Source organism: Medicago truncatula, chromosome 4, assembly GCF_003473485.1.
Source record: "Medicago truncatula cultivar Jemalong A17 chromosome 4, MtrunA17r5.0-ANR, whole genome shotgun sequence".
Taxonomy (NCBI): Eukaryota; Viridiplantae; Streptophyta; class Magnoliopsida; order Fabales; family Fabaceae; genus Medicago; species Medicago truncatula.
Window position 1 is genome coordinate 45,098,575 of NC_053045.1, and position 112,936 is coordinate 45,211,510.

General features: G+C 33.4%; 20 protein-coding genes and 2 non-coding genes across 28 annotated transcripts; 6 read left to right on the forward strand and 16 right to left on the reverse strand.

Annotated features, from left to right (window-relative positions):
• Positions 1 to 2,164: 2,164 nt before the first annotated feature.
• On the reverse strand, positions 2,165 to 10,710 carry LOC11409286 (proline-rich receptor-like protein kinase PERK2). Its single transcript, XM_003608377.4, has 3 exons — positions 10,270 to 10,710; positions 4,311 to 4,453; positions 2,165 to 2,986 (listed from the first exon to the last, which is right to left on the reverse strand). Exons 1-3 carry the CDS (start codon positions 10,634 to 10,636, stop codon positions 2,570 to 2,572), a joined length of 927 nt encoding a protein of 308 aa, XP_003608425.2. The 5' UTR covers positions 10,637 to 10,710; the 3' UTR covers positions 2,165 to 2,569.
• On the forward strand, positions 4,001 to 4,684 carry LOC11410821 (protein PELPK1). Its single transcript, XM_003608376.4, has one exon. It carries the CDS (start codon positions 4,087 to 4,089, stop codon positions 4,456 to 4,458), a length of 372 nt encoding a protein of 123 aa, XP_003608424.1. The 5' UTR covers positions 4,001 to 4,086; the 3' UTR covers positions 4,459 to 4,684.
• On the forward strand, positions 6,056 to 8,052 carry LOC11409799 (uncharacterized). Its single transcript, XM_003608375.4, has one exon. The coding sequence runs from the start codon at positions 6,336 to 6,338 to the stop codon at positions 7,803 to 7,805; it is 1,470 nt and encodes a 489-aa protein (XP_003608423.1). The 5' UTR covers positions 6,056 to 6,335; the 3' UTR covers positions 7,806 to 8,052.
• Positions 10,711 to 12,118: 1,408 nt separating the features above from the next.
• On the forward strand, positions 12,119 to 12,809 carry LOC11409798 (protein PELPK1). The gene has a single exon (XM_003608373.4). The coding sequence runs from the start codon at positions 12,204 to 12,206 to the stop codon at positions 12,588 to 12,590; it is 387 nt and encodes a 128-aa protein (XP_003608421.1). The 5' UTR covers positions 12,119 to 12,203; the 3' UTR covers positions 12,591 to 12,809.
• Positions 12,810 to 20,711: 7,902 nt separating this feature from the next.
• On the reverse strand, positions 20,712 to 20,783 carry TRNAH-GUG (transfer RNA histidin (anticodon GUG)). The gene has a single exon. It is a non-coding gene; the product is annotated as a tRNA-His (tRNA).
• Positions 20,784 to 21,104: 321 nt separating this feature from the next.
• LOC11406222 (5-oxoprolinase) lies at positions 21,105 to 25,554 on the forward strand. The gene is made up of 2 exons (XM_003608369.4): positions 21,105 to 21,259; positions 21,484 to 25,554. Exon 2 carries the CDS (start codon positions 21,514 to 21,516, stop codon positions 25,312 to 25,314), a length of 3,801 nt encoding a protein of 1,266 aa, XP_003608417.1. The 5' UTR covers positions 21,105 to 21,259; positions 21,484 to 21,513; the 3' UTR covers positions 25,315 to 25,554.
• Positions 25,555 to 26,955: 1,401 nt separating this feature from the next.
• LOC11409285 (uncharacterized) lies at positions 26,956 to 29,005 on the reverse strand. Its single transcript, XM_003608368.4, has one exon. The coding sequence runs from the start codon at positions 28,367 to 28,369 to the stop codon at positions 27,200 to 27,202; it is 1,170 nt and encodes a 389-aa protein (XP_003608416.1). The 5' UTR covers positions 28,370 to 29,005; the 3' UTR covers positions 26,956 to 27,199.
• A 6,316-nt stretch (positions 29,006 to 35,321) lies between these two features.
• On the reverse strand, positions 35,322 to 41,073 carry LOC11413369 (root phototropism protein 3). 3 transcript variants are annotated; one of them, XM_024782776.2, is made up of 7 exons: positions 40,690 to 41,073; positions 39,862 to 39,943; positions 38,445 to 38,558; positions 38,238 to 38,307; positions 36,961 to 37,857; positions 36,477 to 36,866; positions 35,322 to 36,099 (listed from the first exon to the last, which is right to left on the reverse strand). In XM_024782776.2, exons 3-7 carry the CDS (start codon positions 38,555 to 38,557, stop codon positions 35,560 to 35,562), a joined length of 2,010 nt encoding a protein of 669 aa, XP_024638544.1. In that variant the 5' UTR covers position 38,558; positions 39,862 to 39,943; positions 40,690 to 41,073; the 3' UTR covers positions 35,322 to 35,559. The 3 variants fall into 3 exon arrangements, with proteins under 3 accessions (XP_024638544.1, XP_024638546.1, XP_039689664.1); XM_024782778.2 differs by lacking the exons at positions 39,862 to 39,943; positions 40,690 to 41,073 and adding an exon at positions 38,695 to 38,844; XM_039833730.1 differs by lacking the exons at positions 39,862 to 39,943; positions 40,690 to 41,073 and adding an exon at positions 38,648 to 38,800.
• A 5,081-nt stretch (positions 41,074 to 46,154) lies between these two features.
• On the reverse strand, positions 46,155 to 48,868 carry LOC11407741 (2-oxoglutarate-dependent dioxygenase 19). The gene is made up of 3 exons (XM_003608366.4): positions 48,146 to 48,868; positions 46,902 to 47,229; positions 46,155 to 46,644 (listed from the first exon to the last, which is right to left on the reverse strand). Exons 1-3 carry the CDS (start codon positions 48,670 to 48,672, stop codon positions 46,399 to 46,401), a joined length of 1,101 nt encoding a protein of 366 aa, XP_003608414.1. The 5' UTR covers positions 48,673 to 48,868; the 3' UTR covers positions 46,155 to 46,398.
• A 912-nt stretch (positions 48,869 to 49,780) lies between these two features.
• On the reverse strand, positions 49,781 to 51,212 carry LOC11411830 (RING-H2 finger protein ATL54). The gene has a single exon (XM_003608365.4). The coding sequence runs from the start codon at positions 51,063 to 51,065 to the stop codon at positions 49,983 to 49,985; it is 1,083 nt and encodes a 360-aa protein (XP_003608413.1). The 5' UTR covers positions 51,066 to 51,212; the 3' UTR covers positions 49,781 to 49,982.
• A 2,277-nt stretch (positions 51,213 to 53,489) lies between these two features.
• Positions 53,490 to 55,077, forward strand: LOC11415414 (uncharacterized). Of its 2 annotated transcripts, XM_003608364.4 has the most exons (5): positions 53,495 to 53,909; positions 54,012 to 54,074; positions 54,402 to 54,484; positions 54,585 to 54,787; positions 54,870 to 55,077. In XM_003608364.4, the coding sequence occupies exons 1-5, from the start codon at positions 53,704 to 53,706 to the stop codon at positions 54,951 to 54,953; spliced, it is 639 nt and encodes a 212-aa protein (XP_003608412.1). In that variant the 5' UTR covers positions 53,495 to 53,703; the 3' UTR covers positions 54,954 to 55,077. The 2 variants fall into 2 exon arrangements, with proteins under 2 accessions (XP_039689702.1, XP_003608412.1); XM_039833768.1 differs by lacking the exon at positions 54,012 to 54,074 and having other exon boundaries at positions 53,490 to 53,909.
• A 115-nt stretch (positions 55,078 to 55,192) lies between these two features.
• Positions 55,193 to 55,798, reverse strand: LOC11444196 (classical arabinogalactan protein 1). Its single transcript, XM_003608363.4, has one exon. It carries the CDS (start codon positions 55,702 to 55,704, stop codon positions 55,345 to 55,347), a length of 360 nt encoding a protein of 119 aa, XP_003608411.1. The 5' UTR covers positions 55,705 to 55,798; the 3' UTR covers positions 55,193 to 55,344.
• Positions 55,799 to 58,594: 2,796 nt separating this feature from the next.
• On the forward strand, positions 58,595 to 58,667 carry TRNAE-CUC (transfer RNA glutamic acid (anticodon CUC)). Its single transcript has one exon. It is a non-coding gene; the product is annotated as a tRNA-Glu (tRNA).
• A 1,016-nt stretch (positions 58,668 to 59,683) lies between these two features.
• Positions 59,684 to 60,744, reverse strand: LOC11410420 (classical arabinogalactan protein 5). Its single transcript, XM_024781802.2, has one exon. The coding sequence runs from the start codon at positions 60,623 to 60,625 to the stop codon at positions 60,260 to 60,262; it is 366 nt and encodes a 121-aa protein (XP_024637570.1). The 5' UTR covers positions 60,626 to 60,744; the 3' UTR covers positions 59,684 to 60,259.
• A 3,512-nt stretch (positions 60,745 to 64,256) lies between these two features.
• LOC11408388 (classical arabinogalactan protein 5) lies at positions 64,257 to 65,197 on the reverse strand. The gene has a single exon (XM_003608360.4). It carries the CDS (start codon positions 65,056 to 65,058, stop codon positions 64,450 to 64,452), a length of 609 nt encoding a protein of 202 aa, XP_003608408.2. The 5' UTR covers positions 65,059 to 65,197; the 3' UTR covers positions 64,257 to 64,449.
• Positions 65,198 to 67,471: 2,274 nt separating this feature from the next.
• Positions 67,472 to 68,163, reverse strand: LOC112421111 (classical arabinogalactan protein 1). Its single transcript, XM_024781397.2, has one exon. It carries the CDS (start codon positions 68,088 to 68,090, stop codon positions 67,533 to 67,535), a length of 558 nt encoding a protein of 185 aa, XP_024637165.1. The 5' UTR covers positions 68,091 to 68,163; the 3' UTR covers positions 67,472 to 67,532.
• Positions 68,164 to 68,357: 194 nt separating this feature from the next.
• LOC120579978 (uncharacterized) lies at positions 68,358 to 68,855 on the reverse strand. Its single transcript, XM_039832780.1, has one exon. The coding sequence runs from the start codon at positions 68,853 to 68,855 to the stop codon at positions 68,358 to 68,360; it is 498 nt and encodes a 165-aa protein (XP_039688714.1).
• A 6,540-nt stretch (positions 68,856 to 75,395) lies between these two features.
• On the reverse strand, positions 75,396 to 76,067 carry LOC25493261 (classical arabinogalactan protein 1). The gene has a single exon (XM_013601723.3). It carries the CDS (start codon positions 75,963 to 75,965, stop codon positions 75,591 to 75,593), a length of 375 nt encoding a protein of 124 aa, XP_013457177.1. The 5' UTR covers positions 75,966 to 76,067; the 3' UTR covers positions 75,396 to 75,590.
• Positions 76,068 to 79,535: 3,468 nt separating this feature from the next.
• LOC25493262 (classical arabinogalactan protein 1) lies at positions 79,536 to 80,201 on the reverse strand. The gene has a single exon (XM_013601724.3). It carries the CDS (start codon positions 80,082 to 80,084, stop codon positions 79,716 to 79,718), a length of 369 nt encoding a protein of 122 aa, XP_013457178.1. The 5' UTR covers positions 80,085 to 80,201; the 3' UTR covers positions 79,536 to 79,715.
• An 8,669-nt stretch (positions 80,202 to 88,870) lies between these two features.
• Positions 88,871 to 95,479, reverse strand: LOC11426139 (bifunctional riboflavin biosynthesis protein RIBA 1, chloroplastic). Its single transcript, XM_003608395.4, has 7 exons — positions 95,298 to 95,479; positions 94,289 to 94,625; positions 93,968 to 94,189; positions 93,245 to 93,567; positions 92,198 to 92,327; positions 89,782 to 90,078; positions 88,871 to 89,583 (listed from the first exon to the last, which is right to left on the reverse strand). The coding sequence occupies exons 1-7, from the start codon at positions 95,342 to 95,344 to the stop codon at positions 89,332 to 89,334; spliced, it is 1,608 nt and encodes a 535-aa protein (XP_003608443.2). The 5' UTR covers positions 95,345 to 95,479; the 3' UTR covers positions 88,871 to 89,331.
• A 3,541-nt stretch (positions 95,480 to 99,020) lies between these two features.
• LOC11409288 (LMBR1 domain-containing protein 2 homolog A) lies at positions 99,021 to 104,986 on the reverse strand. Its single transcript, XM_024781414.2, has 14 exons — positions 104,465 to 104,986; positions 104,280 to 104,356; positions 103,906 to 104,064; positions 103,395 to 103,608; positions 103,026 to 103,112; positions 102,796 to 102,935; positions 102,351 to 102,431; positions 101,867 to 101,931; positions 101,483 to 101,658; positions 101,169 to 101,299; positions 100,982 to 101,069; positions 100,175 to 100,388; positions 99,814 to 99,920; positions 99,021 to 99,724 (listed from the first exon to the last, which is right to left on the reverse strand). Exons 1-14 carry the CDS (start codon positions 104,630 to 104,632, stop codon positions 99,302 to 99,304), a joined length of 2,130 nt encoding a protein of 709 aa, XP_024637182.2. The 5' UTR covers positions 104,633 to 104,986; the 3' UTR covers positions 99,021 to 99,301.
• A 403-nt stretch (positions 104,987 to 105,389) lies between these two features.
• Positions 105,390 to 108,830, reverse strand: LOC11410823 (2-carboxy-1,4-naphthoquinone phytyltransferase, chloroplastic). Of its 4 annotated transcripts, XM_039833795.1 has the most exons (12): positions 108,707 to 108,830; positions 108,431 to 108,575; positions 108,048 to 108,303; positions 107,446 to 107,549; positions 107,281 to 107,352; positions 107,027 to 107,165; positions 106,832 to 106,938; positions 106,653 to 106,755; positions 106,540 to 106,578; positions 106,337 to 106,447; positions 106,158 to 106,223; positions 105,390 to 106,069 (listed from the first exon to the last, which is right to left on the reverse strand). In XM_039833795.1, the coding sequence occupies exons 2-12, from the start codon at positions 108,499 to 108,501 to the stop codon at positions 105,947 to 105,949; spliced, it is 1,191 nt and encodes a 396-aa protein (XP_039689729.1). In that variant the 5' UTR covers positions 108,502 to 108,575; positions 108,707 to 108,830; the 3' UTR covers positions 105,390 to 105,946. The 4 variants fall into 4 exon arrangements, with proteins under 4 accessions (XP_039689729.1, XP_024637183.1, XP_003608440.2 ...); XM_024781415.2 differs by lacking the exon at positions 108,707 to 108,830 and having other exon boundaries at positions 106,653 to 106,752; positions 108,431 to 108,685; XM_003608392.4 differs by lacking the exon at positions 108,707 to 108,830 and having other exon boundaries at positions 108,431 to 108,683.
• Between the last annotated feature and the right edge of the window lie 4,106 nt (positions 108,831 to 112,936).

The following is a 112,936-nucleotide window of genomic DNA, read 5'->3' on the forward strand; positions in this document are numbered from 1 at the left end:
CGTAAGAGATGAAATAATGGTTCAAATGTCACTCTTATTTAAAATCACGAAATAATTCAACAATCTTCCTATATATATAATTTTTTAATAAGCACAATGTTTTGACAAGCTAGTATTATACTTTGATGTTTTCTTTTTAAGCTTAAGGATTATTTATTATTCCCAGGTCCAGCTTCCACATGTATTGACCGAAATAGATTATATTCATCCGTTGAAAAAGGAGAAAGCTGTAGAGAGCATTTGGGAGGAATTGAGGAGGGGAAAATATTTTAGAAAGAGAAATTCTTCTGTAGGAACGAATTCAATTATCATTCTTACAAACAATAAATTAAAATATGACATGTAATTTTTTTTTTTCTTTTAATTATGATTGGTGGTGGTAAATACTAACTGCAAATAATGGTTGAGAGAGAGGAGGAGCTGTTATTTTTCATTTCTTAAATTATTTCCAAATTATTTTAAAATAAAACAATGACGTATCATGTTTTAATTTGTTGTTTGTAAGAATGATATGTTATGTTCGTTCCTAGACAAGAATTTCTCTTTCAGAAAATACTTTATTATAGATTCAAACTCCCTTTTTTATATTCATCCGGTAAATAGATTAGTTATTGGTTTTACTTGCTTTGAACTTGCTAAATTTACAAATGGCAAACTCCCTTTTTTATAGATTCAAGGGAGAGTTATACACATATCATAAGATAATACTCTACACGCTTTAAAAGAAAGTTCTACACTCTCTAAAAAAAAAAAAGTTCTACACGCTTAAACCAACTAGTTACACTTAATGGTAGACCTTTTATATTTATGTACTACTATATCTCTTTAGAACTTTCCATGGGCGAAAAAACTTTCTCTGGACAACACCACTTAACCCAAAATAAGGCCGACTAGAGAGAGTATGATTCTTGTATTATCCATACGAGAAACTAAAGAAAAACACCTTTATCACAATAAACATTAGCCATATCGAACTCGAAACCTAAAGTAAATCAAAGACGGAAAAAAAAAAAAAAGGCGAATCAAGTGATACCAATCAAATCAAGATCCAAAGTAACATCACAATCATAAATAGAAAACTGAACGAGATGCAAGATCAAGATTCTTATGATGCCATTGAGTTACAAATCCTGGACACAAATCGGAAGTGCAATAATCGTAGACTTAAGAAGCAATCACAAAATGAAAGTATATAAACCTTGAAGTTGTACACGAGTGATAGAAATCAAACTAAAAATCCAAAATCATCAATTGTAATTTATCCTTCCTGTTCAACCCTAAAATTTTGAAAAACATGAACGAAAATGCTAACATGTAATTAGATGTGTTTGAATGTCCTTCGTAAAAACTGCACAAATCAGATTGAATTTTGATTTGATTTTACAAAATCAAACCAAACCATGTACACTTTAATACTTATTTATCTTTTTATTAGTGAGATAGATTGCATTAATCTGTTTTTTGTTGGTTTTTTTCATTGCTAGTTGTTAATTTAATATAATATATCTTTTTATATGTTTAAAACATAATTGATTATTATCGTTTCATAATATTAACTTTTAATATATTATATTTTATATTTTGCATCAAACCTATTTTTTAAGATGTCTTTATAATATTAATTAAAAAATTTACAATTTAACCAAATAATTGGGTTCAAGTGGTTCATGTGCTCCCCTCCCTTATATGACGTATGATTTGGAAGAAATCCTATGCTAAATTGTTTAAAAGAACTCAAATTCAATTCCTGATAAAAACAATTACTAATCATACTTTGTTGATACTACACCTCTATAGTCTGCACCATGGGAGATGATCCAATTCCTTGAACAAGGGACAAGGTTAGAACCCAAGGGCTCAAATATACAAACCACACCCTCTATGTTTCTCGCCATTATAAAACTATGAAAATATAATTGTTAGATAATAAAGTATTAGTTAAGTTATTAAACTTTTATATTTAGTAAGTTAGTAATCCATTAGATTTTATATAATGATTTTTAATCTATACTGTATATGTTATGCCGTTGTTAATCATATTGAAAACCTAGCCGTCTTTTTATTCTGTATTGAAACCCTATATCATTCTCTATTAAAACCCTATATCGTTAACAATAATAACAGGGCTAATTAAATAAAGAAAGAAGTCATGATAGTTGTATCCAAATATGTAATTCAATATTGTATTATAAATTCAAAAGTACAAGCAATAGTCCCAAGGTACAGAGGCTTCTCACACCATACAATACAACAAAGATACTAATATCATCATAACCTAGTACAATTTCATCACACACAATAAAGAAATGATTTTGTTAACGAGTGCCTCCAGGGCGGACACTCTTTAAGCATACCAAAACAAGTAATTATTTTTTAGAAAAGTCAAACATTTCGATTTCCAATGTATTGATTATATGTATTTTTATAAATACTTGCTATTTATAGTCCTTAAAAAATGTCTCGGGGACACTCGTTAACATTTTCCATAAAGAAATAATGCATGCAATGTCTATTGCATGCATTTAGCTGACCTCATAAATATAATGATACTTGGCAAATCTAGAAATGTTTAAGGACTAGAGGTTGAAGGTGGTGGGGAGAAAAATGGAATGGAGGGGAAAGTGGTTGGGATTGAAGGAAGGTTTGGAAGTGAAGTGACTGCTGGCAATGGTGGAATGTTGAGAGATGGAATTGTTGGAATATTTGTAGGAAGACTTGGAAGTGGTGGCATAGTGAGTTTAGGCATAGAAGGGATAGTAGGCAATGGAGGAAGATTTCCTTGAGGCATATTTGGAATTGAAGGTAAAGGTGGTAATGTTGTTGGTTTTGGTAAAGTGGGAATGGTTGGTAAATTTGGTTGTGTGGTAGTTTGCAAAAGATGGCGAGCTTCTAGGCTCATGTTTGATATTGTCACAACTAGAAGTAAAGTTGTGATGAAGGATTTGAATATTGCCATTGATAGTTTGATGAGGAATAATTGTAGGAGCTAAGGAGAGTATATTTTGTATAGAGAGAATTTGATTTGGGATTTGATGAGAAGCATAGGGATAGTGGGTGGTCTTATATAGATTGAGATAGATTTGAAGGAGGGTAGTTCGGAAGAACCATCAAGAGCTTTTGCAATTTTTAGTTAGTTCAACTTATTGGGTTTCACTTTGACAAAAGGGAGCCAATTAATTATAAATATAAATACACTAAAATACCATTTTTTTTAAATTACATATTCGATAGTCCCTACATCCTATAATCATACTAATAACAAAGGTTAATATGTTAATTGTTTTCTTCTTATCAGGACTTGAATCTAGGACCTTCAATTCATTAATTCTTAACTCAAATCAGTTTAGTAAATGATATAAGAGAAGATTACAAGAATTGGAAGGAAAGAAATAAGAATAATAAATATTTATGGGCATAGTATTTTTTTAATAATATTGTTAAACAAAATATAGAATGTGATTTTTTTTGTTGTTAAAATTATGTATATATAGTTGGGAAATTATAGACAAATAGTATGTCAACCTTTATTTTAGGGGAAATTGTATATCAGCCTAACTTAAGTTATATTTAAGAACAACGCTTAAAAAAAATGGTCTAATGTTTAAAAAAATTTAATCTTTATTGAATTCATGAACATCGTTGGATTAAACAGAGTTGATTGATTGTACAAAAACAAAGTTGGTTGATAAGTGAAATACTAGCATAAAAAAGCAAATTTAAGGTGAGTTTTGAAAACAGGGACAACTCAAATCAGATTACCAACTCATAGAGATTATTATTTTGCAACGACATTTTTTTCTCTTTTGCAATTTAAAATATATAGAATATAAAGAGTTGGCCATCACATTGGACTATTTTGGGGTTATAACTAATGTAGGCAACCAAATGCTTTTGTCAAAGTGAAACACAGGAAGTTGAACTAACTTAAAATTGCAAAAGCTCTTATAGTTCTCCAAACAACTCTCCTTCAAATCTCTCTCACTCTATATAAGACCATCCACTACCCCTTTCCTTCTCATCAAATCCAAAAGCAAATTCTCTCTATACAAATACAGTCCTTAGCTCCTACAATTCATCAAGTTATCAATGGCCTCAACCAAATCCTTCATTGCAACTTTACTTCTTGTTGTCACAATGTCAAGCATGAGCCTAGAAGCTCGCCATCTTTTGCAAACTACCACACAACCAAATTTACCAGCCATTCCCACTTTACCAAAACCAACAACATTACCACCTTTACCTTCAATTCCAAATATGCCTCAAGGAAATCTTCCTCCATTGCCTACTATCCCTTCTATGCCTAAACTCACTATGCCACCACTTCCAAGTCTTCCTACAAATATTCCAACAATTCCATCTCTCAACATTCCACCATTGCCAGCAGTCACTTCACTTCCAAACCTTCCTTCAATCCCAACCACTTTCCCCTCCCCACCACCTTCAACCTCTAGCCCTTAAACACTTCTTTCCAAGTTGCATTATGTGATCAGCTAAATACATGCAATAGACATTGCATCATTTCTTGATTGTGTGTGATGAAATTGTACGAGGTTATGATGATTGTTGTATCTTTGTTTTATTGTACGGAGTAAAAAGCCTTTGTATTTTTTTCTTTTCTACTTACCAGTTTGGTACTATTGCTTGTACTTTTGAATTTAATTTATTGATGTTGAATACACATACACATTTATATACAATTATGATGAATTCTTTCTTGTTTATGACCACTATATCTCATAAAGGATAGACTAAACTTAATAATTTGCGGTCCAATAACAAACAGATTCGCCTATGTTAGCCAATTTATATAGTGAACTGTTCTCTTTCCATTTGTTTTTGTTCATTCACCTCGAACATGAGTTAACTCAAGTTGAAAAATACACCTACGTGAGTTAACTCACGTTGAAAATGCACATGTGTGAGTTAACTTACGCTCGGTTATTTTGATGGGAACGAGCAAAAACAGATAGGAGAAGGGCGATAACCATTTATATAAGGCACTTTCTTTTTCTCATCCTATTAATTTAAGATCATCCACAAGAGAGCACCCCACATTGGGTGCTTAAGTGAGTCCCCTATGTCCACATCATCAATTTTATGATAATACTTAATAAGCATCAATTTTTTCCAATCGAGTACCTCAAAAGAAATTATTAAAAGGTCCCACAAATAACTCTATATTATTACATTTCTACCAAAATTTATTCATTTTACTAAGATTTATTAGATGGGACCCATGAAAAATGAAGAGAGAGAGAGAGGGGTGGAGGGTGCTTCTATAGCCACCCTCCTCCATAGACACCCATATGTTACACTCCACAATGAGGGTGCTTATTTAATATGGTGCACGTGCTAAATAGGTGAAACACCCACCATTGTGGATGGTCTTACACATCCTATAGATTTCGGATTTTATAAATCGTATGATTTTATAAAAATACGACACCTGACACCCCTATAATATGGGAGAGGATCCAATTCCTTGATGAGGAATGATTTATGGACACATTTTTCAAACACAAACACCTAAAGCATACGATTAAAGAGCTCCTTTATATGAAGCATAGACCACCCACTCTTGTTTCTTTTCATTATGAAATTATGAAAAGATAACAAGAGGATGATTAATAAGCCCAATCTGTTATTTTATTTTTTAATTTTATTCACTTATTTTATTTTTATCACTTTATATTAGTTTTTCACATAAAATTTCATTTCCTTATAAAATTTTGTGTAATCATTACTTGATCAAAAATAACATATTATATTTATAAGATAAGATTTTTATTTTTATAATCCTTAATCAATGCCATGAGGGCACTGGAAAGCAAATATGTAGAATTTTTAATGGATTAAAAATCGAATAAATTTTTAACCCTTTTTTTTAAGCCAAATTATTAGTATTAAAAGAAACTTTTTAAGTCAGTTGCTTTGAGACAAAAATGAAAAATTTATCTATATTTTCGTCCTCTTCCTTGAAAGTCTTTCACTAATCCGGTAAATATAATTAGTTTGTAAATTAGCATTGGACAGAAGGAAATAATAAAGTGGTAAATGTCTTTCACTCCCCTCCCGTGTGAAGTTAGTGTAGCACGGGGACGGGTTCAATCAATCATTCATTCATTTTAATCAATTCTTCACCCCATTCTAACACATGTTTTTCAGGATAGAACCAACCATGTCATCAACAGCACAATCCCAATAAAACCCCAATTCACCACAATTACCAAACTCTCCTCTCCTCTCCTCTCGCCACTGTCAACTGACACTGATGACGTAAAATTCCACCATTATCATCAAAACTCCATTATCGTCAATTCACCACCACCACCGCTATGGAGGGTGGAAACAGAGCTGAAGCTGAACGGTGGCTTTACACCGCCAACAAACTCCTAAGCGCACGTGATCTGCACGGTGCACGCTCCTTCGCGATCCGTGCCCGAGAATCCGACCCAACCTTCGACGCCTCTGAGCTTCTCTTAGCTGTCATCGACACTCTCCTCGCCGGAGAATCACGGATCAATGATCACCACCGTGATTGGTACGGAATTCTTCAAATTCTCCGATACACCACCAACATCGACCACATCGCGAATCAGTATCGCCGACTTGCTCTCCTCCTTGACCCTAATCGTAACCCATTCGCTTTCTCCGGTCATGCTTTCTCCCTTGTTCATGATGCTTGGTCTGTTCTTTCAAATCCTGCTAAGAAAGCTATGTACGATAGTGATCTAAGGTTGCTCACTACACCACCGGTTCCGTCACAGCCTCAGCCACAACTGGCTCCTCAGTATCAACAACCTCCACAACAGCCACTGCAGCAGCCTCCACAGCCAACGCCGAGGAAAAACTCTAGATCGAGGGATAGCACTGGCGCCACCGCCACCGAGCCGACACTGTCTCGACAGAATCGGAACCCTAGCGAGGCAGGTGAGACGACTCGGCAGACGCGAATAGCGAGTGCTGCTGAAACGGTAGGTAACATAAGTTTTTGGACATTGTGCCCTTACTGTTACGTTCACTATGAGTATCCGAAGGAGTATGAAGATTGTACCTTACGGTGTCAGAGTTGTCGGAGGGGGTTTCATGCGGTTGTGATACGTTCACCGCCGGTGAATGAGATAGATTCTTCGTTTTGTACTTGGGGATTTTTTCCATTAGGGTTTTCTGGTGATTCTAAAGATTTGAATGGGGCTTCTTCCAATTGGAACCCTATTGCACCGTTGTTTCCGTGTACGATGAAAGGATCGTCTAATAGGAAAAAGAATTGGGTTTATTATGATGAAGAGGCAACTGCGGCGTTTATTGATATTTCTGATCCCAGTGATAATGATTCTGATGATGGGGATTGGAGAGGTGGTGCTGGTAAGAGGAGAGGGGTGAAGAGCTCAGGGGTTAGTACTAGTAAAAAGATTAGGAAAGATTCCGGTAATGCTAGTGGTAGGGGAGCTGTTGGGAGACCTAGGAGGAGTGCTACTGGTGCTGCATCTGGGAATGAGAAGAATGTTGGGGCTGTTGATGATGCTTCTGCCGCTGCCTCTGGTGTAAGGGCAGATGCCAATACCATTAAGAAAGCTGCACTGGGTAGTTCCAGGAGGAGGGGTGCTGGAAACTTGGATTTGAATGTGGAGTTCAGTAATGATGTGGAGGAGCCGTCCCGTGGAGTGCGTGCCCGTGAAGGGAATGCAACTGGCAATGCTGAGGATAATATTGATGGGGTTGGGTTTTTTGAGGGTCTTGATGAGTTCCTTAGTAGCTTACCCATTCTCAATCCGGTGGGAGATGATAAGGTTAAGGGTCATTAGCCATTTTGTAATTTAGATGCTTTTACTTTTTTATTTTCGTAGACCATAGATGTTATTACTTGTATGTTTGCAATTGTAGCTCAAAATGATCTGAGCTATTGTGAATTCTTGTTGTTGTTAGATTTTATTTAAAATTATGACAGCATCTCAGTACATTATAGCTTTTGAAGTATTTGAGGATTGCTTCATGACATGTAGATTATATTGTACCATTAAGGAAGGAGACATAGATTGTTTTTTTTTTAAAGAAAGTCAGGTACACACTCTCTCAATAACAGGGCAATAATGAGTGTATTTCGGAGTTTTACCTAGCCCTAAACTCCGCTTTGTATGCGCGGCAATCCAGATAATAATATATACATTTGTATTGTCTGATCTGATTGTGCTCTACACTATGCTTGTTAGCAACTATTTTGTACACAACATTCACCATCACATGCTAGTTTTTTTTTTTTTTTTTGGATATTTTGTTTTTATTTAGCTCTGTTGTTTTCTTCTTGAGTGTTGTGTGGTGTGGCTTTGCTCTGTTGTAAGTTTGAGGTCACCAGCAAGTCTAGTCTTCTTTTCGTTTCATCACATCCTTTTCAAGTCTGTTTGGTCCAGGCTTGAAAACACCAAGCCTTTGTTTTAAAAGGCAGTTTCTGGGTGCAGTGATATCTGTTAGGTCATTGGTCTTGTTAGGCTGTTAGCCAATGTTTTAGCATTTTCAACTGCTAACAGTTTAACCAACTTGCATTTGCTTGTGTCTCCAATATGACATTGGTTTTTTCAGCTAATTTTGAATTGCTGGGTTTATGGATCATGGTTTTTCTATTTCCAAAATTTTAGTGGATGAGTAATGATTTTTCAGTTTAAACATTAGGTTCTGAATCCTGATGAAGCATTTTGCCAGGTGCTAATAAGCAATTTATTTAGAGTTATTTTCTTGACTGCAATCGTAAATGAGGTCAGAATAAGTTGTATGCTCTATCGGCATTACATAAGGTGTCATCTACAATAATACCTTATCATGAACAGGGATCTTCGAAGGTGTTTAATGAATATTTGAAAGAATCACCTTTGTTCAATGGTGTGTTTTGTTAATTTGCCGGCATTTCATGTAGGGATGTGGTGGATATTATCTTTGTATAGATGGTTTATATTCTGTCTTAACTAAATGGTACAATATTCTTATATGTTGTGCTCTAACTCAGTAGCATACTAGGTCTAAGCAAAGAATACATCTTTGTGAGGCCCCTAAATAGATTGAAGAAACATAAGAACATTGAGATTCCTTGTTACTTGTTCTCACATTTGAAAGAAAGGTTGTTAGGGGCAACGTCTATAGTGGAGAAAATACAAGCACTTATATGCTGTGTTCTAAGAAGCATACTGGGTCTAAGCAAAATATATATCTCTGTGAGGCACCTAAATAGATTGAAGATACATAGGAGCATATAGATTTGGCATCTATTGTTGAGAAGATCATAGAATCTCAAACTAAGTGATTTGGGTAAGTGTAAAGTTCTATATAAGCCCTGTAAGGAGAGGCAGAGGGAGACCTTGAAGCTTGAAGAATATAAATCAATCCACTTAGCTTATGTTTGGTGAGTTGCATGGACGTATGTCGTCACCGTGACTTTTCATTCTTCAAAACATACACTAAGAAGAATTTGGATCCAAATGGTAAAAACTCATCCTCGTAGGACATTATGACATCATTTTATACACACACTATAGAACGACACAATGAATGTATATTATTTATTCTGCATATTTGTATGCTGTTTGCATGTTGTTTATTCTAGCCTATATGTATGTGTCTTGCTGTGAATATGAAGGATTGTGTTAGAACATCCTAAACTACACTTCAAGCATGTTGATTTGAAATTATTTATCTCAGTATGCTGAACGCTTAGGTACCCTGAAAGTACCAACAATCGGTTTATTTCTGGGTTTTACTACTCTGTATATGGCCACACTAGTTTAAGTAGATTGTTAGACATTGCTTTGCAAAGAAAATGGTTGTAAATCTGTGTATGGCATCTATTGAAGACAAAATATATTCGTCCTATAATACTTGTCTCTTCTAATTTTTTTGGGTGCATAATTAATGCCTCTGTTTGAAGGATGCGTATCTCCTGCAGTCTCAAAAACACTGTATTTACACAATCAAGTTATCCTCCTCCAACGATGCACATTAGTTTGTTTGTTGTTATAAGAGTTTAAAAGAAGACATTGTAGCTGTATCTAAATGTGTAATTCAACATCAATAATATAAAATTCAATAGTACAAGCAATAGTGCCAAACTGGTAAGTAGAAAGAAAGAAAACAAATACAAAGGCTTTTTACTCCGTACAATACAACAAAGATACTACAATCATCATAACCTCGTAGAATTTCATCACACACAATCAAGAAATGATACAATGTCTATTGCAAGTATTTAGCTGATCGCATAATGCAACTTGGAAAGAAGTGTTTAAGGGCTAGATGTTGAAGGTGGTGGGGAGGGGAAAGTGGTTGGGATTGAAGGAATGTTGGGAAGTGAAGTGGCTGCTGGCAATGGTGGAATGTTGAGAGATGGAATTGTTGGAAAATTTGTAGGAAAGCTAGGAAGTGGTGGCATAGTGAGTTTAGGCATAGAAGGGATAGTAGGCAATGGAGGAAGATTTCCCTGAGGCATATTTGGAATTGAAGGCAAAGGTGGTAATGTAGTTGGATTTGGTAAATTGGGAATGTTAGGCAAATTTGGTTGTGTTGTCTGTAAAAGATGGCGAGCTTCTAGGCTCATGCTTGACATGGTCACAACAAGAAGTAAAGCTATGATGAAGGATTTGCTTGATGCCATTGATAACCTTATGAATTGATAGGAGCTAAGCAGTATATTTGTATATAGAGAATTTGCTTTGAGATTTTATGAGAAGGAAAGGAGTAGTGGATGGTCTTATATATAGAGTAAGCAAGATTTGAAGGAGGGTAGTTTGGAGAACAACTACGAGCTTTTGCAATTTTTATTTCTTTAGTTTGTTTAACTTCCTCTGTTTCACTTTGACAAAATCATTATCCAGATAGATGGCTTGGCTTAAGACTATTTGTTATCTCCTGAAGGCTGTGGATTTTTTTTTCACTCTTCTTCTATTTTTTTTATGTCTTAAACTTACATTTTTTTTTTGTGACAAAACTCGACATCATTTTTATATACCTAAGCGTTGTGCGTTTCAATTTTTATTTTTTTTTGACAAAAACAAAATGATATTCATTCAAATCGAGAGATTACATCATTCAACACCGCTAAAAACGCAAAAGATAAATCTGCGAACACACTCACAGCATCCAAGTTAATAGCATATAATGACACAATGCCTACAAAATTATATGATAAAATTAAAGTGACAGGAATATCCATGGCCTCCGGATCTGCAACGTTGACGCCCAAATCTTTGATTGAATAATCGATCTTCAAAATGAATCAGATGAACACCGCAAAAAGGCGGGAAATCAAACAGCGCCGCACAAAACGACGAACAACAAACCACCACACTTAAATGATGAAATCACAAAGAAAAAACTAGATATATGTGAAAATCACTTATTTAGATTGAAATATAGAGAAAAAGATGAAGATGAGTGATTTCAGGTCAATAATTGACCCAAAACCACTCCTCGATGAAAAATCTAGAAGAGAAAACCTAGAGAGAGAAAACTAGGGCCGGCTTAACTTTCTATGATATGATGTGCTTTTCAATTATTTATCTTTTATTATCTAAAAAAAATGCTTAACCTCTGAGTTGATTTATTTTAAAAAATAAGCTTCGACAGATGCAAATACATTAGGAAGTCACTTGTTATTTGAGTGTATAAGAATATCTACAATGGAGAAATCTATTTTTGGATACCTAAATAGATTTTACATGTACACATAACTTATTTATAATTTTTTAATAATAATACATAATAATTACTCAATCCATGCAATTCAACATCTAACATAAATTTGCTTAAAACACACCTACTAATTAGATTACCAACTCTTAGATATTACATTCTGCTTGTAACTACATATTTTTTTCTCAGTCACCAAATTCATACAAAAAATATTTAAAAACACTTGTCATTTTTTCCTCTTTTGCTCTTTGAAATATATATAAAATAGAAAGAGTTGGCCATCATACATTTGAGCGTTTAGAGTAGCCAACCAGTCTAACCAAAAAACCATTTTGTCAAATAGAAAGTTGAACTAACTAAAAATTGCAAAAGCTCTTGATGGTTCATCCGAACTACCCTCCTTCAAATCTCTCTCAATCTATATAAGATCACCCACTATCCCTATGCTTCTCATCAAATCCCAAATCAAATTCTCTCTATACAAAATATACCCTCCTTAGGTCCTACAATTATTCATCATCAAACTATCAATGGCAATATTCAAATCCTTGATCACAACTTTACTTCTAGTTGTGACAATATCAAACATGAGCCTAGAAGCTCGCCATCTTTTGCAAACTACCACACAACCAAATTTACCAACCATTCCCACTTTACCAAAACCAACAACATTACCACCTTTACCTTCAATTCCAAATATGCCTCAAGGAAATCTTCCTCCATTGCCTACTATCCCTTCTATGCCTAAACTCACTATGCCACCACTTCCAAGTCTTCCTACAAATATTCCAACAATTCCATCTCTCAACATTCCACCATTGCCAGCAGTCACTTCACTTCCAAACCTTCCTTCAATCCCAACCACTTTCCCCTCCATCCCATTTTTCTCCCCACCACCTTCAACCTCTAGTCCTTAAACACTTCTTCACTTGTTATCTTTGCATGCAATAGACATTGCTTTTTTATGTGTGATTAAATTGTACGAGGTTATGATGATAGTACTATTATTATCTTTGTTGTATTGTATGGTGTGAAAAGCCTTTGTATTATTTTTTTTTCTACTTACCTGTTTGGCACTATTGTTTGTACTTTTGAATTTCTGTTATTGATGTTAAATTACACATTTCTACAAACAATATAAAATCTGTGTATTTTGGTCACTAGTTTTTCCAAATATTTGACTTGGGGAAATTTAAATAAGACTAGATGGAAAGCAATGGGTTATGAATATATATTTAAAAATTTGGAAAATAGAGAAATTATTATTAAATAAACTAATGAGTATTTTATAACCGTTTTAGAGCGATTTAAACTTCGCCTACTAAAATTATAAATATAAAGTCAAACAACTTTTATCATTGAGGCATCGACGTAGGTTTATACACAATTTCAGTTAAATATCATTTTTCCATCCAATATTACTAGTATGAAACACCGTTGAACATATTTCTTGTGCTATGGGCTAATAAGAAAATGATGCCCTCATAGTCATTAGAAATTCATAATCATTTTTGACAGAAATCAAATGAAGATTGTTTAATATATTTTGACATAGTAGATCACAAATAAGATTTTAATAAATTCAATTTTGAAAAACTTCTCTTAGCAAAGTGAGGCAAAAGTATGAAAAAAAACTAATTAATCAATTGGCAAAAGCTTATGCGGTGAGACTTTTTTGAATTGATGATCAAACACTGTGAGCACAATGATATTAGAGAGAAATAAAAAGATTAAGAGATATCATAAAGACTACATTGAAAGAATCTCATGACTTAAGTATCACATTAAACATACTTTTATTTATTTAATGTGACACTTTTTATATTGCCACACTTTTTAAGAACTAACGTCCGAATAGGCTTGTAGCCTTTCCGTGATTCAATTTTCAATGAAAGCACCAATTGCTAGCATTTAAACTCATAAGGAGAGATCAATCCAAAAACTAGTCCATTAGGTAGGAGTGTCTTATGACTTAAGTATCATATTGAACACTTTTATATACTCGATGTGAGACTCTTAATAAGAAACAAAGTAAAGTGTATCACACAAGAATGTGGGAGTAATCACTTGAATTATTTAAGCAATGCCAGTTTGGATGACCTTTCCAAATTATTATTCTTTCTCTTAATTCATTTAATCACTTTGATTACTGCTCTGTCCATCGAGTTTAAAGCACACCTCAAGCGTAGGCTTTAGCCTGTTAGCTCACAAAATTGAACAAACCAAATCTCCACAAAAATTACTAATTAAGCAGCCATCTAGAAAATTTTAGAGTAGCATACGCCACTCTTTGCAGCTCTTCATTTACAAAAGTTCCACATGTCAAATTCCTAGTGTTTCTTGAATCCTTATTATTTCATTCCCTCAACCAACCACCTCTAGCCACTAGACATAGAGAAATTCACCTTTTTCAGCCTTAAATGCCTTATTTTCTAGTCGTTTTTCTTCTCTTATTTAGTGTGAGCTAAATCTCTAGCTTGTTGTTGCTTTTAATATTAATGTTGTTCCACAAAGCACTTGCATAAGATGATTTGAATATCTTTTAAGTTAATTATATTCTCTGTCTCAAAATAAGTCATTTGAATTTGACTATGTTAATCATTCACATAACATATTTTTACCATTATATAGAGACAAATGGTAACATAAGATATTGTTGAATTTATTTAGACGAATATTTTTAAAATATTAAATTTTTATAACTTTTTTTAATACAGTAATATTTAATTAAAGATGTTAAATGTCAAAGATATGCATTAAGATGTGTAAAACAATCAACCATGTCACTTATTTTAAAATGGAGGAGTAGTAATCTTATTTCATATTTGCATTCATGCACCACCTTTAACGACATAATTTTAGAGACAATATTTCCTAAATATGCTCAAGAAGAAGGTTTGAAGTTCTTACACTGTTTGATAGAGGAGAAATAAGAAAGAGAGAAAAAAGGGAGAGAGAAGTTGGGGTCGTGTTTGGTATAGAAAGAGACTAGGAAGAGAGACAATCTTAGGTGGGTCCCATTCCTTTTGTATATTTTCGGATAAAAATGGAGTGGGGCTGCCAACTTTTTCTTCTTTTCCATATTTCTCCCTAGTTTTGATCATATATGCAGCTACTTTTATATTTATTTATCAATTATGTTTTCAAGTTTTTTGGTGGTGCTTATTCAAAAAAAAAAAAGTTTTTGTTGGTGTAGCTGATCGAGAACGAAAGCAAGTCGGGAAAGAAACCAGGATACAACTACATCCCTCTCCCCATTTGATCCCTCTTTTATTTTGTATATATAATAAAATTAAACTACTGAAATTCATCACTTAACTTTATGAATTGATTTAATTAACCAAAATAAAATATTTAAATAACTAATTAAGAAAATAAGTTAATTAATTTATGGGAGCCTCTAATATGCACCCTCTAGAAAAAGATCCAGCCATGGACCTTTAATTTCTACCTGCCACACTAAGTAATGTAACTGGCTGATTTATTTATAAATAAAAATAAAAATGATAAAACCCCATTTTCTTGTATCCCTTTCACTGTTGTCTCTATCCCTTCCCTTTCTCAAAACCACACATTCAAAGTTTTAATTATCACTGTTACGATGAATCATTTTTTATCAAGCTGCTTTGACAGGCATTATTCAAAAAATAAGAAGGTTTTTGTTTTTGACATGGTTGAAATAGCATGCTGATTTAAGAATGGAATGTACTAAATCACTTTTTTGAGTTTTTATCAAGTTGATTTACAAATTTTCAGTAGTTGTTAATCGAACCGGAATTAGAACTTAAAAAATGCAAAAAACTGAATTAAAAGTTTATATTGTTTAATTAATAGTTATTAAACAAAGAAACATGTTTATCAAAACTAGAAAAGTACTAGTAGTATCAGTTGGACCTGAGATTTATTCGAGATGATAGAAGCAGAAAATAAATAAATAAATAAAAGTTGAATAAATTGAACAGGCTATAGCCGGTAAATGGGAGAGGTCCATGGTTGGACCCTTAACCAAAAGGACCATATTAGAGGGACCCTTAATTTATATGTAAGAAATTTAATTATTTTTATTTTAGTTTTACATTATTTTTATAAGAAGTTAAATTCAAATAAAATAAATTTGTATATCAACTTTTTTGTAAAAGGATATTTCAGTCATTTCAAAAATTAATCACACTTCTTTCTCCTCTATTTCTCTCCTTTCTCTCTTGTATCAAACACCATGTGAATCCTCGTGAGCTTAGCTCAGTTAGTATGGACAATGTATAATATATGCAAGGTCCGGGGTTCAAACTCGAACCACTACCACAAAAAAAAAAAAAACACTATGTGAAAGCTACTCTATTTCTCATCAACTTCTCTCTTTCCATACTCTCTCTCACCTCTTTCTCTCTTTTCATTTTCTCAAGAGGGCTTGTATGAGATTCCTGGATTATATAAAAAAGGAAAATGTTAACGAGTTCCCCCGACACTAGTTAAAGAATAAGGAAAATGTTAACTGGTGTCTCAGACACTATAAAAGAATAAGGAAAATGTTAACTGGTGCCCAGACACTAGTTAAAGAATCAAATGTAGTAAATATTGCATTGAAAACTTGAGCGGTCAACTCCTCAAATGCATAAAAAGTGTTATTTTCACTTTAAAACTTTCTTTTTTTAGATTTTTTAACCAGTGTCTCCGCTCCAACAACACTGGTTAGCATGTCCCAAAAAATAAATGTATTCCTTCTCTTAGAGGTTTTCAATTGCTGTTTTTTTACCATTATTTCGTATGCACTTTTTACTTATGAGACCAGAATGTCCACTCATTTTTTGCTATTATTAACATCTACCTAACAATCCATCTATTGATGAGAACATTAGATACATCCCTTATTTATTTACTTATTTATGTTGGTCTAGTTATACACCCCTGTTTAAAATGAACTTGAGATGTGAACAATGTCATGTTAGACATAGTTAAGTAATAGCTGCCTTTTACTCTTTCTCTATATTTTATCTTAACGACTAGAAATGTCTGTGATGTACAATCCTTTGGAAATTAAGACATTACGCACTTGGTTCCCTGGCCTGTTAGTTAGGCAGCATTGAATAAATTATAGTAAGGCTAACGAAAAATACGGCTTCAATATTGAATGTATATGCATTATTACCTATTTCTTTACTATGTCTAACTAGCATTGTGGCCATGTTTCCATTCTATTCTATCAACTACATATACCAACTTTAGTTGCGTCTATTACACGAATTTTCCTGTTTCAAATTAATACCATACATAAAAAAAGCATAAAAAGACTTAGTTTAGTACCATATGGACTGACCTTACATGGTAAAATACATGGATGGGTTTTTGTCGGTTTTTAAGGATATGACTTATGAGAACTTTTGGTTGTGTCAGCTGATAATTTAACGTACTCAATCAGCCCAGCCACACAACAGTTATCAAATATGTTCCTTCTTCTTGCGGTGCTGAATTTAATTTTGGGTCATGTTTAACAAATGAATTTCTTAGTCATAATGGTACTTATTACAGATTTAAAAAATAAATAATTGTTAAGTTTTATGTTGAATACATCATTTTTAAAATAATAGATTTTTAGACGTTTAGGACGCTTGTTAGAAAAACTCCAGCGACACTTTTTTGTGTTTCGTCTGTCGATGCGTAATGCTAACAACTCAACATTTTCCTCTGTTCATCGTTGGAGTTCGTCAAACTGGAGTAATCGTTAGTATTTAAAGTAACGCTACTTTAGATTAACAATATATTAAAGAGAACCAAGTTGTTTGGGCTCAAATGGTAAGGAGCACATTCCAATGACGTACCTGGGAAATACTGGCCAGTGCACATGCCTCTACGCATGAGCCGGATTAGTTGCCCGTCATTGATGGGTCGGAAACCGGTATTATTAATATGAATAAAAATAATAATGTTTGAAATAAAATTGTAGGACCTAACATGAATTCTTTAAAGTTGCACAATTTTTTTTTAAAGAAGCTTTAAAGTTGCACAATTAAAATAAAAAGTGAACGAGTTACTTTAAGATGATGTGACTCCGATGAAACCTACAAAAATAATTTTAATGGAGTTCATCATTTGAGATGCTCTTAGCATTTTCCTTTAACTTTTACTATAACTAATAAAAGATTGGTTTCCTACCACCAAAGTTGTGCTTAAGAGACATTCTTGTCCCCTTACAATTTGCATATGAAATTAACTTAACACTTATTATTTACTAGAGATCAAAATTCCTTGTAAGCTATATCCTAAATTCGCGCAATCATCAAATCGATAATCGTTTGATCAAAATAAGATAGAATGAATTTCAAACTCAATATTTTAGGTATTCAAAATCAAAATGGGCATATTTTGTAGATTTTCTGATATAAGTCTAACAAACGTCGATACACTGAAAACAAGATATCCCAACAGCAGGAGGCAGTATCTTTAATACCAGTCGTATCAACATTAAGCATAGTCATATGCTAACTTTTATTTCATTTTTTGACAAAATATGCTCACTCACTTTTATGTATCTTCAGTTATTCACCATCAAGAAAAAGATGGCTAACTAGTAACTACAAACATAGAGGACCTCTAAAAAGGCATAAAGTGGGTCACTTTTTGCATCCACTTTTGTCATCACTTATTAAATTAAAACGGGGTCAATGCACACCAATTTTTTACAACATTTAAAATCAAATATTGATGAGGTTTACTGTGTATTGCTTTTTAGGTGCCTTATTTTAAACTATTTTTTTCTTCTCACTATTCTTCATCTGGTAAGAAAGTGACCAAGCTAGGTAACTTGTTCAATGAGTCTAAGGTTATTGTATTACATTCTAATGCACTAGTTGGTTAAAAGTTCTAACTAACCTTTGTTATTTACCGACTCATGTTATTAAATGTTGACAAGGAACTGTATTCATATTAGAAACTTTATCATAACTTGTGACCAAGAGAAATGAGATATTTTGTGGTGTCATAGTGATCTACACTATTGTCTATTTTACTGAACTGATTCCCTTCAGTTCATCCAAATCTCGATTGTTAAATTGTGTTGCAACTCTATGAACGATTACAGAAATGTGACTAAATAAACAGCGACTGTATATTTGGTCATTATTTTTGTTGCCAAATATATTAGAGACCGTTTTTTATACTATTTTATATTTTAACAACTGAATTGTTGATCACTATATATGTCGCTAAATGTATTAGCGACTGATCTTCATGTCTTAAAGACCGAAAAAACAGAGAATTAAAAAGTACAAGTAAATTGAATTGTAAAGTAATACACCAACATCCAATCGCATAATTTTTTTTTGTTTGTTTAAAACGGTCGTTTTTAGCATCTAGCTAGACTCTAGTATTTTCCTTGTATCTAATTTCATATAGGTGGTTTCTTGTTGTATGGTGCAATTAACTCCATGTACGAATTAAGCATTGTTGTGAAGAATATTCAAATATTTCTCTTTGAATTAACTCATGTACGAATATGGTTTAAGTTGTACTATAAAAACACAAGAACCAACTCTTATGTTGTCACTTGTCTTCACTCTTCTCCCTTACTACAATTATCTATCACTCACCCTTTTGGTTATTACATATCTATCAAATTTGTTGGGTCCAAAAATACACATTTCCTCACTCAAATGGCCTCTGTCCGTTTGTTTTTGTTAGCTATTTTGATCATTGTGTCACTTTCCAGCATTGACAATGTCCAAGGTGGTGGGACTAGAAAACTTTTGACACAAACATTTCCTGATTTGGGCAAAATTCCAGGGCTAGAGTTTCCTCCTTTCCCACCAGTGACTGAATGGCCAGAGTACAGGTTGCCTCCACCCATTTTCAATATTCCTGACTTCTTCTCTCCACCATATGCCACCACAACTGCTACTACCAAACCATGATGAGATGATGACATGGTCTCACTCTTCTCTATATTCATATATATGAAGTAGTCAAATAAAAGTTTCATAGCTATCACAAGCTCTCTCTAACAATGTTTACTCCACGTCTTTTATTTATTTCTTAGATTAAATGGCGTTATGTGTTCCCTGTTTGGTGTGTGGATGAAAAATTAATATGTTAAGATATTTACTTTTTTTTTTTCATAAGCATTAAGATTATTATTTACTTGATATATGTATCATGATCAGTGTCCCAAGAAAAATATAGTAAAAGGGTATGAGTGGATTATGTATGCTATTTACAACCATGAAAAGGAAATGTTGAACAATTGATATAATTAAGGAGTACATTGCTTCTTAATTTCCTTTAGATAATAAATTAAAAATTAATTTACCCTAATTTAATATCAAACACTGCTCTACCATCTATAATATTTATTACACCATACTTGTTTTTGGTGTAAGATCATTCACAATGGAGCTCTCCATTTTATGGTATTTAAACGGGTCTCACTAATAACCTTATATCATCTTTCATTAACTCACAATAATTTTTTTACGGATTAAGATGACAATAAACAAATACTTATAAGGACTGATATGATAATAAGTAATTAGACTGATATGACAATATTAATCAAACATTTTAATATTAAAGACTATTTTGACTAACGAAATGCCCAATCAAGGACTATTTTAAAACTTTGATACATGAAAAACTATTGTGATTACTTATTACATATCCATAATCAAAATATCTATTACCCTTTAGATATACCACAAAGTGATGTCACTTTTTCAATAGTAATTTTCACGAATACAATCGTTTCAGACGTTTAGCATTTTCCTCTTCACATATTATTACACTTTAGATACTAAGATAAGATGAACAATTCTTACCAATGTACTTATGAATTAAAATAAAAAGGATATTCTTCCTTTCAAAAAACAAAAAGGATAATCTTGACCAAAAGAATGGAAAATGAAAATTTGCAATAGAAAATAAAAATAAATTGGTGTTTTTTAATGCATAAGAAAGTTCAAAGTAATTAGTGTTTTTAATTTATGCTAATAAAAATCCTCAAAATAAACGATAAGTCACAGCTAAACAAACAGCATACGAAAAAAGAATTTTGTGGCTGCTGGGATTCGAGCCCAGGTCTCCACGGCCACAACGTGGAATTCTTACCACTAAACTACAGCCACATGACGTGCTCATTCCGTGGAATTAATAATATTAGTAACTGAAAAAACGAATAGATTCGCAATTTTCCTTTATTTTTTTCTTCCGTGGTTCTCACAATACTCTATTCAAATTTTTTAACCAAAGCCTATTACGGTGGCAATCTGAGATTTCACCGGAGATGTGAAAATCAATCCACTAAACAAGCTTATGCTTAACAAATAGAATTTTGATTAACTTAGAAAATTAAGTAGACGCAAATGAATATAATTTTTGAAAATTGAGGAAAAAAATAATAGAGATTTATAAATGGAGAACCAAAAGACAAAATAGAGGTAGTAATATTTAACTATTTTTTAGCCAGAAAAACACAAATTAAATTCTCTAAATTGACAACAAAATCAGACAGACACACAGATTAGTAAAGAGAAGTGAGCAACTACGACTCCACAAATTTAAGCATCATCAGCAACTGCTTAATTTCATCTTTTCATACCCTGTAAGTCCTTCTTCCGATTCATTTTCATTTCTCTGTTTTCATTCTATCGAATTAAATCAATATGAAATTTTTGTTCTTGTTAGATTAGATGAATCTATAATCTGTTACAACAACTTCATGCAGTTTTTAAGGAAATCTAATCCTTCAATATAATTTTTTGTCTATAGTTTTCTGTTGTCAATTCTACTTTTGATGATTGGTTTGTAATGTACATGACATTGCAGGGCCTTATAATTGTACTCTAATAGGATAGGATGGGTAGTGTTACTGAAGGGAAGTTAAGGTTTTGTATCGACAGAGGCGGTACCTTTACTGATGTTTATGCTGAAATCCCGGGTCATCGGAATGGGAGAGTTCTGAAGCTTTTGTCAGTTGATCCTTTGAACTATGATGATGCACCCGTGGAAGGGATACGGAGGATTCTGGAAGAGTTTACGGGTGAGAAAATTCCACGCAGCTCGAAAATACCTACTGAGAAGATTGAGTGGATAAGGATGGGTACAACTGTGGCAACCAATGCGCTACTAGAGCGTAAGGGAGAAAGAATTGCTGTGTGTGTGACTCGAGGCTTTCGTGATTTGCTTCAGATTGGTAACCAGGCTCGTCCCAGTATATTTGATCTTACTGTTTCAAAGCCTTCGAATCTTTATGAAGAGGTTGTTGAGGTGGAAGAGAGAGTTGAACTTGTTCAGGATAAGGAAGAGGAAGAAAGTCAGAGTGCTTCTTTGCCAATTGTTAAAGGTATTTCGGGAGAGCTTGTTAAGATTGTAAAGCCTCTCAATGAGGAAGCTTTGAAGCCTGTACTGAAAAATTTACTGGAGAAAGGAATTAGTTGTCTGGCCGTTGTTTTGATGCATTCATACACTTATCCGCAGCATGAACAACAGGTGGAGAGGTTAGCTTTGAGTCTGGGATTTAAACATGTTTCGATATCATCTGCTTTGTCTCCCATGGTTCGTGCTGTTCCTCGTGGTCTAACAGCTAGTGTGGATGCTTATTTGACCCCAGTTATTAAAGATTACCTGTCAGGATTCATTTCCAAATTTGAAGAGGGACTTAGCAAGTTGAATGTTTTGTTTATGCAATCAGATGGAGGACTTGCGCCAGAGAGTACTTTCTCGGGGCACAAAGCAATTCTGTCTGGCCCTGCTGGTGGAGTTGTTGGTTACTCGCAAACTCTTTTTGGTCTTGAAACAGAAAAGCCGTTGATCGGGTTTGATATGGGAGGTACATCCACAGATGTGAGTCGATATGCTGGAAGTTATGAGCAAGTGCTGGAAACCCAAATTGCTGGTGCCATAATTCAAGCACCTCAGCTTGACATAAACACTGTGGCTGCTGGAGGTGGTTCAAAGTTGAAGTTCCAGTTCGGTGCTTTTCAAGTTGGACCAGAATCAGTTGGAGCACACCCAGGTCCGGTATGTTATCGAAAAGGTGGAGAGTTGGCAATTACAGATGCCAATCTTGTTCTCGGTTATGTCATTCCTGATTATTTCCCATCCATATTTGGCCCAAATGAGGACCAGCCTCTTGATGTCAAGTCAACAAGAGAACAATTTGAGAAGCTTGCTGGTAATATAAATGCTTATCGAAAGAATCAGGATCCGTCTGCAAAAGACATGACGGTTGAAGAGATTGCACTTGGCTTTGTGGATGTTGCTAATGAGACAATGTGTCGTCCAATAAGGCAGTTGACTGAAATGAAGGGCCATGAGACAAAGAATCATGCACTTGCTTGCTTTGGAGGTGCTGGACCTCAACATGCTTGTGCTATAGCCAGGTCTCTAGGTATGAAAGAAGTGCTTATTCACAAATTTTGTGGGATTTTAAGCGCTTATGGAATGGGATTGGCAAATGTTGTAGAAGAGGCGCAGGAGCCTTATGCTGCGGTTTATGGAACTGAATCTACTCTTGAGGCTTCACAACGAGAAGCTCTGTTACTGAAACAAGTTAAGCAGAAGTTACAAAGTCAAGGATTTAAGGAGGAAAATATTTCAACAGACACATATTTAAACTTGAGATATGAAGGCACAGACACTGCCATCATGGTCAAAAGGAAAATAGTTAAAGATGAAATTCCATTTGACTATGCTACCGAGTTTGTGAGCCTGTTTCAGCAGGAGTACGGTTTTAAACTCCAGAACAGAAATATTGTGATTTGTGATGTTAGAGTTCGTGGTATAGGAGTTACCAATATATTGAGACCACAAGCCATAGAACCTGCCTCTGGGAGTCCTATAATTGAAGACTACTATAAGGTTTACTTTGGAAATGGTTGGCAGGAAACACCTCTCTATAAGCTTGAAAAGCTGGGGTATGGACATACAATGTCTGGCCCAGCAATCGTCATGAACGGTAATAGCACTGTGATTGTAGAACCCAACTGTAGAGCCATTATAACCAAATATGGAAACATCAAAATTGAAATTGATTCACCTTTAAGCAGCATTAAAATATCAGATAAAGTTGCAGATGTTGTACAACTCTCTATTTTCAATCACAGGTTTATGGGTATAGCCGAGCAGATGGGAAGGACTTTGCAAAGAACTTCAATTTCGACAAATATCAAAGAACGGCTTGATTTTTCTTGTGCTCTATTTGATCCTAACGGGGGCCTAGTTGCAAATGCACCTCACGTTCCTGTCCATCTAGGAGCAATGTCTAGTACAGTTCGTTGGCAACTCAATTACTGGAATGACAATTTGAATGAAGGAGATGTTTTGGTTACTAACCATCCTTCAGCCGGAGGTAGCCATCTTCCTGATATAACTGTTGTTACACCTGTTTTTTTTAATGGGAAGTTGGTATTTTTTGTTGCAAATAGAGGCCATCATGCAGAGATAGGGGGTATTACTCCTGGAAGCATGCCTCCATTTTCAAAGTCCATATTAGAGGAAGGAGCTGCCATTAAGGCATTTAAGCTTGTTGAAAAAGGTGTCTTTCAGGAAGAGGGGATTGTTAAACTTTTACAGTTCCCAAGCTCCGATGACCGTGGAACTAAGATCCGAGGAACTCGCAGGATTCAGGATAACCTATCTGATTTGCAAGCACAAGTAGCAGCAAATCAAAGAGGAATTTGTCTAGTCCTAGAGCTTATTGAACAATATGGACTGGAAACTGTTCAAGCTTACATGAATTATGTACAGATGAATGCAGAAGGAGCAGTAAGAGAGATGCTGAAGTCAGTTGGTCGTAGAATTTCATCTGAGTCAAATGAAAACTTTGTGACAATTGAAGAAGAGGACTACATGGATGATGGATCTGTTATTCATTTGAAACTGAGCATTGACTCTAACAAAGGAGAAGCAATTTTTGATTTTGGTGGGACAAGTGCAGAAGTTTATGGTAATTGGAATGCACCAGAAGCTGTAACAGCTGCAGCTGTCATTTACTGCATTCGCTGTTTAGTGGATGTTGATATTCCTCTCAATCAAGGCTGTTTGGCTCCAGTGAAGATTCATATTCCAGAAGGCTCATTTCTTTCTCCTAGTGATAGTGCAGCTGTAGTAGGAGGCAATGTCCTTACATCTCAGAGAATCACCGATGTTGTATTTACTGCATTTCAGGCTTGTGCTTGTTCGCAAGGTTGTATGAATAATCTTACATTTGGAGATGATACTTTTGGGTACTATGAAACCATTGGAGGTGGAAGTGGGGCTGGTCCTACATGGGAAGGAACTAGTGGGGTACAGTGCCACATGACAAATACAAGAATGACTGATCCAGAGATATTTGAACAAAGATATCCAGTGATTCTGCACAGGTTTGGACTTAGAACGAACAGCGGGGGAGATGGATTTCACAGAGGTGGTGATGGGCTTGTCAGGGAAATAGAGTTTAGGCGCCCAGTTACCGTTAGCATTCTTTCCGAGAGACGTGTCCATGCACCAAGAGGGCTGAAGGGAGGGAACGACGGTGCACGTGGTGCTAATTACATTCTAAAGAAAGATAAGCGAAAGGTTTATCTTGGTGGTAAGAATTCTGTTGAGGTGCTTCCTGGCGAAACTCTTCAGATTTTGACTCCTGGGGGTGGTGGATGGGGCTCTCCAGTGTAAGGTTTCTTTCTTTTGGATGAGAAAAGTAAATAAAACAGCTTCATGTTTGGTGCTTTACCGATGTGTTGTCATAACTCATAAGTGTGCTGTTATGAAGAAATGCATTACACACATTTTGATGGTAATCAATAAAATTTAAATAATGACATTTCTGTCTCAATTTATTTGTTCAATTATTTTCAGAAATCTCCACCTTAATTTGAGCATGATATGGGCTATGAATATTGTCCTTCAAGGAAATGTTTTTACAAAGGGATAATATTATATTATCATTCCTATTCTCACCGTTACCATAGTTATCACCTGGTTATCTATTGATAAATGAGAAATTTTTAAGGTTACCATGATGTCTATCATATTCGGAGTTAAAAGTGTAGGTAACAATTACTGATGTACAAAAAGATCTACCACCGAGTCGCTGACTACTGTGCTATATTCAGATCTCAAATCTTAATTAAATTAGACATTTTTCTCTGCATTGATTCATGAGAATAACAAGTGTGTGTAATAGCAGAAAAAGAATAGCAAAGAAAACACAATCCATTCTTTTGTATCATAACCTATGAAGCACGGATATGGACACGGACACCGGACACGACACAGACACGGCTAATAATTTGAAAAAATGACATAATTTAGTGTAATTACAAGTGTAGTGTCGGGTCCGACACCGGGACACGTCTAATCCGAGAAGTGTCCGTGCTTCATAGATCATAACAATTGCATCGTTACTATAGTTAGCATTGTGAAAACATGTACAAATAGGTTACCTTAATGGCTTACTCAGTTCTTCCTAGACACAAATTCAAAAACTAGAAACAGATGAAATTAGCAAATAGAAAAGCTAAGAGTGTAAATACTACAGAGCATATCACAGCAACACATTATAGGCTAATCCATTCTGTATGCACGACAATCCAGATGATATATACATTTGTATTGTCTAATCTGATGGTGCTCTACACTATACTTGCTAGTAGTTATTTTGTACATAAATCATTCACTATTAAAGTTGGTGTTTATTTTGTTTGGTTCTGTTATTTTCTTCTTGAGTGTTGTGTCGTGTGGCTTCACTCTGTTGTAAGTGTAGAATGTATTCGTACTATAAGGCTTTATATCTTTTATTTGTCTGGGTGCATTATTAATGCCTGTGTTTGAAGGATGCGGGTCTCCTGCAGTCTCAAAAACACAGCATTTACACAATCAAGATATCTAACTGTGTATAATTCAACATCAATAATATAAATTCAAAAGTACAAGAAATAGTGCCAAACTGGCAAGTAGAAAGAAAAAAATACATAGGTTTTTTACACCGTATCATAACCTCTTACAATTTCATCACACACAACGCAATGTCTATTGCATGCATTTGGCTGATCACATATTGCAACTTGGAAACATGTGTTTAAGGGCTAGAGGTTGAAAGTGGAGGGGAGAGAAATGTGATAATACATTATCATTCCTATTCTCATATCTCTTAGTTATCACGTGGTTATCTATTGATCAATGAGAAATTTTTAAGGTTCCCATGACAATCATATTCAGATCTCAAATCTTAATTAAATTAGACATTTTTCTTTTTTGCATTAATTCATGAGAATAACAAGTGTGTATAATAGCAGAAAAAGAACTGCAAAGAACTAGATGAAACACAATCCGTTCATTTATATCACCACATCATTGTTACAGTTAGCATTGTGAAAACATATACAAGTCGGTACAGGTCAGTTACATAGATTGCATACTCAGTTCTCTCTAGACACAAATTCAAAAACTAGAAACGGATAAAACCATAAAATAGAAAAGCCAAGAGTGTAAGTACTACAGAGCATATTACATCAACACATAATAGGCTAGCACTAATCAAGTGGCATGTATGCTTCATTCAGCCCCACCATTGGTGTACTGCAACACCCTCATCCCTCAGCCTTCCGTACAAATCCAAGCACTGCCAATATGCTCTACCACTCTTCTTTCTCGTCCCAGTCTGCCACCATTGATTGTTACATTGGAGGAACAATTCATCGACTAAGCAAATTGTCTTTTTCCGCATCATTTCCTCCACCACATCTGCTTCAGCCTTCATCACAACATACTCATCCGCCTTAACATGCTTAGATAACCAAGCAGAAACATCAGTTTGAGGCACATTCGGTTCTTCCGGTGCTACCTGTAGATTGTGGATTTCAAATTTTGTACTCTTCTTTGGATAGTTTCTCTCAAACCATTCAACTGCTGCTTTGTTTTCGTCACGCAAACCCACACCAACAAAGACTCTTCGCTTGTAACCGTCTAGAGAATCACCCAACAACTCAGGCAGGTACTTGATCTTCAAGTTCTTGTTTGATTTGGCAGAATCCTGTCTTGGTGGCTCAAGGAGCGCATCTTCGAGACCCTCTAAAGCCGTTGTCTTGGCCACTGTTGCAAACTGACAAAGCCTCTTCCTTGGTGTAGAATCTACCAAATTATTTTCGACACCAATTTTCCTCAATGCAACAAAAATAGAATCATAACGCCTAAGATACACAACTTTATAATTAGATTGTTTTCTAAAGCCAGCATTTGACGAGTCATCAAGGCTCAAAGGAAAAGCTACAATGCCATCAATTTTCAGAACAGGATCAACCAAAACAGCATCTTCAAAGCTTGGTGCGAACGCAAAATCATAAGACTCATCATGCCTAACAACATCAACCTCGCTATTCCAATTCAACAAAGAATCACCACCTTCAAACCCACGCGGAGGGCTCATAATAAGAGCCTTATCCTCCTTTTTAAGAAGACCCTCATCACCCAAATCATGAAGAATGGAATTCAAAACCTCAACATTGATGGAAACAAAAGTTGAAGTTGAAGCATTAACAACAATAGCATCAAATCCAGAAACAACTAACCCTTTTAAAAAAGACCCCAAGAAAGGAAATGCAACAAAAAACAAAGCCAAAAACAAAGAACGCGACGCAATACGTAAAAACCGTGTATCAGGAACCTTAATCACCAAGAAAGCATCAGAAGTTAAACCAACCCTACCACCTTGCAAATGTTGCTTACCCATTACGTTAATCTAAAAAATGAAGATGACCCAGATGCAGAAAAGAGAAAATGAATACGAAAATGAAGAAAAAACCGGAAAAAGTGAGAACTTTAGCGAGTGCAGAACCTTGCAGCGGTGTGGTTTCCACCCACAAGAGCCACATGTGAACTTTGTTTTCCAAAAGAAAGAAGCATCAACTGTTTCATCCTCTCAACCTCCATTGTTTTTTCTCGTTTTGTTGTTCAGAACAGCGTCGTTTTCGTTGCTTCACCCGGTTGTTGCTGCCATGAAACACCGCACGGCACCACAGGAAGGGGAAGAAGAAACTGAACGCTGTTCTTTCAGAGGAAGAGAGGATGATGAGACATTGATTGATGCGTGTATGGCTTTGTGTTTGGATGATGAGAATGAATGTGAATGATTTGAAAAATGGAATGAATGAGAATTTATTAAGGGAAAGATAAAAATGGTTGTTCTTAATTTAGGTGTTGGGTTGGGTTTGATTTTGGTGCGCGTAAGAACTGTGTTGCTGTGATGGAACTTTGTTTAGTTTTGGTTAAATTTAGGATTTTTTTTTCATGTTGGATAAGTTGTTTCATTCATTGCAATTTGGAATTGGGTTGTTTTTTTGGCTGACTCAAATTTCCTTGTATTTTTACAGGGAAAATCCGTTTTGATCCCTTACAAGGTAGTCCCACGAAAATAATATCTAAATTGATCTCTTATATTTTTGGCTTAATTACCTTTTGATCCTCTAACTATTCAGTTGATATCAGATTAATCCTCTAGTTAAAAATTGATTTATTTCGGTCCTCTAAGTTTTTCACTGTTACTACATTTAGTCCTTTCTGTTAGTTTTATTCAAATAAACGTTAGGGTTTGTGTTATGTGGATACCTGACCTCCTGTTTCACACATACATATGAACCATAAAAGTTACCAATAATATCAGCCACTATTTAATCATAATACCTTAACAAAGAATATGACCAAAATGATACTAATAAATAAAGTTAGAGGACCCACATAACACAAATCCTAACGTTTATTTGAATAAAACTAACAGAAAAGATTAAATGTAGTAACGATGAAAAACTTAGAGAACCGAAATAAATCAATTTTTAGTTAGAGGACTAATCTGATATCAATTAAATAGTTAGAGAACAAAAAAGGTAATTTAGCCATATTTTTATTCGGTGGACAAATTAATCTTGATTTATTGTAACAAATGGCGTAGTTTGTCATCCGTATGAGAAAATATCCAAAGCTAATACAATTTGAGTATTATTTTTGTCGTGATCTAAATTGGGTCAAAAATAAATTTTGGGCTATAATTTACAATGTGTGATAGGGGAATGAAACAAATTAGTCCCCGACTATAATAAAACTTGAAATAGTTTATGACATTTATATATTGAAGATAAATTACTCAATTATAATGAGTCAAAGATTAATTTATCCTTAATATGTATATGTCAAAGACTATTTAAGTTTTTTTTTTTTCTGAAAGATATTTAAGTTTTTTTTGAAAAGACTAAAATGAGATATATATTACCACAACACAGGCCTTCCGAGTTCAAGATGAGTCAAGGAAGTAAAACCTAAAAGAGAAAACACCGTATATACAAAAATTACAAAACAAAGGCCATCACCAGAAAACAACTAGAACTAACCACTGAAGTTAGCTTATGTCTAGAATAGAAAACGGACTTAGCCATCAACCATGATAATTAAAGGGAAGAGTTATAAACTTCACCTTTAACCAATTGAAAGTTAGCAACTTAATCCTATCCACCACTTGAATAATAGTGCTATCTAATGCCTTAAAAATCCTACTATTTCTTTTCTTTCAAATTTTCCAAACTGTTGCAAACCAGATAACCTGTAAAATAGAGTGCCTCGATTTAGAGACGCCAACTAGGTATTGAAACTGATTAAAATATTTAAGTTTTATTTATGTTAGGTGCTAAATTGATTTCCAAGAAAATTGTGATCGAATCTTTACTCTTAAATTGATTGATAAGGTTGTTCTTGATATTCCAATGTGTCATACGAAACTCTATATAAATATATTTCTTTGGGTACAATATTTGTATAAATATTAAACTATATAAATATATTTTTTTTGTTACAATATTTGTATAAATATTAAAAATAGTTGAAATATATAAAAGGTCTTAGTCTCATCAGTAGAATCGTGTCTTTTACAAACATCACAAACTCAACCTAGAGTCTGGACATAAGACATATGATCTATTTTTCTCACATGTTTTACTTTTAAAAGTTCATTCCTAATGATGTGGCAAATGCATTCTTGTGTAAGTAAAATAATCAAAATTGTCCTCGTGAGCTTAGTTCAATTGGTAAAGACAATACATAATATATGTAAAGCCCGTGGTTCGAGCTTCAGACACCAAAAAAAAATAAAAAATAAAAATTGAACTATAATTTAAAATGCGTGATATTGCAAAATGGAACAAATTAGTCACCGACTATAATTAAACTCGAAATAGTCCACGACTTTACATATTGAAGATAAATTAATCTCTCTATTCAAATGAGCCAAAGATTAATTTATCTTGAATATGTAAATGTTAAGGACTACTTTAGGTTTTATTTAGGCTTAAATGATCTTTTGGTCCCTTAACTATTTAATTGGTATCGTTTTGGTCCCTTAACTAAAAAAAAGATTGTTTGCGGATTTTAAGTTTTTTTTAAGTCTCGTTTTGGTCCCTTCTGTTAGGTTTCCGTTAATTTTAATAAAAAACGTTAAGTGTGGACACTTGTCACCTTGTTATTGGTTCTGAGATTTTCTTTTTATAAAAAAAAAATTTAATTTTTTTTTAAATATATATATTTTATTTTTTTGTAAAAAATTCCCAGAACCAATGACAAGGTGACACGTGTTAACTCTGGACACGTGTCACTTTGTCATTGGCTTTGAGATTTTTTTTAAAAAAAATATATATTTAAAAAAATAATAATTTTTTTTTTGTAAAAAAAAATAAAAAAAACTCAGAGCCAATGACAAGGTGACACGTGTCCAGAAGTTAACTTTTATTAAAACCCTAACGGAAACCTAACAGAAGGGACCAAAACGAGACTAAAAAAAAACTTAAAATCCTCAAATAATCTTTTTTAGTTAAGGAACCAAAGCGATACCAATTATGTTAGGGACTAAATTAATCTGCAAGAAAATTGTGATTGAATTTTCGCTCTTAAATTTATTGATATGGCTGTTCTTGATATTCAAATGTGTCATACAAAAATCTATTTGTATAAATATTAAAAACAGTTGAAATATATGAAAGGTCTTAGTCCCATTAATATGATGTTTTTGTCTATGTGAACTTAACTCAGTTGATAGGGACATTGCATAATATTATATGCAGGGCTGAAGTTCGAACTCAAGACACTCCATTATTCTCCTTAAAAAAAAAAATGTAGTCACTAAACAACTTGATCCAAATTGAAAATAAATAATGTCTTCTACAAACATCACAAACTCAATCTAGAGTCTGGACACAGGACATGTGATCTATTTTTCTCACATGTTTTTACTTGTAAAAGCTCATTCCCATACAATTATTTTTAAGCATGTGTAAGTTTTAAATATGGATCTTGCAAACGAGTGCTCTAAAGAACTCTTTAAAGATTTCCAATTAAAAAATTATTCTCTCAAAAGTTAAATATTTTAATTTCTAATACATTGAACACGTATGTTTTAAAGTTTCAAGATCATTAGCTTACTATATTAGACACTTAAAAAGTATCATAAAAACACTCGTTAATATTTTCCTTTAAATATCAATCTTAAAGAGCACAACTCATATATACTCCCTCCGTTCCTTTTTAAGTGTCTTTTTAGAAAATTACCACCAAAATAGCGATGTGTATTTTTGTACATTTTCTTCCTATCATACTCTTATTTTAATCCGCCAATAAATTCTTATTCTTTTGCACACACTTTATCTTTTCAATAAATTTAATATGTTACTTTTCTCGGAACAAACAATTGTCAATTATTATACCCTTATTTTTCTCCAACAAATTTCTATTTTTTGCTCACTTTCTCTCTCATAACAAACAATTGTCAATTTTCTTCTTTTTGAACATTCATGGAGTCTTTTATTTTTCTTCTCTCAAATCTGTTCTTTTACTTTACCTTTGAAATTTTTCAATTGCTACTCATCTTATTTATAGAATTTTAAATTTTCTTGGAATCATTGTTTGTAATTAAATTTTGTTTAAATTTGAAGATAACAAGAAACAAACTTTGTTTTAAAAAAAAAAAAACAAACTTTAGTTTTCCAAATAGATAGCATTGATTAGTTTTATTGAAAAAGATAAAAATAATTGACAAAGGGTATAATTGACAAATTATACCCTTAAAATACCAAAAAGAGAGTTAAAAATTTCATCATAAAAAGACACTTAAAAAGGAACGGAGGAAGTATTTCATTAATTTACTTGAAAAAGGTTTATACCCGTACATAATGTTTTTTTTTTGAAGTAACCCGTACATAATGTTTTAAAAATATTATACCAAATTATACGCTAATGTTTAATAAAAAGATGTTAATATATATTTTTTTGAAGGAATACTTTTTTTATCAACTAGTCTATTAGTTAGAAATTCACATTTTTTAAATCGAATAAGTAGGATGTTCAAGGTTCGAACTTTTTGCATGATACGTCCAAGTTAAGCACATGATATTTCTATTAATAGAATTATTGTTCATATTATTTATACCGAATGCTAATAAAAACTACAAATGGGGGGTTGGAAGTATTTTAGGTCAAAACACAAAATTGTAGACATGAAGAAAAAGACTGGGATTGTCTTATATATTTGTGTGGTTCGGATTTTATAATTAGAACATTGAGTAGAATAAAAATTCATATGGTGTGAGAGGGAGTGGGGGAATAAGAAAGAGTCATCATCTTCTCAAGTTAACTAGTACCTATATTATTATTTTATATACAGATTTATTTTGTTGACATATTTTTTTTATATATAATTATTGTTTTATTTAAAAACAAAACATGAGATATGATGTTTTGATGAACAATTTTGATATCAAAACTCACCAATACATATATAATTTTTTTTATGATTAACAACGTTCGATTTTAGTGAATTGTGATACTTTTTTTTTTTTTTTTAGCAATGCGATACTTCGTTATATTAATTAATCATAATGTTTAGCCACATTTTTCAATTGTATTAACCATCAGAGCCGATCCTGAGCATAGGCCCGAGATGCGACAACCTAGGCCCAAGTTTGTAGGGCTTAAAGTTTTTTGATTATTACTTTTTTCATCCTATGAGTTTCTCACGCGTCCTATTCAGATTATAAATATAAAATCCGAAATGTTTTATAAGTTTTGAAGGTTTTTATAGGGTGTTTATAGCGTTCGAATTCTATAATCTGAACTGTATACGAGGAATCAATAAGCTGGGAAAAGATGGAGTCAATTTTTTTTTATAGGAGGCTGTATATCACAAAACTTGTTTTATAGAAGGGGGGAGGGGGTTATATAGCAAATCGCACCATGGGGTCCAAACATACCCATCAAGTGCTTTGTTACATTTTTACTAAGCGAGACATACAAAAAAAACTTGGAAAATTCATGAAAATGAAAATGGAGAAATTGATTATAATTCAAGTGTTCTTAATGATGTGGCAAATGCATCCAATATTGAAAAATATGGTGATGATTATGAAAAAGAAATTTCTCATTCTGATACTTATGATCCGTGAAATTGGGAGAATCTTGATAACAAATCAAATGATATTTTAGTTGAAAGGGATCTATCAGAGAAATGAATCTTAACTTTCCCTATAACAAATATTTCAAGCATTTCTCATACACTAATTATTCATAATGATATTTTCCAAATTATTGGTAAGTACTAGTAATCATTAACTCCCAACCCCCTTTCCCCGATTGCAAACCAAGATTTTCAATTAAATCAAATCAATACAATAATTTCGATCCATCATCTCATACTGCATTGGATAATTAATGTTGTTACTTGTTATGATATAAGATACTCATGCATTGGCATAAAGTCAAATTACCTTTTTAAGTGATGGTCCTTGGTAGAATGAACTTATTTATGTCACAGATGAATATTATTCCCAATTGGCTTGATATTTGAATTTTGAGTTGTTAATATGCATGGTCCAGAAATTACTCTAACATGTTTTGGAGGTTTCATGTTAAAATTGCATGTGATTAACACATTTTGGAACTTACGAATCTCTGTATTCTTATTGGCAGACAAAAAATACAATTATCAACAATAATTTTGCATCGAGATTGATATATAAAATTGCAATGTCTGCTTCTGGTATGAATAGTAAGTAACATGTCTACAATAATTGCTTGTTACTGTTTAACCAACTAGGCTATGAAATAACTCTTGTCTCTTGTTACTGTATCTTATTTTGTTGAATGCTATTTATTGGTTATCTTGACTCATTGAAGCCAATGGTTTTGTCATGTTATAACCATCACTTTTCCACTCAGGATCAAGATGACATGATTTATGTTGGAACATCTAATCATGTTTCTTCAATTATATCCTCATATAGTTACTTTTCTAGTTTATTGCTTGCATAGTTGAACTTTCCCTTAAAGTAGTCAGTAGTCAGGCTCCTGTATGTGTTTGTCAAGTTATGTGAGTTCTACATTATTTGACACTCTTCAATTTAAGTGGAGGAGTTATCTACCCTACATGAATATAACTCAACTTGATAAGCCGAGATTTACAACGCACGCATTGTACACCAATCACTTGCACTAGACCTCGGTGCTATATGTCCCATGAATAAGGGGTGTAGATGAAAGATCATTAGGATTCAAGTTTAATATAAATTGATGTGACTTTTAGTATCCATTTTATCTTGAGGACTTTTAATTAGCTCCTACTAGGTAGAGTATGATTTTGCAAAAAAAATCAGCAGTGCATGTTGAAATTTCACACAAGAAAATTATGATTATACTTGGTCACAAATTACATGTTATTTGAATTCCATAGAATTCTAATTAAAAAGAAGAAAGAATTAAAATAGAAGAAACTTGAATGCTGTCCAAAAGTGGAAAAGGAATGAAATATGACCAAAAAAGAAAAGAAAAAAGTCCAAATAACAAATTAAAGTTTGAGAGGTATCAGTTCTTAGGCAATTGAGAATTTGATGTCTCTCAAGATATTGAGTTTCTCCACCTTCTAGTTGTCTTTCTGTTTGGTTCTTCAGAAATTGGAACCATATCATGATTTTCCACATTTGTCATTTTTGTAAGTTTGCTCAGTTTCTTCCACCCACTAGTCCAAGCTGATGTATGCTTTTGCTTCAGCAGCTTATCGAAATTTTTCTGCAGATTTTCCATATCATGTTGAAGCTCCAGATACTTTGTTTTCACACTCTCAAGTTCAAACTTTAATGTGTTAATGTCTTTCTTTGCTGTTGTCCATCCTTCTTGGAAAGATTGCGGTGTCCCTTCGAGAAGCGTTTTCCTGTTTGTTACCATTGGTTGGTACTGAGATTCAACACTGCCTTTTAGAGAGCTGTTGGCTAGTGCATTGCTTATCTTTACTTGCTCAGAGAATAAAACTTGCACTACTACCCTTAATGGCAGTCGTTCGTTTTGAGCTGCGTGCATGCAGGCGTCAATGGAGAGTTTTTGACAATCCATTACACGGCAGAGACGCTTCCTTTCGTGCTCAGTTAGTGTTGGATGTGCCTGTTAATTTGTCTCACAGATCACCAGAAGTAAAGAAATATAAATCCATGATCATATCATATGAATCTAAACTATACTAATCGTTCCGACTCATTTTTCTAATATGAGTACATAAGACATCAATGAAATTGGTGCATTTATTGTTCCAAACAATGAAAAATATAGCTAATCTTTTCTAGAGAAATGATTGATTATGTGTTTACTAAATTCATATCTTTTGTACATACCATACCACTATATACAAGAAGCTGCATTCATGGTAGAATCAGGCAAAATTTATTTTGTAAGTCAAATGCAATCTCATTGAAAATGAAATTTGAGGCTTTTGTAATCTTGTCGTAGATATATTTGTGATGGAGGGATATAATGGCGCTTACCTTGAGATATGAATCAATTGCTCTGTATAGTCCATCATCAGAAACTCTAGCTGACTCAGGTAAAGCTTCTGCAAGAACCTGAAACTTTGTCGATGAAAGGTTTCTATCTCTAGATACCTCTGTAAGATAACTGTCCACAAGCCTTGCCACTCTTGCCTTGGCATTCAGGTTACTTCCCACATTCTTGTGATCAGAAAGGGATTGTCTACTTGGACTATAACCTTCAGTTTGTTCTTGAACAAGAAAATGCTCCAACAACCTCTGAACAAGATCCACATCATACATAGTTTCACTTTTCTCATAGCAAGGAATTAGAAGATCAGAAAGTGTAGCTTGCTCAAACTGCATTCCAACCCTTTTCTCTAAATCAGTAATCAATGCATATGCTACCTGTTAGAGATAGTTTGATATTTGTTAGAATTAGTTGGATATTGTTTAAGGTAGTTAAAAGTTAGTTATGGTTGCTATCTCTAACACAGCCTACCTTTAACATGTTTGCCATTCTCAGAAGCCTGAGAAGGAAGCTACACGAGACACTGTCTTTCTGTGGTGGAATTATGCTGATGAGACTCTCAATAACCATCTTTTGATCCTTGGTTTGAAGAGTTGAAGTTTCATCTCTAGTTCCAGAAACAATCATATGAAGTCCACCTCTCCAGCTACTGTTGTTGTCACCGCTACTAAAACTACTATTACTATTGTTGCTTGTTTCCTCTCCTTGGATTGTAGTGTCGTTCCCCGCCAGTCCTGGTAGCCATTTAGTTGCATAATGCATTATTCCAGCACCAATCAGTTCAAATCTCATGCCTTTTACCTTAATAGCAGTAATGACTCTAACAAAGTGATCAATCCTAAGGATTGAAACATCTTCAAACCACCAATCAGGAGGAACTAGCTGATTCCTACTCGGGCTTGAGTCTTTCATTTCGTTCCATTTTGGACTTGAAGCTTTCGTTGCTCTTCCAGTATACGCCCACCTTATTCCTTTTGGATTAGCACAAGCTTTCCAAGCTATAGACTCACTGCATCTTCGGACAATTTGAAGATTTTCTGCCCATGGTGACAGCTTTTCAGAGCTTTTCAACACTACTATAGAGTCTCTCCATGAAGACAAAACAACATAGCTAAGAAAAGCTTCAGTCTTGAATATAAGATTTCCTTCTTCTAGATCCTCAGTCATTTCAAGATACTCAGCAGCACATCTTAGGCCGGAAATGTTGCTTGCTGTCAAATCAATAGCAACTCCATAGCAGAATTTGGCTGCAAGTTCAAAAGCTTCAGGCCCTCCTGGGAGATCATCCATAGCTATCTTATTCAAGTCGGGGTCGCGAGAATCATATAGGATTCTGTTCAGCTTTCCACTTCTAGATAGCAAAGGATACTTTCACAACAAAAAGGAGGAAAAGTTCATCAAATTCAACACAATACAGTTCAAATATAGTACAGATCAGTAGTAGTTTTTTTCTTAACCTTTCGGTTTATAGAGTATAAGGACCTAGCAATCCGGAGTTTCGCCAAAGATTGTTCCAGTTAGGATTCGAACTTGGGTTCTCCCAAATGAATCGTCCTTAATTGAGTGTATGTTTGGTATCACGGTGGAAGTCCACCTTGATACCAAACATTACTGTAACTCATTAACGACTTGAGCGGAACAACTTGGTTTATAGGTTGGCAGTATATCTTATAATCCTTGGAGAAAAAATAAAATAACTTTATAGGAAAGAAAAATAAAATTACATGAAATATGAAAAGAAAAGATACCTTGTGCAAGTGGAAGCTGGCTTCTCCAATTTGGACTTGAAGATCACTTGGAATATCAGCTGAAACATACCTGCATGTTAAAGAGAGGAAATGTTCAAGCAACTTACATAAAATGGATAAATCAAAAGTTAAAAAAAAATAAAAATATTATGATCATTTTAGAAGTTTCAATAATGATTTTCTGCATTGAGTTAAACATTAACATACCATGAGTTGCCTCTTTGATGAAAACCTTCAATCTTAACACCATGTTTGGTTGAGGTGAGAACTCCACCTCCATATTCCCTTCCAGCTGCTGTTTCACTTTCAGATTCCCACATACTGAAAAACAAACCAAACTCACAGTAATGTGTTATATGTTAGGCTAAATATAGAAGGTTTAAGTGAGAGTGAGTATAAAGGTAAATAACAAAATGATATCTTTATTGATGGAGATGAGTACTGAGTAGGAACCCACACTAGGTGTTTGCCTCTTTGGACTTATCTCCAAATTGTCACTTTCTTTCTTTCTTTCTCCAAATAGCATTAAAAGGAAATCTCACTCTCACAAGTTGTGTCAAAATGAACATACTTAAGAGTGTTGTTGATAATGATGCATCATTTGAGTTTCTATTTCTTTCTTTTATATTTTTGGAATGTCTACTACAAAACATTTTCTTTATTGAGTTTGACCATACATGTCTCTTCTTTTCAGCTTAGTCTTTTTATACTGTTCTTTCATAATCATGTGCTATTGTATACATAACAATTCTATAAAACATTCCTTTTGATAACCAAAGGCACATTTCCAATACTTTACTACAAGATTATTAGTTAAACTAGAATTAATTTCAACTTAAACATTTGTTTATAAAAGAAGTCTCATAAAAAAAGAGAATAATACTAGCAAGTTTTAGTAAAATATTACCCATAGCATTAAGTATATTAAGAAGAGCAAACAAAAAGGTAGATGTGGGATTGATGGAGCATGTATTATCCATCTATCTTCTGATGAAAAACTTGCTAAAATACAACCTATTTTGTGGTCTACCTGTATTGAATGCATGATATGGTACATGGGGTCCCAGTTCTATTTAAAACATATATTTGAATGGTGTCTAGAGAGAAAGGCCTGGTCCTACAGAACATATTTGCAACTTCACCATCTCTGTGGAAGTCGCATGCTTATGAACATGGATGCTTACCATTTGTGTGGAGATCACATGCTCATCACCATAAGTTGTCAACATCTCATCTGCTCAAAAGGATTTTAACTATATTTTTCCTTATTTTGCTTATAATCTTTAAAAAAAATAAAAATACAATCTAAATAAATAACTTTTAACAAATAAAAGTGGTTCAAAAGTCCTATTAATAAAAGTAGTTACGGTCGGGACGTTAGAGTGTGCTCCTTTCAAGGTCTTGGGTTTGATTCCTCGCCAATTTCAGTGGGTTAAGTCCATACAAAGCTATATTCTGGTTTTAAATGAGACCCCCACAAATGGATGGTGGGATTGGATCCTTCGGATTAGCCGGCTCTTGGGTTGGATATCGAGTTTTAAAAATAAAAAATAAAAAATAAAAAATTAAGCACCAACACATGAGATTGAGAACATCAAGTCCTCTTAAGAGAACGCATATTTACCTCGTTATCTTGGAAATGATTTAAGTGGCTTTTGGAAGTTCTAGTACTTTTGCTACACTTCTGATTTTCTCCTTCAAACCATCTATGATAAGGTTCCAAGTACATATTCAACAAGGGGAAAAGTGTGAGTATACTTGAGAAATAAGGTCGGGTGTCTCAAATGAATGAAGGGACTGAAATCTGGATTTTCAGTTTTGGGACAGTACTTCTAGATTTAATCAAAGTTAAACTTCACCACATCATTTAACAAAAAAATATGAAATAATTTGTGAATGACTTAGGAAAATTCCAACATTTTAACTAAGAGTAGATAACATACAAATCAAAATTACAAGTAAATAAGTTTTTTAAAGCAATTCAGAATAGCAAACTACATAAAATCGTATTTTTCCATAACTTTGTACACTCAATTAAAATCATTTAATAGCAAACTTTCTATGCATCAAATTATAAAATGAGAAGTTCAATAAAATCTTCGGTCTTGCAAGCCTACTTAATTAGGTCATTCTAATGGATCGTGCTAACTAGTGTTCAGAGGACATTGCTTAAATATATATCTTCAAAATGTAATAAAAACAAATGTCCATATAAAATTATCTGTTTAGACTTTAGGATATTCACTAGCAGTTGCCTATTCTAGTTTATGTATATGTCAAAATCAAACTTCAGTAAAATTATTTTTAGCAAGAAAAAAAGACTTCCATTAAAAAAATAAACTAAAGCCATAGTCTAATTTCATCATTCTCAACAACTCAAAGGAAAATTATATATCAAACACAATAAGGACTACGTACATGCATGTAAGGAAATAGATGATCAAACTCTAACCTTCACTTCAAGCCCCATCAGCAACAAAATGGAAAGAGATGAAAAGGTAGAGTTCTTGACAATTTACTTATTGATATATGGAAAACATATGGAAGGTGTAGATGAAGGATTAATGAGGATAATCCTTTATATACAAGAGCTCAAATGAGCTGAAGAAGAAGGTGTGAGTATTTGCTCTTATGCCTGAAATTTTGTGATAAACAAAGATAATGGAGTTTTAGAAATGTTGGTATGAGTGAGTGATTTGATATATAAAAATATACACCAACATTAATAAGGATGAATCGAGACTTTTGGAGAGAAGTGCAGAGGAAAAAAATAATGATCTATTATAATTTCGGTAATCGGGTAAGCCTAAGAAATTGTAAGGTTATTGAATAATGTAGTCACCACACAAGTTTAAAAAGGGGCATAGCTAGCATAATTTTGTTGGCGAAATTGAGGGAACGTCTAAACAACAATGAATCAATATTTCAGGACCATAAGAGAGACATTACATCTCTATTTAAAATCTTTAAGATTTGAGTGTATGAATAAATATATCAAACATTTTGTCAATTCATAATCGACATATGAAACTAATCTCACACACTTGAACCCAACAACTTTTTCATTTTGTATGAATCTCCTACATCATATATTTGGTCTAAACACGTTCCACTCTCACTCTCCCGCTAAGTTGAATCAGACAATTTGAAGAAGCGCTAAGAGCAACATTAGACCAAAGCTCTAATACCAATAAGAGAGGAATGTGTTACATCTTCACAAAATATCTTGAAACATGAAATATATCAAATATCTTATATATCTAATATGGAACACATTCATAGTCAATTACTTAAAAAAAATCATAGTCAATGTAAGATTAACAACTCATACTTAAATCCAACAATTCTATTTCGAATATGCAGGAGCATCATCATAATTTAATTAAAAAGTATTAAATTGTACAATGTTCTTTAATTAAGGCTATATATAGTTCACTAAGGCTAGGAAGACCAAATGAGAATAGTACATTGATTATAATATCATACTCGACATTGTTTGTCTTATCCATATTTTTTATTGGAATGTCTCGTTGAAGTATATTTACAGAGAAGCTAACTCTTGGGATAATTTTCTTGCCAACCTAGGATTAGAATTGAATTAATAACTCAAATAGTTCTTAAAAAAACACTCATATAATTATGGTATCTTAAAGGAAATGTAATTGATCTTGAGACTTCCATATAAACTTGTTTAAGAAAGAAATGTAACTAACAACTATATAAATTTCTCAAACAAAAACTATAAGATTATGCCAATTTTAACTGTATATGTAAACACTTGAATTAGAAGAGTAAGGATGTTTTGTCGCATATGTCATGTGAGAGTAAGGCATTAAAGTTTTTTGATTAGATATAAAACGACCATACTTTCTAAAAAAAAACAAAGAAAAGACCAACTGCATCATGTCTCTGTTTCCTAACAGTAGTGTGGATAAGAATGGTAGGGTCTCTGCTCCTTCACAATTAGTGTCGCGGGTATGGTATGTATGGGAAGAACAGCCTATTACATTATCAATTATCATCAATATATCAATATATGTATCAATTTGTTTACGAGCAATGATATATATTAAGAAATATTTAAAAATGACATGGTAAAATAATCACTCTTAAATTTTATCAAGAAATTGTCCTGAAATTAATGTTAGTCAATAAAATCTCAGTCTGGCCGGAAATCATTGGGTGATGGATGTTATGTATTTTTTTTTATTTTTTATGAAAGGTTAATAAATAAGATTGAAATCTAAGGATGATTATTCTGCCATGTCATTCTTAAATCTTTCTTGATAAAATCATTCTTGATATCTAACATTTTCCTTTGGTTATATATTCGAAGAAAATAAATAAATGCTTTAGTTTTACAACAAAATAAGGGAAAACTAAGGTTTGTTTGATTCTTTTTTGATATAATGGATCTTTTTAAAATTACTTACTATCCAAATAATACTACACATGTCTTATATTTCTTTTTAAAAAAAAAGAGGTTTAACACACACATTAATAAATACAATTAATAGTATAAATTTATTAAAATATTTTTTTTTACAATTAAAACTATATGTCTGACATAAAAGGCTTTCCCAATAAATTTATTAACCAATATTCTGCTATTGATTCAATTATTAGTTTCATTGACGATCTAAAAAGTCTAAGTCGTGGAGATATTTTAAAGTATCTATTATAGATCAAAGACCCTAATTATAGTGAGTTCGAGAGAAAAATAAATCATTCATCATGAATGAGGATTGATAGTTGTAAGTGATTTCCAATTCCAAAATAATGGGATGGAATGAGACTCATTGGATTGGAAGGCCCAAAATCAAATATGTGAAGCAAAAATACAGAAATAAGAAAAGCACATCATCAGCTTGAAATTAAACATAGTGTTTCTATTTGAGGGGCCCTGGTTCTACTAAAAGTATGCGTTATAGATGCCCTGACTGAGTGCAACCATCGTCGCTAAGCGTCTCTATGGGTGCTAGGGCGCCTACCAGCCGCCATTCAGAATCTTGCAATTTTGCGATTTTCTCATATATGTCGTTGGGTCCCAATGTTTGTATCTCTTCATAAATTTGATTAATATTGTTTCATAAACATCACATGACTCAGAGAAAGTATACAAACTCAAAATGTTGATTAAAAAAATTGATCACGTATGATTGTGACCCTTGTTGCAAGGTTATTTTTCATATGTGAAATGGTTGTTCTTGTATTAAAAATGTACATGTTTTTTCACATAAAAAAAAAAATAAAAAATGAATTTAACATTTCTTTTGCTCAACTAGTTCTTTGTCATTCAATCATCATTCTCTTCTTTAATGCATGAGTTAAACGTAAAAACCATGATTCGGTGAACTACTATGGAGAGATGTGTTTAGTGTATTTGCACAAAGTAAATCAAGGCTACCAAAGTATCATGAGAGAGATCATTTAGTCATTCCACTTGCATCAAATATACATATATTGTTAGGGACTACTGGTATTCTAACAATTGTTTCATTTGTGAAAGGGGGCTGAGAGTTGGGTGTTGTTGTTGTTCCTGGCTGGTAGGTAGGCTCCAACTATTTCCCCACGTGCATGTGCCCATTGGATGTTGGTGATTGGACAAGCATGGTGCATTGATCCTTTCACACTGCAACCTGCAAAACTGGAAGCTACTTCTTCATTTATTCCTTCACACGACCCATATTCCAAGTATAATGCACTGTACTCTCGATGTTATGACTTATGAGTTGGGGTGGCAGCAATCATTCTATTCCATTCACACTGCTCAATTATTTGGATCGGACCCACCTTTGCTTGTTTCTTAAAATATCCAAAAACACTACTAGTAGTTTTTCTTTATCGGAATGCTACTCACGTCTCAAAAGTACTTGAGTTCAAATTCAATATTTTATTGGGCACCGACGTAGAAACTTCATTAGTGGATTGTGGTAAAAATAATCCTTCAATCAATATCAATATAATAGATATTTACATACTTTTGTAATGTTTTTCTTTTTTTATAAGCTAAACTAACTCATCCATACAACGATCAGAATCAAATCTAAAATTCTAAGAAGGAATACATTCTAGAGTTCCAAATCAACATCAACAGACCAAATTAAAAAGGTTATTTTTTAATCAAATTATTTAGTGATTAGAAAATCCCACCATAAATGTGTAGAAGTAAAAAATTTGAAGATTCAAACTTAAACCCAGTAAATAACATCATTATTATTAAGTAAAAAAATAACTTCTAATTTTAAAAGTAAATACTACATAATACATGGATGTGTCCATATACACATTGTTGAGCGTCCAATTTCATAATACATGGATGTGTTCGAATTGAGTTTTTTCTTTGTTATAGGATGAAAAAAAATGAGCTTTTATCAATTTGGATTTTATAATTCGAAAACATAAAAAAAAATAGGGTGCACTACTTGATTTTTTCGGATCCGAACACTCTCTAAACACCCTTTTTCAAGGGAAAAACAGTTCGGATTATATAATTTGAATTGTATCAGCATAAATTCTAAACATGTTTGTAACATGGATAACCACTTTAAGGACCATATTAATTCTTCTTAATCTCATCATTCTGTTTTGGGTCATTGTTAGTTGTTCTTAGTAAAAAATTCGGTTCTCGGGGTACTGATCAGATTGCTCCGAAACTTTTACAGAAAATCAGAAGAAAAAAAAATCAAGAATCAAGACTCCTTAGAAGGAACTTCTTACGAGACTCCTCCCCTCAAAATCCAAAATTCCAACGTTTAGACCCTTTTTTCATTTTTTTCTAATTTAGCATATTCTCAGAAAAATTTAAAAAAATTTGCATTAGTTTTATTTAATTTTTAGATTTTTTTGTGGTATTTTTATGATTTTATTTGAAAGGGTTTTTTTTTATAATAATTTTTTACTTTGTTTTTTTGGTTGTTTTTAAAAGCAAAATTCAAAATTGTTGAAATGAGAGAGATTCTGATTGTAGATTATAGATAAACATATTTCGAATTATAAAATCACAATTAGTGAAAAATTATTTCGGATTTAAAATCCTAAAACCTCATGAGCATTTTCGTAAAAAAAAAAAAAAAAAAAACAAAAAACAGGTCGCGCGAGAAAAGGGTAGGGTGAAAAAAGCAATTAAAAAAACACAAGGTACAATTAGTAAAACCCACTTCAATGCGTTCTGCTGACTTTTATGTTAGATTCACCCCGCAATTTCTGAACTTTGGACTTATTATTCATGCATACAGAGTAAATGAAAGGAAGCAATTTTTTTTAAGAAATCAAGGCAAGATTGCATTTACTCGATAATTAATTGCATTGTATATTTATCAATGATTGCCATTTGCACCACAAACATTCCCCTCCCGCAAGCATCAAAATGATTAATTATCTGACCAGCTTTTTGTCTTCGCAAGATCTCAAATCAACCTTAAAAAAATACAAGGATGGTTAGCCATACCACAAGAAGTCAATAATGTATTTAAACTATTCTCTTTTTTTTTTTTTTTTTTTTTTTTACAATATTTAAACTATATATTTTTTTTGTTAAGTTGTTTAGTAGCTAAAAATTCACCCATCAAGATGAATAAGTGAGAAATTTGGGCTTCAAACCCCGAGACCTCTGCATATCGCAATGTCTGTACCTACAAAGTTTATGTTCACGGTGACTTAAATTATAATCTTTAATGATAATAATACTCGATCCCTGTCAAAAGTTACTATTGCTTAATATTATATAACAGAAATGTCGTAGGTTATAGTTAATTTTAGTTTGAAAAATAAATTATTAATTTCATCCATAAAACATTGTGTTGCTGAAGATCATCCAGATTATACCGTGTGTGGTCCTGAAACATGGAAGATGGATAATTGAAGGGGAGAATTAGGAAACCAATATGAATTGAAATAAGGAAGGAAGCACATGAGTTTAATCTTAAAGGATTTCTTGTAATTAAAGCTATCACACCCCCTGCATTCTAGTTGCAGGCGCATAGTACACTAGTAGTTGGATTTGGTTGAACCTTACTTGAACCTTTCTTATAGTATTATTTGCAGCATTTTACAAAAACTTTACAAAGAAGACTCAGTTGCTTATTCTATTTACAATTTTGTCACAAACTTTTACTTAATTTTGGCCTACTACTTAGAGCAACACTAAGGTGATTCAAAATCATATTTTCACTTTGTTTAGCACAGATTTCCCGTAAAGCTGGTTGTTTCGTTGAAGTTTCATATAATCTATATGTTTCATCCCAACATATGCTGCAGGATTACTTTCATTGTCTAGTAGCTCGGAAGCTGGTTCAACCACAGTGTCCAAGGATGGCGCAATAACGGTTGCTAATGACATTCTTGTAGCTCCATTGCTCACAGCTGCTCTATGTACTACACTTTTGTACTTGCCATTGCTCATAATCTATTGCAAAACAGAATAAAAAGTGTGACACAGACAAGGACACGACACTGACAGTTGATACGTCAACACTTATAATAATTTGAAAAACTGGTAATATCGAACTTAGTGACATGTATCAGTAACGTGTTGGTGTCGAACGCTGATACATTTTGGACACTAGACAAATTTTGAGTCTAAAGTGTCAGTGCTACATAGTTCAAAATCATTGTTAGAAAAAGGAAAGAGAAATGGATAGGTAATAAAGGTTTCTTGTGTACCTCAAGATGATCAGAGACGAGGACCAAGAAACAGTTTGAAGTGGAACTGACATTGATCCACTTGCCATTGTGAAGAACTTGAAGGCCACTAACTCCATTCTGGATGAGGAGGTTCAAGAGGCCATGATCGGAATGTGGGGGCATTCCCATTGCAAGATCAGGTTGAGGACAAGGAGGATAAAGATTTGCTGCCAACATTTGTAAACCAGAATCTAGATTCATTGTTTTGTCTATATAGTTGACTTCCAAACCCAAACTTTCTGATATTCCTTTGAGAAGTTCTCTACCTAATTTCCATGTTTTTCTGCTGTACTCTGCGGATGTTTCCCTACAACCGCACAAAAAAAAGGATAATTTAGAATACAAACCATCATGTCCTAATGGTTACTCTCCCTCCGTCTCAACCCACCTAACTACTACTCCACTTACTACAACTAAGGATGGTTTTGTAAATGAAACTTATTTTATCGTTGAAATAAACACAACTAATCATATTCTTAAAGAACCGTGCACAACTCAAATCAGATACTTATAATGAGACGGATGGAGTAGTACTTAAGTTAACATACTTACAAATTATAATAGCTATTTTATTCATATCAGTAGTCAAAGTGGGATCTCCAACTAATCATATCTTAGTCTGGCCTAACAACAATAAAATACATCTAGTAGGACTTGATATTAATTATAGTTATAAACTGTAATATGCAACTGCAATTGTGACAACAATTCAAAGGTTTAGGAGTACCCTAGAACTATTAAGGATGTAGAAGCTTGTCAGATTCAACAAACTTCATCTAAAGTCAATTAGGACGGTTATGCATCTGTTAGCAGTAGATGTAACTGTTATTAGTTAGTAGTTAGTTAGCTAGCTATTGTGAGCTGCATATATAGCTCAAACAATAATTTTTTTAGCAGACTGGTTCATTACCAAATTATACAGTCTATGCAATATGAGATTTGTCTCAATTCTCTCTATACATAAAAACTGCATTGCCATGAAATTTATCGGTGATATCAATAATTGCACTGCGATCGCAACCACAGACAGTTTATTTCTTAATACCATCTTAAAAATGTATCTGCATTGCAACCGTAACTATAAGTCTATAACCACAAACAATTTAGAACTTAAAACTTATGAGCAAAGCAACCTAAGAATCTACAACATGTGGTGATTTAGACTGAGCATATGGTGGATTTAGAGTTGCAAGGAAAAAGTAAAAGAGAGAATAAGCAAAAACCTGAAGCCAGAAGGTTTATCCGGTGAGTGAAATTTAGGATGAACAATAATTTTAATGAAATCCCTCCAGAACAAGTTTTTATCCCCTGAAACATTGAAGCTTGTACCATACTTTATTGAATCATCCGTTACTTCCTTATCTGCATACACTTGCTTATCTTCTTCTTTAAGGTTAAAGAAAGCAAAAACTTGGTCAACCATTTTCTCCATGAGACTCTTTGATACAGAGTGATTGGTTAGTATGAAGAATCCCCACTCCTCACAAGCCTTGCCTATATCATGGATGGTTTTGGTCCGTTGATCATGATTACCGTTGATCAGGAGAGAATAATCAATGACTGGGATTGGATCATTGACTTCATCTTGGTCTGCTACTATTTCATTTTCATCATGTGGGTTGGTGGTGTATGTGTAGGAGGATGGAATAGAGTTGAAATCTGGTGATTCTGAGAGTGTTTTCACACTTGTGAAAGGAGTGATTCCATTGTTGGATTTTTGGTTAACTTGAGGAGGAAGTGTTGAAGCCATTTAGAGTTAATGGATAATGTAAAGAGAAGTGACAAGACATAAATATTAATAGGCTCTGTTTTGCCTCTTCAAATGAAAAGAAAGATGTATCTCTTTTTGTGTTTTCTTCCTTACTCTGTTATTGTTTATCTGAAACGTGTCTGTCTGTCAATCAACCTAATCATTATGGATTTGGACAGGGATGGCCGTGAGAGTGGGAGGGAGTTCAGAGCACCGTTTTTTTAGGGGCATGATTTATAAGTAGTTAATATTATATTGATATATTTTTATTTAACTCATTAATTCTATTAGAAATATATTTTCAAATGATTTTGATTATTGATGAATCTTTTGCAACAAAAAATGAAATAAAAAAGACATTCAAATAATTAAAAGAACACGATTTTATTGATTCGTCCAAGACACCAAAGATCTTAAGACCAACTCTAGATTTGGATTGTGTGTGGTATGACCGTGTGCAGTCCATCCACATGTGTACCTTGATTCAAATTTTAATGCAATTTTTTTAAAAAATTTTAAATTTAAATTGTTTGATCTTGATCTTAATTTGAATATCCGTACGTAACCGACTCGATGCATTTAGGGATGTGACTATACATATAATAGATCCAACCATTATTCATCTCTTCATTGTTGTGTTCTTGATATGTCACATTTTACTCTGCTTATGTTTTTGAAACATGACAATTTGTTTTACCCAAGGATTAATAAGGTAGTAGTTATGTTAATTTTCAAGGATTGAATTTTGTACTTTCTGCTTAAAACTCATTTAGTGTTCCTTAGCTCACTGAGGTACCTACCTAGTTAGGACTTGGCTTTAAAGCAACCCTTGGATTTTGTTGACATATACAATACAACAACAAAAGATAATTCTTGTAGTAACATATTCTTTTTAATTTAAATAGACGCATATTGTCTTGTCTTGTTTATAATTCCAATTAGGGCAACATAATTTTTTTTTCCTTTAGTCTATGATAAAAAGAAAAGTGCAAATAGCACACTAAGTGATCAATATGTTTAGACTAATAATCCCCTAAATCCATACAAGATTCGATTGCATTTAATTCAGCAATTAGCATCCACGCATCACTTATTTGGCCATGGCAACTGAACAAAACATAGCAAGAAATAAGAACATTAATCTTCAATTTGTTTAATTTGTGTGCCCTTTTTGCTTTGCTATTATACACTTTATCATAACATTGATTTATTTAATTCATACATAAAACTCTCAAACTCTCATAATCTTGTTGAGAGTTAAAAATAAATACATGATACTATGCAAGAACTGAGCTGAGACAAGAGGACAATCAAAAGCTTCTTGGTGGAGCATTTTTCTTCTTCTGACTGCTACTATACAAAGATAGTAGGTGTTTACCATTGAAGGATCTTGACCTATTCATTGAACAAGGAGCACTATGCATATTTACCATATTCCCATTTTCACCAACCTTCTTTGAAACAATTTGTTCATTGACTTCCCCTACCTGCTCCCTATTACAATTCCTTTGAGATTCCACTGATAGAAACTTGGAAAGAGCAAGATTGATCTTAGCAGCAGCAGAAGAATCAAGAGACACTGATCTTCTTGGCTGCATATTTACCATCTCTAAACCTGAACTCCCATCTTCACAGACCCTTCTTCCATTTTCCTCAACCTCTTCCCCTGGTTCCTCTTCTCCATTTCTCAACTGAGAAACAACACTATCTCCATTTCCATCACTATTTTCAAAAACTTCAATCTGAGAACTTTCCACAAAAACATTAGGCTCCATAGATGGAATCCTCAAAGGGTCAACAACAATAGGAGCCCTACACATAGGACAGTTAATGTGTGATCTAAGCCAAGTATCAATACAAGGTAAATGAAAAGCATGGTTACACTTTGGCAAAAGTCTAAGATTCTCATCTTCTTCAAACTCACTCAAACAAACAGAACAATCTGATCCATCAATCAAGCCTTCATCTTTCTTATACTTAACAACAGTGATTGCATTAATAATTGATTGTTGAAGACCAGGAGTTCGAATATACCATATAGGGTGGTCCACAACAGAACCATCATCATGTTCCTCACCAACAACAAAACCTTGTTCTGTTTGTTGCCTTGTTAACAAGGCTCTTCTTCTTGACCTGTTCCTACGGGAGAAAAACTTGACATAGAATGCATAGCAGCAAAGAACAAGGAAAATAGCTGCTACAATAGAAAAACTTATGATCAAGTAAGTGGTGGTTTTGTGTTTGGTGTGATCAGATGGTGTTGGTGGAGGATTGTAGGAATTGCAGAATTTGAGGCAATTAACACAGTTTGAGCTTGTGGCTGTGGTACAATCCTCATCACAGATGCGTTCACATTCAGATTCAGATAAGAGTTTTCTGTGATGAAGTCCCATATTGAATATGGGTTTGGATGAAGGGAAAGAGGAGAATAATCAATACATGAGGAGTGGAAGAGGAAGGAGGTAGTAGGTATTGCCGTATTGGATTGGATGAATACTTGGTTTGTTAGGTTCAAAGTTTGACTTCGGGGAACACTATGATTTTTCTTTTTCTTATTGAGTTAGCTTAAATGTTAATCTTCTAAAATTAATATTTAATTTGACACGAATAAGCTAGTTTTTTTTTTTTTTACCATGGTATTTGTAGAAAGTTTAATTTAACCGTACTAAATGTTTAAGGATCTAAACATAATTGATAAATTAATTGATAGCGAATGCCTTAGATAATATAATTAAGATTTAAAGTATTACATGAAATAAATTGATTATTCAACTAACTAATAAATATGAAATGAAATAAAAGAATTTTAATGATTAAAGATGATAAGTAATAAGTTATAAGACTAAATGTTCTTTGAACCAGTATATGAAAAATTATATAAATTTGTTGAAGTGTATGTTTGGTTAGTCATTTTGAATGAATTGAATGTGTAAATTTAATTCTAATTTAAAGTAAGTCGAAATAAAATATATGTTTTAATATATTCATGTAAAAATGAATTGGCCAATAAAATTGAGGGTTAATGTCAATTCTAAAATCAAAACATTCAATGTTTAGCTTCAAGTAAAATAATTAATTTTATTTGAGAACAACCAAACATATAAGAAGATCTATATAAAAAGTGAAATCAAACCCACACAAAGAAAATACTATAAATTGATTATAAACAAGGGGTTAGGTGTTTCCAAAAGTAGCTTAGATAGCAACAAAAGAATCATCTACGCGTTGCAATCTTGACTTTTAATGTAGTTTTTGCATTAGATATCCCTTTCATGGCAGCTCAAGTCGGTATATTTGGGCTTACATTACTCCAGCCAACTATCACGACAGACAATGACACTGAAAAAACCATCTGAAAAATGCAAAATAATGTGACAATTTTTATTTTTTTTATATATAAATAGTGTGACAAGCGTTAAAAAACCTGCTTTTTTTTTTTTTTTTTTTTACAAAATAATGATGCTAAAGCCATGTACTACAAGCTCTTATATTTTTAATTACGATAATTATTGTGAATTCGGACTCAAAATAAAACCAATAAAACTATGTTGTGTGGAGCAATGGGAAGTAGTAACCAATATCAAAGTAACAACAAGCAATAACAACAATAACCAACCTAGATCTAATTTAGGAATAAAGTGAAAAGCACAAAACCATAAGTAAAAGATAAAGAGAGAAGAGAAACAAACACGCCAAGAAATGTTTACCTAGTTCGGTCCAACTTGACCTACTATGAGGGAGAGATTGATCTCTCCAATCCACTATAAATGAGTTCTTACAAAGAGATATAAAAAGGGTTACAACAAATTTGCTTTAACAAGCTCACAAAGAACACACCCTAATTTCTACCATTTTCCCAATCTCACCAATGAACAAGACACTCATTGATTTTCACTCACCCAAGGTGTTTACAAATGTTTTCCAACCCAAGAGAACCTCTCAAGATAACCCTAATCAAAGACCCTAAACCCTAAAGTTACCTCCTTTGATTTCTCAAGTTTGTCTCTCTTGAAGCTCTTACTCAAAAATAAACTGAAACGCTTATATAGTGTCTTGATACTGTCAAAATCGTGTCACGATTCCTTACGTACGACCCAAGGTACACAAATCTTATCCGAAAATTGTGTCACGATTTCCAAAATCGTGTTGCGATTTGTCTCCAGTAGTAACATCACATTCTACCTTGAAAATCGCGACACGATTATGAAATCGTGTCCCGATTCTTCACAAACCCAAAATCCAATTTTGAGTCACATTACAACACTAATTAAGGTAGAATGAAGAAAAAAAATTAATAGTAGAGTATGTCTTCCAATTTCCATGAATTTCTTTAGTTTGTTTACTATCTTTGAATGTTGTTATAAATCATTTTCCTTGTGCCACAAAATGATTTTTTTGTGGTGCCTTTAACAAGCAAGCCCTTGTTTCATCTCTTAAACTGGCAGCCAAAGCCTACAGAAATAATTATGCTTCCATCCCACGAATCAATGCTTGCCATTTTTCTTTCCCAGCTCAACCAAAATGTGTTTAACCCGCTTATGATATTTTTGTTACATATTTTAGAAAGGAAAAAATCATGATGACAAAAGAAAGGCCTAATTTCAACAAGCAACATAATAATAGATAAGAATGGAGAAGGAAATACTACAAGCATTGCCTTCAATACCAAACGTTTAACTTACTTACAAGGAACACACATGAAATAAATGTACAATGATAATTAGCGTACGTTACCCTTTTTTTAGACCTTAACTTTGCTTGGAGTAACCAAATTCATATCCAAAATATTATTATTTCATATGATTTTCCACATTTTCTGTTACTTTTCTATAATTATTCATTGATTTCTTCCTAGTGCATAGCTTGCAAGTGTCACCAATCCCACACGTAAATACCAATGTAAAAATCGAAGAATCTGTATAATTGAGTTTGTCAATATAAATAAACTAGAAAGTATCATTGACAAGCATATATCATATTTTCTCATTCCAGAAATTGTGAAGAACTTGAAAGTTTAGAACTCTAATCAATATGTCAACAAGAGGGTCATGGATAACTTTGAAATTCAGAGGGGTTGTGGATGTAGTTCGTGCTAGTAGATTCCAATCAAGCTATGGTGGACTCAAGAGGAACAGTCCAATTGTGACAACAACTAGGGTCGAAAGTAGGAATTGGAATAGGAATCCTGGTCTGCAATTCTTTAGCACCAAAAGCAACACAAGCACTAATGCAAATAGGTAGCTATACTCAAAGCCTCAAACTTAATTTAATTTCCATCTTCAAATAAAGTTCATTATGAATGTTGATGCTAAATTTGTTTTCAACATGTACTTTATTAGAATAAAGAATGATGAGATTCAACCTGAAGCCCCAGCTTCTAAATTTTTCGCCTTCTCTTCTTGGTATGAACTAACATCCCTTACTACTGTTATGATTAGAGGTTGCATTAGATTAACCAGGCAAACCATTTGAATATTATGTCCATGTTTGGACAAACAACTTAATTAAGGGCTTATAGCTTAAACACTTTAACTGCAAAATTCGCATAAACATTGAGAATAATAGTTTAGTTTACCAATGAATGGAAATTATATATTCATGACTATGCAAAACATCTATCTATATATCTATTCTAACAAAAGTATTCCTCTAATGAGTCGTAGCGAAATTTCACAATTGGTTTGTCGTCATTATCTTGTCACATCCGCATAAACATGATGAACATGCAGGGTTAAATGGATTGTGTGTTCGTTACTTTCTTTCATGCTACCTTTATGGAGTCAAAGTTGGGGGAAACTTGAAAGAATAGAAGGTATATTAACTAATAGCAATATGATATTCAAAGGGAGTGTATAAAGAGACTAACATGAGAATTACAGTATTTGATAACTCTGGTTAAAATGTGGATTCAGGAGAAGCAGAGATTGTGATTGAAGGGGTTGAAAAAGTGGCAGAAGTAGTAGAAAAAGTTGCAACCGTAGCAGAGAAGGTAAGTGAGGATTTAGCAGAGACGCTTCCTGAGGATGCTAAGCTAAAGAAAGTAGCGGTGGTTGTAGAAAGTGCATCAAAACAAGCTGTTCATGGTGCTCAAATAACAGAAGAATTCATACACAAGGTACTTACTTCTTACTCTATTATTATCACTATTAACATTTACCACTAATTATGATTACTTGATTAATTTTTGGCACACACAGGTTGAAAAGGTGACTAATGATATGGAGGAATTAGAATCATTCGTTGAACCCTTAATTGACAAGATTGTGAAGAAACAAAGTTGAAACAACTCATTCCAAATCAAAATATCATTTGTACATTATTGTTTGGTTGTAATTAACATAGTACTTGTGTATGAAAGAAATTACCAAACAAAATTGAAATTATTTGTCCTTGTTCAGTTTTCAATTCTGTATGGGAATATTAACTTTTTTGGTTATCAAATTCTTTAAAAATATTCGAATTATTTTTAAGATAAACAAATGTAAGTCTAAACAATGATCGACAATAATATGAATAATAATTGAAACGAATAAATTGTATAATTAAATTAATAGAATGAATGAATCGTAGTCACACAGATCGAAACAGGGCAACAACAAAAAGGAAAATAGTTCTCACGATCTGTGTAAATTCGTGATAAGAAAAAGAACATAATAAACTAAGAGTAACTCTCTACATCATCAAAGCGGCAGCGAAAATCACAACAGCAGCAGATCCGGCAACGGTGAATCTATTCAAAGCGGCGCCGTTTGATGGTGCTTCAGCAGGAGGAGTGGAGATCGATGATGGAGTAACAGCAGGAGCGGCGGCGGGTGAACCAGAGGAAGCAGGAGGAGGAGATGGTGGAGAGTTGATGGCGGATGGCGAAGGAGATGGAGAATTCTTCACAGGTGCGGGAGGAGATGCAGCCGGTGAGTGAGCGGAGGGAGAGATCGCAGGAGATTTGGACGGAGATGACGATGGTGATTGAGCGAAGGTGGAACTCACCAACAATGCAGCCACAAGCATCAACACAACTTTGTAGGAAGCCATAGTAAAAATTTGAAGAATGAAAATGAAAAATTAGGGTTTATGAAAAAAAAAAGCAGTAAAAAGATGAGGAATTAGGCGAGTTGTTGTTTGTAACTGTTGTGAAGAAAGAGATAGGGTTGGGAGGGTACTTATAGAATTGTTACCGCGTGATGACGCGTTTCTAGACTGAGTCCTTCTGTGCCGTTGATCTTTTTCAATCAATATCTTTTTCTCAAATAAGGTGTATTTAGGAAAATCATAATCATCGACCTATTTTGTAAAGAGAAAAAAATATTCACAAGAAAAAATATTGGTTGGTCTATTAAAGTTTTTCTTTTAGGGAAATAAATTATAAGTAAATGGTCTCTATTTTGTATTATATTTCTAAGTGTGTGAGGGATATTCGAGTTTTTCTATTTACACCCCATGTTTTTCTGGTTACACCTAAATTTTCTTAAAATTTTTTTATAATACCAAAATTGTCCTTTTATATAAATTTTCTTAAAACCCTAATTTTATTCATTGTCAGTGAGTTTTACCCTCTTTCACCCCCACAAAGCGATCGATCAAACAATTTGATGTTCAATATCAATCTCTATGAAAATTAAAGAGTGAATCAAAATTTTTTTCATCCATACTCAATTGGATATAAGTAAGTGAATTTCTTCTTCTATTTGCTAGTTTCAATTTTTTTTCCTTCAACTGCACTGATGCACTGTACGATTACGGTTTTAATTTACATTGACAAGGTTAACTTAAATTCAGTTTAAGTAGGTTCATGTAAACATGAACCTACTTAAACTGAGTTTACATGAACCTACTTAAATTGAGTTAACATGAACCTACTTAAACTGAGTTTACATGAACATACTTAAACTGAGTTTACATGAACATACTTAAACTGAGTTTACATGAACCTACTTAAACTAAGTTTACAAAATCGCAGAACTGTGAATCGCAGAACAAGGAAAACACAAAATCAGAACTGAGAACCCATAACAAGAAAAACACAATCGATTGAAGAACAACACTTGCTAACCTGATTTGCTTCGAATTTTCTTTGAAATCATGAATGGACGTGAGAAAGTATGGTTTTGAAAATCTTCGCAGAACACAATCGATCGATTGGAGAATTATGGTTTTGGAAGAAGGGTTTTGGGGTGTAACCAAAAAAGAAGGAATAGGCTTTTTGAAAATCAAATTTTATGAAAGGATAATCTTGTCATTTTGGGGTGCAACCATAATTAACTAAGGTGCAAGTAGAAAAACTCGTGATATTCCGAGAATTCACTAGGGTCATAATAATAGATCTTAATACTAGATAATAGGTTTGTTTCTCTTTTACTTTCGTTTGGGTACATATTATTTATTTCTATTTAACTTTCATTTTGATACTTTAAGGGTGTAATTTGTCAATCTTTTATAATTACTCATATTTAATCATTTTCAATAAAACTAATTAATATTGTATATTTGGAAAATTCAAATTTTTTTAACCAAAGTTTATTTTTTGTTATGTATAAATTTAAACTTCCATGAAATATAATTTTGTCACCTATAATAATGGTTTTATGAAGAGTGACTAACAATTAGAAAAATATAGCATAATCAAGTTTATTGAAATGAGAGTGTGCACAAAAAAAAAAATGTAATTTCTTTGGTGGGTTAAAATGAGATATAATAAGAAAAATAAAAAAAACTAAAAGAATCCACTAATTTGATTTGCATGTATTATTTTGAAATGACACTTTTTTTGAACAAGCAAGAAATGGCACTTGAAAAAACGGATAGAGTAATATTTTTTTTTAAGGAGGATAGAGTAATATTTTTGTGTCAATATCACTAACTGAATCAAATTTTTGTTGACATTTTTTTGGTTAACATATAATTTTAAATTGGCATCAAATCACATTAAACTCTAAAAAAAAAATTAAATTAAATAAAATAGGAAAAAATAAAAGAAGAATAAAAGGAAATTAAAAGTAGTAAGGTTGAGTTGGCGTGAAGAGGCAGCACGCTGGCCGCTGGGAGAGGGAATGAATGTGCAAACCCAACCTGGTAAAGTTGTCCTTGAATATTTCCCAAAAAAATAACTTGTCTTTGAATAATAGAGGAGAGATGGATTTTATTTTATTTTTTTGACAAAGTGTTTTTAGAGGTTGTTGACGAAATTATGGATAGTTGTGATTCTGATTGTGTTTTTTTAAACATCAGCTATTTGGTATAAGAGATGCTAATTTAGGGATCATTTCAAACAACAACTAGTGATGTTAAATTGAAGTTCCTGTAATTTTGTGGGGACTGATCCAGGTGGACCACTAATCCAACACAAGAATTGTTAGCAACTAAAAATTCGAACATTAGACTTAAATAAAATTATAATTTAAGGTTTCAAGCCTTAACGATTATAAGAGGTGAAAATATATACTAAAATAAGTTAAGAAAATGCTAACAAGTATTCTACAGACATTTGATAAGAAATCCAAAAAAAATATTATCTTAGAAATAGTGCATTAATACTTCTAAACTCTGGAAATTTTTATTTTTTAGTTGAATTCTTAAAATTTAAGTGTGACTTGTAAAAGAAGAAAAAGAGATACAAAACTCTCAAGAAAAAGGTCCCCAAATCATCAACATGAAGCAAGTCAACAAGTCCACACAGAAAAGCAAGGACAAAGATGTTGAATTGGTCATAAGCACTAAGCTTAGGCATTAAATCATCATAATGATTGCCTTATCGTAGCGTGTAGAAGACTCTGAAAAGCGAATTTTGGTGAAGCAAATTCTTAATGTCTTGAATAAGCACAACATACTTATGGAACTTGTTGCTGGGAGTTCCAAGTTGACATATTTGTCAACCGACGAACCATCAAGTAAGGAAGGATTATAAAAGCATAATATTTATTGCACATCCGTTGTAGTCTAGTTGGTCAGGATACTCGGCTCTCACCCGAGAGACCCGGGTTCAAGTCCCGGCAACGGAATGTTTTTTGTTTCATTAATTTTTTTCCTGTTCTCTTTCGTATATATTTTTTTTTTTGAAGAGGTTCTCTTTCATATTTATTTATGACGCGTAGTGTAGCACAGTGGCGGAGCCAGAAATTACATAGAGCCTGGGCGAAAAATTTATCGCAAATTCACATGTGACATAATATATATATATATAAATTCCTTCCTTAAAAAAAAAGGATAAATAGTCATATATAAAAATAAAAAAGGATCGTCATATTAAGTTGTTTGAAGGATTTATCGGCACTGGCGGATCTTGAGTTATTTTCTCGGGGTACCAAAATTCTATGAAATATATATTAAGCTGTTTGAAATATTAATCAAAAATGTTAACTGCTGTAGTGGTTTAATTTACATGAGTATGGCCCAAAGGTGTGTGTTCGATTCTCTCCATGGAACTTTTTTGACAAAAAAGTAAATATATACATAAATATAAAAAAGGGAGAAGAAGGAAGAATCAAACCCGCAACATCTAAGAGAAATAGCAACTACTTTTCCACTGCGCTAGCTGGAAAATATGTAAATAAAATGTCTGATATAATATATATAGAAACATTACGGTACCATGGGTTCTAAGGAAGATCCGCCATTAATTATCGATCGAGCCCGGGGTCGCCGGGCGGTGAAACCGCTCCTGGTGTAGCATCATTCTCGTCACTGTCTTGGTCTTTGGATAGACAACAATGTCATCTGTGTCGAAAACTATACCAACCTCTTCACCTTATCACACTCATAAAACCACTTCAAATTACACAAAAAAAAAATCTTATAACCGCTTCATCTTCTTCAAACAACCTCGTAGAACATGTCTTCTACATTCCACTGTCTGTGTCTCTCCATCTTTCACCAACACCACTCACAGCGTAACCCAAAACCAAAATGCAAAAATTAACAAATTCTGTGAAATGGGTGATCTTAGAAATGCTATTGAATTACTCACAAAGTCAAAAGGCTATGAACTTGGGTTGAATAGTTACTGTTCCGTTTTGCAGCTTTGTGCTGAGAAGAAATCTTTGGAAGATGGAAAAAGGGTTCATTCTGTTATTATTTGCTAATGGAATTTCAATTGATGAGGCTTTAGGAGCTAAACTAGTGTTTATGTATGTGAATTGCGGTGATTTGGTTCAAGGGAAAAAAATATTTGATGAGATTATGAATGATAAGGTTTTTCTTTGGAATCTTTTGATGTCTGAATATGCAAAGATTGGTAATTTTAGAGAAAGTGTGAGTCTTTTTAAGAAAATGCAGAAGTTGGGAATTGTTGGGAATTGTTATACATTTACTTGTGTTTAGAAGTGTTTTGCTGCATTGGGAAAAGTAAAGGAGTGTAAAAGGGTTCATGGGTATGTTTTGAAATTAGGATTTGGGTCTAATACTGCTGTTGTTAACTCTTTGATTGCTGCTTATTTCAAATTTGGTGGAGTTGAGAGTGCACATAGAATAATAATTGAATGAATGAATTGTCGTCACACGGACCGAAACAGAGCAACAACAAAAATGAGGTAAAGAGTTAACGATCCATGTAAATTCCTGATTAAGAAAACAAAAAAAACTCTTCGTAATTTCTCTACATCATCAAAGCTGCAGCAAAAACAACAGCAGCAGCAGATACGGCAAAGGTGAATCTGTTCAATGCGGCGATGGAGTTATCAGAAGGTGAAGGTGCTTCAGAAGGAGGAGTAGAGATGGATGATGGAGTAACAGCAGGAGCGAGAGAGTTAGAGGAAGCAGGTGGAGAGTTGACGGCGGATGCTAAAGGAGATGGAGACGTCTTCACAGGTACGGGAGGAGATGCCACCGGTGAGTCAGCGGAGGGAGAGATCGCAGGTGTGGCAACGGGTGATATGGTTGGAGATGATGAAGGAGATTGAGCAATGGTGGAACTAACAAATAGTGTAGCCACAAGCATCAACACAACTTTATAGGAAGCCATTGTTGAAAATTGAAGAAGGAGAATGAAATTTTAGGATTTATAAGAAGTTTTGAAGTAGTGAGTAGAAGAATTGAGAGAGTAGATTGTTTGTGACTGTTCTGGAAAAGTGATTAGGCATGGAAGGGTATTTAAAGAAGCTTAACCGCGTGAATACGCGTTTCTACGCTAAGTCTTATACGACGCGGTGATTTTTTTTATCCGTTACAATTGTTTTTTCTAGGGGGATGAATTGCTGTATCTTTTTTTTGTTTTTGAGATTATATGAAATTGTTGTATGGATGCATAAATATGCAAGGTCCGGAGATCAAACCTCGACCACCACCAAAAAATGAAATAATTCTTAATCATCGTCGTATGGAGCTGTAATATTGGTATATCATTATGTATCAAATCGGTAATACATAACAATATAAAGACATGAGAGCTAACTCGAGACGTGGTTATTTGAAGTAAAACATGAGCGGCCTTATTTGTCTGTCTTAAATAAACTCGACACGAGAGCTTTTCAAAAAAATAAATTACAATAGTGTATACAAACCCGCATAACAACCTCAAATTCTATGATATCTTTGTCGTCTCTCTCAAAGTAGTCAACAACTTTTTACAAAACAACCTTGAAGTCAACATTCGCTCAACGTAGATCATTGATCTACATAATAATAACATGATACAGTCCTAGTGCCTCTTCTACTTCCACTCAACATACAAGCACGAACATCGTCACAATACACAAACCAATATCTACTCTATTACGGGAGACCGAGAAAGACGAGTCAACATTGCATTTAAACCTCCTAAATGTCGGATGTTTCCACCCTTACAACGAAGATGATACAAGGTGTTATTGCATCCCTTGCGCATGAATGGTTGAGGTGAACATAACATACAACATTATTCCCTTGCTTCTAATTTGCCAACCTCCAGTGGTCGAGCATATGTACTGCTCGCTCTAAAATTTGGTTGCTCGACTCCACCACATGTTGCCAAAGCCTCATGGTTCGGTTTTTCTAAATGCTCCATAATATTATAACAAGGAGCTCCACTTGATTTTCACTTGGACGCAGCAATAGAGTGAATAAAATTTCATCTGTTATTAAGCAAAATGATTAAAGCAAGGTGGCAACTAGGCTACCCATGAAAGAATGATGGATAATTTACCCCAACCAATACACATTAGCCACATAAGCACATATTCATGAACTATCTTGACCCCACAAATAAATTGCTCATTTTCATTGGTTGGTGGATAAATTACCCACCATTCTTCAAAGGTAATTTAGAAAAAACCTTAAAGCAATGATAAGAAGGGCCTCATGAGTTCGTACAATAGTACCCAGCAGGTGATATTGTATGCTATATCTTGTATCTTCAGCGATGCATATCTTCAATTTCATGATGTAGCTTCTTAGATCTCCATTACAATTCCTCACATTGTTCCATCAAACATCTAAAACTAACATTACTAGTTCAAAATGATTAAATAACATTAAAAATTAGTTAAAACCATAAATTTTAAATAGTCCGATTGAATGCTTTAGACCATAGATTCACTCAATTCCCCATTCATTATGTTCATTATGGGGACAAAGGCAACATGATAACCTACAAAATTGCCGGTTATCAGTGTTATTATTTGTTTGAATTCACAACGATTTTCATACTAAACATTCATAGTTTCTTTATAGGCCACCTTCCTTACTAGTAAGCCGAGCTTGATCACATCATTTAAAACGGGAAAAGAAATTTGAGTGTTAAAGTAATACTAGTAGGCATGGAAGAGAATATACATCACTAAAGAAATCTATAACATGACTTTGCAGATGAATCTCATCATAGATTTACTTCTTGTTATGATTATTGAATTCGTATCGCCAAGATCAATCGATATGCTACGAGCTTGTAAACCTCCTCATAACGAGTAATATTGTTATACTTTTTTCAAAGATGGTCTCTAAGTAGGTAGAGTCTCTCATTTGAAGAAGAAAGAAACGTAATATCATATACACATGGAATATTTAAAAAGTAGCTATTTTCTTAATTTTTCCATAATGAAATTTACTTTATTTGATAACTTGGATTAAAATGTTCATTCAGGAGAGGCAGAGATTGTGATTGCAAGCAGCATTGGTGAAAGTGCATCAAAACATGTTGTTCATGGTGCATAACTAACAGTAGAATTCACACACAAGGGGTACTGCAATTTTATCATTACCATTAACATTTGCCACTAATTTTGGTTCTTTGACACTTCACCAATTCTTCAAGTGATATGTTATTAGTTTTTGACATTGTTGTTAAAATCCCTACTTAAATCCTAAAATTTAGTTACGACTTTTTTCACCTTCAACGACTCAAATCCATAGTAGAACCCAAAATAGGCATAATTCATCGATTTTGATTGCGATTTTACGATTTCTTATAAATTAAGTCATTTATGACTCTATACCATTTATATCATATATTTAGTATTATTATATTTTGATTGTGATTTTACGATTTCTTTATATCGATTCTACAAAAGTAGTTGAGTAAAATCCTTCGATTTTGATTGCGATTTTACGATTGTCGATTTAGCTCTTCTCTTTCGTCCTGAAGCAAAACTCTAATTTTGACAACCTTAATTTTTGGTTTCTTCTGGTCATTGAAACACACACAAGTTGAAAAAGTCACTAACAACACTCAGTATTTAGAATCATTCGAACTTTAACCAGTAATTGACAAGATTGTGAATAAAGAAATATCAAATAACTGATTCCAAAATAAAATTACCTTTGTTGTGTGTCATCGTTTGTTTGTATTACTATTGAAATATGATGCACATTTCTAGATATTTGTAGAATACATTAGCAATTTATATAATGATGATCATGTCTAGATTTTTTTATAGCTTAGTAGTTCGTAGAAAAAACCTATTCTACATTTTTCAAAATAGTTTTGTAGAAGTTCACGAAAGTTCTAGAATGTAGTATCTAGAATATGCCTACTATAAATAGACAAACTAATGTACAATGGTATTCAAGGCGGAGATGCAATAACAATAATTTTGAGGGCCACCACCAGACTAAATATCCCATCATATAATAAGTTGATTGCTAGTGTGTTGCCTTTTATCTTATGTTACTAACCCACTACTAAATATCCCTAACAATTTATAAATAGACAAACTTATGTACATTTGTATTTTGAGCTGCAATAACGATAATATTGAGGCTTCACCACACCGTATACCTCCTCATACATTAAGCTAATCACTAGTATCTTGCCTCTTAAGTCTTGACCCATATTAATTGCTAAACTTATGTACATTTCGTATACTATATTTTTCTAACAATTAAGCATTAGTGTTTTCTAACAATTATGGTGCTTGTGCTGTTTTTTTTTTTAAATCAGGTATCCTCCGCGCGCAACTGCGGAGACTAAGCTAGTAGAGACCTGTTCCATCTTATCTAAGCGCTCTTGGGTATGCGTGTGCTATTATGTACGAAAGAAATTAACAAAAAAACAAAAAACAAAAAATTATGTTCCTTGCTTAGTTTTCAATTCTGGTTCCCTTCAAATACATACACTAATTTAAATATTTTTTTGCACAAGTACACTAATTCAAATATTAATTTATCCCTAATAAAAGAAAACCGAGGCAGATTTTTTTACGGCCACCGTGTGAGAAAGGGAATCAAACAATAGTATAACCAAGATAAGACCAGAAAATAATTGCAAGCAAATAAAAAGAGTTGAAAAGCTTAAAAAGAGTTGACTATCCATGTAAATACATGATTAAAAAAGAACAAAATACATAAAATAAAATAAAAACTCAATGTAACTCTCTACATCAATATCAAAGCCGCAATAAAAACGACAGCAGCAGCATATCCGGCAACGTTGAATCCATTCATAGTGGCACCGTTTGTGGGCGTTGATGGTGCTTTAGTTGGAGGAGTAGAGATCGACGATGGTGCTTTAGTTGGAGGAGTAGAGATTGACGATGGAGTAATAGCAGGAGCGGCAGCAGGGGAGGCGTGAGGAGGAGGAGATGGTGGAGAGTTGATGGCGGACGGTGAAGGAGAAGGACTGCTCGTTACAGGTACGGGAGAAGATGCCACCGGTGAGTTAGCGCTGGTGGAGGGAGCAATCGCAGGTGATGGTGCTTGAGATGGAGGAGTTGAGATCGACAATGGAGTAACTGCAGGAGCGGCAACAGGAGAAGCAGGAGAACCAAAGGAAGCAGGAGGAGGAGATGTTGGATAGTTAACTGCGAACGGTGAAGGAGATGGAGCGTTCATCAAAGGAACGGGAGAAGATACCGCCGGTGAGATAGCCAAGGGAGATCCCGCAGGAGATGGAGTGGCAACAGGAGATGATGATAGAGATCGTGCAAAGGTAGAACTAACCAATAGTGAGGCCACAAGCATCAACACAACCATGTAGGAAGCCATAGTAGAAATTTGATGAAGGACGATGAAGTTTCTGAAGCAGCGTTGAGCGAGTAGGATTAGGGTTTGGAACTGTGGTGAAAAAGGACAAGGGTTGAAGGATATATTTATAGAAGCCTAACCGCGTAAATATGCTTTTTCATAGGGTAAGTTGTTTTTTGTGAGGGATCATAGGGTGAGTTGTTACTGACTGGTTGTTGATCTTTTTTATTATTATCTTTTTATGTTTTTTGGTCAAGATTATTGATTTATTTTTTGTCGAATAGTCTAGTTGTTGCAGCTCACATAATATAAATGTAGAGAAATGGGGTGTCAGGGTTCGAACTTCTGCCCCTGCATAAATTATTCTTATTTTAATATAATTTAATTTATTTTCAATTGATAATTTAAATAATATTATAAAAAGGATAAATTAGTTTAAAGGGTAAAAATAGAAGAAAAAAGTCTAGCTCAAAATGGTGTATGCCAATTATATAGTGTTATTTTTTGTTTGTAAGAGTCTTTTATATAGTGTTATACATAGATGTTTGTGGCTTACCAATTGTAACAAACTACGTTATTTTTAACCAACAATATAACAAATATAATATTATAATTTGATAAAAAAATATTATATAAATTCTTCACTTTTTCAGTAACACCAACAATATAAAATATTTATAAACAAATTCATTTAAGAGTATAATTCTAATTATAACAAACTCTATATGTTTACTTGTCAAAAAAAGAAACTCTATATGTTTATACTTTACCAACAATATAATAAATATATCCAATCTTATTAATCTCCAATTTACGAGCCCATTTGTTACAATTTTAAAAAAATCATTTTTTATAAAAAATAATAATAATCACTAATATCCTTCCAAAATAATAGAATTTAGAAAAAAAACAACTTCAAAGTTTTTTTTTTTAGGGAAAAATTCAAAGTTGTTATGTAGCTTATGAGAAAATATATTTTTTCCTTGAAAGAAAAGATTTTTTTATTTTTTTTTTTACCAAGCAAAAATGTAATATATTAACATTGACAAAGTAGTCTCCTTAGCACAAGGCGTACCAAAAAAATCACTAGATAGAACTAATTTTACATCAAAAAATATTTTTTATATAGTTGTATTCAAACATACTGAATTTTTTTCTTCTTAAGTGATTTTTATTTTGGTAAATAAACGCAAAATAGATTCTGATTTTTTATAAAATCTCTAAAAATAATCTCTAAAACTCAAAATAATTGTAATTTTAATTTGTAACATACATACCTTATACCAATTAATCAACATTGTGGTCTATTTGGTTGGTTGCAACTAGGGATGAAAATAGGTCAGGTCGGTCTACGGCCTAACCTACGACAAGTCAAACCATACTTTTTTCTTAAATAGAGATTGCATAGACTTTTTTAGAAGCCTGATTAAATTAAAAGGTCAGACCACATGTCATTCAAAAAGCCCTTAAGCTTGTTAGACCGATCTATTTAAGTAAACATGAATAGTATTATTTATTATTATATTATATTTTTCACTTTGAATTAAAATATAAATTTGTTATCTTTTTTCAATAATTTAAGCTTATTATATACATTAGTCTTTTGCATATATATAAAGGTATTATTATAAACTAGAATTGAAGTAAGATACAATTTATTGTGAAATGCCTTAAAACCTCATGTTGATTATCAAAGAAGAGTTTAACCTAATTGATCTATTTGTTCACTAGTTTATTTAAACTTGCATCACATTGCTTATTTAAAAATGTTCATAAGATATAGGCTTTTAAACAGGTTATCAGGTCGTATCAGGTTTTCATAAGGTCAGGCTCAGGCCTAAAATGTAAGCCTTTTACTAGCCGCAAGCCAAGCTTATAGGCTTTAAAAAAAATTGGTAGGTTAGACCTAGGCCTTGCAAAGTCTAGCTCGGTCTAGCCTTTCTAGGTACAACATATGGAAATAGGAAAATAAGCCATGCTCAATCAATTACAATAATTAATTTTCATAAAAATAAAAATAAAATAAAATAAAAAAAAGACTAAGGATCTTTGAGGGAGAGTGTACTAGCTCTAATGAAAGAAATGACCAAACAAAACTAAAATTAATTTTCCTTTTGTTTGTTCGATTTTCAATTCTGGTTTCCTTCAATTGATCTGATTTGTCCATCATAATCAGAAAAACATTGACAGAGTATGAACGAAGGTGATGATGGCAATAATAATCGAATATAAAAATAATTGCAAGCAAATAGCATAAATAGATTTTTTTTTTTTTTTTTTGAAACAAGCATAAATAGATTCATGTAAATTCATAAAAAATAACTGCAAGCAAATAGCATAAATAGATTCATGTAAATTCATAAAATAAAAATAAAAAATAAAATAAAATAAAAAACACAACAATAAGAGTCAGGAATATGTAAATTTGTGATTACAAAAAAGTCAAAAAAAGAAACATCTCAGCGTCTACCCTAACAAAAAAAACTCAGCCAAGTCTATATCATCAAAACAGCAGCGAAAACCACAACAGCAGCAGATCCGGCAACAGTGAATCTGTTGAAAGCGGCGCCGTTTGTGGATGTTGATGGTGATTTAGATGGAGGGGTAGAGATAGACGTTGGAGTAATAGCAGGAGGAGGAGATGGTGGAGAGTTGTTGGTGGACGGTGATGGAGAAGGAATGCTCTTCGCAGGCACGGGAGCAGATGCCGCCGTTGAGTTAGCGGAGGGAGAAATCGCTGGTGATGGTGCTTGAGATGGAGGAGTAGAGATCGACGATGGAGTCACAGCAGGAGCGGCAACGGGAGAAGCAGCGGCAGCTGGAGAACCAGGAGCGGCAGCGGGAGGAGCAGATGCTGGTGAGTTGATGGCGAACGGTGAAGGAGATGAAGCACCAGGAAGAGGAGCAGATGCCACTGGTGAGTTAGCGGAGGGAGAAATTATTGGTGATGGAAACGGAGAAAACATGGGCGATGATGATGGTGGTGATCGAGCAACTGTGGAATCCAGCAGCAGTGCAACCAAAAGCATCAGCACAACGGTGTAGGAAGCCATAGTAGAAAGATGAAGAAGGAGAATGGGAATATTAGGGTTTGAAGCAGTGATATTGTGTTGTGAAGAAAATATTAGGGCTGCAAAGGTTATTTATATAAGCTTAAACGCTTCTTCCCGTTTCTAGGTTAAGTCGTTATGACTTATGAGTCGGTGATTTTTTTTTTTGTTTTTTTGAATAATACAATTTTTTTTTACAATTTTTTTTAAATTACTGTTGTATTTATCTTTTTCTTTTTGATCAAAATAAAGTTAACTATCATTAATCAACTAATGTGCAATACAAGAAGGATAAGAGTTAAAAATGCGGTGACTAGCCCAAGAACAGACCGCCCTAGCTAAAGTATGAGCAACCATGTTCGATTGTCTCCTAACAAACTTCACCTCGAAGTTGGAATGTAAAGATAACTGATAAATAATACTAGAAACAATAGCATAGAATTCTGAATCACCATGGCCCAGAGACGAAAGAGCTTGCACTAAAGTAGCAGAGTCAGACTCGAAGACAACCCGGTCCCATCTGTTCACATAAGCAAAGTGAATAGCATCGAGTAAGGCTACTGCCTCCCCCTCCAAAACTGTCATATTTGCCCGTTTCCATTTCGTTTGTGCCCGAATAAATTTCCCTCGGGAGTCTCTAACACAACATGCAGAGGATGTAAGACGATTACGGTCATGGAACGCGGCATCCACATTGCACTTCAACCATGTCTCGCTCGGTTTCTCCCAAACTAAGTTGTTACGTACCTTGCACCCTATTCCGGTCATGTTGCACAACCGGTAGTGAGGGATGTTTATGAACCTCATGCCATTGCTGCCATGCATCCAGAGCTGTCCTTCCAATGCTTGTTGAAGGTATAATGAGCGTCCTTCCAAATGACATCATTACATGCAGCCCAAATTTTCCAAAGAAGTAAAGCCACACGACCAGCAATGTCTCGGCTTTCTGAACAACATATGTCAAAAACAAAATTTGTCAAACTACTCTCAGTTCCAACTCGCGTTTGCAACACAGTCGAAAGTCCTGTCCAATACCAACTTTCACTCGCCACCGTACAGCCCACAAAAGCATGCCAATCATCCTCAACATCCGTATCACACCAGGGGCAGTTCAATGTGTAACAACTCCATCATAGCTAGTTTGTCCCGACGACTCCCATATCTAACGACGATGAGAAATTGAATCTCATCACCGTCTTCAACGGGTTTGGGTATCCATACAGTGAATCATTTTTTTGAATAAAAAATTCAAGTTTTTTCCAGTCCCGGGAATAATGTTATAATGTATTATGCAGTAATATGCTCACTTTAACATTTTTTTATCGAATAATTTGGTTGCTCTTATAAATATCAATGGCAGGTTTTATAACATGACAAATATCAATGAGTAATAAAGTAATTTCTACATTCATGATAGGTTTGTGTATGAGTTCGAGATGAGTACATATATCTTTGTTATTAGTCTCGTACCCGTGTTTTAAAATCGAGGAAAATCCAAACACATACCCAAACTAGTCAAAACGGAGAAACACATCAAATCGAGGTGGGTTCAGCCAAATAACCGTGAATACCGGTTTTACTATCATGCCTAAATAAAATGGATATATATTCTAACAAATTATACTGTCAAAACATAAAATAGAAACAGAAAGTGTACTAAAAAAGAATTAAAAAGGAGCATATAGTGTAATAGTTAGAGCATCCACAAAGGAGATCCTCAACTCCGAGCTCTTAAATAGGTCCCACGGACGCATCACTTTTTAATAATTTTTTAATAATAGCATTTAATAGGTACTCAACCACTCCAATGGAGATCCTTTAACAAAAGGTCTAATAGGGTCCCACAAATATTATTTAATTGCCATGAAAATTATTATTTTAATAAAAAATGATGTGGATCCATTTAAGAATGGGGCTTAATAGTTAGACCTTGAATCTTTTAAGACCCCCAAGTTTTTTTTCCCACAATAAGGGTACCTATTAGGTACCAGATCTTAAATGGTGAAGACCTCACCATTGTGGATGCTCTTAGTAATCCTCAGTAAAAAATAAAATAAAAAGTAAATCCTTCCCTCAAATAAAATATCAATTAATTAGCAATCCTGGTTGTATCCGGAGTAAATAAAATATTCAATCAGAAAACGCATATGACCATTACAAAAAAAAAAAAAGGAAAAGAAATTTGAACTAGAAAGATGAAATTAAATATATTAATATAAAACGCATATGACTGTTACAAAAAATAAAAGGAAAAAAATTTGAACTAGAAAAAGGAAATACAATATACTATTCGGGTAATATTTTATTATTTATTTATAAAATTGTGACAACGTCTTCGTGAGCTTAACTCAATTGACATGAATAATGCAAAAAAAAAAACAAAACTATCGTAACATTTTCAGAACATTCTTTGACCTCACAAATACGAGACAGTTGAATGTCAACCCAATACAACCATTAAAGTGATCTTGGTACAAGAATATGGTATTAAAAGAAATCACTAAGTCACAAGGATGAATTCCTTAAAAAAAAAAAAAGTCACAAGGATGAATGAAGATTAAATGAAAACTTTAAATATGTTCATAAAATGAATTCTATAAAAAGAGAGTTAAGATCTTATCCATTTGTCATTTCCATCTCTATCATTTGGAGAGATAATCTTTATCATTTGAAGAGATAAAGATACAAAAATAGATGAATTCATCAAAATATACAAAAGGAACGGTTTCTTTTTTTGAAATATACAAAAGGAACCTATTGAATGACATATAACATATAAAAAGAATATATTTAATGGTTGACTTAAATATGTATTTGAACCTTGCAATTAGGGGTCGTTTAAAAATTGGTCCCTGTAATCGCTAATCCTGGCAATTTACCCTTGCATTGTTTAATCATTTAAAATTTCGTCGCTCTCCCCACTTAATCACTGCCGAGCCACATGAAATTCTAATTTTACCCCTGGGTTTCCAATTCTTTCTTCATTATTTTGTCCTCTTCTTAAGGGCAAAATTGGAATTTCATGTGTGGCAGTGATTGCCACGTCATCAAATTAGTGACGTGGCAATGATTAAATTGGTCAAAGGACGAAATTTAAAATGATTAATGATTGCAAGACTAGTTTGCAAGGATTAGCGATTACAGGGACCAATTTTTAAACGACCCCTAATTGCAAGGATCAAATACATATTTAATATTGGCTCCACCAAAATGTGAGTAACACTAACAAGCTTGGACATATGAGAAGATGACAACACATGTGTGAGAGAGAGAGAGAGTTTGAGGTACCACAAGTATTAAAAAGCTAATGACAAAAGTGTTCCTATTACATGATACTAAAAGACAAAGTGTGTCTTTAATACAACTCAACTTGATTTGTTTTCTGCCAAATCTCCACAAAAATATGCATGGTACTGTTCATAAAATATATGAGATGACATCACAAAAACGCATATGTTTATTAGTTGTCCTTACCTTAAAAAAGAAAAATGATATCGGTAGAACTACTTTGTGACAACTTTCTCTCACATACTCAGATTATATTCTTATTCTCTCTTTTCTTTTTTTTCTCTCCATTATTTTTGAGCAATAAAAATAGAGAAAAAAGAGGTTATCTCAAAAGTTGTTTCAAATAGATGTTCAAATATCATTACTCCTAAAAAAAAATGTTTATTAGGTCCTATATACATCAGCTGAGAACGTTATCAACACTGCAAGAACATTTTGACAAAAGGCTTCAACAAGAGTGAAGTACTCTAATGTGTTGGTAACTTTTCCTTCCCACCTTTGCCTCTAGAAACTCCTGTTATTTACCACATCAAGGATGGTCCTCATCTATAAATGTTCAACAAGGACAAAGAGCATAAGTCTTGAGCATAATCATACTCTCTTGATATTTGTCAATCATCAAGAAACATCAAAGACTCCTTTGTTTTTATCATCTACATCATTCAAGCTCATGCATAGAAATCAAACATCTTTAAAGGCAGCAACTTATTTTACACTAGTTTTTTAAGTGAGTAAGAAACATGTCAAAACATTCATCAATTTTAAAATTGCTCTAGTTACTCATTGAAAGCGTAATTAAGAAGTGTAAAGGCAAGGTTGCCAAATCAAGGTTGTAAAGTCGAAGTGGTTAAAAGGAAATTGAGTGTAAAGATCCTAGGGTGATCTAAGAAAATGCATAGAGATAGTATTAAATCTTAAGTGCATGGTGGAAAATATCACAATATTGTGTGGACTAAAGTAGCCTACATTGGATAAACCAATATAACTTTATGTGTGTGATTCTCTAATTAACTCGCCTCATTTAAATTTCCAATTTACACTTGCTATAGTTATTAAATGTTGTTTCTTACTAAGTAAGTAATCAAATAAAAGTTATCAGTTTAGAAGTTTTATTGCAAATTTTTTGAATGGATCACAATCCAAAATCCCATTTTACTTCAGAAAGAATCACGTTCACAACTTATGTAATGAAGGATATGAGATCTTAGTGCTCTTTAAAATGGTACACATTGGATAGGAGGATCAAATTATACATATCATCGAATTCAAATACACAAAAGTAAAAGAAGCATTGAAAAGGATGAGTAATGATTAGGAAGTTGGACCAAATAACATATCTATTGAACTATGAAAAAGTCTTGACGATAAAAGCAAGGGGTGGCTCACCAAATATTTTAACAAAATTATGAGGTTAAAGAAAATGTTAGACGAGTAGAGTATAACAACTTAATTTAATTCCAATCTATAAGAGCAATGGAGGATATATAAAATTGTACAACTTATAGAGAGGCCAAACTTATGAGTCACACCATGAAGTTATGGAAAAGAATGATTGAGAGAAGAAAGAAACTCAATTTAGTAATAACTAATTTGTATTTACGTCTGGAAGCTTAAGGTCCACCATATATGGAACCAATCTACTTAATTACTATGATGAGTGATGGAGCAATATATGATCAATTAAAAAGACTTGCGCTTAATTTTCACTAATTTAGAGAAGAATGATGGTACAACGCCTAGAGATATTTTAAGGAAAGCCCTAAAGACGAAAGGGGGTTAGGTTGCTTAATCTAAGAAGTCAAATATATGTACAAGGGGTTCTTGACCAGCGAGAGAACGTATATAAGTTGGGGCCACTAACAATTTTCCTAAAAGAATAGCATTTCACTAAGGATGAAATCAAAGTCATTATATTTTTACTTAAGTTTTTTATGTACTTATGATACACATCCAAGAGTTAGCGCCGAGATGTATACTTTTTATTGATGATATAATCTTACTTCGAGAGTTGGTGGAGAAAGTAAATGAGATTGGAGACAAGCCTTAGAAGTGTATGACTTTCCCCTCAGTAGAAGTAAGACAAAATATATATGCAATGTAGATTTAGCAAAAGGCCAATCATTCCTAGCATAGAGATGAAAGAAGAACATATGATACCATAAGTTACATGATTTAGATATCTTGGATCCACCATATAAAACAAAGGATAATTATAAGTAGATGTAAACCATCGAATTCAAGGTGGATGGTTAATTTATCGATTAACTATATCATAGTCAATGGTGTATTGAACAGGGTGTTGGGATGAAAAGAACCAAAATTAAATAAATTAAGTGCAGTAGATGTGAAGATGTCGACTTTCACTATTAGAAAAATCAGAAATGGTTCCCCGTGAGCTTAACTCAGTTGGTAGGGATATTGCATATTTTATGCAGGAGCCGGGGTTCGAACATCGGACACTCCACTTCTCCACAATTAAATTGTGTGAACTCTAGCCACTAGACTACTTGACAAAAAAAAATTGGAAATGGAGAGGGACCAATTTCATCGTTATATTGCGAAATTTCCATCTCTACATACTTTAGAAACAAATTTGGGGACGAAACTGAATATGTCTTAGAGACGTATTGTCTTACCACACATACTTTACAGACATATTGCCTTACCAAAGGAACACTTAAATTTTGTAAACATCTAGGGTTGAAAATATGCAAACCAGTCGGCAATTCTTTAACAATGCAAAAAGGTAGCTACATTCAAGGCCTCAACCTTAAAAAGGTAACTTGATGCTAATTTTTTTTTCAACTTGTACTTCATTGAATTAAAGGATGATGAGGTTCAACAACAGGAAGCTCCAACTTCTACAATTTTCACGTTTTCTTCTTGGTTTGAACTAACATCCCTCATTATTGCCATGATGAGAGGTTGCACCTACTAATTTAAATTAACCAAGAAAACAATTTGACCATTCCTTGACAAGTGATATTTTGCAGTGGCTTACCCCCTTCAACATTGGAAGTTTCCAATGCTTCTTAAGGAAGTGACATACTTCCACTAAGGCTTGAAATTGTTGACATGATTTCATGATTTCACGACATAACCGAAACCACTGGAGGTTGACATTGCAACGGTGCTCACAACTTTGGACACGCCAAAAGTAAGTTACTTGTCGTGTTAGAAGTACATGAATTGCTAAATTTTTCACAACAGCATGCACGCGTATGAAAATAATCATCACCACAAGAAAAAGGTTACACACGTAAGTTACAATAGCTCGTTCGACCGGGCCTTCCAAATTGTCTACTGTGATCTTTTTTGTTACAATATAAGCAAATTAACTTTTTATATTCATATATTTAACGATATATGTTGTTCATATACCACATACATCATTAAATGAATGAACTTAAAAAGTCAATTTTATTTATATTTAGAAATGGAGGAAGTAATTATGAACTGCGTCAAACCGACCATAAATAAATGTTTAATCAATGTGATCATGGGTGTGTTTTATAAAGTGTTTTGAAAAAAAGAAGGTGTATTTTGTTGAGTTGACTTTTAAACATACGTATGTGACCTTATTGACAAAAAAATGTATGTTGTCATTAGTTTGCAAAACAACTCCCGCACTACTTAAAATTTATGGGTATGTGTTTGATTGATTTTCCCAAGTCAATTACATGGTATTGGTACCATGAAATGCTCAATCAATTAAAATAATTAATTTTCATAAAAATAAAGTTAACATCTTGTTGAGGGAGAGTGTATTGCTCTGTTTCATGAAAGAAATCACCAAACAACTAAAATTTCTCCTTGTTCGGCTTTCAATTTCTGATTCCCATTAAATACATAATTTGTCCATAATATCCCGAAGAAAATTGATGGAATTTATTTATTTTTCCTTTCCTACTACTAATTTTTGTTGTTGTTGTTGAAAGATACACAATTCATTCAAATGAAAACGATGATCGACAATAAGATAAATAATAATTGCAAGGAAGTAGTAACGTTGAAAAGAAGAAGAAGAAAAAATGTGTCACTGATTAATTAAAGTAATAAATAGATTACAGAAAATAATCGAATGAATAAATCGTCGTCGCACAGATCGAAACAGAGAAACAACAAAAAGGTACATAGTAGTTCTCACGATCCATGTAAATTCGTGATGTAAAAAAAACAAAATAAAATAAAATAAAATAAAACTCGAGTAACTCTCTATAGTATCAAAGCGGCGGCGAAAACCACTACAGCAGCAGATCCGGCAACGGTAAATCTGTTCAAAGCGGCACCGTTTTCGGAAGGTCCTTCGGAAGGAGGAGTGGAAATGGATGATGGAGTAAGAGCAGGAGAGACAGCGGGAGAGTCGGATGAAGCAGGAGGAGGAGATGGTGGAGAGTTGATGGCTGAAGGTGAAGGAGATGGAGCGTTCTTCACAGGTATGGGAGCAGATGCCGCCGGTGAGTCAGCGGAGGGAGAGATCGCAGGTGTGGCAACAGGGGATATGGTGGGAGATGAAGATGGAGATTGAGCGAAGGTAGAACTAACCAATAGTGTAGCCACAAGCATCAAAACAACTGTGTATGAAGCCATTGTAAAAATTTGATGAAGGAGAATAAAAAATTAGGGTTTATAAGAAGTTTTGAAGCAGTGTGTAGAAGAATTGAGAGAGTCTATTGTTGTGGAAGAAGAGAACAGAATTGGAACAGTATTTATAGAAGTGTATACGCGTTTCTAGGCTGAGTCGTTATGAGCCGTTGATCTTTTCCAATCATTGTTATCTTTTTATTTTAGATTAATATCAGGTGTATTTAGAAAAAGAATCATTCCTCTTTCTTTCAAAAATAAAAATAAAATAAAAAGAATTATTCCTAATCCTTGTTGGTACAGAAAAATATTCTGTCAATTAAAAAGAAAGTAAAATTGAACTTAAAAACAAAAATAAAATATATCTGTCTATTGTTTTCATATCTACTTTAATATTTTTACATAAATTCGGGGTAGCTAATTTTGACAAAAAAAAGAGAGTAATATTTTTGTTTTTGAGGTATAATATATATTTTTTAACATGTTTAAGAAAATATTGTATTTCTTTTAACAAAATTTAAGGTGTCCTCGTTTGATTAGCTCAGTTGGTTGGACAATGCATCAAATATGTAAAAAATATTAAGGTGAGTTTTTTTTCGAGATACATCCAAATATGATTTTCAAGGTTCAAAAAATGTCCATAGACATACTTATAGATTGTTTATTAATTACATATTTATATAAATTAGTCCTTCAAAATTGTCATAGCAGAAAATTAAATGTGAAACGTTGAGAGGAATACACTCCAATATCACAAAATCAACACCATCAATCTAGAAAAAAATTGTATTAATCAACTAAAATTTAATCTTAAGAAGTTTAAAAAATAAAATGTAAACTCTAAAAAATCAATTGAAAAAAAATAGGAAAATCAAATGAAATAAAAAAAAAAATAGGAAAATTTTCTCAAAAACGGAAAGAAAATAAAATGTGAGAATAAAAGGAAACTAAAACTCAAACTTAAAAGGAAAAACAGAATACCGTTGAGTTGGCGTGAAGAGGCAACAAGCTGGTAGGGAATGAATGAGCAAGTCCAAGCTGGTAACTTTCTTAGAATAATAAGAACCGTTGGACAGATGGTTGCTATTATTTGAAGAAAAGTCCTAACAGACTACAAATCTAGGATTAAATATGTCTTAATTTTCTATTAATATATTAACGTTTTATTTTAGTTCAATAAAATTTTCAATCAACATTTTTTTGTCATTATTTCTAAGTTAATTTATATGTAGTATTTGTATTTTTTAACAAAATAGTGCAGAATATTGAAAACTCTCTCAATTTTTTTTTTAAAAAAACATAAATTAAATATAAATTTTTAACCGTTGAAAATATAAAATTCATATTTGATTCATATTTTGTTAAAATATTCTAATTAGTTTTAGGCGCGATTTTTACCATAATAAGTTTTTATTTGTAAAATTTTGTTTAAAAATATGAATTTCACATAAGGGTGAGAAAAAACCAAAAACCGAACTGAACTGTTGAATTGAACCGAACAAAACAAAAAATTATTGACAATTCTGAAACTGAACTGAAACAATTCGGTTCGATTTGAAACAGTTCGGTTCAAATCTATAACAATTCAATAACTAAAATTCGATTTCGTTTGATTTTTTATAAAGGTACCAATCATAATTGTTCAATTCAGTTCGAAACAGGGACAATGCATAATATATGTAAGGTCCGGGGTTCGAACCCTAACCTCCACACAAAAAGTTCAATTCGAAACAGTTCGGTTCAGTTTGAAACATTTTGATTCAGTTCGAAATGCAAACAATTCGGTTCAGTTCAGTTATTTTAAATTAGGTTAAATATGTTTTTGGTCCCTATAAATATATCAACTTTTCGTTTTAGTCCCTCTAAAATTTTCCTTCAACTTTTAGTCCCTATGAAATTTTGAATCACTACTTTTGATCCCTATTTTAAAGTAAATTTTAGTATTTTTTTAATGAAATTGTACATAAATGTGTAGAATATTGTAAAAAAATTAGAATTTTTTAAGTAAACATAAATTAAATATGAATTTTTAACCATAAAAAATATATAAATTCATATTAAATTCATCTTTTGTAAAAAAAATCTATTTTTTTTTTGTAAGAGATTCTTATAATATTATGAATTTTTCTGGAAAATTTGATTCAAAAATTCTACATATGAGTTTACTTTAAAAGAGGGACCAAAAGTGAAAATGGAAAATTTTTAGGGACTAAAAGTTGAAGGAAAATTTTAGAGGGACTAAAATAAAAAGTTAGTATATTTATAGGGACCAAAAACATATTTAACCCTTTTAAATTTAGTAAACAAATCAGTTCGGTTCCGTTCAATTTTCATCCTGAACCAAACTATGTCCACCCCTAATTTTACATACTCCCTTCTGTCACTATTATAAGCAAAAGTTGGTTTTTTAGATTCATTCAATAAATGATGTATGTGGTCTATATATAAACTACATACATAATTTATTGAATGAATTTAAAAAGTGAACTTTTGCTTATAATAGTGACCAGAAGGAGTATGAGTTTAGTTAAAAATAGAAAGCAAAAGTGATGATGAAAAACTTTTGAGGAACTAAAAATAGAAGAAAATTTTAGAGGGACTAAAAATAAATTGGTATATTTATAGGAAAAAAATTACACATTTAACCATTAAACATAATATTATGGATTTTTCAGACAAAATATATATATATATAACAAGATAAAGAGATACAAAGATCGGATGACATTCGACTTAACCTAAGTACAATTCAAACGGAAATACATCGTGATAAATCAAATCAACAAGTTTAAACTAGCGAATGGATCGGCCACCAACATAGAAACCAAATTCACGTATCAACGACTCCTGAATAAATCATCAAACATAAAAGCTCTTTCGAAAAATGGTGCCGCAAATCTGACACAGAACTGCAGATCTCGGCAAATTTAGAGTAAAAGATAATCAAAGAGATCATAACCAAACACAAGCAGTTGCACATGAAATCAGGGGTATGAACCCAGATCGCGGCTATTTGGAGAGTGATGAAAAGACATAAATGAGTCACATTGCTAGTTGCTACAAGAAAACATCTCACTCGAAGTTGGAGAAATGTTTGGGTTTCAATTTGAAAACTGATTCAATTGATGAAAACCAATATGCCTGAAACAACATTTTCTAGCTTCTACAAGTGAAAAAAGCCAAGTTTGACAACCATTGAAAGTTTGAAACAGTTCAAAAACGCTTCCCATAAAGTTGAGACACTAAAACACCTACTCTGAAGGGCCAAGGAAAGAGACACTAAAACTAGGAAGAATCAAAGAAGGACCCGTTAACTTCAGACGAGTCTCCCTTGACTTCATTTTACTTTACTTTAGGCTGGGGTCATACTCACGCCTGTGGTGTTTTGTATCAAAGAAATTATCAAACAAAACCAAAATTCACTTGTTTCTCTTTAAATACTAATTTTACTTTACCATAGCAGTCGGAAGGAAATTGCTGCATTTTTTTTTTCTGCCATTAATTGTGAATATTAACTTGTGTTTGGCTGTTGAAGAGACATCAATCGAGTAATAAATTGCAAGGAAATAACAGAAATTGAAAAGAATAAAAAGTATCACTCTCATTAAAATAATAATCAATAGATTACAGAAAATAATAAAATGAATGAATGGTAGTCACACAGATCGAAACAGAGCAACAAAAGAGTTCACGATCCATGTGAATTCGTGATTAATAACAAAATAAATCAAAGAAAAAAAAACTCAGATGAACTCTCTACATCATCAAAGCAGCGGCGAAAACCATAACAGCAGCAGATCCAGCAACGGTGAATCTGTTAAAAGCGGCGGCGGAGTTGTCTGAAGGTGAAGGTGCTTCAGAAGGAGTAGTAGAGATGGATGATGGAGTAACAGCAGGAGAAACAGCGGGAGAGTCAGAGGAAGCAGGAGGGGAAGGAGAAGGAGCGTTCTTCACAGGTACGGGAGGAGATGCCACCGGTGAGACAGCGGAAGGAGATGGTGCCTGAGAGGATTTGGGTGGAGTGGCAACGGGTGATATGGTTGGAGATGATGAAGGAGATTGAGCAATAGTGGAACTAACCAACAGTGTAGCCACAAGCATCAATACAACTGTGTAAGAAGCCATTGTAGAAAGTTGAAGAAGGAGAATGAAATTTTAGGGTTTATAAGAAGTTTTGAAGTAGTAAGTAGAAGAAGAATTAGAGCCTAGAGGAGTTGTTTGTTTGTGATTTGATGTTGGAAGGGTATTTATAGAAGCATAACCGTGTGAAGACGCGTTCCTAGGATTAGTCGTTAATCACCCGTTGTTCATCTTTTTCACTTTTTTATTTTTATTTATTTAGAATAAAAGGAAGAAAAAAAAAGAATACGGTTGAGTTGGCGTGAAGAGATTTACAGCACGCGGGGGAGAAAGAGAAGGAATGATCAAGTCCAAGTCCAAGCTGGGACAGCTGTTTTGAATAATAAGAGCCGTTGGATAGATGGTTGTCATCGTTTATTTTAGGAAAAGTCGTAACGGTCGGAAATAAGAATACTTTCCAAACCGAGAGACAGAGTCGGAGTCGGTAGGTACCAGCTCGCACACGACATGGGGAGGCTGGGACCACCTTGCTTTTTCCCCAATAAAAAAGGTGTCTAGATGATTATTATTAATAAGAAAAAACTCAAAATTTAGGAAGAAAATACTTCCAATGCAATGACTAATCACTTTAACAACTTTTTATTTTTTCGAACGTTACTGAATGGTTAACGTTTGACTTTAAAGTCTCTGTCGTCACCACATTTATTTATCCATAGCTTTATATTATGGCTCATATTAACTTATGTCTTATACATGTTAAATAATCTATAAAAAGCAACTTTGAATTAGAAAATACTACATAATATATTACTAACTTTTAAGAATTTGAATGTAGACTTTTGATATGTCTATTTCTATAATGATTTTTATAACATGTAATTTGAGGGCATAAATTAGCATTTAATGCCTTATATTATTAAAAAATGAAAGCTAGTTTTCCTTCAATGATTTTGTAATCCGCATTAAAACTCCAACTTTTTTATATGTTTAAGTGAATTCATTGTTTTTTCACATAAGCAAGTTTTATGCATTTCATTTTAAATAATAGTTTCGATATATGTTTGAATGTTTTTTTTGGTAGATATATGTTTGAATGTTAATAAGAAAAAATGTGAAAAACTAGTTAAAGATGTGAAAACTAGTTAAAGATGTAATCATTCAAACAAAATTATGAATAACTTCATTAACTTGTTTAAATTTCTAATTAATCAAACATGAGAGTTCACATGATAGGTAGCTGAGATGCGTCTCAAATTATTAGTGCCACCAAAATCTGAGATATTATCCCTCTTTTTGTGATACTATCCACTCTTGTTTTTGAATCCACTTCAAAATCCATATCAATCAATCATATCCTGCTTTGCATGTATCAACTTCGAGTATAGGAGATACCCACTCAGTTTTTGCTAGTACAAACTATCTCGGGTCATCTCTGTTGGAACATTGATGTGATGTTGGATGAAAAATTGAAAGATTAAACACCAAGTAATTACTTTGATCTAATGTTGTGTGAATTGAAAAAATAGAGTGTGGGGGTCCCGCATAAAATAGAACACACACATTAGTAGTGTTTAAATTGTGGTATTTAATTTTAAATACTTGATAGTGATAAAAATAATAGTAATTATTATTTTATTAGAGAATATCACTTTCCATAAATTTAGCTTATGGTGGTTGTGATAAGAATAATAATTTAATTATTATTATATTTCCTTTATTCAAATCCAATAGTTTGGTTCCTCCACTTTTGTGGATTTGTTTCTTTTGATCCTATCCACAAGTGTTGTTGAACTGATTAATGGATAAACTCCATTTTAATCTTATCCACTAGAGTAATTGTTGTCGCAATTTTTGCTAAAACAGTTACACAATCTCTATATAAATAGAGGACTCCACTCAGTTCAAAAAACACACCAAAGAGTTTCATTGAGTTGTCGGGAACTCTTTCTCTCTTCTCCCTTTCTTGACTTGTGTTGACGAGTCTTTCTTCTCTTCATCTCCTTTTTCTGTCCCTTCGGATTTAAGAGTGTTCTTAAGACCATAGTCGCTTTTCGGTTTAATGTCCCTTCGGAATTAAGAATGGTCTTAAAAACATAGTCCCTTCGATAAATGTCCCTTCAGAATAAAGAATATTTTTAAGATCATAGTCCCTATTTGGAAGAACAATGTCCCGTCGGAATTAAGAATGATCTTAACGGATGATCTTAACGGTATATATAAAAAGTATTTCAATATTTTTTATTTGAGGAGAAATGGTGGTATCACCATATTTGAGTGGTTGTAGTACCATATTGATAGTTTGGAGAACTTAAAGTTAGAATGGTGTTAACACCATATTTGAGTGGTCTCAGCACCATAACAGAGTGGTAACAATACCATATTAAAGTGGTTTCAGTATTAAAGAGTGGTCTTAGTACCATATTTGAGGGTGTAATTCTCGAACGGTTTTCTACAGTGCAGTAGTTAACCGCACAGTTGTAGCTGGGCTTGTTTTATCCTGGAGGCGGCGTGGTTGATAGTCTGCCTTGCACAATTTTGAGTAGTGCCACGAAACGTCTTAAAGAAAGCGACCTGGTCGTGACTCAACCTAGTAACAACTTCGGTAGATAATAGAATTTGGAAATCCAAATACAACAGTTTGGAAATTCAAAAACAACAATTTTAAGACGTTTCATTATGTTATGTCTACTGAAGAAGTTACTTGTTGAGCTTCAATTGTCCCTAAATACAAGAAGGATAAATCAAGCTATAGAAATACATCTAATGGCCGAACGCGACGAAGTGCTTGTTATAAACAACAACACTATGAAATTCACATATTTTTTTGGTAAAGTGTGGAGTTAATTGCAATGAGCCATAACTGTACACATCGACATGGTGCAATCCCAATATTTCCTAAGTGTTTTACGACGCTGCTGTTTTTTGAGTTAAAGGAATGATAATTGGAATAAGCTTACGGTTTTTAACTCATACGTGCTGTTTTAGAAATTGTCATCACAATTCACTTGAAAAACAGCGTTGAGAAAAATTATGCTTATAATGATATTGATAGATCAAGGCTCTAAGATTAAGCGCAACAACATTGCTATAATATTGAGCACCAGCTATGAACTAAGCCACTAAAGCTTCAAACGTATAACTCTGCAATAAAGGAAAATAAATGGAGTTGTGGAATTGTACTTTATGTCTAGAAAGAATCTGAATTTCAGATTTCTATTGAATAAGACTGAGTTGACTTAGACTTAAAGAGAGATTTGTGTACCATGCATTCTTGTGGAAAAAGATTGCACATTTAATGGTAGGTTCAAAATTAAAATTCTCCTTCTATTTGATTAGTTTTGTGATTTTAATATTTGACATGTGAACAAGCGTTTAATTTTAAACTCGAGTAACTTGAACTTAGTTCCAACGTTATATGATTAGACAATTTTATTTATTGCAGTCAAGATATATGAACAAAAGTTCATATAAATCAGAATTTAGAGAATATGAATCTCTAAATATAATAGATTATGATATGTGTGAACTTGATGGCACATAAACTAGAAATGATAAAATGATATTTTATCATATTTATTGATGACTGTGAATTTTGGAAAATAAAATTGATATGCTTGATATGTTCAATTTTTATAACGAAAATTGAAATTTATAGAGTACCCAGGTCTAAGAACAAAAATTCTAATTTTTGAAGAAAAGACAACCCAACTAATTGTCTTATTTTTTAAACTTGGGATTGTCTGGACTATATTTAGATTATGGACCCCAAGAGAGTTGAACTCTCTAGTAGAGCATATGAATGTATATTCATTGGGTATGCTATAAATAGCGAAACATATAGGTTTTATGACCTAAATGTTAAAGTGATCATAGAATTAAAAGACGCCAATTTCTATGTAAATATTTACCCCTTTAAACTAAAGAATAGCGGGGGCACTAGTGGGAGCAAAATAAATTCTCTTCTAAAAATTAAGAACTAGTGGGGGCACTATATCTGATCATATTCATGTAATCAGAAATAGTTATGAAAACATCGTACCAGATGTTATAGAACCTTGATGAGGTAGGAAAGCTAGAATAGCTAAAGAGTATGAACTCGGTTTATACATTGGAAGAATATCAATTAAGCCTTAAAGAAGCTATATCCTTATTGGATGCTGAATTATGGCAAGAAGCAATAAACGATGAAATGGATTTTCTAGAGTCTAACAAAACAAGACACTTGGTTGACTTGTCTCATAGTTGCAAACTGATCGGTTGTATTTGGATTTTAGGAAAAAGAACTAAAACCTGATGGTACGGTTGATGAATACAAGGCTCTCCTTGTAGTCAAAGGTTTTAGATAGAGAAAAATATAGTCTTCTTCGACACTTATTCACCAGTCACTAGAATCATATTCATAAGAGTACTAGTCCCTTTAGCCGCCGTTCATAACTCGATAGTACTCCAAATGGATGTGAAAGTTGCCTTCTTTATGGTGAACTAGAAGAAGAAGTCTATATTAAACAACCGGAAGGTTTTGTGATTCATGGACTAGAAAACAAGTTCTGTAAGTTAGATAATTCTTTGTGAGGTCAAAAATAAACTCTTAAGGAATGACATGAAAAATTTGACATTCTAATGCTATCGAATGAGTATAAAGTGAATGAAAGTGACAAATAATATTTGCACGATCATATGTCTCTATGAAGACGACTTGCTCATATTTGGTTTAAAGATTCATGTTATGAATTATATGAAATCATTGTTTATCAACAACATTGATAAGAAAGACCTAGACAAAGTTGAAGTAATTCTTGGTTTCAAGATTACTAGATCAGAAAAGAGAACTTTTTTGATGAATCTCACAAAGTTGAGAATATCTTAAGAAAATGTAATTCTTTGACTGTAAACTTGCAAGTGTAAAACTTTTCAAGAACACTTGAGTGTGAGCATCATTGGCAGTCTTTAGACATGTCATTGAATGTATTAGACTCGACGTTGGCCACGTCGTGAGACTTTTGTTCAAGTTTACTAGTAGACAGATGAGAAGCATTGTCATGCTACTTAAAGAGTCATGAGGTGCCTTAAGAAGATTATGACTCTACGATTACATTATGAGAAGTATCTTATTGTACTTGAATAGTACAAGATACAAATGAGAAGTATCATATTGTACATGAGTGGTACAAGATAAAAAAATTGAACATCCTTCAGATGAGTTTCAAAGCGACCAGTGACTGCCCATTGAGCATCACTGGAGGAGTTATTTGTTGAAACAAATAATATTATGGAATGAATCTGAGATGAGAACACTAGACAAAACTAGTGAAGAAGCAAGTTGATAAGATGCTTGCTAGCTAAGAACCCTCAGTGGGTGAAACCGTTGTCCGAAGTGTTAATTTTTTGTGATAGTCTGCAGCTATTACAAAATTGAGAATCGTTGCCACAATGGTGAGAGACGATAATTAAGGCACGAACACAGAATGATTAGAGAGCTCTAAAAGGAACGATTAAAGTATATCGTGCACGTACTGATAAAGAATTAGTAAATCCTTTGACGAAAGGAATTACTAGAAAGAAAGTCCTAAACACATCTAATAGGATAAGACTAATGCCCAAAGGTCACAAGTGATGGTAACCCGACCTACATGATTGGAGATCCCAAGAAATAGGTTCAATGGGTAATAACAAGTCATGAGTGATAGAACATGCTATGAGAAAAGTAAGAAAGCATGATTCCTGCAGTGACAGAAGGATGAGATAATAGAAACTCTTAATGAGATCTATACTCTATGTGGAGTGGAGTACCTAGCTACAGGAGTACTCTTGATAGACTCACCTATACGAATGTGGAACTTAGGCCGATTCCTATGGTATTCGGGGCAGAATACCTAGAACGTTCGTTAAAACCGGAATAGACGTGCAGGGCCATAAAACGCACGAGCTTTTAGAATACACCTTAGGAAAAGGTTTGTGTGTGGGTTCTATGTCTGAGATAGAGTTCAATGCTGTAAGCAACTCTTGTTAAATCGGAATATTATCCGCTATGCAAAGGTTCAAGTTGTAGGCGACACCTTTGTTTATTAGCAACCTTATAGAAACGTTTTGACGTTATTATTGAAACCATTTTTTAAATTCAAGTGGGGGATTGTTGGAACATTGATGTGATGTTTGATGAAAAATTGAAAGATTAAACACCAAGTAATTATACTTTGATCTAATGTTGTGTGAATTGAAAAAATAGAGTGTGGGGGTCCCGCATAAAATAGAACACACACATTAGTAGTGTTTAAATTGTGGTATTTAATTTTAAATACTTGATAGTGATAAAAATAATAGTAATTATTATTTTATTCGAGAATATCACTTTCCATAAATTTAGCTTATGGTGGTTGTGATAAGAATAATAATTTAATTATTATTATATTTCCTTCATTCAAATCCAATAGTTTGGTTCCTCCACTTTTGTGGATTTGTTTCTTTTGATCCTATCCACAAGTGTTGTTGAACTGATTAATGGATAAACTCCATTTTAATCTTATCCACTAGAGTAACTGTTGTCGCAATTTTTGCTAAAACAGTTACAGAATCTCTATATAAATAGAGGACTCCACTCAGTTCAAAAAACACACCAAAGAGTTTCATTGAATTGTCGGGAACTCTTTCTCTCTTCTCCCTTTCTTGACTTGTGTTGACGAGTCTTTCTTCTCTTCATCTCCTTTTTATGTCCCTTCGGATTTAAGAGTGTTCTTAAGACCATAGTCGCTTTTCAGTTTAATGTCCCTTCGGAATTAAGAATGGTCTTAAAAACATAGTCCCTTCGATAAATGTCCCTTCAGAATAAAGAATACTTTTAAGATCATAGTCCCTATTTGGAAGAACAATGTCCCGTCGGAATTAAGAATGATCTTAACGGTATATATAAAAAGTATTTCAATATTTTTTATTTGAGGAGAAATGGTGGTATCACCATATTTGAGTGGTTGTAGTACCATATTGATAGTTTGGAGAACTTAAAGTTAGAATGGTGTTAACACCATATTTGAGTGGTCTCAGCACCATAACAGAGTGGTAACAATACCATATTAAAGTGGTTTCAGTATTAAAGAGTGGTCTTAGTACCATATTTGAGGGTGTAATTCTCGAACGGTTTTCTACAGTGCAGTAGTTAACCGCACAATTGTAGCTGGGCTTGTTTTATCCTGGAGGCGGCGTGGTTGATAGTCTGCCTTGCATAATTTTGGGCAGTGCCACGAAACGTCTTAAAGAGAGCGACCTGGTCGTGACTCAACCTAGTAACAACTTCGATAGATAATAGAATTTGGAAATCCAAATACAACAGTTTGGAAATTCAAAAACAACAATCTCTTATGCATACAATAATACCTACTTCTTAAGGGCATTGTTAAAGGATGCATCGACAACAACATTACATGTATGCCACCCCTACTTTTTATAAACCCTAATTTTTTATATGCCCATTGAAGAATTATTTTTACTTATGATACTCATACGATGATGTCAGGAAATCAAACATACAAATATTGAAAGTTGAAACATGCTGTCAAAGATTGTTGCTGTCCAACAACCAGGTTCTAGTGAGCTGCCAAAAAGAATCATTAGTAACTAAAATATTTGGTTTAAAAAATGCTTGTAGGTTTTTTTAAGCTTAAATGTAATCTGAAATTAATATTTTCCGATTATGATTGTGCATCACCAACTACAGTACAACGAATAAGAATCGTTTGCAATTTAAAGATAAATTAAAGTTACAGAAAAATGACACCTCGTAAATTGATAATTTTTAAAATTCAACAAATCCTTTCAAAAAAGAAAACGGTGACTGAGCGTGCCACATCAACGAAAATGCACAATCAGTTGACCTAGGGGGTATTTCAAAATAAAAAACAAAATTACAAGGACGGAATCTGACAAATTTTTTTACAAGGGGAACCAAAAGTGACCTATATTGCGGGGTAAAAGCCTATTAATCCTTAAAATTAAAAAAAGTTGATAAAATCTTAAATTAGGCTTTCAAGAGTAGAAAACATAGGTTCTTTTTTTTGTTTTTTAAGATCTGATATTTTAATTGGTAATTTTTAAGTGAAGTAGTAATATTTAAAGCAATTTAATCTTAATCAATTTGTAACCAAAAAAAAAATCTTAATCAATTCAATTTGTGAATTTTTTTAATAGATTATGTGAACTTGGAAGGTTTTTTTTTTTGGTCAATGTGAACTTGAGGGTTTTAAACAAATGAAAAGCGAAGGAAACAACAAGACATTTACGTACCATATAGACTGTGTGTTTGCGTTGACTTTCTCGTACTAGTGCTAAGCACGATCCTCAAATGCTATTTTCTTCCAATAATTTTGTTTCAATTATAATTTTTTAAGGAAACAAATGCTATTTTCTTCCAATAATTTTGTTTCAATTATAATTTTTTAAGGAAAATGTTGTGCACACCTCTTGAGGTTGTATACACTTTAAAACAAAGAGAGAAAAAGAATGATAAATATGATAGTTTGATGATATGATGGAAAGAGAACGATATAGAGAGAAGATAATGTATTAAATGAGTGTTGAAAATTAAGCTCTCTATTAATTGTTGTATTTTTAATACATCGAAGTTTTATAAAGCTCAATTTTCCTTCACAATACATAAATTTTTTTGGTCTTGTAGACAAGATTGTAAATACCACATAAAACTCATAAATGGGAGGTTCTCGGTTCAAATCGAAGATACCACAAATATTCAGTCAAACAATTAGCTAAGACTTATGGATCCATCACAATACATCATAATTATCTTCATAATACCAAATATTCCCAATCATTATTGAACCCCATTTAAAAAAGTAATATTAATAATTAGAGAATTAATATAATAAAAAATTACAATCCACGAGTTACCCTTCAACAAAGAGCACCTTTATTGTCACAAAAATGCACCTTAATCACTTATACAAGGTACCTTCACAAAAGCAGAACCTCTAGTTTTCTACAAAAGTCATCAAAGAAAGCGAGAAAAGTTAACGTCAAATTTGTCTAAGCATTAGACAATGCCCTCAGCCCCTCACCTATTCTATCATCTATTACACATTACATGGCACTATATAAAGTTTCAAATGACTTATAGAGCCGGACAGAAGAAAAATCGTGCAAATGAATTAGTAAATAAATAAGTCACGACTAGAATCAGGATTCTTTAATCTTCTTAGATCCATCTGAAGTAGTATAGAAATTTACACTCCCCTTCCTCTTCTGTTTTGTGCGACATAATTTGTGTATCTTACAGGAAAAAACAGGTTTATGTGCCAGGAGCAGTATTGGAATCATCAACACTACTGGCATTACCATTCAATTTGCTGTTAAATTCCAAGCCATACATGTGACCCATTTTCACACGTTTGGTTTCCAAGTATCTCCTGTTTTCGTTTGTGATAAGTGATAACAATGGGATCCTACCGGAAATCGACAAACCATAACCTTTGAGCCCAACATATTTTGCTGGATTGTTTGTCATCAGCTTCATAGAACGAACACCCAAGTCCCTCAATATCTGCAATTACAATTTCAAATTCTAACCATTATGAGTGAATCCAACTGCCCAAAACATCTAGTTCTATGTTGTATGGACAATAGCATGTCATTGAACTTAATAATCATGTAAATCACCATGAATTGAATACAGTAAAATAATTGAGGATAAGATGTTCAATATTCAAGTGACTAATTATTTTATTTTTATTATAATTACCTGTGCACCAATTCCATACTCCCTTGAGTCAACAGGCAATCCCAACTCCTCATTGGCTTCTACAGTATCCCTTCCCTCATCCTGTAGGTTATACGCACGAAGCTTGTGGCCCAATCCAATACCCCTTCCTTCATGTCCACGAAGGTATACCAACACACCTCTACCAGCAGCCTCAATCTGTTGCATTGCAAGAGCCAACTGATTTCCGCAGTCACACCTGGCAGATCCAAATATGTCTCCTGTGAGACACTCTGAGTGTACCCTCACAAGAACATCACATCCATCCCCAATGTCACCCTGTTAAACAAGAAAAGTCCAATCATAACAAAGGCTAAGTATTGAGTATTGAATCAAGCAATATAAAATTTAAAATCCCCTATGTCACCCTGTTAAACAGGATAAGTCCAACCATAACAAAGGCCAAGTGTCGAGTATTGAATCAAGCAATATAAAATTTAAAATTGAAAGGTTCAAGATGATTGGAAGAGTTTGCCGATTTTCAAATCCCGCAGGCTTATAGAAAACACCTTGAATGCAAAAATGTTGAAAAAAGGGGTGTACATCAATTTATCACCTAAGGAAAAAAAAAACTGATCTTGTCAGTTAAAGGATAATAAGTATGACATCCCAATTTTAGTCAATGAGAATTCAATTCCTAGGGAACACATCCAAATAGAAAGATGACTAGATCCCTTGGACTGGCCAAGGCTTCACTCAATCTTGCGTGGGCATTAGAGCGGCCTAAACTCACAAAGTTTACCTCTTAGTGGATCCTATTTGTGGACCCTGGATCAAGGAGTTCTTTTTACCTTTTTCTCTATTCATTTTGAAAAATTCACGGACATTCACTACCTGCTCAGGCATTCTATATCATATTTATTTTGTTGAAGCCAAAGTATTTGTGGATCAGAACTCTACAAAGCCATCAGGACCATGCTGTAGAATTTCAAGTTAACTCACAGGAAAAAGATGAAGGCCCCTATCTGAGATTTTTTGGGACTTCTAGCCTTGGCAGCTGGCAGATAGTTTGTAAGTAGTTAGATATTTTAAGGTGCCAATCCTAGGGAAGTAAGTCATTTTCCTTTAGGCCATTAGTTTAGCTTCTTTTCCAATTGTAGGGGACTTCATCAAACAAGGTGTGTATTGGAATGTTGTGAGTTGAAACTCTCTCTGGACTTCAAGAATTGGGCTTCCTAGTATCATACTATTATTATTACCCCCTCAGCAAGCAGGAAATAAAAAAACTAAAGAAAGTATGGAAAACAGCAGCTTCGATGTGAGTCAGTTTTTTATTTTATTTTTAAATTTTGACAGCCACAGCAATGTAACAACAGGTTATTATCAATATATGATTAAGAAAAAAGGGTTTGATTTTTTTTTTTTTTTGAAATGGAAAATATTATTCACGACGGATGAGTGCAAGGCGCACAAAAACAACCGCAGACAAGCCAAAAGGCAGCAAAAAAAACATACAAACCAGGTGTCGTAAATATGCGGAAAACCCGATACCCACCACAAAACACCCAAACACCCTAAATAAACCAGCAGAAACAGAGCCCATACCGAGCTAAATTTACATGATGCTGAAATATACCAGAGAACCAAGACTAACAACGGCTAACCAAAATCACGCAGCCTACCAAAAACATAGCCTACTCCCGCATACACCTACATCACAGCCAGTACAACAACAGGCAGAAACAAGAGGACACACCACCACCAAACAGAAGCGAAAAAGGGGGGGAGAAACGCACAGACAGTACAACAGCACCCTGAAAAGCTATCGCAGTAGCTACTGCAGAGAAGGAGCAACCAGCAAAACAGATAAGCCAAAAAAACTCCACCGCCACGCCAAAAACGACCTGAACACCGCCTCACCACAAACTCAGCCCAACACAGACACAACAGGACGGTTACCGCAAGATGCAATCTCTAGGATTCCAAACCCACTCAAAGAAGAAACAAGCCACGAGAGCACCTTTATCTCCTCCCCCACACCGTCATTAAAAATTCTATTGTTTCTCTTCTTCCACAAAACCCAAATTGTCGCATGCCAGACAAGCCACAACCCCTTCTTTAATCTTTTCCTACTCGCCACCCCACTCCAACAAGCCCAGTGAATAAATAGATTTGGGGGCATAACAAAACTAAAATTCCACCACGTCATCACTTTAGACCACAACCCCAAGCCAAGTCACAGCGAAGCAAAATATTGAAGAATAGAAAATAATGCACTCACGCAGTGTTGTATGCTTAACATAGAAGTGCTAATTAGCTAAATCATATTGCTCTAACATATTGGTATCTCTCTCATGCTTTCTCGTCCATTTAGTTAAAATCAAAGTTAAACTATCAAAAATATTCATGCATATTACTATACATATATATAGTTCAATATAGACATGAGATTTCTCACCTTTACCATCGCAATATGCTCCATCCCATCTAAAAGTGACCTATAACAGTTAGCTTCAAATGGCCCCCACATTGTTGGTATTAGTGCAGCACCAGCACGTTCCACTAGTTTATCTCTCTTCCTTCTATACCTGCCAGACTAATAGGTGTTAATCTCCTCGATAGGTAACCAGAAAAGAAACAAAAAGTATTCAGGAAGAAAAATTAGCTAAAGATGAATCAGGCAAGGAACAAAAAATAGATGCATATAAAGACAAAATAAGCACGGAAAAATTTAACTGCGCTTAAAGGAGATTTTTTGTTTAATAACTGCAGTGCAAGGAATTTAATGGAAGATAAACAAAATAGGATTTCCATTTTTGTAATGGTATAGAAAAAATATATTCAGTGAAATGCACAAATTAGAAAAAAGAACTTAACACATAAGCAATCATGAAAATTGATTGATAGCAACCTCTAAAATTAGGAGTAAGTACCACAAAAAAACCAAATTGATTGAATTTCTCGTTATGTAGTTCGAATTTTCGAACGACAAATTACGGTATCAGACAACATGAGGGATTTAAATTATTCTAGCTGTAACTGAAAGCAAAATATGAACATGACCGACAACAAAAATTGCATACAATGGTAGAAACCAATGGATCCTGCAATCAACCAACAGTAACACAGCACAAAGAAGAAGAAATAGATGACAATTAAGGAAAATAGGGTGCTTTATTGATAGTAATGACAATAGTAGTAGAGGGTTTCTCTAACTACTACCAAAGAAAGCTTCGACACAACTCACTGACTCAGAGGAATCCTACTCTGGTCCTAACAGAAACTTATTCCGTCATACCTACAACTCATAAGAATTTCCCTTTATATACAAATAAAGAGAACATTCTATTATTTAACCCTCATGAGCTTTTTATTATTTAACCCTGATGGGCAACTTGCTAATAATCACTTAACCCTACTTAGCCACCTACTAATTACTTAAAAAACCTCTCATATTGGGTCCTAACATACAATGTATTTCGCAACATGCTACCACATGGAGTACCTTATTAAGTCAGCAATAGATATAATTTTCAAATTTTCACGCTCTGCAAACTGGCGAAGCTTAGGTAATCTAGCCATGGAACCATCATCATCCACAACCTCACACAGAACTGCCACAGGATCCAAACCAGCAAGTACTGCAAGATCAACTGAAGCTTCTGTATGTCCAGCTCTCTTCAATATACCACCTTCCTTGTATTTTAGCGGGAAAATATGGCCTGGGCGATTGAAATCACTTGGTTTTGAATCTTTGGATGCAAGGGCCAAAACTGTGGTTGCCCTATCCTGAGCCGACACACCTGTGGTGGTACCATATTTGGCATCCTACAAAATTGCATTGATAAGTTCCTGAGTTGCATAGGAACAAAATTTCCACCACAAAATTATATTTTATTAAATTTCAATAACTGTTTATGACATGACACTTTTTTATTTTTTTTAAAACATGACATGATGCTATTCTAGTATATAATAAGTAAATTTCTGTTACGTACTGGGAGACAAAAGATATTAAATGCAACAAAGTGAAGTCACGCTGATTTTTTGTCGAACTTAACGCCTACACAAGTGCAGCTCAGGCGAGATAAATTATTCCCTAAAGTTGACCATCGCATGAAGGTGCGTAAATATAGTGTTTTAGATGATGTAAGAATGGAAGAGTTTTGATCAGATAGATACAGAACTACCTCCAGATAAAAAAATGCACGCACCAAATTGTACATACCACTGTCACAGTGAATGCTGTACGGAGTTTCTCATCATTATCCCGACTGTTGACCATCAAAGGAAGCTCTAATCTCTCCAGGTCTTCCTCTTTCATGCTTATACAAACTATGCCAGTTCCATGCTTCACAATAAAAGCCATAGCCTCAGGTGTTGCCAACTGTGCTGCCATTATTAGATCTCCTTCATTTTCTCTGTCCTCGTCATCTACAACCACTACCATCTGAAGTACTAATGTCAGTTAATAACGGAAATCTAAGTGGAGGCAACACAAAACCAAAACTTTTAAATAGAAATACCCGCAGAGAGAAAGATTAACGACCTTTCCATTCCGGATATCTTCGATGGCCTCTGGTATGGAAGCAAAACCTTTTGTTGGACTGTCCGAATCAAAGTCATCGTTATCATCAGAAAAACCACTGCCTGTTAGAGTTGTATCTGCTCCCAATGTTCCAAGCGCTACTGCATTAGGTTGTGCTGATTCAACGCCAACCAGATCTTCATTTTTTAGGTCTCCTCCTCCAGAGGTCAATGCAGCATTGCGACAAGAAGGGAATTTTGAGCTCAGCCGAACAAATGCAAAATCTGAGCCACGCACATTAATCATCGACGGACTTAAACTGTTAAACCCATTGAGCAATTTGAAATTTTTGCATGCCCTATATTGAACAAAAAGAGACAAAAGCTACTGTTAATAGCTGTGATATCCAAACATAATTCCTACAAAAAAAATTACAAAAATCAGAATTTATTATCACAGAAAGACACAATGTGCATCTATTTTCTGTGTAGTACCGACACTTCTGATCGAAGACGTGTCCAACGTCCGACATGTGTCTATGTTCGACACTGACATGTTAGTGTCAATGTCATGTTCGGTATCTGTGTTTGTGTTAGTGCTGCAAAGTCTATTCGGATACAACCCATCTCCAAAAAAGAAAATTGGGATAAGGAAAGTTTAGGTAAAGCTTTGGCAAGACATGAAAGCTAAACATATTAAAAATATAACAAAACGGATAAGATTAGAGGAACAAAGTTGTGGTAAAGAAATTTTCTTTTGATTGAGTCACAAATACAATTACGTGGTCAACTATATTGATTTAAGAAATGTAGAGCTTTATTCATAAAATAAGCTAAGATAAAAAAAATTAAGATATACTTATAATCCAGCATAACTAAAAATTAAGATAATCTGGATTAGTTTTCTTTGAGTAAGAATTAGGTTCAAAATTAAAGCAGTTAAAAAATTGGGATTGAAATAGAACCTAACAAAGCGGTTTCAGAAGGTGAAGAGAAGGAAGAAAGTGGGAAATTGAGAAGGTGAAACTTACCGTGGACGCGAGAGAGAGGGTGTGGAGAGATTGAGAGAAGAAGCCATTGAGTTTGGGGAATAGGGTTTGAATGAAATGGATTTATTTATTGAGAGTTTGGTTGGTGCTGCGTTCTGTATTGTGTTGGATTAGATGAGAGGAAGGTGGAATGCTCAAAGATGGTGATACATACTTTCTTTACTGCTGTCATAATCCTAAATCAATAAATATAATAAATAAATGGGTTTTTCCGTATGCATACCCTAAATAAATTACACCCAATTTGCAATTTTGTTTTGTAGAATGCAAAGTTGTTTACGAGTGTCTTAGATTAATAAGTCTTGTTAACAGTGTCTTACATGATCTTAAATTTAAAAATTATTTATTCAAAGTTAAAAAATATTATAAATTCTAATATATCACTTTAAAAATAAAAAAAATTCCTGTATGTTTTAAAAAAATATCTTATATATTGAATAAACATATTTTTCATAAAAACTTATAAAGATATTTAAAAAATGAGACATGATTCGTTGACACCAGATGTCAATGGATCCGTTGACACCAAATCTTAAACGTTCATTTTTTTTAATCTAAAAGTCAATAATCATTTATCAAAATCTTAACGTGGGCATTTAGTATTTCATATCTCCTTTCCTAAAAATCCTCTTGTTTCCTAAACGATCCTAAGCATACACCAATTTTATTTTATTTTTTAAAAAATTTTCATTTTTGTTTGGCCTATTAGGGTGTAAATCAAAACAAAAATATTTTAGAAAAAACTGGAAATGACCTATATTACAGGGGGTAAAGACCTATTAACCCTAGATGTTATATCATTGCGATATTGGAATAAGTTTTTTATGGTCATAAGACTAAGATCATAAGTCTTAGTTACACTTGATTATTTTTGATATATATTTTTTGCTATAATGCACTTTTGGTCCCTTATGTTTAGCCCCGTAGTAATTTTGACCCCTTATTAAAAAAAACAACTTTTCAGCCCCCAACTTCACACCCTTTTGCAACTCGTTGACCCCCCTTGATTTTGATCCGGTCAAAGTCCATGTGGCCCTTAGATGGACACCACATGGCATTTATTGAATTAAAATTTTAAAAAAAGCCAACTAATTATTTACATAATTAAATAAATAAATAGAAAAGGAATATCTTTAATTAAAAAAATAAAATGGAAAAAGAAGGAACACATGATTCATCACCAACACCATTCATCATCTTCCATCCAAACCCAGCAGCTTCATCAAGATCACCTCATCAACCATTCATCAAAATAGTATCATTGGAAGATGAAGTTAATTTAGCTAAATGATGAACAATACATTTGAATAATATTTTTTGCAACAACAAAACAAACCGATGAATAAAAATAGTCACATCCGAGCTGAGGCAAAGTGTTCAAGAGTGGGAGAGAAAAACAAGCACAAACACAGCTGCCCAAGAAACAAATGCAACTCAAATCACCAACACAAGATTCACAAAACTCAAAATATAACCTTAAAATTTGATGAGAAGGAAGAGAGAAGGGGATGTGACAAATTCTTATCGGAGTGTGCCAAAGAGAGTGCGACGCTGTGACCCTAACATTTCTCGAGAATCAAACTTTAAGATATTATGTTTTAAAGTCAAATCAATCTCATAAATAAGTTTATTTCTTACATACTTAAAATGACTACAAGATCAACCTTGTAAATGAGTTTATTTTCGACATACTTAAAAGAAAAAGAGATAGAATAAATATTTTATAAGTACGTCCCTTTTTTTTTTTTTTTTGAAGAAGCTAAATTAGCCCACTTAAATTAGCACCAGAGAGAATCGAACCTAAGACCTTGAGGAGGAGCACACTCCCAGGTCCCAAGCCAATTACGACTAGGCCAACCCAAGTGGGTTAAGTACGTCCCTTTCTTTTTGACGCATGTAAGTGTGTTTAAAACATCCACAATGGTGTCCCGTGAGCATAGCTCAGTTGGTAGGACAGGGCCGGGGTTCGAACCCCGGACACCCCACTTATTCATCTTATAAGGTAAATTCTAGCCATTAGGTTACCTGACAAAAAAAAAAATTATCCATAATGGTGACCCTCACATTTGAGGTCTTAAACGGGCCCCACATGAACACATCACTTTTTTTATTATTTTTTAATAATAGTACCTGATAGGTACTCAACCATTCCAATAGAGGTTCTTTATCAAAAGGCCTAAATGGGTCCCACTAATAACTATTTATTAATGAAAAGCAACATAAACAATTCAAATAATGATTATTTTATTGAAAAGTGATGTGGGATCCACTTAAGATTGGGGGTCTTAAAGTGAGACCTTCGATCTTACGAGACCCCCAATTTTTTTTCTCGACATTGGGGATACCTATTATGCACCAAGTCTTAAATGGTAAAGACCCAGCAATGTGGATGCTTTTAAGAGATTTATATTTGATCTTACGGTGCCGTTTAATTTGGGAAAGGAGACTTCTTTCCCACCATGAGAAAGTTTTTTTAAACCATTAGATTAAAAGGGAACATTGATCTTACTATAGACTGTCCACACTATATGTTTTTTCTCACTGTCATCAACCTCTGAATGTTATTGACCCGCATAGCTTTATGTTTCCATTCCTGAAATCATTGTTTTCCTTTCTTATTTGCTATGTCTGGTTTTTCAAACCAGAAGCTACTTAAGGATTGGTAAGAAAAACATTAAGATCTACTTAAGGATTGCTAACTCGTTCAATGACCACCAAATAAATATCCTGACTAGACTTTTAAATAGACATAGAACAAGCTTGGATTGGTGAATGTTATTGCTACATGATGAATCACATTACCTGAGTAAAAAAAATATTTGGATATTTGTTTGTTTGCATATATGAATACGTTTAAACATGTTAAATGCAGAAGTATCCAACAAATTAATAATTTTAAGGTTAAAAAGGGTAGTATTTGTGAATGATGTGGAGTCCAGATGTAGCTCAAATAATAATCATCTGGAGCATAAAAGATTTAGGCTGAAATCAATTGTTTAATGGTGGTTATTGGAGTCGGTTGTGGTGGTGGTGGTGGTGGGTCTATTGGTGTCTTATGAGAGGTTGAAGACAATGAGAAGAAAGATATAGTATGGACAGTCTATGATAAAATCAATGTTCCCTTTTAATCTAATGGTTTAAAAAAACTTTTCCATGATGGAAAAAAGTCTCATTTCCCAAATTAAACGGCACCTGATCTTACTACTAGTATGTAGTATCAAACTTTTTAGCTACCACTCTTAGTTTCTGTTTGAAAAAAATAGAAATCCAAAACTCACGACCTTCCAAATCTAATATTTGTAGCTTCTAGAAATTGTCAAGGGGACATGAGAAAGTTTACTTCAATTGAATCCAAACTCTATATCAATTTAGCTTACCGTGCACAATTTTTTTCCGTGCAAAATAGTCTCCAATCTCTATGATGTGGCAGTGGCTTGACATTGTGAAGTGTCAAAAAAATATTGATCCACACCAAATAAAAAAGATAGATATGCTGCAAACACTCCTCGTTATGCACGATACTTCAAAGGAAATCTAGGCCTCACATCTCATTTTCTCAAGAAGAATGAGATGTTGTTCACATCATAAACTTGTTCAACCTGAATCTAATAGTATCAGATTTTGAGGCACATCAACTCTTATGCAACAACTATAAATGATAAACAAAAGACTTCACTTTCTTTTATGAATATAAAGTATAAACAATTATGTCTAGTACAAGGACAAAATGACATTATCTTAATAAGTTGTAGAGGCAGCTCTTGTTCACTATAAACAAAATTTGGAACCAGATTGACTGCTTAGTGCTTACAAAGTTACAATTACATGTTTGAAATATTCCTATTGCATTCCTGCAAACTGATAAGAAGTAGTGATGATACATTTATGTTGCAAACTGATAAGAAGTAGTGATGATACATTTATGTGTAGTGATGATACATTTATGTTGCAAACTTCATTTCCTTGAAGTCTTCTCTATGATTATATTATTCACCACCAGAATCTTTGTGTTCTGATGGTGGACGTTTCAATCTCTCAAATATATCATCAAGAGATTCAAATGAAGAGGTTGAGTTTAGAGATGATGTATAAGTATTATTATTACTAAGTGGAAGGAATTTATTGGAGTCAATGTTAGATTTTAAATTTTTAAATCCATGCATCATTGATTCCCATTTTGAGGTTATCACAGAAGATGGTGCTGAACTCGTGTCCGGATGAGAATCATTTGTTAAAGAGGAAGAATTTATTTCTAGGGTGAAATCTTTACTTGACCCCTCTTCATTCAGGTTTGTCCTTAAGGCTGAATACTTTCTGCCACCAATTTTTCTGCTCATGTCAGCTTCTTCATTTTTGGTCTCTACCATGATAGTTGTTTTATCTTCGCTTGCGACACTCTCATCCAGAGCCTGTGAAAGTATCATAAATCTAGTCTTGAAACTGTTTCTAAGATTTTATAAATGAAAATGATCAAAACACAGTGGTTTTGGATTTGTACCTTGGCCCTGTTGTTGACAGACTCAACATCCATACTCATGCTGAAACTTCTGGCTAAAGGGAAAACAAGTTCGCCAACTTTGTGCCCTTGCTGAAGAAGAGAGCGCTCTGAGGAGAAAATTCAAGGTAAAAAATTAAGTTGTTATCGTAACCAATCTGAGAAAGATGATTATTTTTTACAAAACCGAGGATGTTTAGAATGCTACATTTATATGATTTAACTAGGGAACCTAATTCAAAAGAAAAGGTATTTAAACCTATTCAAGATTATCAGACAAATAGTAGCTGCACATAATAAAATGTCAATTGTTGTGTCCAAAATATTGGATATAAAATATAGTAAGCAAAAGGCTTGAGCTTACCTTTCTGCAAAATTATTACTCCAGATGGATCAAATCCATCCATATCTTCTGCATCATCACTAAACTTGAATATTTTCCAATTCCCGCAATAGTTGATGACCCGGTTAAAGAAATTGCCTGCTATTAGTGAAGTGTATATAACCATGATAAGAGGGTAAATTTTGTTGAATCCTTTCCCGAAAAAGGGAACAGCATCATCAATGTTTCCCATTTTCTGCACAAAACATTTGTTTCGCACGCTAGAGTAAACATCAATCTTTGTGAAGAGGTAAGGAAGCGAAATTTACAATGCTTAGATGAGGTTGATTCTAACTTTTAAATAACATGTCAATAACCTAGGCCACCAAACAACATGGAACATGCCATAAACTTCGATGCTATCATTCTTATGGTTGTTTGATGGAAACACTTCTAAGAATTCCTACTTCTGTGACATTATATTGATTATTTATTACTTCAGCAGGTACTGAACTCAATTCACATAAACAGAAAAATAGCTTGCATCAACTATTGATGGAGATAGATAATTTCATACTGGAATCAGTTAATTATACTTTTTCATTAATCTATATTTAAGCTCTTAGAAGATAAGTTAGCCTTATATTGACAATCTAAGCCCTTATCTTTTATCTTGGTTGCAGACATGATTTTTTCTATATGAAGTATGAAACAAAGGCTCACATCCTATGGTTATTTTTATGCATGTTGATTCATTTAATAATAAGAGTCATAGCTAGAACACCAATGATAAAGGACAACATCATAATTGTTGAACAATAAATAAAGCTGGAGACAACAGTAAAATACTTTTTCAAAAACGGTTTTTCTATCCCCGCCAATATTGATGAGATTGAGAAAGTTGTATGAAATAGGTGCAGCATATCTTGCCACCATCCTGCAAGAAGATGTGCAACACATAGGGAAGAAATTTAGAATAACTATACTATACGCTAATGACTTAAAATATATAATCTGAAAACGGAAAAAAACTTACGAGCATATCATAAGCAAGCTTACGGAGCTTGTTTGTCTTGGTGTCAATGAGTAAAACATGAACATTCCCATTTTAAACAAGGAATAATATGTACAAACACACATATACATCAAAGGGACGAAAGCAGCTAACTGTGAAAAGAATCAAACAATGAGATAAATGAAGAGATTTAAGAAAAATTTGTAGCCTCAACAAAAAGGAATTAAGAAAAAAGACTAATATGTTTTCAAAGACATTAGTGTCTATAAATAGGAACACATTATACATTATACATAGGAATACATTATACATAGGAACATGTCTATAAATATCACCTGTACAAGCACTTCTGTGTGTCCTGCAGCATGTACTAGGATAGAGAAAAGAGACAAGTCAACTCCACTGGGTAGTATGGTAGCCTCTGCTAATAGAATAGCAAATGACATGAAGCCCAATATAACAGCCAATGATTTCTCAAGTTGTTTCCTTAATATACATCGCCATAGAAACTCTGTGATGAATCAACATATTTGAGCCATATGAAATTGTTCTCTTTGGTTCATAAACAGTTTAGTGCGAACATTTTAAAGTATAATATTAGTTCAGCACAATTCAAATATGATCATACTAGTGAACTGCTGGGTGACATCCTATTTAATTTTCTATTGAGAAAATAATCACCGAAAAGCTCATAAATTTTTTAAATATGCGGTGAGTACCAATTGTATCCAAAACTGCACCTACTTTGCCTATTCGTTCAGGCCTCAAGCATGAAATATATCTCCTGCAAGATTGGAATAAAACATTTAAATAATGACATAACAGCACAATTACTTCATAAATATAACACTTGAACACATACTTTCTCTTCTCAAGTCACTTTCATGATAACTGGAAAGCCTTTTGTCTCAGATATCTGCCTTTAGATCAAAGAATAGACTACTAGAATCATATTTTAATCTCGCATAATATGGTTACACTTGATTATTTATGTGTTTACTTTTCGCAGAACCAATTCTCCCGAAATTTAAATTTCACTTTTCCCACAACCAATGAAATCTGGGACTAAAATCCATATAAAATTGCTATAACAACAATCAGGAATATGGGACCCTTCCCTCCCACACAGACAAAGATGTGAAAAAAATAAAAAAAATGAGTGGATAAACAATGAGAAAAAAGAAATGTAGGTTAGGAGTAAACCATCCTGTAGAATCACGACGATCATAGTTCTTTACGGTATCTTCCAGCTCGAGGGCTTCTAGGACAAATTTTGTATATTCGCTGCAAATAGTAATAGTAACCATATCAATCATAGTAGTTAAGAAAATGTATTTATTACTTGAAAAGAATTTTTATATACTAAAGATATACGAAAAACACGAGAGACTCTGTAAAGTATTATGGTATGTTTGGGGAACGATGGCACGTGAGAATCTATAAAATTATTTCCAGGTAAAAGATGTGTATCTGTGTGATGAAACAGCAAGGTATCTCGTCAAGAAAAACGAAATAAAGAAAAAGAAAATGAAGTTTTAAATAAACTCTGCATAAAATTTGATGTTTTACTGAAGGCCGATCATCACAGAAATTCTTGATTTTGATAGAACTTAGTACCAACTTTTGTAGCAAATTGATCAGTGTCTACCTTCTGTACCGATAATACTGCTCACGAGCTCTTCTAAGACGACGTCTTAGTGATGCCATTGATTTTTCATCTGTATCATAATCCATGTCACTTTCTCCTAGTCTCCCACCCTGTGGTTTGAAGGAAGGGTCTTCGTTCAACTAGAAAAAACCAATGTTACATAAACACCTAGCAATAGAACATTTAAAATCCATATATACCTGAAAATATTACAGACTCATAGACTTTACCATTTGAACTAACATTTTGTCAATAATATTCATGTAGGGTCTCAAAGAATCCCGCTTGGACATTTGCTTTGATGTTGCCTGTGTGATCTGACAATGGCACACCATCAAAAATCATATCTGCAAAGAATAAAGGATAAAAAGAAAGTATTTCTTTTTATCAATAAATAAGATGCAGATTTTATATGATCTACTATACATACGCTAAATTTCAGAAAAAAATCATTCATAAAAGTATAGATGGGGCGAGATAGCCAGTAGAATGGAGGAAAAAGTCAGTGAAAATAATCGAGATGCAAGATACAGTACGCTGACAATATGGTAATTTAAGTGGTAAATCTTTATGATAGATCAATAGTAAGACTAACTTACAACAATAGCATTTGAGAAATCTTGATGAGCATCATCTAATTTGACAGCCATTTTTGCAACTTTGTGGGAAAGAAATTTTTGCTGAATGGCCCAATCTGCATTTAACCAAATGCCTTTTGGAATCTCACTCATACCAAATCCAAGTAGAAATGCACCAGTAACAAGTCCAAATGTGTTAGAACAAGCCATGGCAAAACCCCTAACACTACCACTCCTACAAATTATTAAGCATAGAGTTAGACGGCGTAGGTTAACTTATCAAGATTTGAAAAATCTTGCAGTGTATAGAATGGTTTTAAATTGCAGTCTGCAACCCCAATTGTGGCCGCAATATAAAATATTTTGAAGTCTCTGCAATGGCATTGCAACCGCAGTTTTTACTAAATCGGTAGCATTTTGCCGCAATATAAAGGTTTGCAGCGTAACCGCAATTTAAAACCATAGTATATAAGAAGTGTGGAATATCAATAAATGAACAATAAGAAAAAAGCAAAAAGAAAGAAAAGCAAACCAAAATTTATTCAGAGTTATTAGTAATATCAATCCAAAAAGAGCCACAGAACCAAGAGACAGATAGAAAACAAGGTTTCCATGTAAGCTTGTCCTTAATCTTGCTTTCACTGTAAAGTCTCCAGCATCTTCATAACCCTGAAGAAGGGGAACCACAGCCCTGTTTAGAGAAATAATTTAATACAAAACTATGAGTGGTTTTTTCTATTAACCTAGCTTCCATAAATATCCTAAAAGATCATGTCACACCTTCATATCAATTAGGTCAACTTTGTGGAAACATACATATATTATATATACCAAACATTACACATAGCTATTAAATTTCAAGGGAATATTCTAATTCTAGGGCTTTAAAAAAGGGAAGAAACTTACCATGTAAGTAAGAAGGTACTCCAATATGATAAACTCCACAAGAAGGAAATTGTTACATTTACAGCATCGTTTAGCGTCTAATAATCAATGAAGGCAAATGTCTCAATCAAGATATAAAATACAATCAAATAGAAAGCAATAAGGTCATGAACTTTATGAATAACATATATACGAATGGAAAATACCGTCCATATGTCAGCAGGGACAAGGATGATGATGGAGATGGAGCAGAACCAAGCATAAGCAACGGTGAATAACACATATTTCGGCACATCAGGTCCAGAGAAATATCTCAATGTAAAAATCACCATGCCAATTGTCATTGGTAACGAAAACATATAGAACACCCTCATTTTGATTATTGTTTTTATATGTTACACTTTCTTTTGTATTATTATTTTTACCTTATTAATTCTTATAATATATGTATGTTCATATATGCAATGTAATGCAATTTGTGTACCCTTCTTTTCCCTTTCTCTGAAGAACATTACATTAGAGGAGAGAGACACAGAAATGGGAAACCAAAGAGACTCTGGTGATGTGTGAATGTCTGATAAACTGAGGTGAATTTTAAGAAAGGAAAACCGGTCAAAATGATCCTATTTTCACTCTTCACAACGACCTCAATTAGCACATACATATAAATGTTGTACCAGGTGTTACCTCACCTCATAATATGTAACTAATATATATATACCTTTTTGTCTTTCAGATAGATGCATTATCAATGAATTTAATTAAAAATTATAGAACTTTTTTTATACAATTATTAGTCAAGTTTGATGAGGCCTGAGGGCATTCTATATATTATTAGTCAAGACTTGTCCAAAAAAAATCTATTATTCACTTTAACAGGAGGACCATATTTTTTGATAAATTCATGGTCAACACTTTCAGTTTAATTCAACCTATTTATTGGTTCCTAAAATGTCCAATAATAATTTTCAAATTTCCATTAGCTTAAACTGCAAGTAAAACAAATGAACATGATTTCCAATGTACTTCAAGGAGGAAAGACTTTTTAAGGACACCGTTTTGCACACCAAGCCCAAAAATATCTTACTTTGTTGGAAGAAAAATAATCTGGATGAATTTGCTTGACTTGTATAGTAATAACAGGATTTAAAATTGTAATCTGCAATGACAATTGTTATTACAATATTTAGAGATACATGTGTTTGAGTCCATACAACAAAGTATTAAATCCAATTTCGATTCAAGTTTGTAATGTTTCTTAGGGCAATATAAAATTACAGCACAGATTTAGCAAGTGCTCTGATTTTTTTAATTTTTTTTACTTAAATAAAAAATTCCTATCAGCAAATGTTGCCATCTTATTAATCAACTATGCACTATCAATTCAAAATTTATATCAAGGCGCCTAGGTAGTGGAGCCATCCCCTGACCTCTTCTGATGCGGTTAGCCGTAAACTTGTTGACGCAGGCATGCAGCAAACCGCTCTAGATTTGTCACAATCTAACAGTTTCTTCAAGCTTATACAGCCAAAGGACGGGGAAATGAATAAAAAAAGTTTCAAAATCTTGTTCAGAGAAAGTGTTCATGACCCCCAAGATATAGCTCTTGCACCAGACAGGATTGCATCCTTGATCCTCTTGAACAGAATCCTTACTTCATATAATTTCCTTTTACCTAAACGCTATTCTCATTGCAGTAGTAGCTTTGAATTAACCATTCTTGCCAATACCAATCCAAAAGCCAGTGCAGCACCAAATAAAGCATGCAACCTCACACAAAAGTACTTGGCCATGAAAATCTTATCTTTGTCCTGCAACAGCACAGCCTAGTTTTAATATAAAAAAACTCTAGAAAATATATTAGGATGACAAAGACTCGACAAACAGTTTTTCACTTGCCTTGTGATTGTCTTGGACAAATTTAATTACCAGGTTTCCAATCGGTAATGTCAATGCACAAAGGAACTAGTACAGCCGTATTCATAACCAAAAGATTAAATCATAAGTGCAGGGTCCAAATAGCAACTATACTTGCGAAGAAAGGAAGAAAACAGATACGAGATTCATAAAGTACTCACAATACAAGTGAGAGGAAGTGCCTTGCTTAGACCAAAAGCAACCAAAAGAGCATAGAGCGACAAGACTGCTGCTTTCACTACCTCTGCACCTCTTTCAGTGCCAAGTCTAACCTGAAAGAAAGATAAGAAATAAATATTTGTTATTAGATTCACATCAACAAGATAGATAGAGAAAAATGTTCAATATAGCAAAGTGTGTCTACCAAAGGCGATAATTTTCCAACTTCTTCGTCTCCATCTACCTGTGTTATGGACAAAATAAAAAGGTCACCTACTTGAAGGTACTCTTGTAATTGGAGTTCAGAAATAACAGTACCTGATGAAAATGACTGCAAAAAAGGATAAGAGATGTTGTAAAGCCAACGAGGACTGATGCTGAAAGAACTGTTCCACTCAAGGGGAAATGGTTCGTCACACTACTGAAATCATTCAGAAACAAAAATCAAGCCATGAATAATAAATATTATAACTCTGTAGTTAGGTAACTGAGATAACCTTGCACTGCCTTGTACTAAATAAAAAGCAGCAGTGGCAAAAGGACCAAATGCTGCAAAACACAAAGGCTCTCCCAGTCCCTGATAGCTTAACCGAAATGGTGGACACTACAACAGTGATGAATCAAATTGATAGTTAGCTTATGACTGAAATGGTTTCGTGCAACAAGATTATGATATCAGCAGAAACTTTTACCTGATATATATAGCCACAAAAAATTGCGCAAGTAAGAAATAACACTGAACGAATGTTTCCGGCCTCAACAGCAGCCCAAGTCAGCCCGACGAAGCCAAGAGCAAGGCATAAGTAGGCAACAATAAAGATTCCTGTACGGCTTTCCATATTCAATATGAGGAAGAAGACAAGCCAAGTTATTTTTTTTATCCAAAACATGTACAGAAGGAAAAGAAAATAGTCAAATAACAAATAAAAGTTTGAGAGAAACTAACCTTCCAACCAGGTTTACAACTGATTCCTTTTTGTTCTTGTCAACTCCAGTGTCAAAATCATAAACATCATTGCTGCCATAACCACAAAGAAACTCCAGTGTCAAGATCACAAAAAGCATTTATTTCTATTTTTTATTCACTCACTCCAACAGAATTGAAATTTACCTTAAGTTGAGCCAGGTAATAACAAGGATTGAAGAAGCCAATAGAACAAAATAGCATTTAGCTGAGAAGATGCCTGTCTGTAAATAAGCTGCTGCACTACCTACCTATTTGTGGATTGATATAAAACAAAACTTGATTAAAATGACATGAATTCACAATGCAACATAAAAAATGTTAAATTTGAATTGCAGTGAGAATGATGATAATTTTAAATTGTGGTCTGCAACGGCAATTGAGGTTGCAACATAAGGGTTTTAGAGGCATTTTGCAACCACAATTGTAGCTGCATCAACCTATTTGTTCATAAAATTCTACAATATCAAGGACTATAAATAATAAGCAACTACAACAACAATGTCAACTACAAATCAAGACCAGCTTATCTCATACTGGAGCATAACAGGCTCAGTAGCCCGACATTTTTAATCAAAGGCGCGATCGGTGTTCGACACGACACATGTGATTTACATTCAATTAATTCATTTTCTCATATTATCACTACTAGTGTCATTCTTGTCCGGTGTCCGTTCCGTTCATAGAAGACATGAACCTATGCTGAATTTAACAATTAATCTAAAAGTATATATAGTTGAGATGCTCACAGTGAGAGGGACCAAAGCAACAGAGTAAATAGGCAACTTGATAGCCCTCCAAATCAATGTTTCCATTGAAATATCCTCTTGAATTTCCTCTCCAACATTTTTTTCAATGCTGGAACTAGAAGAAGAGGATAATTCAGCTCCTCCAGCATAACGCACATGTATGTAGTGATGATCCCTTCTTTGAACTTGAAATCTCCTATGTAAAACTTTTTCCATACTGGTATTACATTTTGATCTTTTGGAAACTAAATGGTACCTGAAAATTAACCTAACATAACATGTTATATACTTATAATTTAAGTATGTATATTTCCATTAATTCCATTTGTATGTATATTTGTATGATTGTTTGCATATAGAAAAAACTATAAGAGGGAACTTGCCTTTGGAAGTAGAAGAGTTGATGATTAAGGAAAGGAGAAGCATGTGTGAGGTTACAGCACGTGGCAGCCATTTAATCTTCTTCTATAGTTAGTTAGTAGTCACAACAACACAAACACAAGCTCTTTCATTTCATCACGTATTTTCCTATAGGAGGAGATATAAGTGATTATGAGTGTGACCAATGAAGTAGATAAACTTAGTAAAGTGAAGCTGAAGACAACAAAACAAAGTAAGCAAGTTTTATGAAGTTGTGAAAACTGGAGATGATTTCATACCATATCCTCTTACTACAATCCTTCCATGGACCACTAGGATAATGCCACCTAAGGTTACTACAGTAACAATGTCTCCTTCCCGAACAATAGTTCTAAATTCTTGTTTGTCCACGTTTTAATTTAAAGATTAAAAATATCTTTTTTATCTTTATAAATTTGCTTCCACTTTTAGTATCTAAAAAGTTTTTTATTTTTATTTTTGACCTCTCCAAGTAAACTCATATGTAGAATTTATATTTTTGAATAAAATTTTATAGAAAAATTTATAATATTATAAAAATCTCTAAAAAAAAATTAGAATTTTTTAACAAACCTTGAATTAAATATAAATATTTATATTTTTAGCGGTTAAAAATTCAATTTGCATAATTTCATTAAAAAATACAAATGCTACACATGAGTTGATTTAAAATATGGATCAAAAGTGACGATTCAAAATGTTATAAAGACTAAAAGTTGAAGAAAATTTTTAAAGAGACAAAAACGAAAAATTGATATATTTATAGGAAGGAAAAACATATTTAACTATAATTTAAATCTGGTCATCAACTAAATATATATATATATTAGAGTTAAACTTGAAATATAGAAATATAATATATTTATAGGAAGTGAATCTGTATAATGAGAGAGGGGGTAAAAAAGAAAATCAACATTCAACAAATCTAGGTAATCTTCTTTCTCTCTATTCTCGAAGAAAAAAATTTAGAAACCACCCTCCACAAAATCACTTTTTATTGCTCTGATTTCTCATAGTACTAACAAGAATAAATCACACATCTTTCAATTATACTAACCAACACATGTCTTGCTTCTCCTAACCGTAAAATAAACCTCCAAAATTTCCCTCCTCCTCCGTGAGCTCAAAATAAACACTAGCGGAAACGTGAAATATAAACGTAATGACAGAAAGAAAATTTTAGCATGGAAAACCTTCTCAATGTGAAAAAGGAAAAATCACGGGACCCTTAAGCATCTTAAACTTCCACTATAATAATAATAAGAATACAACAACTTTCACCCTTAGATGGAGCTCACTACAATATATCTCTCAATTTGTAAGGAACATTAACACAAATCGGCTCACTGTTTCTCTCAGAAGGAAATTCTCTATGAACATCAATTTTATGTTTTGAGCAAGACTTTCTTTCTCTCTTGCTTTTTGTTATTCTTTTCTTGTGGTGTGTTGTGAATGCTTACTCATGGTCCTATTTATAGGAGAAGCAAGCCAAAGTTGTCTTACATGCATGAAGACACTTGTCATTTGCCTTTCATGCAAAACACTAAGTGTCCCTTGAAATGCATGCACCACAACATGTGTTACTCATACACTACACCATGTGTACACTATGCACCTTACCATATCTCATCACATGCAACCTTCTATTTTATCAAATGTATGTTGGCTATGTGGCAATGGCTGGACCCCGCACTAACAACTCTAGATTTAAAAATCAAAGAAGGAGTGGAAAGTAGAAATACAAAGTTAGAACAACAAAGGTTGACATAGAAGATTAATTATCAGAGAAGATTTATGCTAACCAACAAGTTTTCCACTTGTCATCGGTTTTTAGATCTGGTTGATTTTTGTTTGTTAAAAGTTGTTTTTTTTACGGGGGTTTTGTTCGGATTTAATTAAGTGTGGGTGTGGATTTCGTTTTACATTTTTAAGTAGGAAAATTCTATGGTGAAGTAATGAGAATGACTTTTTTTGGTAAAGTTAACACTATAACATCAAAAGTGTTGTGAGTAACACCCCACTGTTTGTACAGTGGCATCAAAAGTTCAATCCTCATAATATCATAAGATTAACAAGAATACACTTAATCTAATTTTTAACCTACTTTGTTTTAAGTGTAACGCCCCCACAAAATGTAACACTTAAGACTAGCACATGATATCAGCAACTTTGTTTGCATGTTGAAGATGCCAACGATAAAATAGTACATGTAAGTCCAAGATGTTGCAAGCATTATTAGATGAATTACTATTGAGCATTAATCAGTAATCAATAATTTAAAAATGAATCAAACATTAAGATTTAAAATTAACTTTTTCAAAAAAGTCACTTTCATGACTGCACCGTGGAAGCTCCCTTTTAAGTAATGTTCTATTACTCAAATTAATCGTCTTCACCAAAATCCTTTATTTATTTTTGAAGAAAGATAATATAATATAATATGATTTTTTATGATGAGCAAGGTAATGAACTTGTGACGAACAAAGTAATGAATTTTTTGAATTCGTGTTGTTTGGTTGGAAGAAGATGATAAATTTTGTTGAATGTCTTTATTAGTTTTCTATTTTAATTTGAATTTTTAATGTTTTTTTTTTAATAAGTTTCCTTCAAAAAAAATGTTTTTTTTAATAAGTTGTAATAAATTTAAAAGCCAAGTCATTGTGCCATCTCATCAAACTTGTACAATCAGATCCAAATCAGCATGCCACGTCATGATTTTTGCACAGCGAGATGTACTAGGGTTTAAAATCCAAGAATCTTCAAATTACAAAGGTAAATCTAAAACTTTTTTTTTATTCTAGAGAGGGTAAACCAAAAGTTGTTCAAAGTGTAACATCATCTCCCCCAACAATTATAGCCCTCCATTTTAATTTAGTTAAACGGTAAAAGATGAAATAAAATTCTTCTCAAGAATCTCATCTATCCGATGTGGGACAAAATCCCACCGAGTGCTGGTGGTTAACACAGCCCCTCACCCTTCAGCCCAGCCCAATGGGCCTGAAGTGTGGACAATGCAGGAAACCTAACAATAGACCCGATAAGCTCTAATATCATATCAAGAAAATCAGGGCATAACTAACTTATACTTACAAAATCGGCTTGTACGGCGAAGAGTGTCTCCTTTTTATAAACTCTTCTCAAGAATCATATCTATCCGATGTGGGACTAAATCCCACCGATTGTTGGCAGCTAACAGTACCAATCAAAATTATTCATGTCTTTCACCATCTATGTTATAGATAGTAGAAAACAGAGAAATTATTTTGATTGATATACCAATTCAGTATAAGTAACTTTATCCAATTTTTATTGATGGATAGTGTAGTTGTCACCGATGATTAACCTAGATATACAGACAAAGATGCATGTATGTATGCATGTGAGAGAATCTTGGTCCTTTAAAGGTACAAGAGAATAAACGTGTTCGGCAACAGTTCTCCAACGAATATATTTTGTAAATTTCTAAGTTCAATCTGTACTCTCTCGTCGTGCGTTCCTAGGAACTGAATGAAAGAGTCAATTCCAAAAATACAAAAATAGCACCTACATGCATATCTGAAATGAGTAATACCGTTGTTTAAATCGCCATTCATTTCTATTACATGCACTATGTCAGAGATTGTCAATAGCAGCACGAAACATGACTTTATTTTATAGGCTTAATTGCACTTTTGGACCCCTATCTTTCCAAAAGTTGCGGTTATGGACCCCTAACTAATTTAAATACAAAACAGCCCCCTATGTTTTGATTCTTTGACAGTTTTGGACCCCCAGTCCATTGTTGACTCAGTCAACGCTGACGTGGCACCCTAAGTGAGGTGCCACGTGTCAAGTATTTTATTTTATTTTTGCCTTGGGGGTCCAAAACTGCCAAAGAATCAAAACATAGGGGGCTGTTTTGTATTTAAATTAGTTAGGGGTCCATAACCGCAACTTTTGAAAAGATAGGGATCCAAAAGTGCAATTAAGCGTATTTTATACATGCAATATGTAATAATGTAACTTGGACATCTTCACCAAAACAAAACTCACTTATATCTTTATAAATCATATCATACATTCCTTTTCAGTTCCAGGATCATAAATGGCTACCTTTAATCCATGTATTGTCGTGCAACCGGTTGTCATGTGAAAATTTTACAGAATCCTTGCCGATCATTGTGTACTTGACTGTTTTGAATCATACAGCGATAGTGTGAACATTTGGTATCAGAGCAACCAATGGTTTCGCAAACTAACTCACAAGTTAATTTGACCACATTTGAAGGTGACCATGTCCTAAAGTCAACAGAAATGGTGAGTGGAAATGTTGAAGGAGGGAATAAGGAGGGAAGCATAACAGTGACATGGGAGAAACTTAGGGTCACTGTTCCAAATGGACACAAAAGGAAACCTATTCTTCAAGGTCTTACTGGTATTGCTCAACCTGGAAGGCTTTTGGCTATTATGGGTCCATCTGGCTCTGGAAAATCCACACTTCTTGATGCTTT

Coding starts and splice junctions, on each gene's coding strand:
- LOC11410821 (XM_003608376.4), top strand. CDS start 4,087: ATGGCCTCAACCAAATCCTTCATTGCAACTTTACTTCTTGTTGTCACA.
- LOC11409799 (XM_003608375.4), top strand. CDS start 6,336: ATGGAGGGTGGAAACAGAGCTGAAGCTGAACGGTGGCTTTACACCGCC.
- LOC11409286 (XM_003608377.4), bottom strand. CDS start 10,636: ATGGCATCAAGCAAATCCTTCATCATAGCTTTACTTCTTGTTGTGACC. Junction 4,454..10,269: donor ACCTTCAACATCTAGCCCTT/AAACACTTCTTT, acceptor GAAGTGTTTAAG/GGCTAGAGGTTGAAGGTGGT. Junction 2,987..4,310: donor GACTTGGAAGTGGTGGCATA/GTGAGTTTAGGC, acceptor TACTCTCCTTAG/CTCCTACAATTATTCCTCAT.
- LOC11409798 (XM_003608373.4), top strand. CDS start 12,204: ATGGCAATATTCAAATCCTTGATCACAACTTTACTTCTAGTTGTGACA.
- LOC11406222 (XM_003608369.4), top strand. CDS start 21,514: ATGGGTAGTGTTACTGAAGGGAAGTTAAGGTTTTGTATCGACAGAGGC.
- LOC11409285 (XM_003608368.4), bottom strand. CDS start 28,369: ATGGGTAAGCAACATTTGCAAGGTGGTAGGGTTGGTTTAACTTCTGAT.
- LOC11413369 (XM_039833730.1), bottom strand. CDS start 38,763: ATGCTATTTGGAGAAAGAAAGAAAGAAAGTGACAATTTGGAGATAAGT. Junction 38,559..38,647: donor ATCAATAAAGATATCATTTT/GTTATTTACCTT, acceptor TTTGTTTTTCAG/TATGTGGGAATCTGAAAGTG. Junction 38,308..38,444: donor CATCAAAGAGGCAACTCATG/GTATGTTAATGT, acceptor TTTAACATGCAG/GTATGTTTCAGCTGATATTC.
- LOC11407741 (XM_003608366.4), bottom strand. CDS start 48,672: ATGGCTTCAACACTTCCTCCTCAAGTTAACCAAAAATCCAACAATGGA. Junction 47,230..48,145: donor GATAAACCTTCTGGCTTCAG/GTTTTTGCTTAT, acceptor GTGCGGTTGTAG/GGAAACATCCGCAGAGTACA. Junction 46,645..46,901: donor TCGTCTCTGATCATCTTGAG/GTACACAAGAAA, acceptor GTTTTGCAATAG/ATTATGAGCAATGGCAAGTA.
- LOC11411830 (XM_003608365.4), bottom strand. CDS start 51,065: ATGGGACTTCATCACAGAAAACTCTTATCTGAATCTGAATGTGAACGC.
- LOC11415414 (XM_003608364.4), top strand. CDS start 53,704: ATGTCAACAAGAGGGTCATGGATAACTTTGAAATTCAGAGGGGTTGTG. Junction 54,075..54,401: donor TTTTTCGCCTTCTCTTCTTG/GTATGAACTAAC, acceptor ATGAACATGCAG/GGTTAAATGGATTGTGTGTT. Junction 54,788..54,869: donor CAGAAGAATTCATACACAAG/GTACTTACTTCT, acceptor TGGCACACACAG/GTTGAAAAGGTGACTAATGA.
- LOC11444196 (XM_003608363.4), bottom strand. CDS start 55,704: ATGGCTTCCTACAAAGTTGTGTTGATGCTTGTGGCTGCATTGTTGGTG.
- LOC11410420 (XM_024781802.2), bottom strand. CDS start 60,625: ATGGCTTCCTATAAAGTTGTGTTGATGCTTGTGGCTACACTATTTGTT.
- LOC11408388 (XM_003608360.4), bottom strand. CDS start 65,058: ATGGCTTCCTACATGGTTGTGTTGATGCTTGTGGCCTCACTATTGGTT.
- LOC112421111 (XM_024781397.2), bottom strand. CDS start 68,090: ATGGCTTCCTACACCGTTGTGCTGATGCTTTTGGTTGCACTGCTGCTG.
- LOC120579978 (XM_039832780.1), bottom strand. CDS start 68,855: ATGACCGGAATAGGGTGCAAGGTACGTAACAACTTAGTTTGGGAGAAA.
- LOC25493261 (XM_013601723.3), bottom strand. CDS start 75,965: ATGGCTTCATACACAGTTGTTTTGATGCTTGTGGCTACACTATTGGTT.
- LOC25493262 (XM_013601724.3), bottom strand. CDS start 80,084: ATGGCTTCTTACACAGTTGTATTGATGCTTGTGGCTACACTGTTGGTT.
- LOC11426139 (XM_003608395.4), bottom strand. CDS start 95,344: ATGGCTTCTTCTCTCAATCTCTCCACACCCTCTCTCTCGCGTCCACG. Junction 94,626..95,297: donor CCCTCTCTCTCGCGTCCACG/GTAAGTTTCACC, acceptor TGTTCAATATAG/GGCATGCAAAAATTTCAAAT. Junction 89,584..89,781: donor AGTATGGAATTGGTGCACAG/GTAATTATAATA, acceptor TTGTAATTGCAG/ATATTGAGGGACTTGGGTGT.
- LOC11409288 (XM_024781414.2), bottom strand. CDS start 104,632: ATGAGGGTGTTCTATATGTTTTCGTTACCAATGACAATTGGCATGGTG. Junction 103,113..103,394: donor ATTTCTCAAATGCTATTGTT/GTAAGTTAGTCT, acceptor TGCCATTGTCAG/ATCACACAGGCAACATCAAA. Junction 99,725..99,813: donor CTGTCAACAACAGGGCCAAG/GTACAAATCCAA, acceptor ATACTTTCACAG/GCTCTGGATGAGAGTGTCGC.
- LOC11410823 (XM_039833795.1), bottom strand. CDS start 108,501: ATGGCTGCCACGTGCTGTAACCTCACACATGCTTCTCCTTTCCTTAAT. Junction 107,353..107,445: donor ATTACCTGGCTCAACTTAAG/GTAAATTTCAAT, acceptor TGGTTATGGCAG/CAATGATGTTTATGATTTTG. Junction 106,070..106,157: donor TTGTCCAAGACAATCACAAG/GCAAGTGAAAAA, acceptor GTGCTGTTGCAG/GACAAAGATAAGATTTTCAT.